Source organism: Pseudophryne corroboree, chromosome 10, assembly GCF_028390025.1.
Source record: "Pseudophryne corroboree isolate aPseCor3 chromosome 10, aPseCor3.hap2, whole genome shotgun sequence".
Classification (NCBI taxonomy): domain Eukaryota; kingdom Metazoa; phylum Chordata; class Amphibia; order Anura; family Myobatrachidae; genus Pseudophryne; species Pseudophryne corroboree.
The window spans coordinates 280,325,110-280,445,563 of record NC_086453.1 but is presented as its reverse complement, the minus strand read 5'-3'; the positions used below and the strand labels follow the sequence as shown (position 1 = coordinate 280,445,563).

Here is a 120,454-nt window from a genome sequence, read left to right as displayed (position 1 = left end):
AGTGAAAAGATGACACTACCTTTGGTAAGAAAACGGGATTCGTCCGAAGTTCCGCTCTGTCATCATGAAACACCAAATACGGTGGCTTGCATGACAAGGCACCCAAATCTGAAACACGCCTTGCCGAAGCTAAGGCTAGAAGAAAAATTGTTTTCCAAGTGAGAAACTTTATATCCACTTGTTGTAAGGATTCAAAATATGAAGACTGTAAGAAATCTAAAACCAGATTCAAGTCCCATGGCGCTGTAAGTGGAAAGAATGGAGGCTGTACTCTGAGGACACCTTGCAGAAAAGTGTGTACCGACGGCAATAGAGCCAATCGTTTTTGAAAATAAATTGACAACGCAGATACCTGCACCTTTAGTGTAGATAAACGCAGTCCTCCATCTAACCCCGTCTGTAGAAATAACAAAAGACGGGATAACTTGAAAGATGATGTCGGAAACCTCGGAACTTCACACCAACCTATATAGGCACGCCAAATTCTGTAATAATGAGCTGCCGTAACCGGCTTCCTAGCTCGTAACATGGTTGGTATAACCGATACTGGAATGCCCTCTCTTCTTAAGAGTGCGGTCTTCAACAGCCACCCCGTCAAACGCAGCCGCGCTAAATCGGGGTAAAAGAACGGACCCTGTTGTAACATGTCTGGACGTAGTAGGAGCGGGCAAGGATCTTATGCGAGTAGTCCGCGGAGATCCGAGAACCAAGCTCTCCGAGACTAATGAGGCACCACTATTATGACTGTGACGGACTCTCCTTTGATCCGTTTTAGCAACCAAGAGAGCAGCGGAAACGGTGGAAACAGATACACGAGGCTGTACGGCCACGCGGTTGTGAGAGCATCCAACGCCACTGCCTTTGGATCTCTCGTTCTGGACCCATACTGGGGCGTTTGGTAATTGTGGCGAGATGCCATCAGGTCCACCTGAGGGTAACCCCACCTGTGGACCAACATATGAAACACCTCTGGATTTAAGGCCCAGTCTCCTGGATGAAAATCCCGACGACTGAGATAATCCGCCTCCCAGTTGTCCACTCCCGGAATGAACCCTGCCGACAATATCACCTGGTGGTATTCTGGCCAATTGAGGATTCGAGCTACTTCCCGCATTGCCATGCGGCTTCTCGTTCCTCCTTGGTTGTTGATATATGCGACTGCCGTCGCGTTGTCTGACTGCACTTGGACAGTCTGAGAGCGAAGCATGTGTACTGTTTGTCGTAGTGCATTGTAAATTGCGCGGAGTTCCAGGACATTTATAGACAGCAATCTGTCGTGATCCTCTGCAGATGCGAGGCCGACCACTGTGCGAGCACATGCTGTTGAAAAGGACGCGAGTGAAATCTTCCGAACTGAAGCGCTTCGAAAGCCACCACCATTGTTCCTAATAGGCGAATACACAAATGTACCGAGAGTGTGCGTGGCTTGAGCACTAATTGTACCAGATGGCGAATAATCTGTACTTTCTGTTGTAGTAGGTAAATTCTTTGATTTACCGTATCGAGAATCATACCTAGGAGTCGTTGAGACGGAAATAGATGCGATTTCTTGAAGTTGACACTCCAACCGTGGTGTACGTTAGCAGCGCAAGTTGGAGGAGCATCTTCTAAGTACGAAACGATTGTCACTGCCAGGGATCTGAGATGAGCTCTCATCACAGACATCACCTTGGTGAATACCCGAGGCGCTGACAAGATGCCAAACGGTAGAGCCTGAAACTGTTAATGGTTGTGGCGTATTGCAAACCGCAAGAACCTCTGATGAGGCTGCCAAAACGGAATGTGTAAGTACGCATTCTTGAGATCTTGCGCAATCATGAACTCCCTTGGCTCTAAATTTGCAATCACTGAGCGCAGAGATTCCATCTTGAATCTGTAGTAAGTTACGTACCGATTGAGACCCTTTAAGTTCAATATTGGTCTGACTGAGCCAGCCGGCTTCGGTACCCCAAACAGACTGGAATAATAACCCTGACCCTGTTGGTGTACAGGGACCGGAATCAAAACTGCTGAATCCAGTAGGGACTGAATGGCAATTTGCAGAACTGCCCTCTTGTCGTCCGACACAGGCAATCCTGTCTTGAAAAACCGCAGTGGCGGAAGACAATCGAACTCTATTTTGTAACCTTTTAACACTAAATTGCGGATCCACCCATCCGCGGATGTCTGGAACCACGCCAACTGGAACGTCTGAAGGCGTGCTCCCACAATCGGAGAACAGAGATGGGCTGGTAGCCCGTCATGCCACTGGCTTGTTGGTAACCTTAGCGTCCTGACGACTTGTGTTGGTTTGTTGGAAACCACGTCCACGACCACGTCTACCAGGCGTGGCTGTTGCTCTGCCACGTCCTCGAAAGGACTGAGGTCTAAAGGATTTGAACGAAGGTCCACAGTACCTCCTTCTTGGTACCGGTGGAGGCAATGGTAAGAAAACCGACTTTCCTCCCGTAGCCTCAGAAATCCATGTGTCCAATTCAGGACCAAACAACTTCTTGCCATCGTTAGATAACGCCTCTATACCTCGTTTGACCTCTGCCTCCGCTTGCCAAGAACGCAGCCAGAGTGCTCGTCGTGCCGTAACTAGCGACGATGAAAAACGAGAAGTGAGCTGACAGACGTCAGTAGAAGCTGTACAGAGATACTCCGCAGCCTCACACATTTGATCAGCAAGAAGTATAAGGTGTTCGTCATGTAGGGCAGTGTTATCCATACTATGAGCGCCTTAGTGACCCAGATACCAACCAAGCCAGGTCTCAGCAGCCCTCCTGCTGCTACATACATGGACTTTAGCATAGTTTCTATTTTGCGATCTGAAGGGTCTTTAAGCGTAGTAGCCGCTGGCACTGGTATGGTTAATTCCTTTGTAAGCTTCGACACTGACGAATCAACTATTGGTGGATTCTCCCATGTACATGTCACCGAGTCTGGAAACGGGTAACTAGACTTAAATCTGCGAGGTATAGAAAACCGTTTATCTGGAGTCTGTCGTGTTTCTACTAACATCTTATTAAGAGACTCCGACACAGGAAAACTTATTGGAGTTCTTTGTCGTTTAGTAAATACGACCTGATCATTTGTGAGAGGCTCCTCAGTTTCTGTAAACTTCAGAGACTGACGCACCGCTCTGATGAGATTATCAATACCTGAGCTGTTAAAATCCTCACTATCTGACTCCACTTCGCCCTCCTCACCCTCATCTTGTGCCGTGAGGTCTGGCATGGAATCGTCAGAATGCAACATAGCAGAAACTGGTAAATCATAAGACACATGAAATTTATCCCGTCTACCCAAAATGGATTTGGATCTTTCGCAAGGCTGAGACACCTCCGGTAGTTCTGGCAGTCTCACCCTAGACTCAGATCTTGCCGTTTCCCGCTCCTGTCGAGCGGCGGTCAATTCTGATTGCAACCCAGCCAGTACATTGGCTAGCATTTCCCAAGGAGGGTCCGGGGAGGAAATTGGCTTTAAAACCGAAGCAGAATTTTTATTCGGAACCGAATCCACAAAACATACCGTACATGTGATAGATCCATCCGGTAACACACTGCCACAGACTTTGCAATTATGCTTTTTAGTTTTTGCTGGTGCCTTACTCATTATGGCGACAGACAATACAATACACCAAAACAGACACTTGCACGACTCAGTAAAATAGTACTAAGGTGTCTCTATATATATATCTGTCCAAGTGCAGTACACGTGGCCAGTACTATGAAATGTGATCCCAAATTCCCACTAACACCCCTGCGCCTCCGGTGGAGTAGAGATGTAGTACTGGAACGTTCTGGAATCACAGCAGGAAGACACAGGAAGCATGGTTAACAATGACTGCCATGCTCACACATATAATCACAGTGCAGGTTAAAGTGCCATTTATATGAAATCCTGTGTAAATCACCCTGCAGCCTAGCATACTGCTGTTGCTGCAGGTTTACCCTCTCATGCCGCTGTATTGCCCCCTCTGTGTAAATAACCCTGCTGTTACCTAATCACTGTGCTGTAATGCCCCCCCTCCCCCCTGCATGCTCCGTTTCGGAAGCAGAGCGGGCGGGCAGTGCAGCGTGTGGGGCCGCTAGCGGGAGCCGGGTAGCAGGACGCGCAGGGACTGAGAGCGGGGAGCGCGTCTTGAAGCGCTGTGAGCAGCAGCCGTGCAGCGATGGGGGCCGGAGCAGCGGCGGCGGCCGGAGCCGGCAGCGGGCGTCTGCAGAGGGATCCGGCGTCAATAACAATGTCCCCACACAGCGGGGCGGCAGCGGGAGCTGACCGCCCCGTTCAACATACCGTGACTCCTGCTGCTTCTGGTGAGGCTCCGACGGGGCTTCTCTGCAAGCGCCGGCCAGCCTGTGCAGGAGATCTGTGTGGCTGTGAGGGAGCTCATTCAGTGAGGACCGACACGCCACTGCTGCTATTAGCAGCTTGCACTATCCCTGACCCTGCCTTTTGGAAGGGGGAAAGGGATGTATATGAAAAAAGAAAAGCTTAAAACAAAAATTATTCAAAAGAATCGTGGACCCAGCCACAATGACCTGTTGCTACTTCGAGCACAGAAAAAACACTGAGGTACTCGGGGATATGGAGGGGTGGAGTGTTCTAAATTTAAATATTCAGTGCCCTGTTCCTACGGAAACCGTCCATATCCCAAGAGTACTCCAGTAACCGCTAGTGGATGAAAAAGAAATACCAGTAGAACAAGAACAGGGTTCAACATGATCTAAAAGTAGCTTAAATGTTAGTGACATGAAAGCACGTTATAACATATTAATAATTGCTGTTACATTTGTGTAACTTTAGGAGAGCTTATTTAGGTCTAACTAGTCTCAATGTTTCTCCATCCTACAACATCATCCTTGACTCTGCCCTCTCAGTCACTCCACGCATACAGGGGCTGATTCATAGGTCGTCAGAGACGCGGCCACCCACCTGCAACTTTATGCAGATGCTGCTACACAGCCCTTCCCTGGTGTACATCAGTGCGTCTGAATGTGCAGGAACTGAGACACTCGCTATTATCATCCGTAGGCACTGACATACCGATGGGTACAATCATGGAACATTGCACTAATTCTATGGCAGGTGCAGTTTCTCTATCCATGTATGATCTCCTATGCAAGTGGTTTTACAAGGATTTTGGCAGGTATAGCTTCTCCATTCATGTGTGGCCTCCTATGCGAGTGGTTTTACCAGTCCTCTGGCAGGTGCAGCTTCTCCATCCATGTATGGCCTTATATGTGAGCAGTGGCACGAGGCCTATGGCAGGTGCAACTTCTCCATCCGTCTATGCCCTTCTGTGTGAGCGGTGGCACCAGTTCTATGGCAGGTGCAACTTCTCCATCCATCTATGGCCTCCTATGTGAGTGGTGGCACCAGTTCTATGGCAGTTTCAGCTTCTCCATCTGTCTATGGCCTCCTATGTGAGCATTCACACCAGGACTATGGCAAGTGCCTCTTCTCCTTTAGTGTATGGCCTCCTATGTGAGCGGCGGCAACAGGCCTATGGCAGGTGCAACTTCTCCTTCAGTGTATGGCCTCCTATGTGAGCAGTGGCACGAGTTCTATGCCAGGTGCAGCTTCTCCATCCGTCTATGGTCTCCTACATGAGCAGTGGCACCAGGACTATGGCAGGTGCAGTTTCTCCGTCTATGGCCTCCTATGTGAGCAGTTGAGCATCTGTGTTTGCAACTACACAACCTCTTTCCACACTCACATAACCCTCCCAAGGAGACCGCCAGTCACCATAACGACACCGTGGGGGTAGGAAGGGGGTGGTGATGAGTGCAACAAGCACCTTGCAGGCTCGCTGTGCTCGCCGCAGGTTCTATTCTCATTCTATAGGTGTCATCGACACCCGCAAGTGGGAACAGTCCCTGCTAGTCAGCATGCCAACTGTCGGGACTCTAAGGGGCAGGATGTAGGGGGAGGTATTGTGACCGGTGGTCACATAATTACATTCCCTCAGTACCCACCCATTACTTTTTCAAGACATTTCTGACACTATGCATCTTGATTGCAAGAGGACAATCTGTACAATCTGTGTAACGCAGGCAATGTAGTAGTTTTTAGGGATTTCCACATCACTCAACTATGTGATCAGCATTTCATGCAGCTCTGAATCAGGCCCACAGGCGCTCTCACAATGGGCATGAGAGGTGGACACAGTACAGATGTTTGTGCAGCTGAGCGATTATCTTTTACTGTGCATGGTCTAGTAAACCCTTACTGCGCACTCGCAAATCAAAGTGTGCACTGGCATGCAAAAGAGGTGGTGTTATGGATATTTAATGAGAGAATCATGGGTGAGTTTCAGCTTGTGGCTGCAATCTTATTTGTGGCACTGCTGCCACAGTGGCCATGTCATAAGAAAATCAAAAGGGAGGCTCTGCACCCGGCAGGGAAGCGTGAATAGCCGCTGTTGCGACCAATGGTGCGTTGATGGTGGATTCGGATCCCACCAGCGCACTTGACCATTGGTCAGATATGAAAGTGGGCAGTGCACAAGGGGAATACTTACACTGGCATTTCCAGATTTTCACTCTTGAGAATTAGCGAGAAATCGCAGCCGCACATGATCTGCGTGCACCTGTGAATCAGGCCCATTATCTCTTCGTTCTGGCCCTTTCTCACCCTTGAGGCCACCAAAATACTTATCAATACACTAATCATCTCCCACCTAGTCTACTGTAACCTCCTACAATGAAAAATACTGGAGACAATATTTTTAACAACTTTTTTTTAATATATATATCTTAATGTCTTTGCTTTAATTCAACGATATAAAAAAACACACAACAAAAACAGGAAACCGAGCTGTTTTCATGAAAGTCACTGTGGTATCTAACAATGCCACAGCTGGGATGAATACATACCAAAGAGATGTGGTACTTTGTGGGTACAAAGAATGCACTGAAAGGTCTGCATCAAAGGCAATATGTTGGCACAAGAATCCCATTGCCCAGTTGACATAACTTTTTCTTATGCTGCAAGGTGGTCTGCGTCTATAACAGGAAGCGGTTAAGATACCGCCAGGCGGGATCCCGCTGGTCACAATACCGACATCAGAATCCCGTCAGTCGGTTGGATGCTGCCGCCGGAATACCGGCAACACAGGCTTTTCTCCCTCTGTAGGTGTCCATGACAAATAACCTGTGGCGAGCGCAGTAAGCCACCGTGCCCGCAGCGTGGCGAGCGCAGCGAGTCCGCAAGGGGCTTTCTAGCGCTCACCCCCGCTGATGGCATTCTGGCAGACAGGATCCCGGTGTCGGGATCATGACAGATGGTATCCCGTCGGCCGGGGAATTATATGTATTACTCTATAAATGTTAATGCATTCATTCTATGCAAGTATTTTTGGCTCCATCAAGTGGAAAACTGAAAGATCAAATCTACAATAGGTATCAGGCAGCTGCAGTTGAGCGTTTATCACCTTCTGGGAAAGGAAATCTCACCAGTGGTTGGAGAAAGCAACAAAGGAACTTCCATAGTTTGGTTGTTGAAATGATCAGCAAAAAGGGAGATAAAATAAAGGCAAATAAACACATACAACTTTCAAAAGCTCTACCTAATTTATGTGTATTTAAGTGCCAACCATACATCAGTATGAGGAATACGCATTGCAGCTGTTTAGATTTCCCTATATCAGCTAAGGTACACAAATATGAATCAGTCCATATTACCAAGACAACCTTGGGGAGCCTGGAATTAAACAGTCGTAGGGTATTTTCATGAAAGAGAAACTTCAGCAGTTACAGTATTATACAGAATAGGGGTTTAAGATAAATCATCTGGCGCTCATTTTTAGAAATCACTGCAGCCTCCCACTTATACCTAGGATCTATCCCAGAAGATCCAAAGACAATAGGAGAAATGGATGATATGGTAAAAATGGGTTGGCGCTGAGATTTAAATAAAATGACAATACTTATCAAAGTAGCAGGATTGGTAGACTCTGTCCTCTTTTTTTTTTTGTGAAAGTGTCTTTAGAAGATGTCCTCTCAGTGACGGTTTTAAGCAAGGCTCGAGCCTTGATAAAGAGTAGGAACTCGAAACGCGTTGGCTGAGGACCATTGCCTGCAAGGATCACACTGCGCACGTCTGGAGGAAAGTTACGACCATTTTACATTTATATATTCATTTAGCCTTCTTGGAACCGGTCCTTTTTGTGCTGAAGTTAATTTGGTCGGCCCTATCCCCCTCACGGGCGGCAGCCTCCTGCAGCTAATGTTTTTAATGTTGTATTATGGAATACCAGTTTTGTTTTGTTTTTAAAAACCTGTAAATTAAAAGTTTGTTATAAATTTTACCTTGAGATCTACATTATCTTTGTATCTTAATGCGATTGAAAAACTCTACATTACTCGTGAGTACCGGTACGCAAATTGACATACACCTTGATTGATATGAGTAAACCGCACTAATTTAGTGTAAGTCAGGTATGCACCGGGGCAGAACTTGAACACAGCTACAAGTATTACAACAACGATTTTTGACACATAAAGATACCTTGATGAGTCCATAAAAATTATATACTGTGTAAGTTAAGGTAAGAGACCGTGGTCTCAATACCAGGAATACACATTGCTGGGGGGAAAAAACCAGTTCAGACCATCTGTAAAAGAAACCCAGATGTGTTTTACCTTGCCACAAATTATGTAAGCAAGGTACACCCATCTAGAAGCATTTAATTTATAAAGAAGGAGGAATAAACAACTTTACGTTTAAACAAATTAATGATTCTCAAATAAATATATACTATAAGTGCTTAATAAACACTTGCTTAAATCTCGTTACATGTACCAAAACTGCCACTGAGAGAACATCTTCTAAAGAAACTTACAAAAAAAAGAGAGGACAGTCTACCAATCCTGCCACTTTGATAAGTATTGTCGTTTTATTTAAATCTCAGCGCCAACCCATTTTTACCATATCACCCAGTTACAGTATTATATTCTTTGATGTCATAACAGCTCTTTTGACAGTCAGTGGCAATTATATGTACTTCAATACGGATCCTTTGGTTGCGATAATTCCTTACAGTGACATCTGACATGAGTACACAGACCATAGTTATAGAAAAGTAACGTAATATGACTCAGGACATTCTCTATAATAAATAACACACAAAGGTCATAAAAACAATCATTTTTGCTGAATATTCCTGGGGCTGAAATAAATCCTTGAAAAGGTATATGGAACAAATGACATCTAAAAACCATTAATACCAAATTAAAGGGCAAGTCTGATGTTTACATAAATACAAATTCAGTCACCATAAAAGCTACGTACTGTAATTTGCCCCTTGAATCTTGTTAGAGAACGAGCATTCTTCATGAATGATGTTAGGCGCTCTCTGTGTGAGGGATAACCAGGAACCCAGGATGAGGTCTGATGAGCGCAGAGAGACAACCTCACACACTAAAAGGAAAAATGTCTGACATAAGTCTTAAACTTAAAATATTTGTGAATGTTTCTAGTATTGGGTGGGATTTGACACTTTCTTGGCAGTAAGACTTCTCTTATACTTAACATAACAGCAAGCTCATTTAAGACTATGGGGGTATGGGGGGGGGGGAGATGTATCAAACACTGGAAAGAGATAAAGTAAAGTAGAGAAAATACAATGCCATCCAATCAGCTACTGGTCATTTAGAGTATAAAATGGCAGTTGGAAGTCAATTGGCTGGCACTTGTATCGCTCCAAGTTTTGATACATTTTACCCACATTTCTGACAGCATCCACATCTTGCATGAAATACAACATTGCCAAACACTTGGCTATAGGAGTTTTTCCTTACATAATCTACCGTAGGCCAACTTTGCTTTTCTTGGACTAAAGGGTAAATGTAGAAAACAGATCTCAACAGCTTTTTCACTACTCAATTTACATCACAAGACACTTTCAAAAACCACACAGCGTTGGGAGCTGGCTGTATATAGAGGATGCAATATAGCCATCTCACTGAAAGTAGAAGCAACTCCAGGGGCATGATGTAATGGCGTCAGATATCACTGGGTGTGTGGAATCCTGGCCGACCACGGACGTTTGTTTAAAGGTGCCATCACTTACAAGGCATGGTTTTGTTCTGTAGGTGATTGCCCCTTAAAAAAAACGTCCAAGATTGTCCAGCAACCCGCACCTCCAGCGATTTCGGATGCCATTACATCCCGCAGATGGACTGGTAAGTGCAAGATCCTCTCTCTAGGAGTATATCTAGAAAATAATTTGCTTATTAATATCTGCAAACAGACCTTCATGCTCACCGCTTTAAAAGAGAAAAGTCCACAAAAGTGTAGTTTCCTTTAAGAAGAAAAGATATCCCACAATTTATAACTTCTCACAAGCATTTAATGCCAACGTCACGTAAGTCTGTGTATAAAAATAATCTCCGGCAGATTCAAACAATATCGCAGGAATAAACACAAACCCCTGACATAGAAGTTGGACGTGTGTGTACAGACATCTACTGTGGAGCTGCAGCATGAGGACATTTGGGACTCCTCCAGTGATGAGACACAGGTCAGTGGCAATGATCACACAGATTACCTACGTCACAGACTATTACCTCTGCTCTGTTTCCAAAAGATTATATGACACATTTTCTGTAGGTGACAATGTAGCAAAAAGCCATATAATGGCTGAGGTGCTGGGCCCACAATAAGCTCAGTTTGGCAACCAAAACCGCTACACTGGCACCCTGTGGTCGATTAGGGGAATATTGTCCACATGAAAAAGGCGTCAATGTCCTTTCAGATATAAATGTAGCACAAAGTGGTGGCACATCGGTCACTCCAAGTTACAGGCCTCCTTGTATCTTCAACAGAAAGCAGCTGTAAGTATAGTGCGAGTGGCTGGACGGATACTGGAGCCTCAGTCTGGTGCCCTATCTGTGACTGCTTCGAGCTAGCATTCTGCCCTGTACCAGTGTCCTTCAGGGCATAGTTCAAAATGCATAAATTTTGTCTCTCTGAACATCATCCAGATCATCATCCAGACACAGCAGAACCTACGGAGAACAGAAAGACCTGTCAGAAGTCTTCAGAGGATGCAATACATACATAAATAAACCATGCTGATTTGCAGTACAAGATACAGAAGTTTCCATGACTAGGTTATTGATCATGACATTGTGCAACATTGCACCTTCGTTGACATTTAATGATTGAAGATAGAACTTCAGTTTTTCTAGCCAAACAGATTGAACTGTAAATGAACCAAGGGGAAGGAATGATCAGTGTTGCAGGAAGATGGCATTGGGGGGCAAGGCAGATACAGTAGATAGATTCATGCATACTACATTAAGATTGACAACTAAATCAGAATGATAGATACTGGAAAATGGAAGTTTGTCCTAATACCTAGAACTGGGGTATTCAACATGCCGCCTTCCAGCTGCTGTGGAACTACACATGCCAGCATGCTCTAGCAGAGTTTTGCTATTAGGGCATGCTAAAACTGTGTCTTGGGTGTATAGTTCCACTGTAGCTAGGAGGCCACATGTTGAATACCCCTGACCTAGAACCTTCTTAATGGCTAGGGTAGCTCTTAGGTCATATCACCCTCAGACCTGTCAGCAGTGGGTTACAATGCCTGGAGACTGACACAAAGCCTCTACCTTTAGCGACAGGCTACTTCCCTCCCACCTACGGAATCTACCATCTCTGCAGACGTAATCATTTTAAATATTCAGTAAAACATTATATCATTACATATGCGTAGTTGGTGTTACAAATACTGTATGGCATATTGTTTAAAACAACTCTAATATGCCTGTATAAAAAAAAAAAAAAAAAAGAGGAAGAGTTATGCCTTTTTAATAGAGCAAGTCATGGCTAATTCACACTGACCAGAGACTACAAGAGAAAGGGGGAAGCTGGATAAAATGCCACATAAGACACACTGGACTTTGTCACGTTCTATGGGGGCTGATGGAATATTGAGATTTGTTTTTCATTTTTCAACAACCCCTGCCAGCAGAAACAAGTCATTTTATGTGTGCTAGTCTCTGTGTTTTATCCTTTTTTAGACTTTTGTCCAGTGTATATTTTTGTATGTCATTTTGCCATCATTGTTTTTGTTCTTAAGCATTGTAGTTTTTTCCATATTAAATGATAAAATGTAATAAGTCCTAATTAAGTGTTCTTAAAAGTAATATTAATTGTATGATCAGAAAGTGAGCTTTTAATCATTTTTTGACAAACCAGGTGGTAGTTTTTGATCAACCCTTTGTCATACAAATGTCACAACTGTCATAGATGAGATCTGGTCTTGATATAATCATTTTGGAAATATCCATATCACAGACAGCAGGAAATCTATGTATAAGAAAGGTATAAGCCCTTTCAAACAGTTTATTTATATGGTCAAATACCGTACAAATGAACTACTTCTACAGTGGGTAGACATTCATTCATACTGTACCTTACTGTATCAAACTAAGCAATGGAGTTTCTAGGTATAAAACTTCCAGAGTAAGGGAGATTGGTTTCACATCCCTAAACAGGCTGCCACGTTTTACCAACTGATCCATAGCAGCCCCCCCACCACCTCTATTCTATAGACCAGGCCTGGCCAACCTGTGGCTCTCCAGCTGTTGTAAAACTACAAGTCCCATCATGCTTTGCCACAGTTTTGCTATTAGGGAGGGCTAAAACTGTGGCAGGGCATGCTGGGATGTGTAGTTTCACAACATCTGGAGAGCCACAGGTTGGCCAGGCCTGCTATAGACGTTCCTATGTCCCTAGAGGTCACATCAGTCATTGATTATTGTGATAATTAATGTCCAAAGTGGCACTTCTACAGCATACCTAGTTAAGGCTTTTAATATCAGCTGTTACCTAAGCACAAACCTATTCCGTGTTTTCAAGAATGAGCTACGGTAGCGATATGTATACATACATCCCAACTGTCCCGCTTTCAGCGGGACAGTCCCGATATTCGGACCCTGTCCCACTGTCCCACCCGCGGGCAGCAGTGTCCCGCGGGTGGGGGGGGGGGGGCAGTTGGGGGGAGGCTTTGATCACCCACTGCTCTGCAAAGCAGCCGGTGATCACTGAATACATGCTGTGCGTACGGCCCGTTTGGCGAGGCCACGCCCACTCGAGCGAGAGTCCCGCTTGCTTACAGCCAAAAGTTGGGAGGTATGTGTATATATCTGTGTACTTCTTGATCAGTGGCTCTCAACCTCTGTCCCCAGGACCCCACAAAGTTCACATTTTCCAGATCACCGAGCAGGTGTATTCATTACTCACTGACCCATTTTAAAAGATCAACAGGTGGAACGGATTATTTCACTTGTGATTCCGTAAGTAGACCTGGAAAACATGCACTGTTTGGGGTCCAGAGGACAGAGTTTGAGAACTTGTGCGGTAGATGATGTACAACAAGGGCAAAACATTTTAAATTATACAATGAATTCTTTCATCCTAAAAAAAAATGTGACCTGTGTACAAGCTGTATAAACTGAAGCACCAAACAGCAGGACAACAGGAAGTAACACAGCGGACAGACTGCAGTCCAGACTGTGGGCAGCCTGTCAGGAAAATAGGATACCTATATAATGAGCTTCTGCATAAACAAACTTTACGGGCAGGAAAATGTAAAATATATATTCTGCCATATTAAGAATAATGTAACTTTGTAACGATAGAGTCAGACTCACAAGGAAAGATCCGAACATGGCGATGGAGGAGAGAAAATGCCAAATATCATGGTCATCAAAGAACCCAAGCAATATACAGTCTCTGTTGTGCTCTCGCGATTCAGCTGGAGTTTTCTGCACACAGATGGGGGAGAAAATGTACAATATCAGATAGCCCATGCACAAAGGATAACAACAGCCCACACTGATTAGACAAAAATACCCTTTTAGACTGCAGTAGTGATGGCCAATTAGATCGCCTCAAAGGTTTACCTAATCCTGCAATCACTTTGAGAACTCTGTACCATGAAATATATTATAGAAAACCGCTTCCTGAGAAGCTGACAAGATGGCTGCAGAGATTTGTACCCCTTCATTACATTTTTGTGCATCAGGACACCTGATCTCCCATATGTCTTCACCCCTTACCTGCCAGGTGCTGAGTCCATGGAAGAAGAAGAAGAGAGCAAATCCCCAAACCACAGATGTGCAGGCGATGCAAAGAAGTGGGACTAGAAGTATACGCTCCCCACTGCGCAGCTATTGTGGTGACAGGAAAAGCAAAGAGAGAATGATTCAGGGTAAACACTGGATGACTGTATAAATGAAAATCTTCTATACAACTATCCTCATACTCTATGGCAGCACGGCAGCATAGTAGTTAGCAATACCACCTCATAGCACTAATGTCATAAGTTCAATTTCAGACCAAGGACATATCTGTGTGGAGTGTTTATGCGCTCCCAGTACTTGTGCAAGTTCTTTAGAACACTCCAAAAACATACTGGTAGGTTAATTAACATGGGACAAACAAATTTACCATAATGTGTACTTGTGCGGATGTGGTAGGGAATATATAATTTAAGTTCCAATGCGGCAGGCACTGGCTGTTCTCTGTTTAGTGCTGCGTAATATTTATTCCTTCCCAATGTCTCACCTTCATGATGATGTAGAAGGCAAAGTACAGCAGCAGGTTGCAGAGTCCAATGGCAAGGAGGTATGAGGCAAAATCATTAGGTCGTTTGATTAGGCCATACGCCGCCCTGTGGACAAAGTAAGTACATGAGTAAATGCTTTAGGCTTCGAGCACAGGTAACAGAGTAGGAAAAAGCCTAAACGATTGGGAAAATACCAGGAACCAGAGAGAAGAAATATATTTTGCATGTACTTAATCCAAACCATTTATGGATACCGCTACTCAGAATGTTCCTATAAATGAAAAGGTGCCTCCACTCAAAGATGATTCCGGGCTAATAAAACTGACAAAACAATGTAGTTACTCCTGGTATTTCTAAGCAGCAGCCACTGCATACAGAATACTGGGAGATGCCACAGGAGTGCTTGACTTGTATTCGGTTACTACGCACATGCCTGCCTACAGCGACCACAGTGAGTGTGACCCATGACTCCTGCAGACGGGAACATGGAAGGTATATACATACTTTTTTTTATTTGTGGTCTACCACAAACCAAATAACCAGATCTCAGTGATTTTGCCATTAATAAACACAATGCTTGTAAGTGTTTCTTACAAGTGTTTGGAGATCCAACGGAGTCCCTACATCTGCTGTGGTCAGGGGAGGCCGTTTCTGTTCATCAGCAGCAGGCTGTAGACTGGCAACGTGCTGCCTGTAGGAGTAAGGGCAGCCTACCTACCATGAGGGCCTGTAACACCTTGTGCTGCGCCAATTACACTACTTACACCCCTTTCACACCTAAATCTTGAGTCTGCTCTGGGTATAGTGAACATGGTTTCACGACGTGACACAGCAGCTCAACTCCTTTCTCATTACACCTTGGACCTGGGTAATTCCTCGGCTGCCGCCTTCACACTGCACCCGTCTGCCCTACATCTCACTCACTTGAGACGGGCCTCTACATATACAGCCAATCAGCAGCTTTTAAAATGTAACCTGGGGCAAATAACTCAGGTTGCGCCATTACATCTTATTCAGGTCGATCCTGGGAATAACCTTGGTCTTGACCAGGGTGGAATTCCCAGAGCACTGAACCTGCGTTAACCCTTTCACACCAAGCCAGGACCAGAGTTGCCCCAGGCAATATCCCAGGTTAGACGCACAGTGTGAAAGGGGTATTAGTATAGGATTGCAGGTACTAGGTAAAATCTAAAAGGGAGTCCTACCAAATGCAACAATTTTATGTCTCTAAGCCGAATGGTTTGGGTAGTCTCTACTCGAACATGCACATACAGTAGCTCAAATGAAATCACTGAATTGCAAGAGGCAGAGACTACATAGTACAATGAAAATCTTCTCAAAGTACATCATGACTTGAAACAGCGAAAATGAAAGAAAATGAAGCAGTAGGGCCGCAACTAGGGAAGGAAAGGGGGGGGGGGGGGGGAGCGGGGAACAATGAGCCTGGACAACCTCCAACTCTGTCCGAGTATCACTACAGCAGCTTTGTTGTGAGTTTAAAGACAGATTTTATTATCGGCACTGTGCTCCCAGTTAGCAGTATCAACCTCCACTTTGCCTCCCAGATGGGGGGAATTTGGAGTAGCTTATAGGGGGATGTATTACTGCCTTGCCCCGGGTGACAAAAATCCTAGTTTAGGCCCTGGAAGAAGTGCCTTGTAATACCCCTTTCACATCAAAATGCCGGGGCCTACCCAGGAATTGGAAACGGGTCCTCCCCGGGTGGCACCCAGCATTGGACCCTTGCACACTGCCATCTCGACCCGGCAATATCGTGTCGTGTTGATATCGTGGCAGGGGTGGAGCAGACATTGGGGGCAGGGGCGGCGCTGGGAGATGACTTCATCTCTGCGCCGCCTCTCTCTATGCAGTGAACAGGTCCCAGGTCGCATCGACCTGGCAACCCATTCACACTGCACCTGACCCGGTATTTAATCCAGGAATAAAACTGCTTTATTGCCGGGAAATCTTCCCAGGCCCCTTTCACACCGCAGAGCGACCTGTCTCGACTCGGCAATACACCAGGTCAATACCAGGTTATTTTTGTGGTGTGAAAGGGGTATTATTATTGTCAGTCACTACTGAATTATTTTTCTAGTATCCTGAAAGGGGTCATGCTGAATCCACACATTACGTTACAGTAAGTCAGAGTATAAAAATTAACGAAAAGGACATTTGTTCTGTTTACTTACAACGACCAGTTTATGATGTTCCCCATCACAAGCAGCACCATGCGGTCCTGGGAACATTGAGTAATTAGAACAAAATTAGATTATGAAAGGGAAGAGGGAGAAAATATGTCAAAAGTAAAATTTGCCCTGTGACCCTAATCTTAGATGGTATGCTAATACACGCAAATACAGATTTCTATCAAATAATAATAATTTAAAAAAAAGTTTTAGTTTTTCTCTTCTTAATCAGCTTCAGTATGGGAGCTGTAATTAACAATATGCTTGATCTGCTGTAGAACAGAATTGCAGACAGTCATTTTGGTATATAGTAGCATACAAGCAAATATTGGTCCACACAATGAGTATATTCCATAGCTAAACAAACCTTACAGTTTAGCCTTAATATAAAGCACAACTGTGCCCAAATAATAAACAAAAGAAGAGGCCTGTTCAAGACAAGAATGTTTGTAAATAGGATTTCCCAGTAATTATGCTTATTTCACAGACAAACCTGAAAATGTAACAAGTACATTTATATGCACACACTAGATGTTGTCCCTGACATTGCCTGTTTTTTTTCTCTTGCTTCCTTTGTCTTCAGAGGCCCCCCTACCCCCACCATCTTTATTTCCTCCTCTTACTCCATCACTCTCTTCCCTTTACCTGTCTGTTATCAGTGTATGTATATATATATATATATATATATATATATATATATATATATTTATTTTTCTTTCTTCTTCTCTGTATAAGGCCTGTGCATTCCTGTGTTTCTTTGTCCTCTCTTCTGTAAGGTTATACATTTTTGGTTGTGAAAAATGTTATGCTGTTACTGGTTCATTTTCAGAAGTGTGTGTGTGTGTGGCGGAAGAACCTGAGCCACATGCATAATGTGGGCACCACAGCACTGAAGGGGTTAACCCTCGTGCTGCGGTGCCATTTTTAAATGGACCAACTGACACTAGGTGCAGACTTTGAAATGTAATGCTGGCACCATATCTATAATAATGTAACCTGTAAAGGTTTCTGATGTGCCATCGTCCCGGACTCCAGCGACTGCGACGATTCTGTGTACCCAGGAGCCACTGCAGCCGAACACAACCAGGGCTGCAGAGCTGTGAGTGCTGACCACTGCGGACCAGGAGTCTCTCTCCCGTCACCCCAGTACTACAGAGCTCTGCTCTGGCGCCCCAGCACAACAATGCAGCGGAGTGCCGCATACAGGGGAACAGGGCTAGCAGTCTCCATGTGCGGTGGGGGGAGCAGCTGTAGCCAGGACTTAGGGCTTCACACTTGGGACCGGTTTAACTCCCGGTGCTTTAGCACTAACGGGGCTGCAAGGCTATGTGGGAGGAAGAGCAGAGCAGCCCGCTGGGGGACTGGGAAAGCAGACTCCCAGTACCGCAATATCCTGTGGTGGCGCCAAGTTTAAATGTCCCAATCGGCGCTAGGCACCAGAAGCACAAGGAAAAGTATTTTCACTGCGTGTGATTGTGCCGCAGCCCAAGGTCCACTACACTGGCAGCAGCAATGCAGCCTGTTAACAGTGTGTAAAGAGCCTTTGGGGTTAGCCAGCACCGCAGAATTACAGGGAGCAGCAGCTGAGCGCTGCAGCAGTTCAGACTGTTAACCCTCGCTGCACCAGGGGAGAGCCCCAGCCGTCCCAGACTGAAGGGCTTGGGGAGCTGGCTGGGCCCCGTAAAATACAAAGACAAATATATAAATGTTTTAAATATATATGAAGCACTGAGCCAAGAGAGCAGTCCATGAGCTGCAGTGGGGAAAGCCTGTTGCTGTGCACAGGCTCAGTGTATATTTTACAATGTAAAAAGGTTTTAAATGTATATAAAGTATACTTGCTTCTCTCCCTGGTGATCTAGGGGGAATTTGGAGCTCTCTGTGGGCTGCTGGGTCCCACTGCTCACTGCTGGGGATCTTGTCGCACATCTTGGAGCTCGGAGTCAGACTAGAGATGGTGAGCTGGGTCCCTTAGCAGATTCCTAGAAGGTTGTTTTGGAGGGAACTCCCCCCCCCCCCCCCCCCATCCCAGACATGCCGGCACCTGGGCTGTGACTATCCCGGCAGGTGGGCCAAAGCAAAGAGGAGTGACCACTTACCACGTCCATAGGGGACAATGTTAAAGGTGAGCATGCCTTGCGCATGTTAGACACATGCACTTAGCTTGACTGTGTAAAAACCATAGGGAGGAGCTATCCCGTGATATTATGTGTTGGATTAGAATAAAAAGGGGGCCTGCGAGCCCTGAGAAGTATACCTTCTGTGCCATCAAGAAGTGTTGTACTGCTGATGACCATCTGTATGCTGTACCCTCTCTGAGCAATGCTTGCAAAGGGGAAGACTATTTGAGCAATAAACCATTTGCCTTCAAGATAACGCTTTTCAACTTGCAACCAACAGGAATGTGACAAACACAGGCCCTGTTCTCAGCCTGTTTCTGCATTGAGCCAGCATCTCCAAGCTCTGCCAGTTACCATGCAGGACCTGGTCTATAGTGAGAGACCAGGAGAGTCAGCCAAAGCTAATTAGGAGGTGTGTCAGCAGCGCGTCTATGCATACAAAGCGGGAAGCAGTTCCTGGGACGGTGGTAGGACCTGGAAGGGGCAGCAAAAGAACAGCCACCCACTGTGCAGTTGGTGGAGTAAGTAACAGGTGGTTACTGACGGTAAGAGGAAGTCCCCTATTGGCCGAGGTCCCGTAAGACACAAACAAATCTGTTATCGCTCGGCCCAGGCAGTGAGGCGTATCCAGTCACAATGTGCTTTCACCATGAGGTGGTATTTGATAAGTATGGGAACTAATTGGAGATAGTGTACGTATATTATGCCGGAACGGTCAGGAAGTGATATATAAACATAGGAAGTAACTCACCACATACATTGGGGGGCTGCACTGCCTTATACAGTCCGTGTATAGAAGCTGCAGTATCCGGCGTACAATCCCAGAGTCTGTTGGTAAATGGAGATTGAGTAAAGAATACATTTGGTAAAAAAAAAGTTCCTAGGTAATAAAGATGTTGTCCCAAATAGTCAACATGACAATTACCTAGTCTCCAGCGACCCATATAATACAGCTGTGTGCTCAGAAGCAGAGTAAACAGTATGTGAATCACAGAGAAGACAATCCAGAAAATGGTATTTCCTTTCCCAAACACCTGTAGGAGAGAAGTGGGAAGTGAGAGGGAGGACTTGTATGAAAAAAATAAGAATTTACTTACCGATAATTCTATTTCTCGTAGTCCGTAGTGGATGCTGGGGACTCCGTCAGGACCATGGGGAATAGCGGCTCCGCAGGAGACAGGGCACAAAAAGTAAGCTTTTAGGATCACATGGTGTGTACTGGCTCCTCCCCCTATGACCCTCCTCCAAGCCTCAGTTAGGTACTGTGCCCGGACGAGCGTACACAATAAGGAAGGATATTGAACCCCGGTTAAGACTCATACCAGCCACACCAATCACACCGTACAACTTGTGATCTGAACCCAGTTAACAGTATGACAAACGTAGGAGCCTCTGAACAGACGGCTCACAACAAATAACAACCCGATTTTTTTGTAACAATAACTATGTACAAGTATTGCAGACAATCCGCACTTGGGACGGGCGCCCAGCATCCACTACGGACTACGAGAAATAGAATTATCGGTAAGTAAATTCTTATTTTCTCTAACGTCCTAAGTGGATGCTGGGGACTCCGTCAGGACCATGGGGATTATACCAAAGCTCCCAAACGGGCGGGAGAGTGCGGATGACTCTGCAGCACCGAATGAGAGAACTCAAGGTCCTCCTCAGCCAGGGTATCAAATTTGTAGAATTTTGCAAACGTGTTTGCCCCTGACCAAGTAGCAGCTCGGCAGAGTTGTAATGCCGAGACTCCCCGGGCAGCCGCCCAGGATGAGCCCACTTTCCTTGTGGAATGGGCCTTGACAGATTTAGGTTGTGGCAAGCCTGCCACAGAATGTGCAAGTTGAATTGTGCTACAAATCCAACGAGCAATCGTCTGCTTAGAAGCAGGAGCCCCCATCTTGTTGGGTGCATACAATATAAGCAGTGAGTCAGACTTTCTGACTCCAGCCGTTCTTGAAATATATATTTTCAATGCCCGGACCACGTCCAACAACTTGGAATCCTCCAACTCGTTAGTAGCCGCAGGCACCACAATAGGCTGGTTCAGGTGAAACGCTGACACCACCTTAGGCAGAAAATGAGGACGCGTCCGCAGTTCTGCCCTGTCCGTATGGAAAATCAGATATGGGCTCTTATATGATAAAGCCGCCAATTCTGATACTCTCCTGGCTGAAGCCAGGGCCAGTAGCATGGTTACTTTCCATGTAAGATACTTCATCTCCACCGATTTGAGCGGCTCAAACCAATGGGATTTTAGAAAATCCAAGACTACATTAAGATCCCACGGTGCCACTGGGGGCACAACCGGGGGTTGTATATGTAGTACTCCTTTTACAAAAGTCTGGACTTCAGGAACTGAAGCCAATTCTTTCTGGAAGAAAATCGACAGGGCCGAAATTTGAACCTTAATGGACCCCAATTTGAGGCCCATAGACAATCCTGTTTGCAGGAAATGTAGGAATCGACCCAGTTGAAATTCCTCCGTGGGGGCCTTCCTGGCCTCACACCACGCAACATATTTCCTCCAAATGCGGTGATAATGTTGTGCAGTCACCTCCTTCCTGGCCTTTACCAGTGTAGGAATGACCTCTTCCGGAATGCCTTTTTCCTTTAGAATTCGGCGTTCAACCGCCATGCCGTCAAACGCAGCCGCGGTAAGTCTTGGAATAGACACGGTCCCTGCTGAAGCAGGTCCCGTCCTAGAGGTAGAGGCCACGGATCCTCCGTGAGCATCTCTTGAAGTTCCGGGTACCAAGTTCTTCTTGGCCAATCCGGAGCCACTAGTATCGTTCTTACTCCCTTTTGCCGTATAATTCTCAGTACTTTTGGTATGAGAGGCAGAGGAGGGAACACATACACTGACTGGAACACCCACGGTGTTACCAGAGCGTCCACAGCTATTGCCTGAGGATCTCTTGACCTGGCGCAATACCTGTCCAGTTTTTTGTTGAGGCGGGACGCCATCATATCCACCATTGGTTTTTCCCAACGGTTCACAATCATGTGGAAGACTTCTGGATGAAGTCCCCACTCTCCCGGGTGTAGATCGTGTCTGCTGAGGAAGTCTGCTTCCCAGTTGTCCACTCCCGGAATGAATACTGCTGACAGTGCTATCACATGATCTTCCGCCCAGCGAAGAATCCTTGCAGCTTCTGCCATTGCTGTCCTGCTTCTTGTGCCGCCCTGTCTGTTTACGTGGGCGACTGCCGTGATGTTGTCCGACTGGATCAACACCGGCTGACCCTGAAGCAGGGGTTTTGCCAGACTTAGAGCATTGTAAATCGCTCTTAGCTCCAGTATATTTATGTGAAGAGACATCTCCAGGCTTGACCATACTCCCTGGAAGTTTCTTCCTTGTGTGACCGCTCCCCAGCCTCTCAGACTGGCATCCGTGGTCACCAGGACCCAGTCCTGTATGCCGAATCTGCGGCCCTCTAACAGATGAGCACTCTGCAACCACCACAGAAGAGACACCCTTGTCCGTGGCGATAAGGTTATCCGCTGATGCATCTGCAGATGCGATCCGGACCATTTGTCCAGCAGATCCCACTGAAAAGTTTGTGCGTGGAATCTGCCGAATGGAATCGCTTCGTAAGAAGCCACCATCTTTCCCAGGACTCTTGTGCATTGATGCACAGACACTGTCCCTGGTTTTAGGAGGTTCCTGACAAGTTCGGATAACTCCCTGGCTTTCTCCTCCGGAAGAAACACCTTTTTCTGAACCGTGTCCAGAATCATTCCCAGGAACAGCAGACGTGTCGTCGGGGTCAACTGAGATTTTGGAAAATTCAGAATCCACCCGTGTTGTTGCAGCACTAGTTGGGTTAGTGCTACTCCGTCTTCCAGCTGTTCTCTGGATCTTGCCCTTATCAGGAGATCGTCCAAGTAAGGGATAATTAATACGCCTCTTCTTCGTAGAAGGATCATCATTTCGGCCATTACCTTGGTAAAGACCCGAGGTGCCGTGGACAATCCAAACGGCAGCGTCTGAAACTGATAATGACAGTTTTGCACCACGAACCTGAGGTACCCTTGATGTGAAGGGCAAATTGGGACATGCAGGTAAGCGTCCTTTATGTCCAGGGACACCATAAAGTCCCCTTCTTCCAGATTCGCTATCACTGCTCTGAGTGACTCCATCTTGAACTTGAATTTTTGTATGTACAGGTTCAAAGATTTGAGATTTAGAATAGGTCTTACCGAGCCGTCCGGCTTCGGTACCACAAATAGCGTGGAGTAATACCCCTTTCCCTGTTGTAGGAGGGGTACCTTGACTATCACCTGCTGAGCAAACAGCTTGTGAATGGCTTCCAATACCGTCGCCCTGTCCGAGGGAGACGTTGGCAAAGCAGACTTTAGGAACCGGCGAGGGGGAGACTTCTCGAATTCCAACCTGTAACCCTGAGACACTACCTGTAGAATCCAGGGGTCCACCTGTGAACAAGCCCACTGTGCGCTGAAATTCTTGAGTCGACCCCCCACCGTTCCTGAGTCCGCTTGTAAGGCCCCAGCGTCATGCTGAGGGCTTTGCAGAACCCTGGGAGGGCTTCTGTTCCTGGGCAGGGGCTGCTTGCTGCCCTCTCTTACCCCTTCCTCTGCCCCGAGGCAGATATGACTGTCCTTTTGTCCGCTTGTTCTTATAGGAACGAAAGGACTGCGGCTGAAAAGACGGTGTCTTTTTCTGTTGGGAGGGGGTCTGAGGTAAAAAAGTGGATTTTCCGGCAGTTGCCGTGGCCACCAGATCCGATAGACCGACGCCAAATAATTCCTCCTCTTTATACGGCAATACTTCCATATGTCGTTTGGAATCCGCATCACCTGACCACTGTCGCGTCCATAAACTCCTTCTGGCAGATATGGACATCGCATTTACTCTCGATGCCAGAGTGCAAATATCTCTCTGCGCATCTCGCATATAAAGGAAAGCATCCTTTAATTGCTCTATAGTCAATAAAATACTGTCCCTATCCAGGGTATCAATATTTTCAGTCAGGGAATCCAACCAGACGACCCCAGCACTGCACATCCAGGCTGAGGCGATGGCTGGTCGCAGTATAACACCAGTATGAGTGTATATACTTTTCAGGGTAGTTTCCAGCCTCCTATCAGCTGGATCCTTGAGGGCGGCCGTATCAGGAGACGGTAACGCCACTTGTTTCGATAAGCGTGTGAGCGCCTTATCCACCCTAGGGGGTGTTTCCCAGCGCGCCCTAACCTCTGGCGGGAAAGGGTATAATGCTAATAATTTTTTTGAAATTAGCATTTTTCTATCTGGGTTAACCCACGCTTCATCACATACATCATTTAATTCCTCTGATTCAGGAAAAACTACAGGTAGTTTTTTCACCCCCCACATAATACCCCTTTTTGTGGTACTTGTAGTATCAGAGATATGCAAAGCCTCCTTCATTGCCGTGATCATATAACGTGTGGCCCTACTTGAAAATACGTTTGTTTCATCACCGTCGACACTAGATTCAGTGTCTGTGTCTGGGTCGACCGACTGAGGTAAAGGGCGCTTTACAGCCCCTGACGGTGTCTGAGACGCCTGGGCAGGTACTAACTGGTTTGCCGGCCGTCTCATGTCGTCAACTGATTTTTGTAATGTGCTGACATTATCACGTAATTCCATAAACAAAGCCATCCATTCCGGTGTCGACTCCCTGGGGGGTGACATCACCATTATCGGCAATTGCTCTGCCTCCACGCCAACATCGTCCTCATACATGTCGACACACACGTACCGACACACAGCAGACACACAGGGAATGCTCTTATCGAAGACAGGACCCCACTAGCCCTTTGGGGAGACAGAGGGAGAGTTTGCCAGCACACACCCAAGCGCTATAATATATATGGGAACAACCCTATATAAGTGTTGTTCCTTATAGCCGCTTAAATATATAAAAATATCGCCAAAATATGCCCCCCCTCTCTGTTTTACCCTGTTTCTGTAGTGCAGTGCAGGGGAGAGTCCTGGGAGCCTTCCTCACAGCGGAGCTGAGCAGGAAAATGGCGCTGTGTGCTGAGGAGAATAAGCCCCGCCCCCTATTCCGGCGGGCTTTTCTCCCGGAGTTTTAGACATTTGGCATGGGTTAAATACATACATATAGCCTTAATGGCTATATGTGATGTATTCTTTTGCCATAAAAGGTATTATATATTGCTGCCCAGGGCGTCCCCAGCAGCGCCCTGCACCCTCCGTGACCGTCTGGTGTGAAGTGTGTGACAACAATGGCGCACAGCTGCAGTGCTGTGCGCTACCTTCATGAAGACTGAAGAGCCTTCTGCCGCCTGTTTCCGGACCTTCAATCTTCAGCATCTGTAAGGGGGGTCGGCGGCGCGGCTCCGGGACGAACCCCAGGGTGAGACCTGTGTTCCGACTCCCTCTGGAGCTAATGGTGTCCAGTAGCCTAAGAATCCAATCCATCCTGCACGCAGGTGAGTTGAAATTCTCTCCCCTAAGTACCTCGATGCAGTGAGCCTGTTGCCAGCAGGACTCACTGAAAATAAAAAACCTAAAAAACTTTTTCTAAGCAGCTCTTTAGGAGAGCCACCTAGATTGCACCCTGCTCGGACGGGCACAAAAACCTAACTGAGGCTTGGAGGAGGGTCATAGGGGGAGGAGCCAGTACACACCATGTGATCCTAAAAGCTTACTTTTTGTGCCCTGTCTCCTGCGGAGCCGCTATTCCCCATGGTCCTGACGGAGTCCCCAGCATCCACTTAGGACGTTAGAGAAAAGCAATTAGGAAAAACATACAGGGAGTACAAAGATAAAAGGTAATGTGTAGACGTAGTGCCCAGAAAGTGTATACTAAACTAACAAAAGAAAAACAATGTGGAAAAACATCTACTAAAATAAACCATGCTGCACTGCAGGTGGGACAGATGTGACGTGCAGAGAGATTAGATGTGGGTGGGGTGTGTTCAAACTGTGTACATTTGATTTATTACGGAGTGCCGCCTTTGGAACCAATATTACGATGTACTGCCTCAGGGTAGAACGATTGGAAGGCATGTACTTACCACACCGAGGACGGAGAAGAAGATGACAATGGCTAGACAGGCATAGGCACTGTAAGCACTGGCATTAATATCTGGATGCCTTTTCTGATACAACTTCAACATACACAGACCAGCAATCATATACATAAAGGAGGTGTCTACAGGAGAAAGAGGACAAGAGATGAAACATGTAGGATCAAAATGAAATAAACAAGATTATGTTAAATGTCTGGAGTTCAGAGGAAAATATAGCAAAGGTGAATAGGTGAAGGTGAGTCGGTAGAATGGATGAAGGATGAATGGATGGGGTGGGTGAAGGATGAATGGGAGAAGGTGACTTGATGGAGTGGGTGAAGGATGAATGGCGTGGGTGAAGGATGAATGGCTGGAACGGGTAAAAGCAAATGGCTGGAACGGGTAAAGGCAAATGGCTGGAACAGGATGCAGTTATATTCCGGCTGTAGGGATCCTGGCAGTTAAGGATACAGACGCCGAAATCCTGACAGCAGACAATGTCGGCAGCCGGAATTCCGAAGTACCAGATCTATTCCAGGGCTAGTTCACGGCACCCATAATGTGGGAATAGATCCTGTAGCGAGCGCAGTGAGCCACTGAGCCCGCAGCATGGCGAGCACACTTGGGAACTCTTACCTCTGGCATCCTGCCCAACGGGATTATGTATGTAACTTGCTGGAATGGGTAAAGGTGAATGGATGGAATGGGGGGGTGGAAGACGAATGGATGGAATGGGGGGGTGGAAGACGAATGGATGGAATGTGGGGAAGACGAATGGATGGAATGTGGGGAAGACGAATGGATGGAATGTGGGGAAGACGAATGGATGGAATGTGGGGAAGACGATTGGGTGGACACTTACCAAACTGGAAGTTGGTGTAGTTTGGGCACACATGGTAACATGCACTGAGGAGTCCCTCCATCATAAGAGCAGTGCCCATAGCATAGAACACACCGAAGTGCTTAGGGATCCCACATTCCTGGGCATGGAAGTGAAAAGGATTGATCAAGACTCACAGAGGGAAACTAAACCTAATTATCCAGCAACTTCCCATTACCACTCTCACACATAATTGGTAGCTACAAAGGTTTCCTCTTATGGCCACATCTTACCTCCAGCTGTCCCCTGGTGTATATGCGGCTGTGGGTATGACTGAGTTCTCTCTGTAGTACAATGATGAGGAACAGCAACCCCAACATGATGTAGCCCAAGTTGCTGAGAATGTTGTTAAATGCACTAAAAGGGATAAAATAATAATACCAGACATAAGAATAAAGGGTGATCAGATTGGAAGGTAGGTGACGCATCAGCAGATAATGGGACACATCTTGGCCAGTGTCAGTCTTCTATTCGTCATCTAAATTAACAGTTTGACTAATCTGTGCTTTAAATCTTTTATAATGACTTCTCCAGACTAATTATTTCTACCACACCCTACACCTTGTAATGAAGTGGGGAATATCTTGGACGTTAGACAATTACCAACAAAGGAAAAAAAACATAGGCAATAATCAGTATGGGCCGCCAGACTGTATAAGCACTTGCTGCAAGGACTCCAATGAGTCATTAATGGACAGTAATAATCTAGGTGGAAGGTTTTCCTAGGTGGTATAATCCTTTATATAATAATCTGTATACAAAAGGATACGTTCCGACCTATTCAATAGGGGCTGATTTTTTCCCCGACAAGTCGGGAATTACCGACATGTCGGAAAACACGTGGATTGGTGGAATAGACGCCGATCCACTTGCTTCTGTCGGAAATGGGGCCAAATCCGACAGGTTCTGGCCCCCTTTCCGACAAACTCAATCCGACTTGAAAACAAGTCGGATTGAGGTGAGGAGAGGTGCTGCGGCGGAGCAGAGATCGACGGCCAGCAGGGGGCATTTCTGCGGCGGCCGCGATCTCTGCTCCTCCCCCGCCACCCGCAGCACCTCTCTCCCTGCAGCGCCTCCCCCCACCACTCCACACATGTCCCCCGCAGCCAGCCCCTCCCGCTCTCGGATGCCGATCTCTGCTCCCATGGCCGCTGCTGTCAGCAGCGGCCTGACAGGATCCTGTGTATGGCCAAATCCGACAGTTGGATTTGGCCGTCCATTGAATAGGGGTTATCGGACCATTCCGACAACTGCATGTCGGAATGGATCCGACTCTTACTGAATATACCCCTTTATGGTAAATACCATCTTTGCACGGATCCAGATTCCGGCAGCAAGCATTCAGTGCGTGCACACAGTGAAAGCAGCTGTCCAATGGTACTGTCAGTAAGGACTGCTAGTGAGAGTAGTGATGTAATAGTCCTTAGGATCCGTAAAGCAGGATGTCAGATGGAGCAGGATGGTATCAGTAAGGTCCAAAATAATCCCGATAGTGCAGTGGTTCTCAAACATGGTCCTCAGGACCCCACACAGTGCATGTTTTGCAGGTAACCCAGCAAGTGCACAGGTGTATTAATTACTCACTGACACATTTTAAAAAGGTCCACAGGTGGAGCTAATTATTTCACTTGTGATTCTGTGAGGAGACCTGCAAAACATGCACTGTGTTATAGTGTATGATAGTGCTGTAGAAAAACAGTGATGCGTTTCATAACTACTGAAACTTCATTATCTCCCGACAAATCACCAAGGGGTCTATTCATGAAGCAGTGAAAAGTGTATATGTCAGCCAGTGGAGAAGTTGCCCATGGCAACCAATCAGCATTGAAGTAACATTTATAATTTGTATACTATACAATTGTACGGAGCAGCTGATTGGTTGCCATGGGCAATTTCTTCACTGGCTCACACAATCTGGCTGACATATACTGATTATTAACAAAGGTCCTGATCTGCTTTGAATGTTCAGAAATACATACGGACTTTCACTCGTACTCAGAATTGCAGGCATCAAAGTGCACGCAGCGCCGCTATAAATCTCCTACTGGAAGTAGCTATCATCACTGCCATTTGCACAAAGGAAATCAGATGGCCTGCAATTCCACCTACACACCCTCAGGACAATTATGCTACATGTGAACAGAGGCAGAACTCTGGGAGGCAATGGAGTCAGCTGCCGCCGGGCTCCTCCTTTGAAGGGGGGCACCTCTCCTCCTGTTCCGTGTGTTCAGCGACATTAATCAATTAAGTTAATTGACAGCAGCCAGTATCTCCTCCGTAGTCAACTTCCCCACTAGTTACTACACCTTACAAATCACACCCTCTTTATTATAGATATATTGGAAGCAGACACCTTACTAATATTTGCTCCTATAAAGAAAACATGAGAATTCTAACTATATGAAGTTATTTCTCTGACAATTACACATAACTTCATATAGTTAGAATTCTCATACTTCCTATGCAAGAGCAGATATCTCCATCAGTAAGGTGCCTGCTTCCAGTGTAATAGGTTGTGGGTTCTAATCCTGGAGATGACACTTGCAAATTAATTGTCAGAGAAATAATCAGCATTGTGAGTGACTGAGCAGATCTATATAGTGTGTGGTTGGACCCCTACATAGATCTGCCTAGTTGCAACAGTTTTGTAGTAGCTTCATATAGTTAGAATTAGAGATGAGCGGGATTCGGTTTTACTAGGTGTTACTCGATTCTCAAAACGGCATTTTATTGGCTCACAAATGATATATAGGGGGGGGGGGCACCAATTTTTTTTATCTTGCCTCCGGGCAACGGGGATAAACTTACGCCACTGCATGTGAACGCCCAGTTACATCCACTCAGCCACAAGTGGAGATGCACAAAACACTGACTATTCATTAGCTGTTCCAAGTTGCATATTCTTAACTACCAAATCTGCTCAGTTTGAAAATACATGCAAGACCCGTCCGCAACACTGACTAGTGTGCAACTCTGATTCAGTCCGGATGCTACTGGCCAACATGCTGCAATTCCCACATTCCGTCAGAGCAGAGTACCTGAGAGATCCGAGGGGATGAGCACACAGGAAGTTATAATAGCAAATGTCCTGGTTCCCGGTTACATTCACCACCTGCAGAGAAGCAGAGAACTAATGTGCCATGTTCAGGTGATTCACTAATAATAGCGATATAAATGTGGTTATATTGTCTCACCGTCTGGTAAGTTATAACAAGCTGTACAACAGGCAGGGCGTAGAACACGGCTATTGTAGAGATATTCCTGCACAGGAGACACAAAATGAGAAGATTGGGATGTGCACAGGAAGGAGGAGGAAAGGAATTCTGAAGAGAAACCGTATTTGTTTATCATAGCATGCTACTCTATGGGGTGCTAATATGCAAGGTCTTGGGAAACCGGCTGTTCTCTAGCTAGGACTCTCAGCCAGCTAACACGCATGCTTGCATACATACACATTAGACTACATGGAACATAGGAAATTTGGTGGTTTGGCTTTGTGAATTGTTGCTTTCCAGTGTAGTTATGCCCGTTTTGCTTTTAATATCACTGCAATTTTAAATGTCAAGCTTAAACACGATGAAAGGTAGCGACTTGCAAAAGCCCAGCTAAGTAAACTTACCTCATAGTCTGTGATTTAGGCTTCCCTCACCACAACATAATATCCCACCCTGCCACCACTTCTCACACACTGTTACTACCTCCTACAAGATCACTCACTACACCTGTCTCCTTTAACATCATGTATTGCTGTGAATATTCTGATGTTCTAATTGGTTAAAAGCTGTTTCAGTCCTGACCAAATAAAGAACTGTGAAATAAATAGGCAAATAAGAAACAAAACATACAGGCAGATTTATTAAGCCTGGTGAAGTGATAAAGTGGAAGGTGATAAATGACCAGCCAATCAGGTCCTAACTGCCATGTCACAGGCTTGGTTTGAAAAATGACAGGTAGGGGCTGATTGTCTGGCGCTTTATCACCTTCCACCTTATCCCTTCACCAGGCTTAATAAATCTGCTCCACAGTATTTTACATATATTACAGTGATACAGTACCAAACTCCAAATTAGGAAAAATCACAATGCAGTAGGCTTAAGGTGTGCACTGATCTAGAAATCATTACTCTTCGTAAGAAAGCATTGGGAACCTTCGACTGCATCTAATTTCTCCATGGTTACCAAAACATATGTTACCCACGCACCATGACCTTGTACATATATACAATGTTCTCACCAGAAATAGATTTGGTACTTTTTCCGGATCACACGCTTGTCTTTCCTTGCTAGGTCAGCAACACATAAATACTTCTAAAAAAGATAAAAAGTTTAGGCAAGAAGTTTAATAGCCACAGGGAATATTATTCATTATTAATTAACAGTTTCTTACATAGAGCAGCATATTCCGTTGCACTTTCCAATTGGAATATACATACAGTATCACACATTACTTCTCACAGCCATGGAGACGTCTTAGAAACATGAAATATATCATCATATGCGCATTTTATTACAAGTCATATTTGTCCTCACAAACTCTGGTCCTATTATATGTGCCTTATCTAATATTGGACTAAAATAGGAGGCTTTATCACATTGGTCAATCAGCACTTGGGCAAAGTGGCCGTTTCACATAAGGCTGACCATCATTCAGAGCACTAGTAGTGTCACGCAGGTGTGGCTCAGTGGAGTGGAGGATGTGCTGGATGCAGAGACCGTAAAGCAGCAGCTCGATAGGTAGGAAGTGATGCAGGAAAGAACGGACATGGCCACAGGAGTGAAAGCGTATGCAGAAGGAGGTGACCAAAGGAGTCACAGAGATGCAGAAAGATCTACAAGGAGGAGGAGGAGGAGTACCAAGGAATGACCCTAAGGGACCTATTTATCAAGCAAATACTATATTTGCCTTAATCACAAATGACTGATCTGCATGATTAAGGCACATTTTAGTAAAAGGGTCATTACCAATATTTAAAGCAGGAGAGATCACTTATCTCCTACTTACAAAAATATACCACTCAGTACCGCCGTCCCTATCATTTCCCATGGGGACGGTGAACCGCTGTATTTTACCAGGCTCTGAACAGCTATGCTTTCTGGAGCTTGGCCCCAATAGCGAATGGCATTGGGCAGTGTGAACTCTAGGCGGCTCTGTAGCTGGAGAGAGGATCTTTGGATCTCTCCCCAGCAGTCCATGTTTGAGCATTAGGCAGAAAGGTGATAGCATAAGCGATTGCTATACTTTCCGCTCTTCCCTGGGACAGGCACATTTTTCTCAATGGAAGGTTGGGGGAAGAAGTCCACATTCAGGATAATCTGGAACAATCTGAGACAGCGGTTTCCTCCATCAGCCAGGCCTCAAGCGAGTGACTTTTTTGCGGAAACCCGGTGCAGCCTTCAGCCAGCATAATTCCAGACACTGACAGACTCCATGCCACAGAGAATGGGCAATCAGATGCTGGCCACATGTGGGTGCCCAATGCCCTATTAACCCCTTAGCTTTCATGGCTTCTCTCACCCCTGTGCTGAGGCTATGTTGGCAGTTTTGTGCTAGTCACATTCCAACATTAATATCAGTGATTTATCCGTACAGTAACCACACACACATTATACCATGTCTGTATCAGAGGACTTTGGATGTCCAGAAAATAGTCATTGTTTATACTGTGTATCCTCAAAAGACAGAGAAAATAAGACCAAAGAATACTTGTTTAAAGAAACTGCCTAAAAGCAAATCTGCATTTCTAATCACCACCAAGAAATACTTTGCGGTTCTTGCATTGGCAATAATCTTCCTTTCAAAAACAAAAGAATACAGGAATTGGCTGCATATATGCGGCAGCACAGCACCTATACAGCCGCCCCTACAGATTCTTCTGGAATAAGCCAGATCTCTGCGTACGCTCAGCTTTGAAATGTTCCCAATCCCATCTCCACACTCAAAGCACACGCACCTCACTGTGCCAAGTCACACCCATATAGCTGCAACTTAAATGCATGAGCTTGAATAGCTTGCAGATCCGTGGAAATGCAAATCTATGCATAGTGCATACCCAGTGCAAAACATATGCCCGCTGGGATTGCGATTCTGAATCGGGACCTAAAGGTGTAGGAATAGTATTGTGGCCCAACAAGCCATTCCAATTTGAAGAGAAAACATCATATGAGGGATCAACAGTGTTTAGTAATGCCAGGATGGGGAGGTCTGGTCACTGGAACGTCCCATCTCTGGACTTACCGCTTGTGTAGTGTAGGGTGCTAATGTCTGGTGACCACCAGACAACAACTATGGGACCACTGTTTGAACGAGAGGGCTCTCCTCTTTCTAACAAGGGTGTTCACAAATGTGCAGATGGCAGAGCTTGAGTATGTTACATGCCCTACCTCTTTCCCTTGGTTGCTACTAGTATTTCTGTAGCGCTGGGTGATACTGTCCAGTGATCACCAGACAAAACCACTAAGAGGTCTTATGGTTTTAAAGGAGGGGATTCCCTTTTAAATGGGGGTACCCTGGACATTGATGAAGACATAATGTGTCCTCCCCTCATTCCTTGGCGGTTAACTTTGAGATCAGTGTTTCAGCTGTTAGGGGGGCAGCTTAATGAATACTGCCAGAGACATAAAAAATGGTATATAGGTAAAGTTCCTAATGAGCTGTAAACACAATAAGATGAACTCGCTTTCATAGAAGGCTTCCAGAGTGGATATTCTGCGGCAATGAAGCATAATTCCCAAGTCCTCTGCACTCACGTCAGGTTTCTTTATTTTCAGAATATCTGCTTTAACTTAATACTAAAACACTGCACAGAAAACAGCAGATAGAAAAAAACAGCTTAAAATGACAAGTTCAATCTGCCACATTACATTTAATTGACAAAGGAGCCTGCTTTCCCTGTAAGGTCAGTACAGCCTCTGGGGACATATCTGGCTTCTCTTAATTCTGAGCATACGCCATCATCTTTCATATTGTATGTTCTCTTATCAGTCTGGTCAGCTCACCTTAGTTCTGATAACGTTCTTATCAGACTCTATGTCAGTCAGTGTGTCATAGTCATCCTCCTCAACAGAGCTCAACGACTCCAACCGTGGACGAGACACAAGATTCTCAAGAGATCGGTCTGTGGAGAAAAGTCACCAGTTAGCATCTCATATACTAGAGATTAGGGATGTGTCGCACACAGGAAACACCACCACTGGCAATCACATGCTCTCCTATATACCTTTCACAGCTTACACCAGAGGCAGAGGGTTAAGCCTGGTCTCTCTCTGGGAATTGCTCACCGAGTAGACTTACCATACCATCACTTTAAACCAGGACGCTCATGGATTACACCGATTCTGTGGCTGATTAAATCCAGGTGAAATGCAGGCTTGAAATCAGCCAGCCACAGAACCCGTGTAATTCTCTAGCGTCCCAGTTTATAGGGATAGTATGGTAAGCCTGTAACTGAGCATGTTTTCCAGGTGTCCTCGCAGGATCATAGGTAGCACTGGATATTTAAAAATCAGTCAGTCATTAATGCGCCTGAGCTCTCGATAGGATATGTGGAAAATATGAACTGTATTAGGGACCGGAGCAGCAACAAACATAGTCCACTTGAAAGCCATCACCGTCCATGAACGCACGCCTATCCTGCTCTGTGTAATACTATGATGTGCATACAGTAAGCACTGGCCGTTTCATCACAGTGCTGGGAATAGCACTAACATACAGAAGGATCACATAGATCAGACAGCCACTTAAAGACCAAGAGACCTACAAGTTGCTTTGTAATAAGAAAATAACATTTAGAATTATATAGGTAAATGCTATGTAAGCTTTTAGAAGTTAGAATAGATGTGAAAATGTAAGAAGAATGCCATGTGGTCAGTAAAGTTCTTGCCTAACCTTCCTGAACATCCCTGTATAGAGGTCACAGAAGAAAGCCTTGCACTGTGGTAGGCAACCTCACATACGCTGATAGCTGACAGCTCATAGTCAAGGTGATTCCATCAGTGTGCATGAGGTAAGACTGCAGCTCCTGTGTATTCTATCAGAAGACACTACGCACCTTATGCATACTGTACACTACACTCCCCTTGTCTGGTCCCTGCTCTGTCCTTTCCTACACAGATTATTACAACATTTATCCACCTGGTCACATCACTTCATTATTCTGAAACACACTTTCAGACAGCAACAACAATTTACAAGCTGGCGATCATCTAATTAACCAGAATCAGAGCATGAATTGAAGATGGAATTTGGGTGCACTGAGATAGCTGTGGCAGAAGTGTGCATCACTGACCCACCTCTATACTCTCAGTCCCCCGCATTTGAATCACACACAGATCTAGGCTGCATTACACATGGTCAGTTTGCCTTCTATGTACATTCACCATAAAACTTGCCCAACATAATGCTACCATTGGAATAAATGTCTAGCAGTTATGATAGTGGACACTTTGGGGCTGATGCGGAGGGAGCACTATGGCGGACTGCGTAGCTTATCTTGTTGGAGATAGGTTAGCGCAAGCCCAGGGGTGCAACCACACGCATAGGTGATTCCAGCACTCATGACTGCTGTGCTTAGAGAAGCAGAATAGGGGAGGGAAAAGGCTTAGTACAGTAGGGGACGTATTCACACAACTGCAGGCACATGCTGACTTGGACACGTATAATAATACGTATATCTTATCTGAGATATACAAATTATTTGTGGGTGGGCAGAGGGAGGCACAAATACACCGATGATGAGGATGAAGATGTCTAAGCATACAGGTGACGTAGATATTCATGCTGTGTTAGGTTTTTTTAGAGTTTTATTGGTGCCTAAATGTGAATGCGTATTTTGCTGGTAATGCATATGGTTAAAATTATAGGCGAAAGCGTATGTGAGGAAGGTTGCGGTCACGTGACCGCCGCTCGGGATCCCAGAGGTCACCATAAACCCGAGGAGGCATGTTTGGCATATATTCAGGGCACACATACTACCTGTGCTGACCTGCGTGCATACTGCAATAGCACAAGCTTTGTTACTGGAGGCATTTTACTCATGCAATTTGTTGAGCAATTCTCTGCATTAGCTTCTCGATGTATTATTAGTATATTGGAAATTTCTATTACTGTATTAGCACTTAAATGTATAAATCTGTCATATAAACAGCAATACCACTGTTTGGACAAAACTAACCACTTGCATTCCTCCGAGTCCCTGTAAAAGAACTGATGGACACTTCTGCCAGTATCAGGAGACACATACGTAGTGTAGGATTATTGCTGCACAGGACAGCACGATTAGACAATCTGTAGAACCAGAGGACAGTCTTGTTGGTCTTACATTCCCTCTCTTCTTCTATAGTTACCCTGATTCACACAATCCCTTTAAAACCATTTGGAATTTATTATCAGTCACAGTATGGAAAGCCGTCTGGCAGGATCCCGACGTTTAAAATACAGACGTCGGGCTCAAGACTGCGAAGAAGCAGACAGGGGTGAATAAGGGGTACTATACCCTACCCGCTGCCTAACCCTAATCTCCCCCTTAGTGCCTAAACCTAACCTCCTGTCCCCACTGCCTAAACCTAACCCTCCCGGGCGGCAGCCTGTCCCTAACCCTCGAAGAGGGGTGCCTAACCCAAACCTCCCCTGCCACTGCCTAACCCTAACCTGCAGCCTAAACCTAACCCCCCCGCCCCCCACGGCTTACCTCCTCAGCGGCGCGGTGTGAGGATGTTCGGCATTCCAGGTGTTGGGATTCAGACATCAGGATGCTGGTGTCGGCATTCCGAATAGTGTCGGGATTCCAGCGTTGGTAATCTGACTGGCGGGATCCTGACTGCATCCCACATGCAGTATATGCATCTTTGCATTGCCAATGCAAACATACTTGCAGAACATCGGCAAGTAATGCTTACATTACACAATACAGACTTTTACACCTCTACATAAGGCTGTAACCCACTAACCTAATACAGACAGATGACCTTTCTTTGTACCCATGATAATCTTTACCATTTATTTGCTAAAACCTTTTGCTAATTAAGCTCCATACATTTAGGGACTATTAGATTAAAAAAAAAAAAATACACCACGGGTAAAATAAGCAAGTTTCCCAACCTCCCAATGACTGCCCTGAATACTTACACTCCTTCAGTCACTCAACCCAAATGGTCTTGCACATACCACCCAACACCTAATAATAATAATATACCACACACACATACAGACGGTCTCTGGTTCTCTCAAGACTGTGACCATGGAAGTTTTATTAGGTATAACAGATTTGTGTAATCCTATGAAATACCGCTGATAGGCCGCTGGAGAGCAAACACGTAGCGGCGTTTGAACTTTTCCTGACCTTGAGAATGAGAAATGATACATTAGGCAGAACACAGAAGACAGAATGATAGTGGTCTGACCTAAATATCATTAATTGCGCAGCAAATAGAGATGGGTGCTGAACTAGACCAGATTTATTTTTACAAATGAAATCACATACAAATCATTATTATATTAATATAACACAAAATAAATGAAAGGACAAAGACAGTATATAGACACATTAGGGAAGATTCAATTAAGCGTGGAAGCCGCCCAAACCAGTAACGATGGCATCTGTGTGTTAACAGACAGAGGCGGAGAGCTGTGAGCAGAATCAGTCCGCCATACTATGTGGAATATCTCACAAACCAAGCTACGGATGGCAGTTTCTGTTCAATTAAATCTGCCCCATTGTAAGCCAATATGGTACAGTATCAGGAACTGCAAAACTTAATCTGAGCCCAGCTAACCAATTAGAACAGGCCTGGCCATACTGTGGCTCTCCAGCTGCTGTGAAACTACAGGTCCCATCATGCCTTGAGACAGTTTTGCTATGTGACAAGGCATGTTGGGATGTGTAGTTTCACAACACCTGGCAGCCACAGGTTGACCAGGCCTGAATTAGAAGAACCAGTGATTACTCGTTTTCTTTAAACTGTGCTAAAGCAGAATAAAATATAGATTTGATTAACTTTAGTATGTAAAACATAAAAGGCTTAAAATGTACTCAGACACATTAGAAATATTGACTTTTATTTTGGTACCAATCACATACATACAAAAGCATTATCATACACACAGATGTGACACACATGAACAGAGACCCATAGTTACCCATATAACCGTACGGGGCCTCGGCTGATGACACCAGACTGTCTGTACCATCCTCTGGACTGGCAACTGAACTGTTCTCAGCTGTACAATGGAGGGGAAAATATATATTAAGAAAATTGAAAGAGGTCGTTGGAAGAAAAGTCAAACTTCAGGGTTAGAAATGATTTAGCACTATTTGAATTGGGTTAGGTATGGCTGTTTGACAGTTAAAATGTGGAAAAGCAGAAAGGGGAACACGGTAACCCAACATGCTGGCATGCCTGTACTGTGCTGTATGGCATCGTGACCATGTCGGTCTGACATGATTAGTCATTGAACCTTTAATGTCCGGATTAGACTACTAAAGGAGACAATGCTGTATAATGCAGCACTAGCACGTCAGCATGTCAGGTTCCATATACCACTGAGTTCCTTCTGTTTGTTGATTAACTACATCCCTTTGAATCTTTCCCGGTAGAGATCAGGAACCCTGTATCAACTATGCTGGTCTATGGTACAAGCATCCAGTGAAGTGTGGCAGTGATCTGGTGAATGAGAGAGTATGTACCACTATTGGGAGATTTAGGGTGCAGTTCTGCTGTCTAAACATGGGTGCTAACGCATTCCCATTACCTTGGCATCGCCTAGAATCTAGTTGACTCACTTGGATGAGAGAGTGCACAGAAAATTAGTTTAGTTAGGGAAGTATTTTTTTTACACTGAACATTGTATAAGTTAAGTTTTATCTATTTCTTCAAGAGTGTCCCAACAAAGAGTCCTTCTCTTTCTCCTTGTATAAGCTGTACTAATCTACTGACTCTGGGTGCACCACCGACTTAATGATTAACTGTGTTTCACAGTACTATCTCTACTGTCTGTATTGGACCTTTTCGCTCTGTTTTGAGCTGTAGTCCACTATTGGTCACTGTGTGGAACTTACCCCCCTACTGAATATAGCAATAATTTAAATACTACATTAAAGACAATGAGGTCTATGTACCAAGACTTAGCGAGAGATAAAGTACCAACTAATCAGCTCCTAACTACCACGTTGCAGGATGTGTTTGAAAAATGTCAGTTAGGAACTGGTTGGTTGGCACTGTATCTCCCTCCACTTTCTCTCCCCCAATGTAACCACAGCTTCAAAAATGCAAAACAAGAACATTTTCATAACTCAAAGGGAGAAGGTATCATACGTTTGGAAGACTATAATAAACCAAGCAACGTTCTATTATACCGAAACACCAAATCAAACATTAAACTAAAAATAAAGATAATTTTACACATTATTTTCCTGTAAAGTCTTGTCTAATTGCTGAGGTTCAGTGAGCAATAATCTGCACAAGTTAATGTAACCGTGAACCCGTGGACAAATCATTATGGTAACAGGTACACCACTTCAGTATTAGCCGTCACAAAGCCATAACCATCGGTAACCAAGAGAAATCCCTGTCAAGCAATAAGATACTGTAGGCTGATAATTATTAATGTACAAAGGAGAACGTTATTTATGTGAACGTTATATACGGTTTGTCAAGCTTCCAAAACCACTGCAAACATTGGGCTTAATTCAGAGAGATATGCAAACCCGACGGTTTATGTACATCTCTGATGCTGTTGTATCTGCGCAAATGCAAGCCAATGCCCCAAAAATGACGCAGCTGAGCAGATACTGCATGCTCTGGCGCAGCAGCAGATCACAAAAGCCAGCAGGGGGCAGCTCTCTATTACAGACACTTCCTGCTGATTTTGCGTAATTTAGCACAACCTCTGCATACAAAGACACAGCAGCTGTTGTTACATTGCCCATCTCTGAATCAGGCTCATTGTGTGTGTATATACATTTCTGTTTCAGCCACTTTGTTGAATTGGAATTGTTGCAAAACTCAACATTTGCTCCAGCTCCAGTTGGCTTCACATTTTCCTAAACCAATCACCAGCAAGTCCCCTTGCAACGTAAATTTGTTGTACTTATGGCATCCATAGGACTGCGTACAAACATCCACAAGTCCAGACTGAAATCGGGGGTGTTAACTGTGGTGCCATTGCTACACTGTTACAACGGCATCTCGCCCCCAGCACGTCTAAATGAATTGACCACTACACTTGCAAAGCGTGCACACCCAGTGGTTGCAAATCAGCCATTACTAGTCACTTCCACCACTGGGCTTGTAGTCAGGAGGACCTTGTGGTGACTGGATTTGATTTTCTTCAGACATGCTGTTGCGCATTAGGGACATACACAAATGCACCTGTGCCTACTCAGTCCTGAAGTTTTGTCGAGTTTAGTTAAAAATAATACCCAAGCCAATTTACATTTTATGGGGATGTGTTTGGCTTTCTGACAGATACATTTTCATGAAAGACAGTCTTTCTACAGCACAATGATACAGCTTACAGACAGGGGCCTGTATACACCTGGATATAGCTCCTGCATCCTGTACAATTTCTCAATAGCATTTTATATTTATGTGCATGTGCCGGGACACCCACCCCTGTGAGGATGGCTACTACATATCTTATCTGTTTGCAATGATCAGTCTCACTGTAAAATGATCGACTGAGATTGAATTTAAACTCTCTTATAAGCCAGAGATACAATTGCTTCTCTTCGATCACTGCAGATGTTATCTGCTTAGTATGGTATGAACATAAACCTGAATGCTCCAGAACAGGCTGCCAAAGGTTCAACGTTTATATAGATGTGGCGGCACTAATAATGACATCATGAAGTGATAATGAAGGACAGTACACTCACAGCTTCCACATCATTATTGTATGTCTGGATATGGAAGCTTTAAGGGTATACACAGCATCTTCAGATTGTCTTACATGGGTTTGTTGAATAAACTATGACAAAAGTAAAATCTGTTAGGTATTCATTGTGACACAAGATTATAGTCACCACATTTTGGGCCTTGGGGGGGCATGTACTAAGCAGTGATAAAAGTGAAGAAATTGCCCATGGCAACCAATTAGCTGCTCTGTATATTTTTATAGTATGCAAATTATAAATGTTACGTCAATGCTGATTGGTTGCCATGGGCAACTTTTCCACTAGCTTACTTCTCCACTTTTATCACTGCTTAGTACATGTCCCCCTTGTAGAGCATTAGGTTGTTATGACCTGGAAGTGATGATATAGCCCCCACAGAGCCCTGATCTCAACATCATCGAGTCTGTCTGGGATTACATGAAGAGACAAGGAATTGAGCAAGCCAAGATCCACAGAAGATCTGTGGTTAATTCTTCAAGAAGTTTGGAACAATCTCCCTGCCGAGTTGCTTTAAAAACCGTGTGCAAGTGTACCTAGAAGAACTGATGCTGTTTTTAAGGCAAAGGGTGGTCACACCAAATATTGATTTGATTTAGATTTCTCTTCTGTTCATTCACTTTGCATTTTGTTAATTGATAAAAATTAACATTTCAATTTTTTAAAGCATTCTTACTTTGCAGCATTATTCCACACTTGCCTAAAACTTTTGCACAGTACATTACCGAACATCTAGGCAAACAAGTGGGGTGGGGTTTAAGATACATGCAGTGTAAGGGAGAGAACAGAGCTGCTGCACATGCCCAGTGGTAGCAGCTTTTTCTACCAAGTTTGCTGTGTGTATTCTTCTGAGTACTCAATGAGTACACTGGACCAGAGACTAGCTACCAGGAAGAAGAGACAGGAGCCTTACCATGAAGTGGGAGAATGTGTGCTTATAAAGCGCAGTACTGGCTCTATTAGGTTTGTGTATTTATTTATTAATTATAGTATGTTTAACCTTTTCCTGATAACTTAACTTCGATTATTTAAATAGGTTTGATACAGCCTATACCACAGATTCTCAAACTCGGTCCTCAGGACCCCACACGGTGCATGTTTTGCAGGGCTCCTCACAGAATCACAAGTGAAATAAGTAGCTCCACCAGTGGACATTTAAAAATGTGTCAGTGAGTAATTAATACACCTGTGCACCTGCTGGGTTACCTGCAAAACATGCATTGTGTGGGGTCCTGAGGACCAAGTTTGAGAACCTGTTGCCTACACTATAGAGTCTAGTATAGGCTGTATCAAACATATAGTATAGACCATCTATAGTGTTACATTTTAATACTGTATTCCATGTTCCACAGAGTGGGATATTGTGGATTGCATTTGGAAACCCCGCTCTAGAAATCCTTCGTTTGCCACTGCATATACAGTATCTTACACACACACCCACCTGTGTATTGATCTTTTTTTAATGTTACCATTGTTAATATTAACACACTGCTAGCTTGAACTAGATACTATGTACAGCAGAGAATGATTTAAATAACTCTACACAGACTTTGTTATTTTGTACCGGACCTACAGGATGGTTTCCTGCAGATGAAGGTCAGAGCACACTGTACATAATAAGATATATATATATATATATATATACATACATACATACATATATAAGGGGTGTGGACACATATGTATGAGTCTCCAAGGACTGCAGAAACTCTACATATTTAGGTTTCCCCTCCTAATCAGCTACACAAACACCATCAGTAAAGACCACTCACTTGTATTTATACTGTAGTTCTGTAAACCAACACAGTTGTGTTCAAACTTAATAGGCCCTACACACTTAAAGATCTAACTGAACGATATGAACATTCTCGTTCATTAATGAATGAGAACTCGTTCATATCGTTCAGTGTGTAGGCACCAACGATGAATGATGCGAGGCCCCGCGCTCGTTCATCGTTGGTGCTGGGTCGCTTATACAGTACATACATGCCAATATGGACAATCTCGTTCATATTAGCATGCAGGGCTATGGAGCCAGGTGAAACCTCACTCCCACCGTCACTCCCCCCACGACGCCGGGTCGCTGGTCAACCGTATCGGCCGTTGGGCACCTTGGCGGCACATCGCCGGGTGTGTAGGGCCCATCACTTTTGCACAAACAGAACATGTAGCATTTGTCACTAATTTGCATTTACTGGTTATATATGAATGATGGGATATAAAAATACTGCAGCAAATGCCATTTAGATAAATTAGTTGGTTTTTTTTGCTGCTCATGCATCGGTCCAGCCATGTGCACTGAATTGGGTCTTTCTTAAAAGCAGAGGCCCCAAGCATGTGGTACTGTAAATTCATTTTACCAAGATGCTTTCTAGCCTTATCAGACCTAATCTGACAGCAAACCAGTCACAGAACTGGTAACGGGAGAGCTTACCCCAATCACCTGCCATGTGTACCCACCATCACCCATCCCGTGTGTCCTCAGCAGTGACCCCCTTTCACCTGACTGCGAGCACTGTACACAAGGTGTAGACATAGCACAGTTTGTACAGGGCTTCTATGGGATCGGATGGCCAAACCATTACAAATTAAACATAAGATATATCTTCCATCCCAGCTGTTGCTGGAGTGTTGTAAGCGATTTACCAGCTTACGCTTCTGCATCAGCACTGCGCACACGTGGATACAATCATTTTGCTGACCCTTCGTTATCGGATGTAAATCGAAGGATCAGCATAATGACTGTATCAGTGTGTACCCACCATTAGATTCTGTGCCAGTCAGGTTGCAGAAAACATTGAACACGTGCAAACGTCTGTACATGGCATCTCCTTCTACTGAGCATGTGAGTGCCATGTCTCCAACCTCCTCATTGGTCCTGAAACCATGGCAGCTCTGGAATAGGCGGAGACCCTCACACAATGCCCTGATCAGTGAGGTGGTCACAGAATACAGCACAGCCTTACTAGGTGGTACTTGATTGTACCAAGGCCACCGGTGAGCTTAGTACAGTACGGACATCACAACACAGCATCTACATACAATGTTATATACAGGAAAATCAATGGATAATATCTGCATTCAAACACTATACATAACGGAGGTCATTCTGACCCGTTCGCACGCAGCGGTGCAAACGGGTCTGGAATGCGCATGTTGCCGCTACAACACTGGATATGAAGAAGGCGGTCGCATCGGGACCCGCAAGAAGATTGACAGAAGGAAGGCATTCCGGGGCGTCACCTGTCCGTTGGCGGCCGTTTTCTGGGAGTGGTAAGGAAAATGCAGGTGTGTCCAGGAGAACGGAGGGCGGATGTCTGACGTCAAAGCCGCCCCCATCATCGCTGAGATCGTCGCACAGGGTAATTATGTCCAGGGCTGGTCTACTTTTACACAAGACTTTTTTAGCTAAGCAGGGCTGAACAAGCGTTCGTAGCCCTGCTAAGCTAAAATACACTTCCCCATAGGCGTGAACTAGTTGATCGCACCAGCAGCAAAAAGTTGCTGGCTGTGATCAACTTGGAATGACCACCAATATCAGCACATTACATCTCCTATTTCTGCGTCTAGGCACCAAGCAAACACTTACCCAGGGAACCGTATGCACATCCATCATATCTCTGAGCCGCCAATGACTTCCCTAAAAGGAGAGACGAATCAGAGTAAAGAGAGTGCAAGCGGGCTGGTTTGTAGATCATGCATGATGAAGTAGATGTACAAATGTACACACGTACCTCCCAACTGTCCAAAGTTAGGTAAGCAGGTCCCCATTCTAATGGACTGTTTGTAAGTGCAATGCAAGGGTGTGTATACCCAGGGGACGTAAGCACTGAGGGCAACAGAGCACTTCAGAGCACTAGGTATGCCACCCTGTAGATGTGCCACACCCAGATCATCAAGTGACCTTCCCCATTTCACAGGGGGCATAGCCCTCTCCCGTTATCCATATGTAAAGCTTTGGGAGGCACGGTATGTACACAGGAAAAGCTTTCAGATATACATCTGTTACATTAATTCCCATACCCTCAGAGGGAAAAACAACGAGGGAGATGAATAGCAACAAAAAATATGTCGAATAGTTAAAGACATATATGGAAATGTTGTATAGCCAGTTGAGAAAAAATCATTTTTTTTTAAATGACAGATCACAATTGTTTCAAAATATTTATGATGGTTATTTCCCAAACGTTTATTGACCATACTCACATTTCCAGGTTTTTTTTAAACAACGGCAACTGGCCCCCTTAGCGGGTAGTTGGATTGAGTTTCTTTTAAAAATGTGCTCTTATTTTGTCTTTAATTATTCACATTCTAGAGTTTTTAGGACAAGAAGAAATATTTCTAAAGGTGACCAATGAAGCACATAAGATAATAACACCGTGAGTATAGGTTAGTCAAAAAACACAACACTTTGTGAAGCCTTTTCGTGAGCGGACATGTGATTTATACCAACTTAAAACCACATTAATAGGCCATTAATAAATCAGATGAACATGCTACAGGCCAGATTTAGAATACAGTTAAATACATTTAATATGGGGTAAAACCATGCAAGAAATTAGTGGTTTTAATGTGCTTAAAATTCAGAAACCGTATGTAACGTAGTCTTCTCTGTCTGCCAAGGTTTGTTACAAAGCACCTAAAGTACATGCATTGCAGCCCACAGTACTACCTGGGCCCCGGATGACATCTTACCGAGCAGTGAGGCTGGAAACGGAAGGCATTAAAAGCAGAAAAATAAATGAATCTAGTTGTAGCACAATATAACGCAGTTACAGTTCATATACAAGGTAATTAACACCCTTATATAGTTTGTTCTGTATTCTAAAGCACTATTAAATACAATTTCCAGATACTGATCTTAAAAAAGGTAAACAATGTTCTGTTTACTTACTAGGAACTACAGTAGAATGTTTTTTAACCACTTAAATAAAAAAAAAAAATTCTTCAAAAACTGCAGATATTGTCAGGGTTTTTTAGAGTTAATTAGGTGAAGAACATTTATTTAAACTTATCCAAAATGATTTTATTTTTATAAAACAATTTTTTTTTTTTGAGATTTGTAAAAATAAAATACAAATAAAAAAAATAGATTTTTCATTAAAACATTGGAAAATCGGTCGGCACCATCGGCAACATCAGAAACATTACGGATTTCATTTTCACAGCCACCAGGTACACACTGCGGGGATTGGGGGTGGCGGGTTAATTTACATCACCCCAGCAGCTGCAGGGTGGGGCGTCCTGACATGCTGACCGATCAGCAGCACAGCAAACACTGGGGGATGGTGCGGGGAGGAATAGGGACCGAGGGGGCCTTCTGAGAGCAGCAGCTGTGAGCAGTTTCTCTTCCCTGCCGCTGCACACACTGTTTAACTGACTGGTCTCATCCTGTGACCAGATCAGATAAGTCACTTCCTGGTGTGGAAGCATCTGAGGCAACCATGCCAGAAAAGTGGTTAAAAGGACTGATTGGGTGCTGCCACTGGTTCACCACCAAAAAGGGCTACATCACATGATTGCCACGCCCCTTCCCCATGAAGCCACACCCCTAAATTTTTGCTGTGCGCCTTTGGTGCAGAATTCCTTTCTATTTTGAATATGGGGGGGGGGAGGGCACCAATTCTCTTTCTAGAAAAAATGGCACCAAAATGTCTAGTTATGGCTCTAATTGATAGGTCATTTATGTGCTTGCCTGGTGTAGTGTGACTGTAGCTCAATAGCAGCCCGAGTCATAGGTTGTCCCGGTACTTCTGTTACACTCCTCCACTGCCCCAACTCACAACCTCTCACACACTATACAGTACTTTGTTTCACAAAACTTATACTGCTGATGAACAGAAATTCACAGGACACGTTGGACTTCATTCCTATAGTATAAGGTGTGGATTTTGTGGCTTGAACATTTACATCACAAGCATGCACCGGTTTTCCATTTCAAACTAAAGCAAGCCCTACACAGCTTATGCTGGCCATACACTGATGGGTAATCGTTCAAATCTGGCCAATGAAAGACAGTTCTGAACAATTATCGTTCAGTGTTGTACACGAATGACAATCGTTCAAAACGTGAAAGCAGCAGAAAAACGGTTGTGACTTTGATTTGATCATCAATGTCCCAACAGTCGTTCTTCTGAATCCACGCAGTGAACCATCCCCATGCCCAAACATCGTTCAGTGTATGGAGGCACGAAAACATTGTTAAATTGCTCGGTAGCCGGATGGTGTTTGGTTGGATCTTCTGCTAATCTTCTAGAGCAGGGCTGGCCAAACCAGTCCTCAAGATCTACCAACAGTTCACATTTTCCAGACCACCTAGCTAGTACACAGGTGTAGTCATTACCAATTAAGATGTGCTGCTTTTATTCCTAACTGACAAGCCTACAGATCTCCAGGAGGCCTGGAAAACATGACCTGTTGGTAGATCTTGAGGACTGGTTTGGCCAGCCCTGTTCTAGAGTCTTTAGACCTGGCGTCATATACACAGACCCAAGGTGTGACAGTGACATTGTTTAATGAAACTGGTTTATATTCTAGAATCTCTATATATTGTCTATTCACAACACTCAAGACGCTGCTACTAATACTCTAATACTGTATATGCTTCTTCCAATACCTCTAGTAATATAATCCTTATCCTTACAGTAGCACAGCTATATTCCATACACCATAGGTCTGCAAACTCGGTCCTCATTACCCCACACAGTGCATGTTTTGCAGGTATCCTCACAGAATCACAAGTGAAATAATTAACTCCACCTGCAGACCTTTTAAAATGTGTCTGTGAGTAAATTAATACACCTATGCACCTGCTGGGTTACCTGCAAAACATGCACTGTGTGGGGTAATGAGGACAGAGTTTGCAGATCTATGCCATACACGGTCACTAACTTTCAAGGCAATTACATTACCAATCCATGTGCATTCCCTTGTAAGTCTCAGTACCTGTCTCATCATTTAGAGCTCCCACACAATGCAGCAAACCAGCTTCTTTTTTGTTCTTTCTGAATAAAGAAGTAAGTATAACATAATTAAACAGGTGCATACAATACACTTAAAGACACTGCTTAGTACATAAATATAAAACAGTAATGTCTTGCTGCACTTAGGGAGGACAAAAAAGAAAAAAAAAACATTTACAGTCACAGTTTGAGAAATCATTAAGCACACATCCTAAAAAACGGTTTCACGACAAATAATTTATTGCAACAATCTATATATGTGTTCAATGGGGTCAGAATTTGATATAAATTAAATAAAGAAAAAATTGAATATGACCCTTACACAGAATGTCTGGGTTTAGTCCAATTTAAAATGTTTTTTTAAAGGGTATCTTTTTGTTGGTTGGTCTTTTGTTTAACCATCGGTGATGTCAAATAAGGACCAAGTTTACAATGTATTACCGTATTGTCGTGCATTAATACATTTGTGAAAGTCTGATTTTACATAGAACAACAGAAGATTGGGGAGGGGGCTAAAAATGCTTGACAAAAATAGGTTTTCACCATTCTGGAGAGCAAGTCTCCTATTAAATCGTATAGCACTGCCAATAGAAGGTGCACTGCCGGCAGAGGGCTATGGCATTTGCAAGACAACTGCTCTGGCTCCCATGCAAAAGAAGTGGAACTGTCTAGAAGAGGACATTCCCTTCCGCAAAGCACCCATCCCACAATACCCTTATTAATAAGCACTCAGGATCAGGTGAGGAACCAATACACACAAAAACATAACAAACAGAAGAGCACCTACTGATATGGTCAAACCCATGGTCCCACATAGAGATGTGTCCATCTACATCGCTGCAGTCACGCTAAACAGCCCTTCTAGTTACATCTAGTCGTGAGCGCATTTACTAATGCAGAGCGTCTTTTCATGCATTTTTCCCCAGAAAAGGCATCACGTTCACATTGCAATGTGAATAAGACGCACAAGCAGACTCTGCTGATTAAAATGATATGTGGCATGACTATATTCTGTAGGCGACTGCAGCTGCAAATAAGATGCCTTTTTTTTAGGAGAAAGAGATGCACGGGCCGACAGGTCTCATGCACCCTGTGTGCTGGGACTCATTATGTACGGAGGCTAGATGAGGAAGGACGCAAATGTACATAGTTCAAATGACAAACCTCGTGTAAGGGATTACAAAGCTAAAATGGTCTTTTGCTGAGGGTTATCATTTCTATTGTGTATCCATGCTGTGTAAACGGTAAGGGAGTAAAAATAACAACAAAGCAGCAATACTTAGAAAGATAAACGTTGACGGCAGATAAGAACCACTTGGTCCATCTAGTTTGCCTTTAACAAATGTACATGCACATACAGTACTTACACACGAAGGTAAATTTTTTCCGGGAGCCAGATAACCTACCAGTATATTTTTGGATTGTGGGAGAAAACCGGAGTACCCGGAGGAAACCCACACAAGCACGGGGGAAAAATATACAAACTACACATAGTTGAGGCCATGGGGGTCTATTCATGAAGCAGTGAAAAGTGTGGAGACATGAGCTAGTCGAGAAGTTGTTTATGGCAACCAATCAACATTGAAGTTACATTTTTAATTTGCATACTATACAATTGTACAGAGCAGCTGATTGGTTGTCATGGGCAACTTCTCCACAGGCTCGCTTCTCTCGCCAGCTAAGGCCAATATAGCGATATCGTCTTCCACATAAGACACTTGACCTCAACCAACACCAGAGGTTCAAACCAAGAGGACTGCAGAAAGGACAAAACCATGTTTAGGTCCCAAGGTGCCGTGGGCGGCACAAAAGGAGGCTTGGATGCGCAGGACACCCTGTAGGGACGTCTGGACTTCAGGTAAAGAAGCCAATTTCTTCTGAAAGAAAACGGACAATGCAGAGATCTGAAGTTTTAGGGAGCCCAATCGTAGACCCATATCTACACAAGTCTGCAAAAAGCGTCCTAAGTTGAAATCCGCTGTCTGATACTTTCGTCCCTTACACCAGAAACGTATAGTTTCCAGATGTGGTGGTAATGTTTTGGCGTGACAGCCTTCCTAGCTTGAATCATGGTGGAGATGACTTTTCCTGGAACTCCCTTCTCAGCTAGGAGGTTCCGCTCAATCACCATGCCGTCAAACAAAGCCGCTGTAAGTCCGGGTAGATGAACGGCCCTTGCTGAAGATCCTTTTTTAGGGAAGAGGCCAGGGGTCCTCTACAGTCATGGCCAGAAGATCCGCGTACCACACTCTTCGAGGCCAATCGGGGGCAATGAGAATTGCCTGAACTCCCTCTCTTTGGATTCTTTTTAGAACCCTGGGGAGCAACGGAATCGGAAGATATGGGTACACCAGCCGGTAATACCACAGCGTTGTCAGCACTTCCACTGCTGCTGTCAGAGGGTCCCTCAACCTGGAACAATAGCACTGAAGCTTGTTGTTGAGTTGCGAGGCCATCTGGTCGTTCTGCGGGCAGCTCCACCGGGCACTTGTCGAAATACTTGCGGATGGAGACCCCACTCTCCCGGGTGTAAGTCGTGACGACTGAGAAAGTCCGCCTCCCAGTTGTCCACTCCCAGAATGAATATGGCCGAGACTGCCGTTGCATTCCTTTCCACCCCGATGAGGATCCTGGAAATCTCCTGCATGTAGGCCCTGCTTTTTGTCCCTCCCTGCCAATTGACGTATGCCACAGCCGTGGCATTGTCCGACTGAACTTGAATGGCTCGACCTTGAAGCAGAGGAGACGCTTGGAGCAGAGCATTGTAGAGGACTCTGAGTTCCAGAATGTTTATTGGAAGCCTGGCTTCCAGGCTTGACCACCTGCCCTGGAACTGGGCCACTTGGGTGAGAGCTCCCCAGCCACAAAGGCTCGCGTCTGTGGTCAAGAGAATCCAATCCTGAATGCCGAAGCACCTCCCCTCTGAGAGGTTGGAGGGTTGCAACCACCAGAAATCCTGGACTGCGGTGACAGACATATGATCTGGTGCATCTGCAGAGGTGAACCTGACCATGTCTTCGGGAGATCCAGCTGGAATGTCCTCGCATGGAACCTGCCAAATGGAATGGCCTCGAAGGAGGCCACCATCTTTCCCAGCAGACGGGTGTAAAGATGTACCGAAACCCGGTTTTGACGCAGAACCGCTCGAACCAACTCCTGAAGTGCCTTTGCCTTTTCCGCAGGAAGTAATATCTTCTGAGCCACCGTGTCCAAGATCATTCCGAGGAATTGGAGACGTTGGGTCGGTTCGAGGTTGGACTTTTGAAAGTTCAGAATCCAACCGTGACATAACAGGGATGTCGTGCGGCAGATGCTGTCCAGCACAAGTTCCTTTGATCTCGCTTTTATCAGCAGATCGTCCAGGTAGGGTACAATGTTCACGCCCTGAACCTTGAGCAGGCACATAATTTCCGCCATCACTTTGGCGCCTGGAATTGGAAGTGTTCCTCCAGCAGAGCAAACCTGAGGTAGGCCTAATGAGGCAGCCATATCAGAATATGGAGGTAAGCATCCTTTATGTCCAGAGAGACCAAGAACTCCCCTTCCTCCAGGCCTGAGATCACTGCTCTCGGAGACTCCCTTTTGAACCAGGAAACCTGGAGATATGGGTTTAGTGATTTGAGGTTCAAAATGGGCCTGGAATAGTATCCTTCGCCCCTTTGTAGAAGTGGCACAGGAACAATGACCTGGGCCCGAGCCAGTTTCTGAATGAACTCCTGTGCGTGAGCGGCATATCTTCTGAAGCCGGTAATCCCGATTTGAAAAACCTGTGAGGTGGTGAACTCTCGAACTCCAATTTGTAGCCCTGGGAGATCAGGTCTTGTACCCAGGCATCCTGGCAGGAGCTGTTCCAAATGGAGCTGAAGAATCTCAGATGAGCTCCAACCCTGAGATCCCCCAAGAGCGGAGGGTCACCGTCATGCTGATAGACAGAGCTGACACCCTAGCCCTGAGATCTTGCGGTGGTAGGCTTACGTGACTTACCTCTGAAACTTCATGCCGCATTTGAGGCACCTCAGACCTATCCTTTAAACCTTGTAGACCGAAAGGACAGCAGGGAAGGAGAGCGTCTAACCGGTGGAGCTGCAGTCGGGAGGTACGTGGACTTTCCAGTGGTAGCCGTCGAAATCCAAATGTCAAACTCATCCTTCAAATAGCAAATCACCTGTGAAGGGTAAGGATTTCACACTCCGTTTAGACTCTGCGTCCACCACCCACTGCCGTAACCACAACGCCCTGCGTGCGGAAACCGCTATGGTAGCAGTACGAGCATTAATAATGCCAATCCTTCTTATTGTCTCATAGAGGAAACAGGCAGATTCCTGGATATGCTGAATAAGCGTCACCATTTCAGCCAGTGACTTATCCCCAGTGAGGCCCTCTTGAAGGTTACCTGCCCAAGTATGTATGGCGTGAGTGACCAACATCCTGCAATAACAGGCCTTTGGGAGGCCCCTGCTGGAAAATAAATAGATTTCAGAGTGGTCTCTATTTTACGGTCTGCAGGTTCCTTTAAGGATGTAGCCCCTGGAACCGGAAGAATTGTCTTTTTTGACAGGCGTGATACCGAAGCATCAACATCAGGGGGAGTCTCCCAGAGTATACGCCCCTCCTGCGCAAATGGAAAGGCGACCAGCAATTTCTTGATCACCTGGAATTTTTTGTCAGGAGTAGTACATGGCTCCCTGAAAAGATCATCCAATTCCTTTGAATCAGGAAATGTGACCAGTACTTTTTTCTGCGCAGAGAAAAAAAAAACTGCTGCACATCTGTCTCAGACCCAGGGATATGTAGTACATCCCTTATAGCAATGATAAGTGACTCTACACCCTGTGCAGTAGAGGAATACCCATCTCAGTATTAGATTCCAACTCCTCCCCTTCTGGAACCTCCTCCACGGATTCCGAGAGAATGTCAGGTAACCCCCTTTTTTGGGGTAATGGATTTAATAATGGGGAAAAACGTCTGCTGTCTGCCCTATCTTTAGTCAGAGCAGCCAAAGACTGTTGTAACTGCTGTCTCTAGTTAATTCATTGGACATGTCAGCCATTATAGTTTTAATAGAACTCAGCCAAGCTGGTTCCTGCAAATCACCCCCTGAAGCCCCACTGTCTTGTGAAGGCTGACTGCTTTGCTCACACATGAGAGAATCTGCGGGGGAGGGAGAAAACCTGGCGTGACAAACATTACACACAACGTTCTTTACCATGCTGACAGAGGACATGCACATTCACACCCACACATACACAGAGACACAGGTACAAGCAAGCCTGCCCAGCCCAGTATTGTGTGGAGAGACTCAGAGAGGAGGAACAAGCACACAGCCTGAAACTAGCAATGCAGAAGTTAGATGCAGGGCAATTTGTTATACAGAGCGTGAGGAGCCTAATATAAGGGTCCCACAGTGGGCTCTCCCCCTTTACTGCACCCCTGTACCAGTGTTCGGCCGTGGAGTATCAATTGGAGGAGCTGGCAGTCCTGCAGCAAAGCTGAGAGTGCAGAAATGGCGCCATCCACCCAAGGAAGCAGACAAGAGACCTCTTCTGCTGACTACAGCTGAAACCATATTTGTAGTAAAAAAACAAAAACTAAAAACAACAGCTAAACTCATAACAAATACTACCTACTCGGTTAAAAGACCGGGAGAAGAAAAAGAAAATACAAAGAAAATTTGTGACACCAAATACCTTCTAGGGGAGTTTATTTTTCCTATCTCTACTCCGTTGACTAGGGAACAGTTACCCCATTTCTGTAGGGCTGCCATGAAGTGAAAAGTAAAACATGTTGGCAAACCATAGCTCATAAATCTTTCCAGATAGTACACAATTAGCATCCCTCCGATTTACAAAGGATCTGATGAGCACTATGTTGAAATAAAAGAAGACTCTACACTCCCAATCCCATAGTTATCTACTTGGTAAATCAGCCATGTTCTTGCACTGAGATCACTTCTGTGTATGCGATGGTCTGTCTCACCACTGATATCAAAGGACAAATAGTTGGTAGGTCTCCTGCGAGCATCCACTCTTGTTCAGAGCAGGCAACTTCAAGGTGACCTCTAAAATGCTTAAATATTTTGAAAGAAGTTCTGCGGTTCCTTCCTCAATATAGTTTTCTTTACACTATGTTACATTCGCTGGTACATAGGAAGCAACTAAATGAAAGGATAAAGGGGTCTATGTATGAAGCCTCCAAGAGAAAAAATGCAGAGAGAAATAAAACACCAACCAAATGGCTTCTAATTGTCATTTTCAAACTTCGCCGGTAACATATCAGTTAGGAGCTGATTGGTCGGTACTTTATCTCTCTCCATGGCTTAGTAAATAGACCCCATAGAACCAAATAAAAAACACACAGGAGTGGTGATATATCACAAGTAGCATTTCTTTTACATGGAAAAACCTAAAATTCAAAATACTACAAACTTCAATCAAGATGACGCGGATTTGCTGAAATACTGTCTAAACAAAATTCTAAGTACATAGGGGTTTGAGCATCAAGCAGTGAAGAGAGTGGAGAAGTTGCCCATAGCAACCAATCAATTTCCAGCAGCGTAAATCAAGTACATTCCACAAAATGATAGGTAGAAGTTGATTGGTCTCCACTAGTCCATTTCTCTACTTTTTTTTACGGGTTGGGGCTGTTCTGCCGGTGGTCGGGATCCCGGCGGTCAGCATCCCGACGCTGGGATCCCAGCTTAGAATGCCGGCGGGGGGAGGGCGAGCAAAACAAAGACCCTTGCAGGCTTGGTACGCTCGCCACAGGTTCTATTCCCACTCTGTAGTTATGTGACCGGCGGTCACATAACTACATCCCTTTTTTACTGCATGATACATCAACCCCGTACAATCTTGGGTCAATACAAGGTACCAAGCAGCTTCCATACCACTCACTACGGGGAGATTCAATTATGGGCAATGTTCTCTGGGTGCCTCACATAATCTGAAGCTGTGCACACTTACCCATATTAGTGCACCACTAATATCCAGTAGATGCCTCATACAAGACTCCTACTGGACTTTGCGATTAATTAAATCTCCTCACAAGTGGAAAACTCAACTGTACGTACAATGGACACCATTTTTCAGATACATGTCTCAGTAATGCACATATGAAAAGCTATTCCATTCAGGGCTCAGTAGAAAACACACAGGAACTATCCAAATGGTCAGCATCTGTACAGGACACTAAGGGATCATTTCAATTGTGGGTAATGCCCGTGATGTGCCGATGCAATGGCTCAAAACAGTCAGCATAACAAGTGTCCCCATTATGCCCTGAATTACCCCCAAAATCATCCGGTAGAGCTGAGAATAAAATTCTACCATCTCGGGGCTACCATAACTGCGACATAGGAATGCAGTTGATTGCTATTAATTGCAGCGACCCCTAAATAAGACAGATGTTAGCTGCTAACCATGTTTCCTTTACTCTATAGTCACATTTAACATACAGCAGATTTTGTTATTTCAGTCGCTCAGCTCTTACCTCCATTTCTCCCAGCAATATATAATTAATGCAAAAAGGTAGAAAGACAGGAAAACGCCCAAACAGAACATCATCCCACCAACATACGTAGTCCCTGAAAAACAAAAACACAGAACGCATAAGCCACATGAAAAACAAAGAAACCTAACAAAAATGTCGCCAATTACTGAACATACGGCTAATTGCTGGGCTGACCAAGACTTCCAGGGTCTTCTGGCGATTTCCGTGCTCAACTGGAGTATCTAGAAGGCACAGCCATAAGCATTAGAAAGAACAGTAGAATGTGGTGTGGGGCTGACAGATGATGTTTGGGGCAAAAGAATGAAAGTACCACCTGGATTTAGTGGATAATAAGGCAGCCCACCGCCACAGGCTTCATCTTCAGTCTTTACAACAACCACAACATAGAAACCACCTTTCGAAAAATCTTTTCTCTGGAAGACAACATTAAAAAGCACATTCATTATAAAATCATTCATTGGCATGGCAATATGAGAGGAACAACTTCTATTTTATATTTAGAATATAGGATTGGTTTACTTTGGACATAAGTTATAAAGAAAAGAAAGAGGAGAGAAAAGGAAAACAGAATTACAACAGCTATTTCTGAAGCGGACATTATTGTGCAAGAGCAAGTCAGCCATACGCATGCATTGAGATACATAAGAATTGTCCCAGAAGCCAGGCAACAGCAGTATGTTCTTAGGTTCCTTGGCTCATGGGGTATGCCCAACTCTGATGTACAGAACAACTGAATATATTAAAAAAATGCAATTAATCCTCTATTAAAGTGATAGCTAGCTACATATCTAGCTAACTAGATAAACACGCATGATACATTTAACATAAAAAATAATCTAGTGCAAAAGGTATAATCACCTGAACAGTGATAGCAGCTTTCTTGGTCATTGTTTGATACATGCCAGTAAACGCCACATTGTTATCAAGGTCATACACTGGGCACTGTGAAGAGAAAAAGAATCCATGGTGATGGTAACTAGAACATGGTCTCCCAACCCCGCAAACAATGGGGCAGATGTATTAAGCATAATGCATTGATAAGTGAACAGTGATAACGCATAAGGCAATCAGCTCCTAACTGTCATTTTTCAAACCTGTAATGGTTGGCTGGTGCGTTATCACCTTTCACTTATCACTGCTTTATCACTTCTTCAGGCTTAATACATCTGCACTAAGTGTTACATTTGAAATATAGGCTGCTGTCTCATGGTTACGTTTTACAGGTCACTTTCGTGATAACAGCTACTTAAAAACATTTCAATAGTACTGTAGCTTATCAAATAGTTAGTACTGACATTATAATTGTGCCCACCAACATAGATCACACACAGTGCACACATTTCAAGACATTTATGTAAAACAGGTTTGTCAAAAAACGGCGCAGAGTACGAAAAACTGTCCGCAAGGTACCTAAATAGAAGAACAAATGTGATCGGAAAGGATGACATTGGAAACAATGGGTTTCAACAAAACATGTTTACATACTTTGCACGAGCTTTAAAACTGCTAGTAAAAATGCATGTGATTTGAAGCCAATGGTTATAAGACCTTAAAACCACAACACACTACATAAACAGCGCCAATATAACCCACAGACAAGCCATTTTGTACACACCTGAATATCCTGTATGGAGATGACAGAGCAGGGGAATGCGGACGGAGAAGAGACTTTTACAATCACGGAATCCACTTCCGCTGGAAAAAGATACTTAAAATACTGCAAACAGACAATAAGGAACATGGTAAATATAACTGAGGTCAGATATCAATTTCCAAGTTTGTGACAAAACTTTCTTTCATACATACTTCCTAAGCTGACTACAGGGACAGGCTCACAGCTACAGTATACAATATATTGCTAAGCAAAAGGAAAAAAGCTAACCTATCTACTTAGTGCACTATGGGTCGTTTTCCTTTTCATTTAGTAAGTGTCTCCTCAACTATTACAATAAAACAAGGCGGAAATGTCTAGGAACATACATATGTTGATTAGGTGTGCCGTCAGCTACATGTGGGACACTTTTCTATAACTGGAGGGCAATTCTTCATTGCACTCTGTTATATCATCATATAAGCCATGTCAATGTTTACCAGGTACCCCTAATGTCAGTGTCAGTAATGGATTACTTTGTACCCCCTGACGTCTGTCCTTTTTTATATGTCAGCCCCATACATTTTACAAGGACTTCATTCTCACTAATGCAGCAAAGTTATATGTCAATTTCAATTTAAGACTGAATTTGTCACAGAATCACCTGGGGGTACATGTCCCACAGATTTAGAAATCTGATATCACAATAGCTGAACTCATCAATAACCCAAGTATGCCTTATTTATACAGTATCATACTATTACCTCTATTCTATAGTATGAAAATTATTTTCCCACTTCACATTCACATACTGTATGCTGCCCTTATGTACAGAAGACTGCAGGAGGTGGGAAAAATAGGATTTTAAATTACCTCCAGGTAAATCCTTTTCTCGTAGTCCATAAGGGCTATTGGGGAGAGTACGATGGGGTATAGACGGGGTCCAAAGGAGCCGGTGCACTTTAAAATTTCTTCACTGGGTGTGCTGGCTCCTCCCCTCTATGCTCCCTCTCACAGGCAGTTATAGGTAAAACAGTGCCCTAAGGAGAAAGGACATATATGAGAGAAGGAATATAACAACAACGAGTGGTGAGATTTATATACCAGCACACCACTAACATACAACAACCAGCAACGGCTGGTAACCAAACAGCAATAGCTGAACAGGTAACCACATAAAAGAGAACCTGCAGAAAAGTCAACGCACTGAGGCTGGTGCCCAATATCCCTTATGGACTACGAGAAAATGGATTTACCGGTAGGTAATTAAAATACTATTTTCTCTAGCATCCATAAGGGGTATTGGGGTGACTTAGGAGGTAATTCTGAGTTGATCGCAGCAGCAAGTTTGTTAGCAATTGGGCAATACCATGTGCACTGCAGGGGGGGGGGCAGATATAACATTTGCAGAGAGAGTTAGACATTGCTCCTGCATTTCTTTTCTGCCCAGAGGAGTATCCTTGGCACCTCTCGCATAAAGGCTCTGCTTTTTGTCCCTCCTTGCCGATTGATGTACGCCACTGCTGTGGCGTTGTCTGACTGTACTTGGATCGAGTTATCCTTGGGTAGAGGAGAGGCCTGAAGTAGAGCATTGTAGATCGCCCAAAGTTCCAGAATGTTAATCAGAAGGAGGGCTTCGTGGGCTGACCTACTGCCCTGGTACTGAGCCCCCTGGGTTACAGCACCCATCCTCGCAGACTCACATCCGTCCTGAGGAGTATCCAATCCTGGATCCCAAAACTTCGGTCTTCCAGTAGGTTGGAGGACCGCAGCCACCACAGGAGAGAAATCCTGGCCTGAGGTGACAGCCGTATTATCCGGTGCATCTGAAGTGCTCTCACTGTGTCCCCTGGGAGGAACACCTTCCGGGTCACAGTATCAAGCAACGTCTCCAGGAACAGGAGCTGTTAGCTCCAGGTGGGACTTCTGTAAATTGAGGATACAACGGTGTGTCAGAAGTTGGATAGTGCCTGTCAGCGTCCGGAGTCTTACCGGCACGCTGGGGCCGCGGGGCTGGCTTCCTTGGCGATGTGCGGGCAGCGGCGGAGGTGGGCTGCTGCGCCGGATCCGTGGGCAGCAGTAGCGGCGGTGAGGGGGTCCGCTCGTGGCGGCGGGATGCCGCTACAGCGGGTCGCTCTTGCTGAGCTGTTGCTAGGAGACCAGGGGCAGTGAGCATTGTGGCTTTGCAAAAAGGTCTGCATTACTGGGCGCCGCCATGTTGGAGACCAAGTTTTAAGCATAGTTCCTGTTTCCTATTTCTTCCAGCCAATCCAGGGGAAGCTCTCCCTATAAAAGGGGGCTGGTTTAGGACAGGGATGCCAGTGCTTCAAGTTACAACCCTGTTGTAGGTGCTTTAAGCCTGTGCTCCCAGGATTCCTGCTGTATTCTGGTTCCTCCTGATCCTGTTTGGTCGGTTCTCTGTTGCTGCTGCAGCCCTGCCGTCTCTAGCCTGTTACTGCCTGTGGAAGCGCTCCTTGAAAACCCGGTCCAGTAAGACTCTTTGGGCACAGTCGGCCCCGGATCTTCTGCCTCGTCTTTCAAGGCACACTCCACAGATCACCTTCACCAGCCACGCCTTTGTACCACCGACCACAGCCTGCAGATTATTATCTTCAGCCTCGTTTAACAAACCACAGTCCACAGTCCTTGTCTCCAGCCACGTCTTCAACCACCATCCACAGTTCTACAGTTCATCATCTACAGTCTCGTCTTTCAAATCACAATCCACAGTTCTTCGCCCCCTGCCACGTCTTTAACCATCGTGCTCCAGCCTCGGTCCTCTACCTCAGCCCTGTACATAATAAATACTTTCCATTGACTCTCAAACCCTGCCTACGTTCTTCATTGCTCCATGTCCAATGCAAAGGAACTATATCCAGCCCCCTCATCTGGTTCATTCACAGCCTGCTACCTCCTCGGGCAAATCTCAGCTGCCGGATCCTCAAACTTTGCTAGACGTGACAGTGCGGTCTAAATCGAGCAAATAATAATAATAATAATAATTTTATTTATATAGCGCTCTTTCTCCAATATGACTCAAGGCGCTTAACAGATACATTGCATAATATAGTACAGAAAATAATGAAGTACATTTTCATAAAATACAGAAGCATGAAGATACTAAAAGGGACATTATGGAAATGCTTGAGTAAACAGAAATGTCTTGAGTCTACTTTTGAACGATTCTATAGTTGGGGCCTCTCGCACTGTGCGGGGAAGTGAGTTCCATAGAGTCGGAGCCGCATGACTAAAAGCTCGACCCCCAGATGAATTACGGTAGATTGTAGGTACTGCTAAAAGTCCTTCATCTACAGATCGCAGTAATCGAGTGGGGCAGTATGGGGTCAGAAGCTGTTTCAGGTACCTTGGGCCTTGGTCATGTAATGCTTTGAAACTCAGTAAGCCAATCTTGAAGATGATTCGCCATCGTACAGGCAGCCAGTGAAGGGAGTAGAGGATGGGTGTTATGTGGCTAGAACGGGGCTGGTTGGTTAATAGCCTGGCAGCTGTGTTTTGCACCAGCTGTAAGCGCTGCAATTCTTTTGCTGGTAGACCAAGGTAGAGGGCATTACAGTAGTCTAAACGAGATGATACAAATGCATGTATGACTTTTGGCATATCATCTGAGGGAATTAAGTGCTTGATTCTGGCTATGTTCCTCAGGTGAAAGAATGAGGATTTGATTGTGGCTGATATCTGATGTTTAAGTGTCAAGCCACCATCCAGGACAACGCCAAGATTCCGCACACGATCACTGGTCTGTAATTCTGAATCCCCGAGTGTAAGTCCAGTTGGCTGGCTATGCTCAGTCTTGTCCTTTGATGTTGCGGTCGTATCATAAGGACCTCTGTTTTATCCGGGTTCAGTCGCAGCCAACTGGCGCTCATCCACTCCTGTAGTTCAGCTAGACAGCCATTTAGGGTTGCTATTGGGTTATCAGTGCCCGGAGCAAAGGACAAGTACAGTTGTGTATCATCTGCATAGCAGTGGTAGACCAGGCCATGGCGCCTGATTATTTCGCCCAATGGGAGCATGTATACTGCAAAAAGCATGGGGGATAGTATAGAACCTTGTGGGACACCACATGGCAATGGCACTGGTGGTGATGAGTATAATCCAGATGATACTCTCTGTGACCTGCCTGTGAGAAATTATTTGAACCATTTTAGGACTGTGCCATCCAGACCACAGAAATGTATCAGTCGCTCAATCAGAAGCCCATGGTCCACGTTATCAAATGCTGCCGAGAGATCCAGAAGAATTAATATTGAACACTCACCTCTGTCTTTTGCCATCAGAAGATCATTTAACACACACACCAGGGCTGTTTCAGTGCCATGTCTTCTCCTGAATCCTGATTGAAATGGATCATAAATATCATGGGTTGTCAGGCGGGTTTCCAGTTGATTTGCAACGACTTTCTCAATAACCTTTCCTAGGAAAGGAAGGTTTGATACCGGTCTGTAGTTGGTCATGCAGTCGGGATCTAAATTAGGTTTTTTAAGAAGCGGTCTAACAATTGCTTCCTTTAGGGGTTCAGGAAAAATGCCTGTCTGCAAAGAGCATTGAACAATTTTTGTAAAGACAGGACCAATTATATCCATACAACCTATTAGAAGCTTGGTTGAGGCTGGGTCCAGATCACAGGTGGTGGGACGCAAAATCCGAACAATTTCAGCCGTGTCCTTTACATCCACTGGATCAAAGCTGGTCCATGAAGGCAGGTAGCTTATATTGGCAGGCTTTGTAGTTTGGCACTCCTTTGATGGCACTGTGGAGATTCCAGCCCGGATGGTGGATATTTTATCTGCAAAGAAGTTTGCAAACTCGTTGCATCTTGCCTGGGAGAGGGTCTCATCAGTCTGCAGGCATGCTGGCTTGCAAAGCATCTCCACTGTGCGGAAAAGTTGAGCTGGCCTATTGTTTGCTGCTGTGATCTCATTTGACAGGAACTGTGCTTTCTTACGAGTGATTGTCGATTGATATTCTTCGCTATGCTTTATTAGTTTTATTTTGTCATCCACTAGGTTAGTCTTCCTCCATCGTCTTTCCAGTCTACGCCCCCTTTTCTTGAGCTCACTAACACTGTTGTCGAACCATGGAGCTTGACGTTGTGGTTTACGAGGTCTTAAACGCTCAGGGGCGATAATATCAATTGCAGCCATAACATCCCTATTATAATAACGGACTAGGGAACAGGGATCTTCACAGGCACCCAGTATAGCAGAGAGATCCAGATTTGCTGCAAGAGCCTGGGGAGTCGTACCACTCCTTGGACGATACCTGGTCAACTCCACGGGCAGAGATCTTATTTGAGGGGTTGCAACTGAGAACCAGAGGAAGTAGTGGTCTGATCAGATGACTGGGTTTATTTTTAGGTCAGTGACTTCTAATCCAATCTGAAAGACAAGGTCGAGAGTGTGACCACTTTTATGTGTGGCAGAGGGAATGACCTGTGTGAAGCCCAGACCATTCATTGTGCACAGGACGTCTTGGCCAATTAAGCTCCCGGTCTTCCAGGCCTGCAAGCACTGCTCACAAGTTTTCCACCTGGAATTTGAAAACCTTTAGGTAAGGGTTCAAGGATTTTAGATCCAAAATTGGCCTTATCGAACTGTCCGGTGTCGGTACCACGAACAGGTTGGAGTAGTAACCCTTTCCCTTTTGTTGCAGTGGCACAGGAACAATGACTTGAGACTGGAACAATTTTTGGATGGCATGTTACCGCGTAACACGCGTATCCTCCAAAGCTGGTAAGCTTGATTTGAAAAATCGTTGGGGAGGAGCGCCATTGAACTCCAGTTTGTAGCCCTGAAAGATGAGGTCCTCAGGTTCTGCTGCCACCTCAAGATCCCCTCGGGGTGGGTGGGCACAGTCATGCAGAGGCCTCAGTGGAAGCAGAACTGATGCTCTCCTGAGAGCCTGCAACGGATGGGTTTCCTGTCTCTTCTCTGGTACCTCTAGTCGCAGTGGAGACACCTCTGGCCCTAGAAAGAAATCTGTTCGACCGAAAGAACTGAACAGACGGCCCGGCTAGGAACGCCTAGCCAGCCAGGCTCGAGGGGAGAAACATGGATTTCCCTGCAGTGACTTTGGAAATCCACGTATCCAACTCAACCCCAAACAGCCATTCCCCAGAAAAGGGGAGGGACTCCCCACTGCGCTTAGATTCTGCATCCGCTATCCACTGATGCAACCATAAGGCCCTGCGCGCCGACACCTCCATGGCAGAAGTCCTAGATTAATATTGCCCATCTCCTTGAGCGAGTCACACAGGACGCGTGCAGTGTCCTGAATGTTCTTCAGGAGAGTCACCGTAGTAACCAGAGGCATACAGTATCCCGGAGAGGCCCTCCTGAATTTCAGTAGCCCACGTATGAATGGCATGGGTCATCCAGCTACCTGCCATGACCGGCCTTTGCGATACACCCACTGCTGTGTAGATAGACTTTAGTGTATGCTCTATTTTTCTGTCCCCAGGGTCCTTTATGGTAAAGTATCACGGGGCAGGCAGCACCGCCGTTTTTGTCAAGAGACTGATACGTCAACCCCCGGGGGTTCATCACAGAATTTCCTACCTTCAGGAGCAAATGGGAAAGTGCAAAAATCTTTTTGACACTTGGTATTTTTTGTCTGGATTTTTCCAGGCTATCTTAAATAGGTCATCTAACTCTGCAGAATCAAGGAAAGTGACATTAGGTTTGTTTTGTGTAAAGAAAAACGACTGCTGTGACGCAGCATCCTCTAGAGGGAGCTTTAACACTTGCCTTATAGCCAGAATGAGGGGTTCAATACCCTGAGCAGAAGCGGAATCCCCACTAACGGGATACAAGTCATCCCCATCCTCCTGTATATCTCTGAATCAGAGAGTAGAGCAGGTAAAGCACGCTTTTGTGCTCCTGAGTGAGAGAGGGGAGGCTGTGTAACATCTGCCCTAGCAGCTAAGTCTGCGACAGCCTGTTATAGTAGCTGAGGTTTCTGAACATTAGCAGTGAGTTGTGATGACATATCAGACATCAGTTTTCAGAGCCTCTAGCCAAGAGAGCTCTGGACACTCTCCCCCAGCCCCTTCACCGATTTGTGAAGGTTGGCTGCATTGTTCACATGAAACAGAATCAGTAGATAAGAGAGATAATCTGGTGTGGCATACATTACAGAGTTTGTGTTTACCCATGTTTACAGTAATCACGACATACACACAGATCGTAATATTGATAAAGCCTGCCCTTAATGTATGTGAGAGGAGACACACAGAGAAAGACACCAGCACACCTTTAGCTGCACAGCCCCAGTGAGGCTGTCAGCTAACTATATCACAGTGAAACACTAATAAATTCTGTCCTGTAGAGGACACAGATTGTGTACAACAGCGGCTCTCCCCTTTGCTACACCCTGTAACAGTTTTCCAGCGTGTCTTGGGAGTCAGAAGAGCTGTGTGTGCTGGTTGCTGCTGCATTAAGCAGAGGAAGGCGCCAAAATGCCTCTGCTCCCGCTCTGAGGTAGCTCCGCTCCCCCCCACCCCGCAATGGCGCCGGAGCTACAGTAATTTTTATACTGGCAATGTCTCCTATCATGCTTAAAAACATCACACAAGTGCTAGTTTAAGGCATCTTGAGCCAGTTTACACGGGGGGCTCTAGCGGGTCCCCCACATGAGGGTCCCATATGCCGTGCCCACATTCAGCCGCACTTTGAACCGGGGGGCCCTCTTAGCGGGGCCTCCGATTTGTACTCACCACAGACGTCACCTTCAGGCATATGTTAGGGGTGTGTGGCGTGCTGCGATTGCGACAGCTAAGGTGCAGTGCCCTGCTGAACAAACAACCTCTCAGGACGGTAGTCCTGCAGCAGGGAAGCGGTTCTGACACCTCGCAAGGCCGGTGACCACCCCCCTAACTACCACAGTGCAGGTATGCGGTTGCCCAGACAGCATACCAAAAATAGTTAAAGTTTAAAAGAAATTGAAGAAAACCCTCTGGAGCTACAGAGATGTGCATCCTCTCCTGAGGGCACTTTTATCTAAACTGCTTTGTGGGAGGGGGCATAGAGGCAGCACACCTAGTGAAGAAATTTTAAGTGCACTGGCTCCTTTGGACCCCATCTATACTCCATCATACTAAGTCTTCCCAATATCCCTTATGGATGCAAGAGAAATAGGTGTGTAACAGAGCTCGGGCAGCCCTGGCATGCAAGGTTTAGTTACTTCGCACAGGGTGGTTTTGTTTAACGTTCCTTCATCCTTTTCTGAGATGAAGCAAGAAGGGGAGAAAACAAACTCAATTCTTCAATATGCCAAAGAATTTCCTTTTAAGCAAAGAAAACCAGAAAACACCTGGTTGGAAGAGGAGGTCAAGACAACTACTCCCTATAGGGATTCAGTATGAACAACAACAGAGCATCAGGCAAACCTGATACAACCATAACATAACCCTTATGTAAGCAATAACTATATACAAGTATTGCAGAAGAAGTCCGCACTTGGGACGGGCGCCCAGCATCCACTACGGACTACGAGAAATAGATTTACCGGTAAGTAAAATCTTATTTTCTCTAACGTCCTAGTGGATGCTGGGGACTCCGTAAGGACCATGGGGATTATACCAAAGCTCCCAAACGGGCGGGAGAGTGCGGATGACTCTGCAGCACCGAATGAGCAAACACAAGGTCCTCATCAGCCAGGGTATCAAACTTGTAGCACTTTGCAAAGGTGTTTGAACCTGACCAAGTAGCCGCTCGGCAAAGCTGTAATGCCGAGACCCCTCGGACAGCCGCCCAAGAAGAGCCCACCTTCCTTGTGGAGTGGGCTTTTACCGATTTTGGAAGCGGCAATCCAGCCGCAGAATGAGCCTGCTGGATCGTGTTACAGATCCAGCGAGCAATAGTTTGCTTTGAAGCAGGAGCACCCAGCTTGTTGGATGCATACATGATAAACAGCGACTCAGTTTTCCTAACTCTAGCCGTTCTGGCTACATGAATCTTCAAAGCCCTGACTACATCCAGTAACTCGGAATCCTCCAAGTCACGAGTAGCCACAGGCACCACAACAGGTTGGTTCATATGAAAAGATGACACCACATTTGGCAGAAATTGCGGATGAGTCTGCAATTCTGCCCTGTCCATATGGAAAACCAAATAGGGGCTTTTATGTGACAAAACCGCCAATTTTGACCCACGCCTAGCCGAAGCCAAGGCTAATAGCATGACCACCTTCCACGTGAGATATTTTAACTCCACGGTTTTAAGTGGCTCAAATCAGTGTGATTTCAGGAAATTCAACACCACGTAAAGATCCCAAGGTGCCACTGGGGGCACAAACGGGGGCTGAATATGCAGCACTCCCTTTACAGACGTCTGAACTTCAGGTAGAGAAGCTAGTTCTTTTTGAAAGAAAATGGATAGGGCCGAAATCCGGACCTTAATAGACCCCAATTTCAGGCCCAAAGTCACTCCCGACTGAAGGAAGTGAAGGAAACGGCCCAGCTGGAATTCCTCTGTAGGGACATACCCGGCCTCACACCAAGCAACATATTTTCGCTGTATACGGTGATAATGTTTAGCCGTCACGTCCTTCCTAGCCTTTATTAGCGTAGGAAGAACCTCATCCGGAATCCCTTTTTCTACTAGGATCCGGCGTTCAACCGCCCTGCCGTCAAACGCAGCCGCGGTAAGTCTTGGAACAGACAAGGTCCCTGAAGCAACAAATCCTGCCTTAGAGGCAGAGGCCATGGGTCCTCAGCGAGCATTTCTTGCAGCTCTGGATACCAAGTCCCTCTAGGCTAATCCAGAACAATGAGTATTGTTCTCACTCCTCTTTTCCTTACGATTCTCAGCACCTTGGGTATGAGAGGAAGAGGAGGAAACACATAAACCGACTGGAACATCCACGGTGTCACCAGTGCGTCTACAGTTATCGCCTGAGGGTCTCTTGACCTGGCGCAATACCTCTGTAGCTTTTTGTTGAGGCGGGATGCCATCATGTCCACCTGTGGCAGTTCCCACCGACCTACAATCTGCGCGAAGACTTCTTGATGAAGTCCCCACTCTCCCGGGTGGAGGTCGTGCCTGCTGAGGAAGTCTGCTTCCCAGTTGTCCACTCCCGGAATGAACACTGCTGACGGTGCTCATACGTGATTCTCCGCCCATCGAAGAATTCTGGTGGCTTCCGCCATCGCCACCCTGCTCCTTGTGCCGCCTTGGCGGTTTACATGAGCCACTGCGGTGATGTTGTCTGATTGAATCAGCACCGATTGGTTGCGAAGCAGGGTCTCCGCTTGACTTAAGGCGTTGTATATGGCCCTTAGTTCCAGGATATTGATGTGAAGGCAAGTCTCCTGACTTGACCACAGCCCTTGGGAACTTCTTCCCTGAGTGACTGCCCCCCACCCTCGGAGGCTTGCATCCGTGGTCACCAGGACCCAGTACTGAATGCTGAACCTGCGGCCCTCGAGAAGTTGAGTACTCTGCAGCCACCACAGAAGAGACACCCTGGCCCTGGGGGATAGGGTGATCAGCCGATGCATCTGTAGATGCGATCCGGACCACTTGTCCAACAGATCCCATTGAAAAGGTCCTCGCATGGAACCTGCCGAAAGGAATGGCCTCGTATGACGCCACCATCTTTCCCAGTACTCTCGTGCAGTGATGCACCGACACTTGTTTTGGTTTTAAGAGGTCTCTGACCAGTGTCATGAGCTCCCGAGCCTTCTCCGTCGGGAGAAAAACCTTCTTCTGGTCTGTGTCCAGAATCATGCCCAGGAAGGGCAGACGCATCGTAGGAATCAGCTGCGACTTTGGAATATTCAGAAACCAGCCGTGCTGTTGTAACACTTCCCGAGAGCGTGTTACACTAATCAGCAACTGCTCTCTGGACCTCGCCTTTATGAGGAGATCGTCCAAGTATGGGATAATTGTGACTCCTTGCTTTCGCAGGAGCACCATCATTACCGCCATTACCTTGGTAAATATTCTCGGTGCCGTGGACAGACTAAACGGCACCGTCTGGAATTGGTAATGACAATCCTGTACCACAAATCTGAGGTACTCCTGATGAAGTGGATAAACGGGGACATGAAGGTAAGCATCCTTTATGTCCAGAGACACCATAAAATCCCCCTCCCTTGCGATGACCGCTCTGAGCGATTTCATCTTGAACTTGAACTTTTCAAGTATATGTTCAGGGATTTTAAATTCAATATGGGTCTGACCGAACCATCTGGTTTCGGGACTACAACATGGTCGAATAATAACCCCCTCCTTATTGAAGGAGGGGAACCTTGACCACCACCTGTTGAAGATACAATCTGTGAATTGCAGTTAACCCTCTTTCCCTCTCGGGGGGGGGGGGGGGGGGGGGGGGCGGCAGGGCCTTCAGTGAGGAGGCATCTTCACAAAGTCCAGCTTTTATCCCTGAGACACAATATCTATTGCCTAGGGATCTAACAGGGAGTGAACCCACTTGTGGCTGAACTTACAAAAGGGTGCCCCCACCGGGCCTAGCTCCGCCTGGATTTTCGTAGAGGCCGGGGAGGACTTCTTTTTTACTGGGAACTAGCTGTGTTGTGCAGCTGGTTTCCTCTGCCCCCGCCTCTGGCAAGAAAAGACGCACCTCGGACTTTCTTGTTTCTTTGTTCGAAAGGCTGCAGTTGATAAGGACGTGCTTTCCTAGGCTGTGCAGGAATATAAGGCAAAATATTAGAATTACCAGCTATAGCTGTGGAGACCAGGTCCGAGAACCCTTCTCCACACAATCCTCAGCCTTCCATATGCCACTTAAGTTGGCATCATCTGTCCATTGCATATTCTACAGGATACGTCAAGCAGAAATCGACATAGCTTTGCCTCTAGGACCCAGTATACTCATGTCTCTTTGGGCATGTTTTATGATATATATCTCTTAAGACAGCATCTTTAATATATATATATATATATATATATATATATAAATAAATATATCTCTACATATACATATATATATATATATATATATATATATATATATATATATATATATATATATATATATACACACACATACATACATACTAGGGTCTCAATTTCTGCTGATAAGGTACCTGTCCACGCTGCCACAGCGCTATAAACCCATGCCGACACAATCGCCGGTCTGAGTAGTGTACCAAAATGTGCACGCTATCTGCAGGATCCCTGAGGATAGCTGTTAAATCAGGGCTACCTTTTGGGCAAACGTGACACCCTAGGGGAAGATTCCCATCACATCCTGGCCCTAGTGGGTAAAGGATACTGCCTGACAATTCTTTGTGGGAAGCTGCAGTCTCTTGTCTGGAGATTCCTGCTCTTTTTCCTCATGAGAGGAGGGAAATTTAACTCCGCTTTCTTCCCCTTAACATGTGTACCCTTGTGTCAGGGACAGATGAGTCATCAGTGATATGCAAATCATCTTTATTACAATAATCATATATTGAATACTTTTCTGCCATTTTGGCTGTAACTTTGCATTATCGTAGTCGACACTGGAGTCAAACTCCGTGTCAATAGCAGTGTCTATTATTTTGGATAGTGAGCATTGTGAGACTCTGAAGGTCTCTGCGCCATAGGGACAGACATGGGTAGAGTTCCTGTCTGTTCTCTAATCTTTTGTGCAATAAATTCACCTTAGCACTTACACATATCCAAACAGGTGTCGGCGTTGTCGACGGAGACACCCTCTCACACACATATTAGCTCCATCTCCTCCTTAGGGGAGCCTTTTACCTCAGACATGTCGACACACACGTACCGACACACCACACACACAGGGGATGCTCTATTTGAAAACAGTTCCCCCACAAGGCCCTTTGGAGAGACAGAGAGAGAGTATGCCAGCACACACCCCAGCGCTATATGACCCAGGAATCACACAGTAAACGTAGTGTTAACCCAGTAGCTGCTGTATATTGTTTTTACGCAAAATTTATGTGCCCCTCCTCTCTTTTTCACCCTCTTCTATCATGCTTCTGCAGGGGAGAGCCTGGGGAGCTTCCTCTCAGCGGAGCTGTGGAGAGAAAATGGCGCTGGTGAGTGCTGAGGAAGAAGCCCCGCCCCCTCAGCGGCGGGCTTCTGTCCCGCGATTTTGTGTAAAATAATGGCGGGGGCTCATGCATATATACAGTGCCCAACTGTATATATGCCCACTTTGCCAAGAGGTCTCTAATTGCTGCCCAGGGCGCCCCCCCCTGCGCCCTGCACCCTACAGTGACCAGAGTGTGTGGGTGTAATGTGGGAGCAATGGCGCACAACTGCAGTGCTGTGCGCTACCTCATATGAAGACAGGAGTTTTCTGCCGACGATTTTGAAGTCTTCTTGCTTCTCTCGCCTTCTGGCTCTGCGAGGGGGACGGCGGCGCAGCTCCGGGATCGGACGACCAAGGGCGAGTTACTGTGTTCGGTCCCTCTGGAGCTAATGGTGTCCAGTAGCCTAAGAAGCCCGACCTAACCGCAGTTAGTAGGTTTGCTTCTCTTCCCTCAGTCCCACGTAGCAGAGAGTCTGTTGCCAGCAGATCTCTCTGAAAATAAAAAAAACTTAACAAAATACTTTCTTATTAGCAAGCTCAGGAGAGCTCACTAAAGTGCACCCAGCTCTGTCCGGGCACAGATTCTAACTGAGGTCTGGAGGAGGGACATAGAGGGAGGAGCCAGTGCACACCAGTAGTCCTAATTCTTTCTTAGAGTGCCCTGTCTCCTGCGGAGCCCGTCTATTCCCCATGGTCCTTACGGAGTCCCCAGCATCCACTAGGACGTTAGAGAAAAAAAGTGGGTCCCAGGGACCCCTCACTTTTAAAAATTGGGGTCCTACCTGTCCTTTTCTGGGTCCCATTGGAATGAAGGTTCTTATTAATCTTATTAAGGATTCAAATATAAAAACACATACTTGATTTGGACACTACAAAAGTGTAGCAGGAGGGGGGAAGTGACGGTGCTGCTGGGCTGTGTAGCATACAGGACACTCTGCACCAGAGTTGTAACTAGACATTTTGGTGCCCTTGTGGCAGAAAGTTAATTGGTGCTCCCCCTCCCAAAATCTAAAGCATGGAGAGTGCGCACCAAAGATGCGCAGCAAAAATTGAGGGGCGTGGCCACATAATAGTGCCAATTCACATTACACAACACAGTAGTGCCACTTATACACACTGCACCAGGTAAAGCACATTATACACACTGCACCAGGTAGAGCACATTATACACACTGCACCAGGTAGAGCACATTATACACAATGCACCAGGTAGAGCACGTTATACAAACTGCACCAGGTAGAGCACATTATAAACATTGCACCAGGTAGATCATATTATAAACATTGCACCAGGTAGAGCACATTATACACACTGCACCAGGTAGAGCACATTATACACACTGCACCAGGTAGACCACATTATACACACTGCACCAGGTAAAGCACATTATACACACTGCACCAGGTAGAGCACATTATACACACTTTACCAGGTAGAGCACATTATACACACTGCACCAAGTAAAGCACATTATACACACTGCACCAGGTAGAGCACATTATACACACTGCACCAGGTAGAGCACATTATACACACTGCACCAGGTAGAGCACATTATACACACTGCACCAGGTAGAGCACATTATACACACTGCACCAGGTAGAGCACATTATACACACTGCACCAGGTAGAGCACATTATACACACTGCACCAGGTAGAGCACATTATACACACTGCACCAGGTAGAGCACATTATACACACTGCACCAGGTAGAGCACATTATACACACTGCACCAGGTAGATCACATTATACACATTTCGCCAGGTAGAGCACATTATACAAACTGCACCAGGTAGAGCACATTATAAACATTGCACCAGGTAGATCACATTATAAACATTGCACCAGGTAGAGCGCGTTATAAACATTGCATCAGGTAGAGCGCGTTATAAACATTGCACCAGGTAGAGCGCGTTATAAACATTGCACCAGGTAGAGCGCATTACACACATTGCACCAGGTAGAGCACGTTATGCACATTGCACCAGGCAGAGCACATTATGCACACTGCACCAGGTAGAGCATGTCATGCACACTGCATCAGGTAGAGCAAGTTATAAACATTGCAAAAGATAGAGCACATATAAACAATGCACAGCTAGAGCGCGTTTTACACATTGCACCAGGTAGAGTGTGTTATACACATTGCACCAGGTGACCACTTAGACACATTGCAGCCACTATCTCAGACCCCCAGTCGTCGTCCCCATACACAGTGATCGCGGGTGTCAGTGGAGGGGGTGTCCACGGTGATCGCGGATGTCAGCCGGGGAGGGTGGTGTCCACAGAGATTGCGCGGGAAGGGGGTGCCCACAGTCATCGCATGTGTCAGTGGGGGTGCAGACGGGAGGGTTGATGACTGACAAGTAGTGCAGCAGCTCTGGTCCTCTTCCTGCTCTGGTGCTACAGCGATGGCCACAGAGCCCAGTGTGACAGATGTAGGAGCCCGCTCACATCTAAACCTCCCACCCAGCACATATAAAGCAACCAGCTCTCACCTCTCCTCCCCGCACAACACAGTCACCGGCACACATGCCCCCCTTCCCCGCAGCACATACATAGTCACCAGCTCTCACCCCTGACTTCCCCTGCCGGAACAGCACATATAGGGGGATATTCAATTATCCGCAAATTCGCGGCAATTTTGCGCCCGAAAATTTTTCGCGGCAATCGGCCGAAAATTGCCGCGAAAACGCTCCGTTTTTCCATTTTCCGCAAATTCGCGGCAATTTTTCGCCCGAAATTTTTTTCGCGGTAATCGCCCGAAAATTGCCGCGAAAACGCTCCATTTTTCGACCTATTCAATTCCGACCGGGTTTCACGTGAAAATTCTTGCAGTGAAAAGTGCAGGTGAAAATGGGGAAATCAGCCTGTACCCCAAAAAATGCTAAACTAACATAGGAAAACAGAAGAGAAGTGTGTTAGAGATCATATTAGAGAGTTTTTGGGGACTTAAATTGTGTGAAATGGCGGTTATATGCATTTTTTTTTAAATGCAAAAAAATGATAGAAAGCAAGTTTTTTTGAGCAAAATAAATGCTCTCATTAAATTTGGGGTACATGAAAATGGGTATAAGTATATATTTGGGTCATTTTAGGGTACTTTAAAAAAAAAAGTAGCAACAGACCGATTACTCCCATCTGCAAGCCTAAAAAACACCTGTCCCACTCATAAAGCACCCCAATATACCTGTCCCATACCTTGAACCCCAATTTCCATCACTTTTTACTTTTTCACCCCGAAAATGACGTCATTATTGGCCAATTAAAAATAATTAAAAACTTCAACGTGCCTAATTAGTCATAAAGGGGGGTGTCCCAGGAGTTCTGTACCATATCCAAAAAATTTTACCTTAAAATAGTGACTTTTCCCAACTTTTCACCTGCTTCAGAGAAGGTGAAGTGAAATTAGTGAAAACATGATCACCGATACATTTTCAAGGATAATTGAATAGGCTGTAATTGCATTTCACGTGAAAAGTCCGTTATCACTGCTAATTGAATATGGCCCATAGTCTCCAGCGCTCCTCCCCCACCTTCCCGTAGCACATACAATCACCAGTGCCCCTTCTCCCCGCAGCATAGTCAGTCGCCGGCTCACCCGAAGCAGCACATACACATAGCTGCCAGCCTCCCTGGGAGTCTTGCATACTGTTCCAGGGAGCCGCGCGATCATGGCGGGACCCTGTGAACGAAGCCACTGCACGTGAATAGGAGAGGAGCGGTAATGCTCCACCTCCCTCCTATTTAAATCCAGGAAACAGCAATCGCTCTGATTTGCTGCTGCTGAGCGCGTCCCCGGGGGCCCTCCCATTTTTGAAAAGCGAGTCACCGGAATTTAAAAGTGGGTAAAATACGCGCTATAGCGCATTTTTGCGATCACTGGGGATTAACCGATAGAAGTAAATTATACAGCGGTCAACTACAGTCTGCAGAAGTTTGTTCCAAACGGAATATGCAGCTATTGTTAATTATATATTGTTTTCAAAATAGCTTGACAGCTTTACTTTAAAAGTTAAACCTACTTTTAACTCAATTTTTCTCTTTTTTTCATGTATCCCTAAGCTTTGTCACCCCCATTACCTGAATGGTCTAGGCTCTCCCCAATACTCCTTTCTGTTGGGGTCCCTGTTGAAATAAGGTGCACCTTACTTGCCTTCCTCTGTCAACAACTGTTGATATTAGAGACTCCAACAGCACAGTGGACAGTACCTCTACAATTCTGGTAGGGGGAATTGGGTTTGATGCTTTAAAAGTTTTTAATTAGCATTTACAATATATTAAACCATGTTGACAAAAGAAGGTACAGATGTATCGTCATACATCTATCCTCAATACGCATCACAGCAGGAGATAAATGGTGAAAGTGAGCAGACAGGCCCCGTGCTAGCGTCGGGCATCTATTGTCTGCCGGAAATGTAACGAAGATGCACCAAGAAACCGTGCCGGTTAAATTGATATGCGCCATTTGTATATTGTGTGGGATTTATTCTGTATACGGAGCACAACGGAACTTGGCATGGGAAAAAAAATGCGACAGGAGCATTGTGGCACTTCATATGCAGATTCAGACTCAGCCGCATACAGAAAACAAAGTGTTGCATAGAAAATTGATCAGCACAGTCGCCTGGAGCATCCTAGTTCCATTCCATTGTGAATAAGACACATTTTGAGCAAAGGAGATGTATAAAACAAAAAGACGCCCAAAGCTAGCAGAATCTCAAGGGCCCTGGTGCGAAGAGAGGATCTGTCTGGCGTGACTGCAGCAAAGATGTATGCGGACACATGTGTAATCGCCAGAAAGGTACTTGATTTTACAAAGAAGGTAATAAGATCTATCTTCTGGAAACAAACAATAACAAAACTGCTAAACACAGTGAAGTCTATAGTAGTAGTAGGTGTTAAATACCCGAGGACACTCATCTGCTTCTCTCAGTACCAGGAGGAGCAGTACTTATCCTTCCAGAGTGTGTACAGAAGTCCTGCTTGTCTTTAGTAGTCATCTAGTCATTAACTTCCAGATGCACAAACACAATACATCAAAGTACAGACAACAACAGACACGGACATAAACCTTATCTGCACCTAATAGAAACACATGTACTTGTCACCTCTTAAACATTATACCTGAGGCTGAGCGGGAGTTGAATTAAAACTGAACGGTTCTGTTGTCCTACAAAGATAAAAAAAACTCATGAAATTCACTCTGATACAGACACATGTATGTACATACAAAGCATCACACGGATACATGCTTTCTCACCGCAGCACAAAACTCTCCACGTGTGTGACACGTAAACCATAGGTAGTGTTCTTCTCTGACAGGGTAGAAACATCCACATAAAAGGACTCCGTCTCTGCCCTAGTTGGTGGTTGGCACAGCGTGCGCCCAACATCCTGGTATTGGTAATTGCGCTGGTACCTAAGGAAAACAGGAACATTTGTAAATACAATTATACCTCCTTGGGTGTGTATGGACAATTAATGAAGAGTAGAGCATTATAAAGTTGTTTACAGGGAAAGGATAGACAGAAAGATAATGACAGTATGATAATACCGCCTGGCAATTGGAAGATATACTCAGGTAAAATAAAAGGAAGAACTGTTGCTACTTACAACCCCCTGAGGGTAAGTGGCACTTGGAAAGACACCACAGCCTCCTTCTGCCGGACCACAAAGAGCAAAGGTGTTCCTTTCTGCTCAGACAATACTTTAACAGACACTCTCACCCCCTCCGTCTAAATACAAAAGACAGTTAGACACGATTATAGCAATTGGTAGGTTTAGGGATTAAGCATAAACTGTAGAACTCTAAACAGTCACATGGGCATATTGATGCTATTCAAATGTGAACACGGGGAGTCTGAACTACAGTTAGGAGTAAGTACAGTTACTGAATGTAAAATGACACCTGGAAATACCATTTAGTACTATAAGGGGGTGCGAACTGTAAAATGTCTGATTTACAGGTGTGAGGAGGGCACAGGCTTGTCCAACTCTAGGAAGCCGATTCAGTTAGCCACAGTGTTTACTGCAGGGGTAAAGCTTCAGGTTTAATGCCTGGAGCCAGGGCCATAGCCAGAACTTTGTGGGCCCCATAGCAATATTTATAACACATGTAACTGTGACAGGGAATGTGGGTTCCATAGGAGCTGCATTCCCTGCACCTATGGTTGCTATACCCTTGCCTGGAGCTATTCAATTATTACAGCAGTTTCCCTGAGTGGCTAACTCATGTTATCCCATAGATTATGGGTTAAGTGCTCAGAACTAAGGGTAACTGCGTGTGCATTTAACATGGATTTTGCCTTGCAGCTCCTGAGGCTGCAAGGAAAAATCTGTTTGAAATGCACTTACCGCACTGGGTAGTGGAATTCCGTTGACTAGCTAATTAAATCTGCCCCTAAAATGCAGAGGAAAATTAGAAGTAGTCAGTATGTGTGTGCTGCATGTAAGAGAACACAGGATGTGGACAACAGTCACATTGGCACCATTTGCCCAAAGAGTCAAATTATATATATATATATATATATATATATATATATATATACACACACACACACACACACTGTATATATATATATATATATATATATATATATATATACCGTATATACTCGAGTATAAGTCGACCCGAATATAAGCCGAGGCACCTAATTTTACCACAAAAAACTGGGAAAACTTATTGACTCGAGTATAAGCCTAGGGTGGGAAATGCAGCAGCTACTGGAAAATTAAAAAATAAAAATAGATACCAATAAAATTACATTAATTGAGTCATCAGTAGGTTAAATGTTTTTGAATATTTATTTCAAAGAAAAACAGTAAACTAGCTCTGTAAGTGGAAAAGAGAGTCAACAAAACCAATATGGTATCAACAATAACTTTAAAAGTACAAAAACCTTAGCTCAATCAGCAACCAAGCTAAAACACAAGAGTTAAAATCCTTCAAAACTGGATTCCTCCTCATCATCTGTATGTCCAAACAGAGCTTCAACTTTATCTGGTGTGAGGCTATCAGCATAGACATTGTCGTCATCATGGAGTTCGCAGTCATCACCATCACTGCTGTCGTTCTCATACAAAACGCTGTCTTCACTGCCATCCATAGCATTACTAATGCCACATTTCTTGAAGGCACGTTGCACCATGTCCTCTGGAATCTCTTCCCATGCATCACGAACCCACTTAGCTACCAATTCTATGTCGGGTTTCGTCAGATTTCCAACTTTTGTCAATCGGGCTTGACCAGATGACATCCATTCATGCCACATTTTCCGCACACGGTCTTTGAAAGGTTTGTTTAAACACACATCTAGGGGCTGCAATACAGATGTAAGCCCACCTGGAATAACGGCCAAAGTAACTTGAGAAGACTTAGCCAATTTTTTTATGTCATCAGATGTGTGGGCTCTGAACATATCCCAAACTAGCAATGATGGTTTTTTCTTTAAGGCTGTTCCTGGACGTCCGTTCCAAACTTCTTCCAGCCATTTTTTTGTTCCGTCTTCATCCATCCAGCCTTTAATATGTGCACGCACTGTTATTCGTGGTGGGAATTTGACCTTTTTAGGCAAGGTCTTTCTTTTAAAAATAATGACAGGCCGCAGCTTAGTTCCATTAGCCAAACATGACAGAACGACTGTGAAATGGTTTTTTTCATTTCCTGTGGTTCTGAGTAAAATAGTTTTTTCTCCCAAACTTGCCACAGTTCTGTTGCTAGGAAGATCAAAGGTCATAGGTGTTTCATCCATATTCCCAATATCTCCCAGGTCAAAATTATGGATCCTTCTTTGTTTTATGATGAATGAATGGAATGACATCACTTTCTCATCAAGGTCTTTTGGCAACTTCTGTGAAATCTTTGTTCTTTGCCGCAAACATAAGGCAAACCTATTCATAAAGCGGGTACACCATCCTGCTGACGCAACAAAATTTTCAATGCCTGGTGCTTTTAATTTGTCATCTCTAGCCATTTGAAGGGCACGTAAGCGAATTCCCATACGTGTCACGCAGTAACCATTTTGACGACACTCCATAACCCATTTATGCAATTCAGTCTCTAGAGCGTCATATGAAGTCGTTAAACCACGTCGAGCTTTTTTTGCCTTTGGAATCTTTTCCAAGTCAGCTTTCATTTTCCGCCACTCCCTCACTTGTTTTTCGTCAACACAAAATTCCCTACTTGCAATACTGTTATTGCTCTCTTCTGCTCTTGACACAACCTTAAGTTTGAAACCAGCTTCGTATGACCTGCGTTTTTGTTTTGGTCCAGGATTAGAAGTATTGGGATCCATTTCTAACAGGATAAAAAAAAAAGACTTTGAAAACTTTTGAACAGTACGCATGCACTAGGTCGTGCAGCGTTGAAAGCCTGCTACAGTACTTCTTCTATTTGCTCTCTGGCCCTCATTCCGAGTTGATCGCTCGCTAGCTGCTTTTAGCAGCAGTGCACACGCTAGGCTGCCGCCCTCTGGGAGTGTATCTTAGCTTAGCAGAAGTGCGAGCGAAAGGTTAGTAGAACTGCTCGTAAAAATTTTCATGCAATTTCTGAGCAGCTCCAAACCTACTCCTACCTTGCGATCACTTCAGTCAGTTTTAGTTCCTGGTTTGATGTCACAAACACGCCCTGCGTTCGGCCAGCCACTCCCCCATTTCCCCAGGCACGTCGGCGTTTTTATCTGACACGCCTGCGTTTTTTTTTAGCACACCCGGAAAACGCTGTTACCTCCCAGAAATGCCCCATTCATGTCAATCACTCACCGATCAACAGAGCGACAAAAAAACGTTGCTCGCCCTTGTATAAAACTGCATAGTTGTGTGAAAGTACTTTGCGCGTGCGTACTGCGGCCCGTATGCATGCGTAGAAATGCTGATTTTTAGCCTGATCGATGTGCTGCGAACAACGACAGCTAGCGATCAACTCGGAATGAGGGCCTCTGTTTGCCAGCTCTAGCCGTACACATCTATTCGCACAGCGAGCACGTTGATGCGCAAGGCAAGATTTCACTCTAGCTGGGCAGCGGCTTAACTGAATACTGGCCCCTCCATCTGCTTACTGTGGTGCGCAGTGCCAGGGTTAAGACCCGTACACACAGGGTGACTGAGCTGATAGCCACTCATACTTGGTGTTTTGTACGGCCCCGGCGATGAGCGGTGTATCATCGCCGGCAAAGCTGTTCATCTGCTGGTGTTTGCATAGCGCTGTGCTATGGGCGCCGCTCAGGGACAGATCCAGGATGAGGACATACCCTCCAAAATTTTACACATAAAAACCGGTACAAATTAGGGAAGGGGGTGTGGCCACAGGTAAAGGGGGAATGGCCACACCCTCTTTCCCATACTTTCAATGTACATTAGGAGAGTCAAAAATCGGTACAAAGCCCTTTTTGGCAGGTACAGACCATTTGAAAAGGTACTGTACCTGCCAAAAAGGTACTGTTGGAGGGTATGTGAGGACAGGGACTTCTGCTCTGGGGTGAGGACAGGTTTATCTGCTGTGGGGTGAGGACAGGGTGTGGGATGAGAACAGGACATAGAACTGGTGAGATATAAAGGAAATGTATTCTGGGGAATAGTGTAGGGCTGGCACCATGACACTGTCTGGAGGAGTCACACAGTCAGTGTAAGCTGCAGGGATCTAACACCCCACAGGCGCCCCCCTCCCGCACCCAACCACATCAGAAGCAGAAATTGAGGATAATAATATGACATACACCACAGGCGCCCCCCTCCCGTTCCCAACCACATCAGAAATTGAGGATGATATTAATAATATGACATACACAGGCAGGTGGCCGTGAGACCGAGCATGCACTTCTTCTACACACTGTGCTGCTGCTGGAGCGCCTCCCCGCCGCTGCCCTCCTCAGCCCTGGCCCCCACCGCCGGAGACCCTCCTCCACCCAATATCGTCAGCAGCAGCAGCCAGGATCTTAGTGGCTGTTGCAGACACGACAGGGGGCAGTCCCTTCCTCTACACACTACTGCTGCTGCTGCTGGGGCGCGTCCCCGCCGCTGCCCTCCTCAGCCCTCTCCCCCGCCGCCGGAGATTAGTCACTTCTAATCAAAACTACTGCTGCCCTCTCCCCCGCCGCCGGAGATCCTCCTGCACGCATCGTCAGCAGCAGCAGCCAAGATCTCAGCACGGCGGCTGCTGCAGACACTACAACTACTGCTGCCCTCTCCCCCGCCGCCGGAGATCCTCCTGCACGCATCGTCAGCAGCAGCAGCCAAGATCTCAGCACGGCGGCTGCTGCAGACACTACAACTACTGCTGCCCTCTCCCCCGCCGCCGGAGATCCTCCTGCACGCATCATCAGAGCAGCAGCAGCAGGCAGGATCTTCGCGCTTCTGCAGACATGACACGGATCCTCCGGGATAGCTCACACTGCTGCCGCCGGCCACAGCAAGCAGGTAACTTTGCATCACTCGAGTATAAGCCGAGGGGGGCCTTTTTCAGCAAAAAAAATGTGCTGAAAAACTCGGCTTATACTCGAGTATATACGGTATATAAAAATATATATATATATATATATATATATGTTTTGAAACATTAGTGACATCAACACACAGTTTGCTTTAAAATAGAAATAATGTGTCCCTACAGCTTTGATAGATCACAGAAAGGAGGGACCGCCAAGTAAGAAAAAGAAAAAAGTTGTTTAAAGAAAAAAAAACTTTTTCTTTAATCAGTGAGATTTATTTAGAAAAACAAAAAGGAGGAATTTAAGAAATACACAGTGAGATATAAAGGCTATATGCAAATAGATGGTTGATCAACACACACAACACATTTGCTGTAGGGCATAGCTGGTTGACCAACACATGGGGGGGGGGGGGGGGGGGGGGAGAATACAATTGTGGGCGAGGGAAAAAAAAAAATTTGGTATTCAATTGCGGGATTGAACATGGGACGCAGTGATTCCTGTAGAAATTACGGCTTTTTTCATGCACCCCCCCCAGAGCAAGTCTGATATTCCCTAAAATCAATATTTTTAGGAAAAATCACCAGAACTTGGTCTGGCACCCTGGCGGCACGTCACTCCTGAGGACTTATTAAGCAATTGTAAGTTTACAATTTACTTAATTAGTCAGTAGTTAATCACCTTTTCGAAGTGGTGTCTTATTCATCCAGTGTCGGGCACCGGGTCCTCTGCAGCAGCGGTGAGTATGTAGTGTTGTGGAATGTCTATGAGTGTGTGTGTGCGCGCGCATGCGAGTGTGTATGAACCCCCCGAGCTGGCCCCCCAGGAGAACTACAGTACATATCCCAGCAGCCCTTTCGTCTCCCAGCACCACCCACCCCAGTCGGAAGTGGAGGGAGACCACCAAAGACATCCAGACAGGTAAGTCTAATTTTTTTTTTTTATTTTTTTTACGCAACTTAAGGTTTTCAGTGCTGAAATCCCTGCAACAGCCTTTTTCTATTGAATACCATGGGTATCGGATGCGCGCATAACCACAGTCATCCAAAATTGGAAGCGCAGGAAGAAAAGGTTTTTTTACCTCGCTCCCAATTTAATCTGTCCCATGGAGTAGAAATCTTTGTCGTATTCATATTTTTCCCTTTCAATTGGTGGGGTAGCAGAGTTTTCATACCAATCTGCTGTTGATAAAAGGGTTAGCTGCTAACTAATACTTGAATTGCCAGTTTAAGTTTTTAATGCAAGAAACCAAAGAAAGCCCTCCAAGCGCTATGATATCAGATATTAACACTTCTACTTAAATTATTGATCATACATCTTTGTGGAAAATAGTAATATTTTATTTAAAAATATATAGGCACAAAAAAACAATTTTTTTTAATTAATATCTAAAATATGAAAAAGTGAGTCCTAATACCGGTATACTACATGTAAACAATACAACATTTAACATATATTGGGGTGTGAAATGGCTTAGCAAATCTTTCACCTTAAAGGATATAGATAGTTATATCCTTTATATAGCGTAGTTTGATACGTCCCAAAATCTTGCAGTGTCCTTCTTATGAACTTTCTAACAAATGAAACTCATAAAAGTCCATAATTTGTTCAATGGCATTCATGAACATAAAGTGGAAGTCACTTTTAGAAGTTGGGGATCACCGCAACTTACTTGTAAATCCGTAAATATCAAAGAAAGCAAAGCATCAGATGTCCGCCGGCAGACGTGGTGTGGTGCTCTAGCATCAACTAGTTTCTCCTGTCTAGCAGGCTTCGTCAGGATAACGGAGTGCACCATCTGTCCTGCTTTTATAGCTCCCTCTGATAGCGGTTCCCATGGAGACGGATTAACATTTCCGCCCCTCATCTCACTTACATCGTAGCTTCCGCCCTTACTCCTGCTTTGTTTATCGACTTTGCTGTTTCCAGCTTCCGCCCTACGTTCGTAAGGTCCTCCTCCGCTGGCCGCATCACTTCCGTCCTCACTCCTTCCATATGATGTTTACAGTTGTCACGGCTACCAGTGCTTGAACGTCAGTTCCGTCTTTGCTGACTTACTCCATCAGTTCCGCCCTAACCAGCCGCATCACTTCCGCCCGCATTCAGAATCGTTACCATGGATACTTGTATTGAATGCGTTTAGGCTTATTATTATTTTTAATCAAACTTTACTTCATTTAAATTCTTACTGTTATCTTCATCCATCAAATCCCGCTTTCTCACTATATATTTTAGTAAAACTTATTATTTGTAATTATAGTCCCCATGGCTTCAGTGTTTTCCTCAATGTCCATGTGTCCCGTTTTTTCTTATATTTTACAATTATTTTGCTCTAGGGGTGGGATTTAATTTTCCCCCATCTTATACTCACAAACATACCAACATAAAACACAGTGACTAAAAATTTATTTTATAATAATTAGTTCCTAATTTCATTAAAAATAACACCTATATATATATATGTATAAAAATAAAAATGATAGAATCAGTATTTCTTCAATTCTCTTTCAAAAATGGATGAAGGTCCCCTTCTACATTAAGCCCTCCCGGTATTAATGTTCCCAGATTGAACATTGTTCTTGCTTCTTCTTTTAATAGTAGGTCATTCCAGTTTCCACCTCTCCAAGGTTTCTTTACCATTTTTATACCTATAAATTTTAGGCCTGAGGGATCACTATTAATGTTTCTTAGTGAAGTGTTCTGGAATGCTGTGATTTTCCTTATTACTCTTTATGTTACTTAAATGCTCGTTAATTCTAATATGTAGGTTACGATACGTCTTCCCCACATATTGTAGCCCGCATGGGCACACGAGCAAATAGATCACCCCTTTCGAATTACAGGTAATTCTTTCATTTATTTTGTATTCTTTTCCTGTTTTACTTGATGTATATTGTCGAATTGGTTTCGTCGATATATTCTTGGTTTTTTACAGGCTATGCAGTTATGACAATTATAAAAAAACTTGTTCTGATTCTTTTAACCAAGTTTCTTTTCCTTTCGTCTCTTTCTTTAAAATCCCTTTTACAATTTTATTTTTTATTGTAGGTGCTCTCCTAAAGATCACCTTCGGTTTCTTGGGTAAAATATCTTCCAGATCTTTATCAGCTTTCAAGATATGCCAATGTTTAAAAATACTTTTTTTCTAGAAAACTTCATTGACTTGAGTAGTTCGTTAGGAACAGAAGTTCATCTTGAATGTTTTTCTTTTCTTTGTAACAGAGGAGATAATTTCTATCTATTATGTCCCCTTCTTCTTTATTTTTTTCCAAATTTGATCTTTCATAATTCTTATTCTCAAATTGTTTAATTAATTTCTCCGTTTGTTCTTCATAATCTTCTTTCCTAGAACAATTTCTCCGGAATTTGACCGGAGTGTGTGGGTGTAATGTGGGAGCAATGGCTACCTCAGTGAAGACTGGAGTCTTCTGCCGCCGATTTCGAAGTCTTCTTGCTTCTTTCACCCGGCTTCTGTCTTCCGGCTCTGCGAGGGGGACGGCGGCGCGGCTCCGGGATCGGACGACAAAGGGTGAGATCCTGTGTACGATCCCTCTGGAGCTAATGGTGTCCAGTAGCCTAAGAAGCAGGACCTATCTGCAGAGAGTAGGGCTGCTTCTCTCCCCTCAGTCCCACGATGCAGGGAGTCTGTTGCCAGCAGAGCTCCCTGAAAATAAATAAAAAACCTAACAAAAAATACTTTCTTATAGCAAGCTCAGGAGAGCTCACTAAACAGCACCCAGCTCGTCCAGGCACAGATTCAAACTGAGGTCTGGAGGAGGGACATAGAGAGAGGAGCCAGAGCACACCAGAATCCAAATTCTTTCTTAAAGTGGCCATGTCTCCTGCGGAGCCCGTCTATTCCCCATGGTCCTTACGGAGTCCCCAGCATCCACTAGGACGTTAGAGAAATGGCGCTGGTTAGTGCTGAGGGATCAAGCTCCGCCCCCTCACACGGCGGGCTTCGGTCCCGCTCGTAAATTGAAAAAATGGCGGGGATCTGTATTTTACTGCCTCCGCAGCCTAACTACATGCTTTAATGCCCAAAATGAGGTTTATTGCTGCCCAGGGAGCCCCCCCCTGTGCCCTGCCCCCATCAGTGCCCAGTGTGTGTGTGTGTGTGTGTGTGTGTGTGTGTGTGTGTGTGTGTGTGTGTGTAAGTGTGGGAGCAATGGCGTGCAGCTTCCTGCTGCGCGCTTACCTCATGAAGATCTGAAGTCTTCTGCCGCCTGACGTCTTCATATGTCTTTCATACTCACCCGGCATCTTTTTTCCGGCATCTGTGAGGAGGATGGCGGCAGGGCTCCGGGACGAACCCCAGGGTGAGACCTGTGTTCCGACTCCCTCTGGAGCTAATGGTGTCCAGTAGCCTAAGAAGCAGGGCCCTTAAACTCTTAAGAAGTGGGTCTGCTTCTCTCCCCTCAGTCCCACGATGCAGGGAGTCTGTTGCCAGCAGAGCTCCCTGAAAATAAAAAACCTAACAAAATTCTTTTTACAGAAAACTCAGGAGAGCTCCCTGTAATGCACCCTATCTCCTCTGGGCACAAGATCTAACTGGGGTCTGGAGGAGGGGCATAGAGGGAGGAGCCAGTGCACACCATACTACAAAGTTCTTTTAGGTGCACATGTCTCCTGCGGAGCCCGTCTATACCCCATGGTCCTTACGGAGTCCCCAGCATCCTCTAGGATGTAAGAGAAATAATAATAAGCCTAAACGCATTCAATACAAGCATCCATGGTAACGATTGTGAATGCGGGCGGAAGTGATGCGGCTGGTTAGGGCGGAACTGATGGAGTAAGTCAGCAAAGACGGAACTGACGTTCAAGCACTGGTAGCCATGACAACGGTAAACATCATATGGAAGGAGCGAGGACGGAAGTGATGCGGCCAGCGGTGGAGGACCTTACGAACGAAGGGAGGAAGCTGGAAACAGCAAAGTCGATAAACAAAGCAGGAGAAAGGGCGGAAGCTACGATGTAAGTGAGATAAGGGGCGGAAATGTTTATCCGTCTCCATGGGAACCGCTATCAGAGGGAGCTATAAAAGCAGGACAGATGGTGCACTCAGTTATCCTGACGAAGCCTGCTAGACAGGCGAAACTAGTTGATGCTAGAGCACCACACCACGTCTGCCGGCGGACATCTGATGCTTTGCTTTCTTTGATATTTACGGATTTACAAGTAAGTTGCGGTGATCCCCAACTTCTAAAAGTGACTTCCACTTTATGTTCATGAATGCCCTTGAACAAATTATGGACTTTTATGAGTTTCATTTGTTTGAAAGTTCATAAGAAGGACACTGCAAGATTTTGGGACGTATCAAACTGTACGCTATATAAAGGATATAACTATCTATATCCTTTAAGGTGAAAGATTTGCGAAGCCATTTCACCCCCCAATATATGTTATATGTTGTATTGTTTACATGTAGTATACCGGTATTAGGACTCACTTTTTCATATTTTAGATATTAATTAAAAAAAAAATTTTTTTGTGCCTATATATTTTTAAATAAAATATTACTATTTTCCACAAAGATGTATGATCAATAATTTAAGTAGAAGTGTTAATATCTGATATCATAGCGCTTGGAGGGCTCTCTTTGGTTTCTTAACGTAATATTGGGAAAAGTGGATTCCCTTCATACTCCTGAAGCAGCTTGGTTTATCAGATAGCGATAAGCGCAGTCCTTTTGTTTTTTTGTTTCTCTATAAGTTTTTAATGCAGCCTATATTTTATAAAATAGCAAGAACTGAGCTAATTTAAAAATAAAAAAGTGTGAAACGCGTATGAAAAAAGCAGATTAGATTTATGCATTTTTACAAACCACTAAGACCTGATACTCTATAAATACTTATCCTTAAAACATCTTAAGATTCTAATTTTTATTAAATTCCCCATCACTTCTGCTAATTGAATCAGAAATCAAGATGTGTCCACACTCTGTCCTTCCATAGCTAGCCCGGAATAAGGTTTGTGGGGGACCCAAGGTAACTAAGCTGTGGAGGCCCCTACCAATAACACTGTCAATAAGACAGGTAATGTTGGTAATGTTATTAAAAAGTACAATGTGTAAATACTCCCAGCCTATAAATGTGTTAAAGACAATGTAGTGCCCCAAGTCTACTTTACGACACAAAGAAACCCCTGTTCACATTATGCCACAATGTCTTCCATGCTGGTGATGTAGCTATTTGTGCGGGCCCAAGGCAACAACAAGCTAAGCATGAAGAGCGAGTTAACACCTTATGCTTTCAAAGTAAATTTAGACTCCAATACAATAATATTCGGTATTCATGAAAACTAGGTGCAGAAAATTTCCTCAGGGAGGACTCTGTGGGGGAATTTAATTGACATCCGATCTGGGCACCTAAATGGGTCACTTTTCGCACATTTCACCAGCTCACCAGCACAGGGGGCAGCGGGCTGAAATGTGTCTCCCCATGACTCCACGCACCCGAACGGAGCAACAAGCTAATTGCTCCGTTGGGCGCTATCTAGTGGCGGCCATGGGGAGAAATTCCCCCTAAAGCCCTGAAGTGGGCGTGCACCATGAAATGCCATTAAGAACAAGTGAGTGCATTTGCAAGCCTAAAAAAGCATCATAAATAACACTCACTGACAACACATGCATAGAAATTAAATATAAAATAAAATACCACAGCCGCTACTGGACAAATGCCCAGTTATCGCAGCATTTACAGTACAAAAACAAATCCAAAGGCCAATATTTACACTGTTGAAAAATGAACAGGATCAATGCTGGAAACTATCCCACATGTTCCAAGGCTGCTTTTATCTGGATATTATCTGGATATGGCTAGAAGTACCCTTTTCTTGCTGTCACAACACATGTCCAACATCTCTATAAGAATCTGGGAGAAGTAGAATTATACACAACAAGCCACCCAACCTTTAGCAGAAACATCGTAAGCCAGTAGGTGCTTTTTATTTTGTCTCTTCCTCATTGCTTAGAACGGTTTATTATAACTTCACCTATAAATGATATCACTGCAAAAACAACTCCCCTGCTGGCACACCTCGCAGACCGTCTGCAACAAGTATATAATCCACTCATCACCTGTATAAGCACCAATATACCACTATCAATCACAATTTGGTGGTTTCAGCTGAAACTTTTAACAAATATATATGTAATTTTTATTACGGTTTAAAGATTGTTCAGTATTTTCATATTTAATGGGCCCTACAGACTGGGCGACCAGCCGCCGAGCTGCCCAAACGCCGACACAGCAGACGGGCGACCCAGCCGCGGAGGGGGAAGGTGACAGGGGGAGTGAAGTTTCTTCACTCCCCCCATCACCCGGCTCCACAGCAGTGCATGCAAATATGGACGAGATCGTCGATAATGGCCTGCATGCACAAGTGACGGGGCACCAACGATGAACGAGCGTGGAGCCGCGCATCGTTCATCGTTGTGTCTCCACACTGAAAGATATGAACGGTATCTCGTTCATTAATGAACGAGATCGTTCATATCTTTCACTGGTATCGAAGTGAATCATTATTACCAGATTTACCCCAAATCTAAAAAAAATATTTCAATTCTTGGGACTATTTTTCTATTTTTTGGGGGGAGTGCAAACCACTCTTCTATCAGAAGGCTGCACTTGTTCACTATTTCTTGTGCTTCGTATATAACGCCATTATGCGGCTTTTCCATCATTACTTTGTATCTTGATTACTGTTGCCAGCTGTCTGCGAGGTGCGCCAGCAGCAGAGGTGTGTTTGCAGTGCTATCATTTATAGGTGAAGTTTAAACAAACAGTTCTATGCAATAAGGTAGAGAAGAGAAAATAAAATTCTCCTTTTGGCTTATGACGTTTCTGCTAAGGGTTGGGTGGCTTGCCTGGTAGGTGTGTAGAATTCTATTTCTCCCAGATCCCTTACTACCGGCTTTACACAAAATCTAATAAGATATTTCAATTCCTGAGACTGTTTAGTATAAGTGAATGTCAATGTGCAGTTAGACAATTCCTAAAGCTGTTACACACATCCATACACTGATAACTCTTGCTAAGAGCATGTTCACTAAAGCGGGTTTAAGTGGGTTGGGGTCGGAATCCCGGCTGCTGCGTTGCGGGCTCGGAATCTCGCCACAGGTTCTATTCCCACTCTACGGGTGTCAAGGACATCCGCGAGTGAGAACAGCCCTGGGCCCCCTGCGGCATCCTGCTGGCCGGGATTCTGGTGTCAGAATGCTAACCGCCGGTCACTTGTCTACATCTCTATTAATGACACTATCAATCATGACCTTTAGGTATACACCAGTAGGCATACTTTACATAAGTTTCATAAGCTCTGGTCCTAGATAGAAGGAACTACACATACCAGCATGCCCTGCTGCAGTTAAAACTGTTACAGGGCATGTTGGGATGTGTAGTTCAACAAAAGCTGGAGGGACGCACGTTCCCCACCCCTGCCCTACTGTGTCTCCGGAGGTCTGCTCATAGGAGTTCTCCCTAATCTCTTACTAAATTCTCTTTTTCCACCCTTTGGTTTGATGCCCTCACACGCTGCTCTTGTGCTATCCCGTAGACATGTTTTACATGAATGCTTAGTGTTCCTTGTAAAAGTAAGGTTTTCACCTTATTTCTCTGTCCCTGTGTTTGTGGACATCTATGGTCTTACTGCATGTTTGCTAGCACACGTACCACTTTGTTATATTATTATTTTTCTTGTTTCTATCCTTTCTAGAAACTGATAAAAACGCCACAATATAAAATCTCTGAATGGACATGATCAAATATGAAAAGAAGGTCACTGAGAACAGTGTAGTTACAAATTAGAATATGCAGCCTGCGTTGAGTCAATGTTTGCTTCTGACTGAAGCAAGTGTAACTCAATGTCACTGGCAAAGACTTTCTGCACATCAGATTCAAGATCAGACTTTTTGGGCTGAATTCAAATTTTATTGCGTGTCCCCGTCGGCAGCTATTCAAATGATGCTGCCGACAGGCACAAGTATTTAATTTCAGCTCGCTACACACGGGGGTGGCAAGCTGAAATACACAAAAAGTGACCTGTCTGAACGACTTAGAAATTACCTAGTGCAACAAGGGCCCTCATTCAGAGTTGATCGCTCGCTAGCTGCTTTTAGCAGCATTGCACACGCTAGGCCGCCACCTTCTGGGAGTGTATCTTAGCTTAGCACAATTGCGAACGAAAGATTAGCAGTTCTGCTATTAAATATTTCCCTGCAGTTTCTGAGTAGCTCCAGACCTACTCCTAGATTGCGATCAGCTCAGTCCGTTTAGTTCCTGGTTTGACGTCACAAACACGCCCTGCGTTCGGCCAGCCACTCCCCCGTTTCTCCAGCCACTCCTGCGTTTTAGCCTTACACGCCTGCGTTTTTTAGCACACGCCCGGAAAACGCTCAATTTCCGCCCAGAAACAACCACTTCCTGTCAATCACTCACCGATCAGCAGAGCGACTGAAAAGCGTCGCTAGGACCTGTGTAAAATTGCATAGTTTTGTGTGAAAATACTTGCGTCCCATACGCATGCACAGAATCGCCCATTTTTAGCCTGATCGCTATTCTGCTAAAAACGTCAGAAAGCGAACAACTCGGAATGACCACCAATGTCGGGAGTATTCCACGCTCTTTGTCATCTTGATTATAGCACTATTGGCATCATTTGTGGGGGGGGTGTTAGTTTTCTGTCTTGTTATTTTCTTAACAAATCAAATGCTGCATACACGTTGGAGTAGGCAATGTTATTGTCTGCAGTAGAGCCTGTATTCTGAGTTAGCAGGGGTTAAAGTGAGCCGGAACGTGGCTGAACTGCGTTCCGTCAGTTCCACTTGGAGATGGAACGCAGTTCCGCCTTACCTCACCCGATGTGCCCCTGGCGCCGCAGCAGGGAGATGACGGGCGCCCGCTGAGATTGTGTTACCAGCGGGCGCCCGTCTCCCTGCACAGCGGCAGCCGGAGGCAAGAGCTCAGTACTGAGCTCCGGCTTCCGACGCTGTCAGTGCGCGCTATGGGAGAGACGTCATGACGTCTCTCCCATAGTGCCGAGGAGCGGACACTCAGAAGACTGCAGCGGCCGTACACGGAGCGGGGCTTGGTAAATATGGTCTGCTGTGGATTTTTTTTTTAATTATTTGTGTAGCGGCTTCTACTGGGGGGCAAACTACTGAGGGGCATCTACTGGGGGCAAACAACTGGGGGGGCATTACTACGGGGGCAAACTACTTGGGGCCATTACTACTGGGGGGCATCTACTGGGGGGCAAACTACTGAAGGGCATTTACTGGGGGCATTACTACTGGGGGACATTACTACTGGGGGCAAACTACTGGGGGACATTACTACAGAGGCAAACTACTGGGGGACATTACTACGGGGGCAAACTACTGGGGGACATTACTACGGGGGCAAACTACTAAGGGACATTACTACGGGGGCAAACTACAGGAGGGCATTACTACTGGGTGGCAAACTACTGAGGGGCATCTACTGGGGGCAAACTACTGAGGGACATTACTACTGGGGCCAAGTTACTGGGCGCAAACTACAGGAGGGCATTACTACTGGGGGGCAAGCTACTGAGGGGCATCTACTGGGGGCAAACTACAGAGGTGCATCTACTGGGGGCAAACTACTGGGAGACATCTGCTGGGGGCAAACTACAGGGGGAAAATTACAAGGGGGCTAACTACTGGGGGCAAACTACAAGGGGGCATAACTACAGGGGCTAAATGACTGGGGGCATTGCTATAGGCAACATTACTACTGGGGGCAATATTACACAGGGGCATTACCATTAAGGGCATTACTACTGGGGGCACTACTAATGAGGGCATTGTAAAGGGGGCACTTCATAAGGGGCATCACTCCTGGGGACATAAGGGGCACTGCTATTGTGGGCATTGTATAAGGGGCACCACTACTATGGGCTCTATAGAAGGGGCACTACCACTGTGGGCAGTGTGTAAGAGGCACTACTGCTGTGGGCATTATGTGTATTATGGGGTGCTACTACTGTGGGCATTATTACTATTGTGTAACACTCCCCTTTTTTGAGACCACGGCCCTTTTTTTGCAGCGCGTGCCTACGGCGCGCGCAATACCTTTGTTACATGGGCACTGTGGGGAGGGGGTGAGTTCCACCTCCTCTCTAGGACCACTTTAAGCACTGTGAGTTAGGTCATTTTTATTGGTAAAGTAAGGAAAAGTAACCTAACCAATAATATAATAAACATCAAATAAGACATAAGGGCATCAAAAAAGTAAAACAAAATAAGGGAAAAGGGTTATTACAGGTTGAGTCTCCCTTATCCAAAATGCTTGGGACCAGAAGTATTTTGGATATGGGATTTTTCCGTATTTTGGAATAATTGCATACCATAATGAGATATCATGGTGATGGGACCTAAGTCTAAGCACAGAATGCATTTATGTTTCATATACACCTTATACACACAGCCTGAAGGTCATTTTAGCCAATATTTTTTATAACTTTATGCATTAAACAAAGTGTGTCTATATTCACACAATTCATTTATGTTTCATGTACACCTTATACACACAGCCTGAAGGTCATTTAATACAATATTTTTAATAACTTTGTGTATTAAACAAAGTTTGTGTACATTGAGCCATCAAAAAACAAAGGTTTCACTATCTCACGCTCACTCAAAAAAGTCCGTATATCGGAATATTCCGTATTTCGGAATATTTGGATATGGGATACTCAACCTGTAATAGGTTTTTATATCTATATAAGACAGTAAGTAAAATATTATGTATAAACATATCAACTAGTCCAAGGTGTGGAGGCTCAAGCTGGATACACACTGGCCGATATATCGTGGGTGTGAACCAGCGATATGTCTGTAAACTATGCCATTCACAGACATATTGTGTTGGCTGTGCAGAGATATCGGCACCCTTGCTGCAGAGGCCGCCGATGACTGGCATGACACATCGGGCTGACATTTTAGTGAGTACCCAGCATCAGGATAACAGAACATAAATAATAAACAGCATACTCAAAAAACTCCACTATCTCCGTCCTGGTGCAGGTTGTATCCAGACTGACACCAGCGATACCAAATCTTGGGATACTTATGAGCAGCATTCCTAGTGGTGTATAAGTACCTTTGATTCTCCACAGTATCACTGTATGTAGGGTAGGGGAATATGGCCCCGCCAGATTCTTTTCTGCTATTACAACTTTGGCCAGAGTGGTCAGGCACATAACATACGTATCTGTATAAAGTATTATGAAAAGCCTTTGCAAGTGCAATAGCAAAGAGGCAAACCCTAGGCTGTAGAGAGGGGAGAACAGGACCATTATCGCTGGCACAAGGCTGGACACTTCCATAGAGTATGCCAGAAGGAACCATCAGTGGAAACCACACTTGGGACAGTCAGCTTGGAAACTCAAAGCATGTAAAGATACAGGGGAGTAATATACTGTACAGTATATATCCTGGATTTTCACATAGTAAATAGGTCAGATAAGGAGAGGGAACTATTCACAGACAATGGCAAGCAACCACATACCTATCAAACTATTCATCCCTTGCAGTTATTGTTGAGGCACTTTATTTGTCAAGCTCCTGTTTTAAATTGCATAATATATAGGGGTATATGCAATTAGCGGCGAATCGTGGCAATTTTTCGCCCGTTTTTTAATTCGACACAATTCGACCGTCGAATTCCGGCAAGTGGGTGCCGGAATTCAACATATTCAATAAAAAACGGATTCGACAGACCCGCTGTCGAAAAACGGCCGATTTGACGGATTTTGATCCGATTTAAAAAAAAAACCGGAAAAAAACAGAAAAAAAATTACGTGGGGTCCCCCCTCCAAAGCATAACCAGCCTCGGGCTCTTCGAGCCGGTCCTGGTTCTAAAAATCCGGGGGGGGGAAATGACAGGGGGATCCCCCGTATTTTTAAAACCAGCACTGGGCTCTGCGCCTGGTGCTTGTGCAAAAAATACGGGGACAAAAAGAGTAGGGGTCCCCCGTATTTTTTACACCAGCATCGGGCTCCACTAGCTGGACAGATAATGCCACAGCCGGGGGTCACTTTTATACAGCGCCCTGCGGCCGTGGCATTAAATATCCAACTAGTCACCCCTGGCCGGGGTACCCTGGGGGAGTGGGGACCCCTTCAATCAAGGGGTCCCCCCCCCAGCCACCCAAGGGCCAGGGGTGAAGCCCGAGGCTGTCCCCCCCATCCAAGGGCTGCGGATGGGGGGCTGATAGCCTTGAGAAAATTGAAAGAATATTGTTTTTTCCAGTAGTACTACAAGTCCCAGCAAGCCTCCCCCGCAAGCTGGTACATGGAGAACCACAAGTACCAGCATGCGGGAGAAAAACGGGCCCGCTGGTACCTGTAGTTCTACTGGGGAAAAAATACCCAAATAAAAACAGGACACGCACACCTTGAAAGTACAACTTTATTACATAGATGTCGATACACACACATACTTACCTATGTTCACACGCCGACCTCTGTCCACTTGTCCAAGTAGAATCCAGGTGTACCTGTGAATAAAATTATACTCACCTGATCCAGTGTCCAGATTATAATCCACGTACTTGGCAAAAAAAAAAAACGAACACCCGGACCAAACGGACTGAAAGGGGTCCCATGTTTACACATGGGACCCCTTTCCACGAATGCCGGGACCCCACGTGACTGCTGTCACAGAAAGGTCCCTTCAGCCAATCAGGAAGCGCTACTTCGTGGCACTCTCCTGATTGGCTGTATGCGCGTCTGCTGGCAGACAGCGCATCGCACAGCTCCCTCCATTAGTTTCAATGGTGGGAACTTTGCGGTCAGCGGTGGGGTTACCCTCGGTCAGCCGCTGACCGCGGGTGACCCCACCATTGAATATAATAGAGAGGCTTTGCGATGCGCTGTCTGACAGCTCAGACGCGCATAGCCAATCAGCAGAGTGCCAGGACGTTGCGCTCGCTGATTGGCTGAAGGGACCTTTCTGTGACAGCAGTCACGGGGGGGTCTCTGCATTCGGGGGAAAGGGGTCCCATGTGTAAACATGGGACCCCTTTCAGTCCGTTTGGTCCGGGTGTTAGTTTTTTTTTTTTTTGCCAAGTACGTGGATTATAATCTGGACACTGGATCAGGTGAGTATAATTTTATTCACAGGTACACGTGGATTCTACTCGGACAAGTGGACAGAGGTCGGCGTGTGAACATAGGTAAGTATGTGTGTGTGTGTCGACATGTATGTAATAAAGTTGTACGTGTCCTGTTTTTATTTGGGTATTTTTTTCCCAGTAGAACTACAGGTACCAGCGGGCCCGTTTTTCTCCCGCATGCTGGTACTTGTGGTTCTCCAAGTACCAGCTTGCGGGGGAGGCTTGCTGGGACTTGTAGTACTACTGGAAAAAACAATATTCTTTCAATTTTCTCAAGGCTATCAGCCCCCCATCCGCAGCCCTTGGATGGGGGGGGGGGGGGGGGGGGGAACAGCCTCGGGCTTCACCCCTGGCCCTTGGGTGGCTGGGGGGGGGGACCCCTTGATTGAAAGGGTCCCCACTCCCCCAGGGTACCCCGGCCAGGGGTGACTAGTTGGATATTTAATGCCACGGCCGCAGGGCGCTGTATAAAAGTGACCCCCGGCTGTGGCATTATTTGTCCAGCTAGTGGAGCCCGATGCTGGTGTAAAAAATACAAGGGACCCCTACTCTTTTTGTCCCCCGTATTTTTTGCACCAGCACCAGGCGCAGAGCTCGGTGCTGGTTTTAAAAATACGGGGGATCCCGTCATTTTCCCCCCCAGATTTTTAGAACCAGGACCGGCTCGAAGAGCCCGAGGCTGGTTATGCTTAGGAGGGGGGACCCCACGCAATTTTTTTTCTGATTTTTACCATTCCATTTTAAAAAAATAAATAAAAAAAAAATAATATTTTTAAAAATATATAAATAATACTGGTGCCTCCAAAATAGACAAACCAAGTACCTAATCCCTTCTAATATAAATAGATATGCTATTACCAATAAAAAAAACCCACAAAAAACATGTTTTTACATTTTTTTATTAGATTCCGCCAAAGTGTGGCGGATTGAAAATTACGAAATTTACTGTCTAAAAGCACTGTTATCGAATTTCCAAACTTCAATTGAATATACTTTTGGCAAATTGCCGCACTTGTACCATTGCAGAAACGTCGAATTTGACAAATGTCGAATTTCAAAAAGTCGAATTTGTAAAGTCCGTTTTTTTGACGGAAAGTACTGAATTGCATTGTCAAATTTTTTTTTTGGGCGAAAATTTCCAGTTTTTCGACATTTTCGGGAATTTGACCGCAATTGCATATACCCCATAATGTCTTAACTGTTTAGTATTTTCTATTTACAGAAGTTTCATTTCCCTAGCAGGAGCAGTGTGTTATTAGTCACCAACAGTGTTGCAAAACACATTCTACTAATTTAAAGAACATACCATCTGCAGATTGTTAGGCAGTAGTGCATCACACAGAGCAAGCCACACGCGCAGATTGTTAGGCAGTAGTGCATCACACAGAGCAAGCCACACGCGCAGATTGTTAGGCAGTAGTGCATCACACAGAGCAAGCCACACGCGCAGATTGTTAGGCAGTAGTGCATCACACAGAGCAAGCCACACGCGCAGATTGTTAGGCAGTAGTGCATCACACAGAGCAAGCCACACGCGCAGATTGTTAGGCAGTAGTGCATCACACAGAGCAAGCCACACGCGCAGATTGTTAGGCAGTAGTGCATCACACAGAGCAAGCCACACGCGCAGATTGTTAGGCAGTAGTGCATCACACAGAGCAAGCCACACGCGCAGATTGTTAGGCAGTAGTGCATCACACAGAGCAAGCCACACGCGCAGATTGTTAGGCAGTAGTGCATCACACAGAGCAAGCCACACGCGCAGATTGTTAGGCAGTAGTGCATCACACAGAGCAAGCCACACGCGCAGATTGTTAGGCAGTAGTGCATCACACAGAGTAAGCCACACGCGCAGATTGTTAGGCAGTAGGGCATCACACAGAGTAAGCCACACAAGCAAATTGTTAGGCAATAGTGCATCACACCAATGACGCGACGGTCGTACCGATTTCCCTTGAACTCCAGAACAAACTAGTGTTCACGCTAGGCTGGTTTAGCTGGCCCGATTTTTAAACGGCAAAATGTGCCCTGCCTCTGTAGCGATGCCCTGCTAAAACAGCCTGCCAAGCCGCCACCATGCGAATAGATGCGTGTTATTCATATGAAATGGAGCGCTTGGGGAAAAAGCCCAGCACACACGCCCCCATCAGCGACGTCAAGGTGGGGCTGTGCCACCTTTTCATGTGTGCCCACAAAGAGTGCCCCTGTGCCCTGACCATCTGAAATCCTGGCAGGAACACTAACAAACAATATAGTGCATAAACACGGTGCAACCTTTCAAATGGCCATATGATATATCTTGCATCGTTCGGTCTTTAACTACATATTGCATATCTAAAGACGCGACAAACGAAACACAGGGGTGCGCGATAGTGCGTACACACTGGAAGATGTGTCGTTCCTATTCAGCACAAAATGACAAATCGTTCAAAACATATGGGGGGAATACAAATGTTTGAAAAGTCAGTTGGATGTCTGTTTTTTTCCTGTCTATTAGATAGGAAAAAACAGACACCCAACTGACTTTTCAAACAATTGAATTTCACCCATAGTCTATCGTGTTCCCAGCTTAAGGAACAAATTTACTAACTCCTCTTTCACACAGAAACCCAAATTGCCGGTCTAGCATCTGGACCCGGCAATTTGCAGAACAACGCTGGTTCTTTTTCTGTGTGAAAGGGTGAACCCGGTTCTAAGTCCTGGGAATTGCGACAGGGTTGACCCTTTCACACAGAAGAAATAACCATGTGGATCCGCAAATTACCAGGTAAAATTGCTTCACCCGTTATTTTGGTTTTCTGTGTGAAAACTGGCTGAGACCAGGGAACTCAAATGGCAGGTTAAATCTGGGCTTTTCACCACCTGCTGTATGAAAGTGGTATAAGCAACGACTGGCAAAAGTCGCCAATTCTCAGTGTTTAAGCAGGACAAATAACACATGACATATAACAGCACAATACTATGCTAAGCAAAGGTGCTGTGTTCTGCTGCCTATCACATTTCCTGCTAAAACACACTGAGAAGCAGCAGTTTTTACAGTAAACTGTTCTTACTAACTATAGGGGAAAGATGTAGCAAACAGTGTGGAGAAGTTGCCTATACCAGCCAATGAGCTTCAAGGTAACATTTATCTAGTGCGTTCTAAAAAACAATAGGTAGAAGTGGATTGGTTCCACACATTACACTGCTTGATACATCTATGTACTGTCTCCTCATTCCCCGATTGCAATGAATTGCTCTCAACACATTGATCTTAAGAGAAGCGCTACTTTCTATTATTACAAAGTCTGCTCCCAAAAGGGTGAAATCAATTGAATGTGATGTGCCACGGGCATTGCCACGACGCCCAGTACACATATATGACCTATACATGGCAGGGCCCGCATTGCAAGTTTTCCACTGCACCTTTATTCCTTGCATGTAGAAAGCCCTCCCTCATATACACTGCAAGACAATCCATGGGTCACATGGAGAACATGGGAACTCAGTGAAAAATACAGAAAAGCATTTGGAATTTAGTCATCATAAAAATGCTTGTATTACATTTGTGCTAGGTCTTCTATGTGATATGAAAACCTAGCACCCCACCTGAGTTCTTTATTTTCTGTGTCCTCTTCACATTTTACATTATATTCTGCATTATACCCCTTACATAATCACAGTATAAATAAAATTTTGAGTGTGAAAAAAAATAACAACCAGATCAAAAAATGTGTGCAGATGAACAAACGGAATGTGGTCAGGATCCCAACTGTCAGAATACCATGGTAAGTACGGAGGGGCGGGAGGAGCAGTAATTATGGACTAGGGGTAGGCTTAGGCTGCGGTGATAAGGGTGGCTAGGGTTAGGCTGCGGTGATAAGGGTGGCTAGGGTTAGGCTGCGGTGATAAGGGTGGCTAGGGTTAGGCTGCGGTGATAAGGGTGGCTAGGGTTAGGCTGCGGTGATAAGGGTGGCTAGGGTTAGGCTGCGGTGATAAGGGTGGCTAGGGTTAGGCTGCGGTGATAAGGGTGGCTAGGGTTGGGCTGCGTGATAGGGGTGGTTAGGGTTAGGCGGAGGTGATAGTAGTGGTTAGGCTGAGGTGATAGGGGTGGTTAGGGATAGGCTGAGGTGATAGGGGTGGTTAGGGTTAGGCTGCGGTGACAGGGGTGGTAGGGTTAGGCTGCAGTGATAAGGGTGGTTAGGGTTAGGCTGAGGTGATAGTGGTGGTTAGGGTTAGGCTGCGGTGATAAGGGTGGCTAGGGTTAGGCTGCGGTGATAAGGGTGGCTAGGGTTAGGCTGCGGTGATAAGGGTGGCTAGGGTTGGGCTGCGGTGATAAGGGTGGCTAGGGTTGGGCTGCGTGATAGGGGTGGTTAGGGTTAGGCTGAGGTGATAGTAGTGGTTAGGCTGAGGTGATAGGGGTGGTTAGGGTTAGGCTGCGGTGACAGGGGTGGTAGGGTTAGGCTGCAGTGATAAGGGTGGTTAGGGTTAGGCTGAGGTGATAGTGGTGGTTAGGGTTAGGCTGAGGTGATAGGGGTGGTTAGGGTTAGGCTGCGGTGACAGGGGCGGTTAGGGTTAGGCTGCGGTGACAGGGGTGGTTAGGGTTAGGCTGCAGTGATAAGGGTGGTTAGGGTTAGGCTGCGGTGATAGGGGTGGTTAGGGTTAGGCTGCGGGAGGGGTAGGGTTTAAAAACTTACCGGGATCCATAGGGATTTTAACTGTCAGCATCCTGACTGTTGGGATTCTCACTGCAGGGATTTCATACCAAATCCCGAACATACAGCATGCTTTCACAATATAGGGCCTAATTCATTAAGGATTGCAAAATCTGCTAATTAGCAGAATTTGCAATCCTTTGGAGCGCATACTCTGGGCCGCCTATCACTGGGCAAGGCCGCCCAGCATGCTGACTGGAGCCTCCCCTCGTTGAACAAGCAGAAATCGAACGCATCACAATTTCTGCTTGTTAGCAGAAACTAAGAAAGCCTCCTGCCGGCTCAGCCTAGCTGCGCCCGCACAGGAGGCCTGTCGCCGTGATCACCCCCCTGCCACGCCCGTTTCGCCGCCTCTGCCCCCATTCGCGCCACACCGCCCAAGCAACACTCCCGTTTCCTCCCTGGAAACAGAGCGTTGCCAGCCCCACCCCTCGCCCGCCTTTGCCTGTCAATCAGAAAATGCGGGTGCATGCACAGGACGGGCGTTGCGCATTCACCCGCATCTTTGTCTCAAAATTTACGTTTGGATCGCAAACTGCGATCCAACCTGAATTAGGCCCATACTGCTCTGCAACCTATTAGTAGATCACATGCATAATGTGCCATCCCCCAATCAACAAACAGATTTTCCATTTTAGGCTTGTACAATCACAAACTGTAATTTCTGAAATCAGAAACCTCCAGGTTCTGGGGTATAAAATGCCAATTTGTGCAATTTTAAGTAATGAACATAAAAAAGTGACAAAAAAGGAGTCTGTGAGGCTGTAGTTTTGCACCATATGATTAGCTGGATAGGGACGTTGTGGCTCAATGCCAGACACGAGTGCATTTCATTTTGCACCAACATTATTTTATTTTGCTGTGTGAGATTATTTAAATTGGATTCAACAAGCACAGGAGGGGATTAACAGGGAAACATTCACTATTTCCTGGTAGGCACATGACTTTTTTAATCACCAGAAAATTTAATTTTGTCCCTTCTTTGAAGATGGCAGAGATTGAGTTTAATTGAGTGCCTTCACTGCCATACATGTTACACCTCCCTAATGCACTTTATACAGAGAATGCATTAGCCACTTCCTTAACTCTCATAATGAAAACATTGAAATATATGATTGTGACAAATGTAAATGAGGACAAAAAAATAAGTACTATAAAATAAAGTAATAATAGGATTTGAAATTACCTACCGGTAAATCCTTTTCTCGTAGTCAGTAGAGGATACTGGAGTCCACATTAGTACCATGGGTAGACACGGGTCCACTAGGGCACTTTAAGAAAATAATAGTGTGCGCTGCCTCCTCCCTCTATGGCCCTCCTATCAGACTCAGTCTGTAAACTGTGCAGAGGAGACGGACATACCTTGAGAGAAGGATTTAAAGGACAGTGGTGAGAGTCGAACCAGTACACACGAAACAAGAGGAAAGCCAAGCTAACCCAACTTGAACAGGAACAGCAACAGCTGAACCGACAATAATACTTAACCAAGTAACCTTGCAGGAAAACACGAAGCACTGGGCAGACGCCCAGTATCCTCTACGGACTACGAGAAAAGGATTTACCGGTAGGTAATTAAAATCCTATTTTCTCTTACGTCCTAGAGGATACTGGGGTCCACATTAGTACCATGGAGATGTACCAAAGCTCCCAAACCGGGTGGGAGAGTGCTGAGGTTCCTGCAGAACTGATTGGCCTCTGAGGACCCACAGTTTGGCCAAAGTATCAAACTTGTAGAACTTAGCAAACATGTTCGAACCCGACCAAGTAGCTGTTCGACAGAGCTGTAAAGCCGAGACACCCCGGGCACTCGCCCAGGAAGAACCCACCGACTTAGTAGAGTAGACCTGTACAGATCTTGGAACCGGCAAACCTGCCGTAGAGTAAGCATGCTGGATAGTAAGCCTGATCCAACTAGCAATAGACTGCTTTGAAGCAGGACACCCAATTTTATTGGAGTCATAGAGAACAAACAGTGAGTCCAACTTTCTGTGTCGAGCTGTCCGCTTCACATAAATCTGCAAAGCCCTCACAACATCTAGGGACTTTGAGGTAGAAGAGGTGTCGGTAACCACCGGAACCACAATAGGTTGGTTGATATGAAACGCAGACACCACCTTTGGTAGAAACTGCTGACGAGTTCTGAGTTCAGCTCTATCCTCATGAAAAATTAATAGGGGCTCTTGTGAGACAACGCCCCCATTTCCAACACACGCCAGGCTGAAGCCAGGGCCAACAGTGTGACAGTCTTCCACGAAAGAAACTTAACGTCCACCTCCAGTAAAGGCTCAAACCATTCTGATTGTAGGAACTGCAACACCACATTGAGATCCCAAGGTGCCGTGGGAGGCACAAAGGGTGGTTGGATGTGCAGAACACCCTTCAAGAACGTCTGAACCTCAGAGAGGGAAGCCAATTCTTTCTGGAAGAAAATGGATAAGGCAGAGATCTGGACTTTTATGGAGGCCAGGCGTAGGCACACATCCACACCTGACTGCAGAAAAAGTCCCAGTTGAAATTCCACCGCAGGAAATTCTGATCTCACACCAAGAAAAGTATTTTTCCAAATACGGTGGTAATGCTTAGACGTTACCCCCTTACTGGCTTGGATCGAAGTCGGAATAACCTTGTCCGGAATCCCTTTCTGGGCTAGGATTTGGCACTCAACTTCCATGCCGTCAAACGTAGCCGTAGTAAGTCTTGATAAACGAACGGCCCCTGTTGCAGGAGATCCTCTTGAAGAGGTAGAGGCCATGGATCCTCCAGGAGCATTTCCAGTAGATCCGCGTACCAAGCCCTTCTTGGCCAGTCCGGAGCAATGAAAATTTCTTCAACCTTTTCGCTTTTCATTCTTTTGAGAATTTTTGGGATCAATGGAAGTGGCGAAAACACATACACCATCTGGTAGGCCCATGTGGTCGCCAGAGCGTCCACCGCCACTGCCTGTGGGTCCCTCGAACTGGAACAATACAGTTTGAGCTTCTTGTTTAAACGAGAGGCCATCACGTCAATTTGTGGAATTCCCCACCGACGTGTCAAGCACCCGAACACCTCAGGGTGGAGGCTCCACTCTCCTGGGTGGAGTTCGTGTCTGCTTCCAAGTTGTCTACTCCCGGAATGAAGACTGCCGACAAAGCCACAGCGTGCCTTTCTGCCCAGAGGAGAATCCTTGTCACCTCTGATATTGCTGCTCTGCTCTTCGTTCCGCCTTATCGGTTTACGTACGTTACTGCAGTCACATTGTCCGACTGAACTTGAATGGCTTGATCTTGAAGACGTGATGCCTGTAGAAGGACGTTGTATATGGCCCATAGTTCCAGAATGTTGATTGGAAGAATGCTTTCGTGACTTGACCATTTTCCTTGGAACTGTTCCCCAACCTCTGAGGCTTGCGTCTGTGGTTAGCAGAATCCAATTTTGAATCCCGAACCTTCGACCCTCGGTCAGGTGAGAAGTCTGAAGCCACCACAGAAGAGAAAATAAGAATTTACTTACCGATAATTCTATTTCTCGTAGTCCGTAGTGGATGCTGGGGACTCCGTCAGGACCATGGGGAATAGCGGGCTCCGCAGGAGACAGGGCACATCTAAAAAAGCTTTTAGGTCACATGGTGTGTACTGGCTCCTCCCCCTATGACCCTCCTCCAAGCCTCAGTTAGGTACTGTGCCCGGACGAGCGTACACAATAAGGAAGGATCTTGAATCCCGGGTAAGACTCATACCAGCCACACCAATCACACCGTACCACTTGTGATCTGAACCCAGTTAACAGTATGATAACAAAACGAAGTAGCCTCTGAAAAGATGGCTCACAACAAGAATAACCCGATTTTTGTAACAATAACTATGTACAAGCATTGCAGACAATCCGCACTTGGGATGGGCGCCCAGCATCCACTACGGACTACGAGAAATAGAATTATCGGTAAGTAAATTCTTATTTTCTCTAACGTCCTAGTGGATGCTGGGGACTCCGTCAGGACCATGGGGATTATACCAAAGCTCCCAAACGGGCGGGAGAGTGCGGATGACTCTGCAGCACCGAATGAGAGAACTCCAGGTCCTCCTTAGCCAGAGTATCAAATTTGTAAAATTTTACAAACGTGTTCTCCCCTGACCACGTAGCTGCTCGGCAAAGTTGTAATGCCGAGACCCCTCGGGCAGCCGCCCAAGATGCGCCCACTTTCCTAGTGGAGTGGGCCTTTACAGATTTAGGCTGTGGCACGCCTGCCACAGAATGTGCAAGTTGGATTGTGCTACAGATCCAACGTGCAATCGTCTGTTTAGACGCAGGAGCACCCATATTGTTGGGTGCATACAATATAAACAGCAAGTCAGACTTTCTGACTCCAGCCGTCCTAAACTATATATATATATATATTTTTAGGGTCCTGACAACGTCTAATAACCTGGAGTCCTCCAAGTCCCTAGAAGCCGCAGGCACCATAATAGGTTGTTTCAGGTGAAAAACCTGACACCCCCTTAGGAAGAAAACTGGAGACGAGTCCCAGTTCTGCCCTGTCCGAATGGAAATTTAAATATGGGCTCTTGTAAGACAAAGCCGCCCATTCTGACAATCGCCTGGCCGAGGCCAGGACCAACAGCATGGTCACTGTCCATGTGAGATATTGGTCAACAGCATGTTCACTTTCCATGTGATATATTTCAAATCCACAGATTTGAGCGGTTCAAACCAATATGATTTTAAGGAATCCCAACACTATGTTGAGATCCCACGGTGCCACTAGAGGCACAAAAAGGGGTGTATATGCAATACTCCCTTGACAATCTGGACTTCAGGAACTGAAGTCAATTCTTTTCGGAAGAAATTCTACAGGGCCGAAACTTAAAACCTTAAAGAACCCCAATTTTAGGCTCAAAACACTCCTGTTTTCAGGAAGTGTAGAATTCGACCTAGTTGAATTTTCTTCGTGGGGCCTTCCTGGCCTCACCCACGCAACATATTTTTACCACCTGTGGTGATGACGTTGTGCGGTCACCTCCTTCCTGGCTTTGACCAGGGTAGGTATGACCTCTTATGGAATGCCTTTTTCCTTCAGGATCCGGCATTCAACCGCCATGCCGTCAAACGCAGCCGCGGTAAGTCTTGGAATAGACATGGTACCTGCTGAAGCAAGTCCCTTCTTAGCTCCCCAGGCCCTTAGTCCTCTGTGAGCATCTCTTGAAGTTCCGGGTACCAAGTCCCTCTTGGCCAATCCGGAGTCACGAGTATAGTTCATACTCCTCTATATCTTATAATTCTCAATACCTTGGTTATGAGAAGCAGAGGAGGGAACACATACACCGACTGTTACACCCACGGTGTTACTAGGACATCCACAGCTATCGCCTGAAGGTCTCATGACCTGGCGCAATACCTGTCCCGTTTTTTGTTCGGGCGGGACGCCATCATTTCCACCTTTGGTCTTTGCCAATGGCTCACAATCATGCGGAAAAACTTCCCTATGAAGTTCCCACTCTCCCAGGTGGAGGTCATGCCTGCTGAGGAAGTCTGCTTCCCAGTCGTCCACTCCCGGAGAGAACACTGCTGACAGTGCTATCACATGATTTTCCGCCTAGCGAAAAATCCTTGCAGTTTTTTCACTGCCCTCCAGCTTCTTGTGTCGCCGTTTCTGTTTACGTGGGCGACTGCCGTGATGTTATCCCACTGGATCAATACCGGCTGACCTTGAAGCAGAGGTCTTGCTAAGTTTAGAGCCTTATAATTTTGCTCTTAGCTCTATCAATGTGGAGAGAATTCTCCAGACTTGATCACACTTTCCTGGAAATTTTTTCCCTGTGTGACTGCTCCCCAGCCTCTCAGGCTGGCCTCCGTGGTCACCAGCATCCAATCCTGAATGCTGAATCTGTGGCCCTCTAGAAGATGAGCACTCTGTAATCACCACAGGAGAGACACCCTTGTCCTTGGATATAGGGTTATCCGCTGATGCATCTGAAGATGCGATCCGGACCATTTGTCCAGCAGATCCCACTGAAGAGTTCTTGCGTGAAATCTGCCGAATGGAATTGCTTCGTAATAAGCCACCATTTTTTACCAGGACTCTTGTGCAATGATGCACTGACACTTTTCCTGGTTTTAGAAGGATCCCGATTAGCTCGGATAACTCCCTGGCTTTCTCCTCTGGGAGAAACACCTTTTTCTGGACTGTGTCCAGAATCATCCCTAGGAACAGTAGACGTGTCCTCGGAAAAGCTACGATTTTGGAATATTTAAAATCCACTCGTGCTGTCGTAGAACTATTAAAGATAGTGCTACTCCGACCTCCAACTGTTCTCTGGACCTTGCCCTTATCAGGAAAGCGTCCAAGTTTCTTTTAAGAAGAATCATCATTTCGGCCATTACCTTGGTAAAGACCCGGGGCGCCGTGGACAATCCAAACGGCAGCGTCTGAACTGATAGTGACAGTTCTGTACCACGAACCTGAAGTACCCTTGGTGAGAAGGGCAAATTTGGACATGTAGGTAAATGTCCCTGATATCCAGTGACACCATCTCGTCCCCTTCTTCCTGGTTCGCTATCACTGCTCTGAGTGACTCCATCTTGATTTGAACGCTTGTATGTAAGTGTTCAAATATTTCAGATCTCACCGAGCCGTTTGGCTTCAGTACCACAATATAGTGTGGAATAATACCCCCTCCCTTGTTGTAGGAGGGGTACTTTGATTATCACCTGCTGGGAATACAGCCTGTGAATTGTTTCCAATACTGCCTCCCTGTCGGAGGTAGACGTTGGTAAAACAGACTTCCGGAACTTGTGAGGAAGAGACGTCTCGAATTTCCAATGTACACCTGGGATACTACATGTAGGATCCAGGAGTCCCCTTGCGAGTGAGCCCACTGCGTGCTGAAACTCTTGAGATGACCCCCTACCGCACCTGAGTCCGCTTGTACTGCCCCAGCGTCATGCTGCGGACTTGGCAGAAGCTGTGAAGGGCTTCTGTTCCTGGGAATGGGCTGCTTGCTGCAGTCTTCTTCCCGTTCCTCTACCCCTGGGCAGATATGACTGGCCTTTGCCCGCCTGCCCGTATGGGGACGAAAGGACTGAGACTGAAAAGACTGTGTCCTTTTCTGCTGAGATGTGACTCGGGGAACAAAAGGTGGATTTTTCAGCTGTTGCCATGGCCACCAGGTCCGATGGACCGCCCCTTTATACGGCAATACTTCCATGTGCCGTCTGGAATCTGCCTCACCTGACCACTGTCGTGTCTTCGTCTGGCAGATATGGACATCACATTTACTCTTGATGCCAGAATGCAAATATCCCTCTGCGCATCACGCATATATAGAAATGCATCCTTAAAATGCTCTATAGACAATAAAATCTTGTCCCTGTCAAGGGTATCAAAATTTTCAGTCAGGAAATCCGACCAAGCCCCCTCAGCGCTGCACATCCAGTCTGAGGCGATTGCTGGTCGCAGTATAACACCAGTATGTGTGTATATACTTCTTAGGCTATTTTTCAGCTTCCTATCAGCTGGCTCCTTGAGGGCGGCCGTATCTGGAGACGGTAACGCCACTTGTTTTATAAGCGTGTGAGCGCCTTATCCACCCTAAGGTGTGTTTCCCAACTCGCCCTTACTTCTGGCGGGAAAGGGTATACCGCCCATAACTTTCTATCGGAGGAACCCCACGTATCATCACACACTTCATTTAATTTATCTGATTCAGGCAAAACTACAAGTAGTTTATTCACACCCTACAAAATACCCTAATTTGTGGTACTTGTAGTATCAGAAATATGTAACACCTCCTTCATTGCCCTTAACATGTAACGTGTGGCCCTAAAGGAAAATACGTTTGTTTCTTCACCGTCGACACTGGAGTCAGTGTCCGTGAGGTAAATGGGCGTTTTTACAAGCCCCTGACGGTGTCTGAGACGCCTGGACAGGTACTAATTTGTTTGCCGGTCGTCTCATGTCGTCAACCGGCTCGCAGCGTGTTGACATGATCACGTACTTCCACAAGTAAGCCATCCATTCCGGTGTCGACTCCCTAGAGAGTGACATCACCATTACAGGCAATTTGCTCCGCCTCCTCACCAACATTTTTCTCATACATGTCGACACACACGTACCGACATACAGCACCCACACAGGGAATGCTCTGATAGAGGACAGGACCCACTAGCCCTTTGGGGAGACAGAGGGAGAGTTTGCCAGCACACACCAAAATGCTATAATTATACAGGGACAACCTTTATAAAAGTGTTCCTCCCTTATAGCATTTAATATATATTTATATCGCCAAATCAGTGCCCCCCCTCTCTGTTTTAACCCTGTTTCTGTAGTGCAGTGCAGGGGAGAGCATGGGAGCCTTCCCCTCAGCCTTTCTGTGAGGGAAAATGGCGCTGTGTGCTGAGGAGAATAAGCTCCGCCCCCTTTTCGCCGGGTTTTTTCTCCCGGTTTTTAAGAACTGGCCTGGGTTAAAATACATACATATAGCCTTAATGGCTATATGTGATGTATTTATTTTGCCAATAAGGTACTTATATTGCTGCCCAGGGCGCCCCCAGCAGCGCCCTGCACCCTCCGTGACTAGGTCAGTGAGCCGTGTGACAACAATGGCGCACAGCTGCAGTGCTGTGCGCTACCTTCATGAAGACTGTGAAGTCTTCTGCCGCCTGTTTCCGGACCTCCGTTCTGCCGTCTTCTTCAGCGTCTGTAAGGGGGATCGGCGGCGCGGCTCCGGGACGAACCCCAGGCTGACCTGTGTTCCGACTCCCTCTGGAGCTCAGTGTCCAGTAGCCTAAGATCCCAATCCATCCTGCACGCAGGTGAGTTGGAGATCTCTCCCCTAAGTCCCTCGTTGCAGTGATCCTGTTGCCAGCAGGAATCACTGAATGAAACCTAAAAAAAAACTTTTCTAAACAGCTCTTTAAGAGAGCCACCTAGATTGCACCCTTCTCGGACGGGCACAAAAACCTAACTGAGGCTTGGAGGAGGGTCATAGGGGGAGGAGCCAGTACACACCATGTGACCTAAAAGCTTTTTTAGATGTGCCCTGTCTCCTGCGGAGCCCGCTATTCCCCATGGTCCTGACGGAGTCCCCAGCATCCACTAGGACGTTAGAGAAATCCTGGCTTTTGGCGACAGACTTATCCTCTGGTGTATGTGGAGACCATTTGTCCAACAGATCCAGCTGGAAGGGCCTTGCGTGAAACCTTCCGCACAGTAGCACCTCGTAGGCGTCTACCATCTTCCCCAGAAGGCGAATTCATAGGTGCACCGATATCTGGGTTGGCTTCAAGACATCCCGCACCATTGACTGGATTACCAATGCCTTTTCTAATGGAAGGAATACCTTCTGTGCCTCCGTATCCAGTATCTTCCCCAGGAACGGAAGCCTCTGTGTTGGTTCCAGGTGAGATTTTGGTAGGTTCAGAATCCACCCGTGATGCTGGAGTAGTCGAGTTGAGAGGGCAATGGTGTCCAACAACATCTCCCTGGATGATGCTTTTATCAGCAGGTCGTCCAGGTACGGAATTATGTTCACTCCCTTTTTGCGGATGAGAAACATCATCTCTGCCATTACCTTGGTGAATACCCTCGGTGCTGTGGAGAGGCCAAATGGCAGGGCCTGGAACTGGTAGTGACAGTCCTGTAATGCAAACCTTAAATAAGCCTGATGAGGCAGCCAGATTGGAATATGAAGGTACGCATCCTTGATATCCACAGACACCAGGAATTCCCCCTCCTCCAGACCTGATAACACCGCTCTCAGAGACTCCATCTTGAATTTGAACACCCGTAAATACAGGTTCAATGACTTGAGGTTTAAAATGGGTCTTACCGAACCATCCGGCTTTGGTACCACAAACGGGTTGGAATAATAACCTTTGTTCTGCTGCTGGGGTGGAACTGGAAACAATGACCCAAGTCTGTATCAGTTTTTGAATCGCATCCTGTAAAATTATAGTTGCCTCTTGAGAAGCTGGTAAGCCTGATTTTAAGAATTGGTGAGGTGGGAGCTGCTGAAACTCCAGTCTGTAACCCTGGGCGATAAGCTCTTTGACCCAGGAATCCTGGCATGATGTCGCCCATATGTGACTGAAATCTCTTAATCGGGCTCCCACCTGCCTGTCTTCCAGGCAGTGCGGTCCACCGTCATCCTGAAGACGGAGTAGAAACAGAACCTGAGTGCTGTTCCTGTGAACCTGCAGTAGTAGGGTTTACCTCTATAACTTTTGAGGGCTGTAGAAGAACCTTTGGTCTTATTTTTAAATTTTGCTGTCCGAAAGGACTGCAGAGTCGGAGACGAGTAGATCTTCCTAGTTGGGGGAGCTGCAGAAGGAAAGTATGTAGACTTACCCGCCATAGCCTTGGATATCCACGTATCCAGTTCATCTCCAAACAGACCTTCACCTGTGAATGGTAGGCTTTCCACACCCTTTCTGGAATCCGCACCCGCAGTCCACTGACATAGCCATAGGCCCCTGAATGCTGACACTGCCATGGCCATGGTGCATGCATTTAGCAAGCCTATCTCTTTTATGGCCTCCACCATAAAACTTGCAGAGTCCTGTATATGCTGTAAAAGTAAAACAATTTCCCCTCTGGGTAAGGAATATAATCCTTCAATTAGGTTGTCGGACCATTTTGCAATAGCTCTCGTGATCCAAGCACAAACTATAGTAGGTCTTTGGGCCACCCCTGCAGCTGTGTACAGAGATTTGAGGGTGGACTCAATCTTGCGGTCAGCCGTGACTTTCAAGGAGGCTGCCCCCGGTACTGGCAAGACTATCTTGTATGACAACCTAGATACGGATGCATCAACAATCGGTGGGTTTTCCCATTTTTTCCTATCATCCTGAGGAAAAGGGAAGGATGTAATTAACCTCTTAGGGATCTGAAACTTCTTGTCAGGATTAACCCCAGTTTCTTCAAATAGGGAATTTAATTTATTTGAGGCAGGGAAAGTAGCAGAGGATTTCTTTTTTATATTAAAATAAGATTCCTCCTCCTCCTCTGTCACCTTATCAGGAATGTGCAGGACATCTCTAATAGCTTCTATCATGGCTTGTATTCCTTGTGACAGGGTGCATCCCCCCCTCCTGAGTCACCCTCCTCTGCATCATCAGTGTCAGCCTGCAATATCTGGGCCAGTGTATGCTTTTGTGGACAAAAGGCAGGGGTCTGAGACGCTGGTATGGGACCTGATTCTCTTCATCAGGTCATCCACAGACTGTCTTCAGTATTGCGTCTCTTTCTCATTATGGGACAATTTGTTTTAAATATTTGAGATCAGCCCCTTTAATGAATCCAACCATGCAGGTTCTGACCCACCAGCCCGAGAATGTATAATGTCCTGAGTACACTGTAGAGATTCTCCTGGGGAAGAAAAACACTCTGCCGTGCATGAGACACACTCCTTAGACATTGTAGAATGTAAAAGAACACACACACACACACACACACACAGCAGAAAGGGAAAACACCGTTAACCCACACCCTCTAGGGAGACACAGAGTATGTTGGAGCCAGCCACACCGCGCCCTTATAGCTAATTGCAAACTTAGCTGGGTCGCAAACTAAGTACCCTTAGTAGGGTCCTAGTATACTTATATTGCTACCCCCCCTTGCTATGACCCCCTGGTACCACTGAGGTAGTTTGGAGTACTTGTGGAGGAGCTGCGCATCTCTGCCAGTCTGATCTGTGTAAGCTGCAGAGGGAAAATGGCGCAGGTGAGCCACTGGATCCGCTCATAGTGAAGCCCCGCCCCCTTCAATGGCGCGCAGTCTTCCCGGTTTTTTCATACTGGCTGAGGATTTATGGTGCTAAACAGCAGGTTAGAACCCCTGTAAGCAGTGCTGCCAGTGTGGGTAATGTTTACAGTGGCTCAGCTCGCCCCTCACAGCGGTTTAACACACACAGCATGTTGCCTGAGCCAGGAAACGCAGCCTGCATGTCAGTGCTGCGCTCCATACCTTTATGTCGCCATTACAGCCGGCGACCCGCTAGTTGGGACGCCGGCCTCCTACTCACCACTCTTCATACTTCTGGCTCTGTTAGGGGTGGCGGCGTGCTGCGGGAATGTACGCTCACCGTGGTGAGGAGTGCGAATAGTTCCCTCAGGAGCTCAGTGTCCTGTCAGCTGGGAACGGGACTATTAACCCTATGGGAGGTTGGGCCGTTCCCCTCCCACGAAGCAAGCAGGCTGTTGCCAACCAGCGTGAAAATAACAACAGAAAAATAAATGTAGAAAAACTCTTCAGGAGCTCCCCTAGCTGTGACCGGCTCCTCCGGCCACATTTTCTAAACTGAGTCTGGTAGGAGGAGCATAGAGGGAGGAGCCAGCGCACACTTAATTTCTTAAAGTGCCCAAGGCTCCTAGTGGACCCATCTATACCCCATGGTACTAATGTGGGGGATCCGGTCTAAAGATTGACAGTGTCTAGGTCGACCACTATAGGTCAACAGTCACAAGGTCGACAGGTCAAAAGGTCGAAATTAGTTTTTCACATTTTCTTTCTTTTTCATACTGAACGATTCACGTGGACTACAATTGGAACGGTAACCAGTGCCGAGCGCAGTGGCAGCAGAGCGAGGCACCTTGCCCGAAGCATGGCGAGAGGACATGGTGCACTAACTGGGCTTCCCGGTCACTGTACGGAGAAAACGACACCCAAAAACACATGAAAAACTCATGTCGACCTTTTGACCTGTCGACCTAGAACATGTCGACCTAGAAACCCTGTCGACCTAGAAACCCTGTCGACCTAGAAACCCTGTCGACCTAGACACTGTCGACCTAGACACTGTCGATCTAATGATCCACACCCCAGTATCCTCTAGGACATAGAGAAAAGATATTAATATAGGGTGTATACAGCGGCTGGCTGGGCAGGAGGGCAGGGTGCCATCTGCCCCCCGGGGCAGTGCAATTTAAGTGTTCTAGAGCCACCTGACGGCAGATTCTCTGTGAAAAGCTGGGCCGCTTGCTTGAGTCTGCCCCCAGGCTGAAAGTTGCCAGCCAGCCCCTGGTGTAATACACGTGTAGTCAACAGTATTACAATGTGAAATTTTCACAATACCCATTTTCGGTTAACCTGCAAAAAAGTAAATGCAGCCCCTTTTATGGACACAGAGACAAAAACCAAGAAGTCAATGGGTTCCTTACAGTGCAACAAAGTGGACAAGTACACACGTACACAATTCTAAAGGCTATAACACACGCAAACAATAAAAGTACTGTATGCCCTTTTTTGGCAGCTTTAAAATCTCCTTCCAGAGTTTGCCTTACCTTGTTCCTCAGCATAGTGTGATTGAAGGCATATATATTTTGCAATTCATTGTTTACAGAGTCAGTGTATTCTCTGTTGAATTCGGCATTCCATTGCTGGATTGTTTTGGTCGAAACGTCGTTAACCCCTTCCACAGACCGCCACAGCAGCAGGAAGAAGATGAGGGGGGACATTTTTCTGTGGCTAGCTGTGGAGGAGCGCAGAGTTCCTGCAGTCCTGAGCACCTTCCAACATCAGCAGGACTTCTCACCGCACCTTATGCAATCAGAGGACTGCATGTCTGAGTCACCAGCAGACAGATTAGTACCTGCACAATACAGACAGAGGAGATGCAGCCATAACACTCTCATGGCACAATGCAAAATAAATGAAAAATCCTACAATACATCACATGCATAGAGGCAGCAGCTGAAAGGGTTCCGCACTCACACCATGTATTTAATGATAAACAATTCAGTAACACCAGAACACAGACATTAACTTTCATTTCTGTTTGATAAGGTAGGAAAACGCAAATAAAGGAGTGAGAATAAATTCTTATGCCTAATATAGTACATTCTGGCAACTGCTATAACTTTGCCCATGAAGAAGCCTCTCATGGGGGCAGACTTACCAAAGCTTGGAGAGAGACCAAGAGGACGGAGATAAAGTACCAGCCAATCAGCTCCTAGCTGCCACATTAGGCAGGCTGTGTTTTTAAAATGACAGTTATGAGCTGATTGGTTGGCACATTATTTCTCTCTACAAGGCGTAGTACAGTACATTTGGCCTCTATATCTCACCAAGCTTTGATAAATCTCCCCCATAGTCACATCTAAAGGAGGAAAAATACATTAAATGGACATTAACAGACCCCCATCTATGGATTACAGGGATGGGCAGCAGGTGCCAAGATTACAGGTGAGGGGCTGGGCACACCTGTGTTCTAGCATACACAGACCTGCACTGTGTGCTATTATATTTATGTAGCCTACATAATTATAATAACACACAATGATGTGCCCATGGGAACTTGACCCAGCACTGGGGGACATAAACACATATATGCATACACTGGGCTATATGGACACTTACACCCTTCCCTTGGAAAATCCCCCACTAACATCATCATTCAGCTCCGGCAAGCTCCCATTGGTCTCTCTCCGTGCTTCCGTGTCTCTACCTCCGGTCCCCTATTCTCCTCCCTCCCCAGCAGCTGTCTCCGAGACCGAGCCAGTCACTAATAGCACTGGCTGCATCCGTGTAGCCGGAAGAGCAGAGAGTTCCGTACAGTTACGTTCCCATCCATCGTACAGCAGGCCGGTCACATGGTCAGTTCCGTACAATGACGTCAACTTCCATCATACAGCAGAAGCCTTGGGCCGGTCACATGATCAGACCGTACAGTGACGTCACCCTCCATATTACGGCAATCCCAGGACTGGTCACATGATCAACGTTTTGACAGGAGTGGGTGCTGTGGAAAGCATGAAGGGGTGTTTCACTCCAGTGTTGTAAATACTGACACATGATGTAACAGCTCCATCCGGTGACTCTGTTAGAGAAGCACATCAATGCATACTGGACATCCATGAACATGTACGAGTATCAGCAGGACAGCCATCAAAGTGGGACTGTGGGGACTTGAGTCCCAGGCCCTAACAGAGAGGGGGGCCCACCCCTAGCTCCTACCACCAATACCTGGACAGATGCACCAGGCTGTGAAACAACAGGCAGCTGATACACAGGGAGGACTTCTTAAAACAATCCTTCAACTGTGCATCAGCTTTCTGAACCGTTCCTCTAGATCCGCAACACTCCACCTATATATAATATTACAATGTATGACATCACATAGGGCTGGAGTAGTGCAGGATAATTTTTTTCTATTGGGGAGGGGCCCTGTCTCTTTTGTCAGTCCAGGGCCCCACAATTTCTGCTGGCAGCCCTGGGTACTGTATCAGCTATCAGCAGAGCATGGGGACTTGGACACTGATCTGCAGAAATTGTTGGTTTCCTCTGAGTGTATTAAAAAGTCTGTGGCGCAGGTTTGGTACACAACCAGGGGTGAAACTGCCAGAGGCAAAGAAGTCTCTTGCCGCCGTGTTCCCTGCCCAGAATGGGCACTTACTCATTGTCCCCCATTCCTCTATTGTAACCGCCCGTGTCTATCCTGCAATTTTGGAGGACTGAGGAGCCACCATGCAGAGCGCACATCGTCACCGCTCCTCCCCTGTGACCTGGTGTCACTGCTCTCTATGGTCGCGGACATCACCTGACACCTGTAATGTAACCCGCGACCTGAGCAAGTGAGCGGCGAGCCTGTCAGCGATGTTCGTCCCTGGAGCTGGGAGCAGTGACTTGACAGGAGCCGGGAGCCAGGCAGTGACATTCAGTGAGGTCCTACCCTGGAGCCGGGCAGAGAGTGTGCGGTGAGCGGGCTGGGCGTGCAGAGTGGCTGTCACTGTCAGGACTCGAGGAGCTAGAGGACAGATAAGCACAAGGCAACAACATTCTAGTTAGTGCAAGCCCTATGGGGCTGCGGTAGTGGAGGCAGGTGCTGGGGAAGGGGTAAGCACATTCCATAGATATAAAATGTATTTCTCTTACGTCCTAGAGCAGGGGTGGCCAACCAGTCAGAGGCAAAGAGCCAGAAAAGATCTGTAGTCAAGGGCAAGAGCCAGTATAATGCACGCGCCATGCAAAAATGGGGGTGTGGCCTAGTTTTCTCAAGGCCACACCCCATTTTGTGCGCACACCTTTCGTTATGACGTTTGTAGGAGTATGACCTTGTGTCATAACTCCGTTTTTAGTCATGTTGTACAGTGCCACATACATATAATGTCCCAGTACAGTGCCACATACATATAAAAGTGTCAAAAAATGGGTGCCTCCACACTTCCAGAAACATATGTCCCCACAGTGCCACATACACATATGTCCCCACAGTGCCAGATACATATATGCCTCACAGTGCCAGATACATATATGCCTCACAGTGCCAGATATACATGTCCTCCCGTTGCCAGATATACATTTCCCTCCAGTGCCAGATATGCCCCCAGTGCCAGATATATATGTCCCCAAAGTGCCAGCTATGCCCCCAATGCAGTGTCCCCACAGTGCCAGCTCTGCCCCCAGTGCCAGATATACATGTCCCCACACAATGCCAGCTCTGCCCCCAATGCCAGATATACATGTCCCCACACAGTGCAAGCTCTGCCCCCAGTGCCAGATATACATTTCCCCCCAGTGCCAGCTATGCCCCCATGCCAGATATGCCCCCAGTGCCAGATATATATGCCCCCACAGTGCCAGCTATGCTCCTAGTGCCAGATATATATATGTCCCCACAGTGCCAGATATACATGTCCCCCAAGTGCCAGATATATATGTCCCCACAGTGCCATCTGTGCCCCCAATGCCAGTGACCCCACAGTGCCAGATATACATGTCTTCCCAGTGCCAACTATGACCCCAGTGCCAGGTATACATGTCCCCACAGTGCCAGATATGCCCCCAGTGCCAGATATATATGCCCCCACAGTGCCAGCTATGCTCCTAGTGCCAGATATATATGTCCCCACAGTGCCAGATATGCCCACCAGTGCCAGATATACATGTCCCCCAAGTGCCAGATACATATGTCCCCACAGTGCCAGCTATGCCCCCAATGCCAGTGACCCCACAGTGCCAGATATACATGTCTCCACAGTGCCAGCAATGCCTCCAGTGCCAGATATACATGACCCCCCCCCCCCCCCCCGCGCTGCTGCTGTCTGTGAGGGGAGGAGAGCGCAGCGTGCGCATCTCCTGCCCCTCACTCGCCGGCGGCTGTGTCTCTTCAACTAGATGCCGGTCTGTGAGCCAATCAAAGCTCGCGCTCCGGCAGCCTTAGCTGCCGGTCCACGAGCTCTGATTGGCTCACGGACCGCCGCCGGAGAGTGAGGGGCAGGAGAGGCGCACGCTGCTCTCTCCTCCCCTCACAGAGTGACAGCAGCAGCGCAGTGAGCGCGGGGGAAGGGGGGGCCAGGGCAGCGGTGGCTAGGTCCCGGCTGAGCCGCATGCGGCGGATGAAAGAGCCGCATGCGGCTCGAGAGCCGCGGGTTGGCCACCCCTGGGATACAGGAAGGCTGCTGGCAACAGGAACTTAGGGGGGGAGTAGGAACCAAATCTTGAAGTTAGTGTTTCTCTATCTCCACTGACAGGACGCTGAGGGGGTCATTCCGAGTCGTTCTCTAATTTTGTCGTACGCACGGCAGCTTACACATCGTACATATGCAAACAAACGCGCACTACTGCAAAGGACAATGCAACAATGCACAAAGTAGGTGTGTATTATGTATCATCGCAGGATAGCGTTCCGTTCGCGTGACTGCCAAACGCATTGCGAAAAACACACACTGTCGTACATGTGCAATACCTACGCATGCTTATACATGTTTAGTTAGCTTGCAAATATTCACACATCTTTGTGGGGGTTTTTAAACCCCCTAAGCATCCCTTCATCCTTTTCTTGTCTCAATTAAGAAAGCAGTTAGACTAAGGATTTTTAATGTGATTGTCCAATTAAGTGTTCAAATTCTTAAAGAAGCGTTTTAACATCTAATAGCACAATAACAAGCATCACTTAAGTGTTCCATTATATATATTTAACATATTTGTAGCCCGTAATTACCCGTCTTTTTTAATTAAAAATCCATCACTGACATAATGTACATAACACAATTCCCCATATATGCTTTAATTTTTACTGTGTTTTAAAATGGGGAGTGAGAAAGTACCAAATAATCAGCTCCTAACAGTCAAGTCACAGGCATTTATTTTGTAAGTGTCTGTTAGTAGTTGATTAAGTAGTTATTTCTTACTCTTCATTTTATCCCTTACAAAGTGATGACACATCTCTACATCTTTATTTATTTTTTTAATAAAAAAAAAACACAAGACACCAATTTAGCAAAACAAAACTTTTTTTAATTTTTTTTTTACTATTGTTAATATTTTTCGTTTAAAAAAAAATCATTTAAAATTAGTTTTTAAAATTTGAATGGCCTGCATTAGGCCCCGGCAGTGCTGCTCCATTATGTGACAGATTTGTTGTATTCCCACATTGGGATGTCCAACTGCTGCATCTGTAATGAATGTACATGGCATTATGCAAAATACAATAAAGGCACTAAGCACACTTTCACCGGCGTTTAGGTACGTCAGGGATGTCGAACGTTTTGCCTTCCAGCTGTTGATGAACTATACATACCAGCATGGCCTGTAATGTAATCTAAAAATAGCCATGTAAAAACTGGTGTAGGCCATGCTGGGATGTGTACTACAGACACATCTGGAGTGGCCAGGGCTCAGCATTTCGGGGTGTAGAGCCATCCTCAGGAGACTGCGTCTCTACATCTGCTGGTGAACTACATATCCAAGCATGTCCTGACTCAGTGATAGCAGGCCTTCATACATAAGCTGAGACAGGGAATGTTGGTATGTGTAGCAGAACAGCATTTGCAGGGTCACAGTTTAAAAAAAAAACCCACCTGACTTCCGTTTCAGGCTCCCATGTGAACGGGTGCCTGGTGTGAGCGCCCCACTGCTACCCCAGCCAGCACAGCACGCAGCGCCGAGTAAACGGCTCTAATCCTGGCGGTTCCCACAGCTTAGGTGAGGGGAAAGCTTCCTCCACCATGTGGAGAAGTTCCTCACCTCTCCCATGCCGGCAAAGCAGCAGAGATCCCGCTCTGAGCGGCGGCGGGCAGAATCCAATATGGCCGCCGCACCGGACTCACTGGAGGGTACACAGCCGCTGGATGACGGTTCTCAGCCTGCCTCCCCTGACCCTGCAGCTCCGGTCTCGTATGGAGATGTGGTGAAAGCAATTCAGGTAACGTTGGGGCCCCTCATGGACGCGCATGCTGCTAAGCTGACGCAGGTGGCGCAGGACATTAAGTCTCAGCTGAAGCAGCTGTCCCAGAGAGTATTATCCACTGAGCAAAGATTGGGGGAAGTATTCCAAGATGTGGCGGAATTGAAAACGAATGCTGACACTACGCAGAAATCTTATTACCAAGTTATGAATAAATTAGACGACCTGGAAAACAGGTCGAGGAGAAATAACCTCAGGATCATAGGCTTAGCAGAATCCCTTAAAGGGCCAGAACTGTACCGTTTTTTACAAGTGTCCCTCCCGGAGTTGTTGGAAATTCAAGAAGCATGTGCAGACATGGTAGTGGAGAGGGCCCACCGCCTGGGTCCGCCCAGAACGGGACAGAATGCGAGGCCACGTGTGGTGATTTTTCCCTGTTTAAACTTTCTTCACAAAGAAGCTATTTGGTCTGCTTCCAGGAGACAGGGCTCTTTCATGGGATGGTGGTGACATTCGTCTTTTTCAGGATTACTCCGCAGAAGTATCCCGAGCTCGCAGGGACTTCTCTCAGATTTGCTCCCGCCTGGTCCAGGAGGGCAGAAACTTTGCACTGCTGTACCCCGCACGTTTACGGCTCTTTGAGGGGGACTCTTTTCGGGACTTTTCCAATGCAACTGACGCGGCTTGGTATTTATCTGAAGGCCGGAAATCGGGACATTCGTCTTCTCCTAATTCTCCACGTTCCACATCATAGGCCCTGAGTCGGGGATTGCATGCGGTACCTGTTGGATGGTCTGGGGTTCCGGGCAGGACTGTTCATTTGCTGGACATTTGTATGGTATCCACAAGCTGGGAATTACTGCCTGTTTATCATTTAGTTTAAATGTATCTGGCCCCCTTTTTTCTTAGCCTCAGTTTATTCTGTTCAGTTGGGCTTGGGGGAAGCTGGGATTTTCATTTACCTTTTTGAATGTCGCTAATGGCTGGGGTGTGCTAGGGGTTAGCATGCCATGTTTGAAGTTAGCCTTACGAGTTATATATGGCTGGAAATTCTTATTTCTCTAACGTCCTAAGTGGATGCTGGGGACTCCGTCAGGACCATGGGGAATAGCGGCTCCGCAGGAGACAGGGCACAAAAATAAAGCTTTAGGATTAGGTGGTGTGTACTGGCTCCTCCCCCTATGACCCTCCTCCAAGCCTCAGTTAGGTTTTTGTGCCCGTCCGAGCAGGGTGCAATCTAGGTGGCTCTCCTAAAGAGCTGCTTAGAAAAAGTTTTTAGGTTTTTTATTTTCAGTGAGTCCTGCTGGCAACAGGCTCACTGCATCGAGGGACTTAGGGGAGAGAATTTCAACTCACCTGCGTGCAGGATGGATTGGATTCTTAGGCTACTGGACACCATTAGCTCCAGAGGGAGTCGGAACACAGGTCTCACCCTGGGGTTCGTCCCGGAGCCGCGCCGCCGACCCCCCTTACAGATGCTGAAGATTGAAGGTCCGGAAACAGGCGGCAGAAGGCTCTTCAGTCTTCATAAAGGTAGCGCACAGCACTGCAGCTGTGCGCCATTGTTGTCACACACTTCACACCAAGCGGTCACGGAGGGTGCAGGGCGCTGCTGGGGGCGCCCTGGGCAGCAATATTTAATACCTTTATGGCAAAAGAATACATCACATATAGCCATTGAGGCTATATGTATGTATTTAACCCATGCCAGATATCTAAAACTCCGGGAGAAAAGCCCGCCGAAATAGGGGGCGGGGCTTATTCTCCTCAGCACACAGCGCCATTTTCCTGCTCAGCTCCGCTGTGAGGAAGGCTCCCAGGACTCTCCCCTGCACTGCACTACAGAAACAGGGTAAAACAGAGAGGGGGGCATTTTTTGGCGATATTTTGATATATTTAAGCTGCTATAAGGAACAACACTTATATAAGGTTGTTCCCATATATATTATAGCGCTTGGGTGTGTGCTGGCAAACTCTCCCTCTGTCTCCCCAAAGGGCTAGTGGGGTCCTGTCTTCGATAAGAGCATTCCCTGTGTGTCTGCTGTGTGTCGGTACGTGTGTGTCGACATGTATGAGGACGATGTTGGTGTGGAGGCAGAGCAATTGCCGATAATGGTGATGTCACCCCCCAGGGAGTCGACACCGGAATGGATGGCTTTGTTTATGGAATTACGTGATAATGTCAGCACATTACAAAAATCAGTTGACGACATGAGACGGCCGGCAAACCAGTTAGTACCTGCCCAGGCGTCTCAGACACCGTCAGGGGCTGTAAAGCGCCCTTTACCTCAGTCGGTCGACACAGACCCAGACACAGACACTGAAT

At 45.9% G+C, this 120,454-nt stretch overlaps 1 protein-coding gene across 5 annotated transcripts; it reads right to left on the bottom strand.

Moving 5' to 3' along the window:
- Nucleotides 1-6,712: 6,712 nt before the first annotated feature.
- SIDT2 (SID1 transmembrane family member 2) lies at nt 6,713-113,630 on the bottom strand. Of its 5 annotated transcripts, XM_063943305.1 has the most exons (29): nt 113,361-113,630; nt 112,286-112,593; nt 75,382-75,503; nt 75,029-75,187; nt 74,893-74,938; nt 56,759-56,860; nt 56,002-56,085; nt 55,457-55,556; nt 55,299-55,364; nt 55,123-55,216; nt 47,618-47,676; nt 45,368-45,379; nt 44,262-44,312; nt 37,921-38,001; nt 37,070-37,123; nt 33,783-33,901; nt 31,021-31,094; nt 29,982-30,048; nt 29,826-29,899; nt 27,021-27,144; nt 26,770-26,887; nt 25,914-26,050; nt 19,804-19,912; nt 19,630-19,706; nt 16,762-16,808; nt 14,569-14,674; nt 14,061-14,171; nt 13,653-13,766; nt 6,713-10,997 (listed from the first exon to the last, which is right to left on the bottom strand). In XM_063943305.1, the coding sequence occupies exons 2-29, from the start codon at nt 112,457-112,459 to the stop codon at nt 10,935-10,937; spliced, it is 2,544 nt and encodes an 847-aa protein (XP_063799375.1). In that variant the 5' UTR covers nt 112,460-112,593; nt 113,361-113,630; the 3' UTR covers nt 6,713-10,934. The 5 variants fall into 5 exon arrangements, with proteins under 5 accessions (XP_063799375.1, XP_063799371.1, XP_063799372.1 ...); XM_063943301.1 differs by lacking the exon at nt 37,070-37,123 and having other exon boundaries at nt 113,361-113,628; XM_063943302.1 differs by lacking the exon at nt 37,070-37,123 and having other exon boundaries at nt 113,390-113,628.
- Nucleotides 113,631-120,454: the final 6,824 nt, after the last annotated feature.

Excerpts from the sequence above, each read along its gene's own strand:
- SIDT2 (XM_063943305.1), bottom strand. The coding sequence starts at position 112,459 with ATGTCCCCCCTCATCTTCTTCCTGCTGCTGTGGCGGTCTGTGGAAGGG. Across the intron at positions 31,095-33,782 it reads AGAACGTTATCAGAACTAAG|AAGTATTTATGTGTTGCTGA; the intron begins GTGAGCTGACCA and ends TATCTTTTTTAG. Across the intron at positions 26,051-26,769 it reads CTACACCAACTTCCAGTTTG|ACACCTCCTTTATGTATATG; the intron begins GTAAGTGTCCAC and ends TTTCTCCTGTAG.